At 40.4% G+C, this 125,071-nt stretch overlaps 5 protein-coding genes across 13 annotated transcripts; 1 reads left to right on the forward strand and 4 right to left on the reverse strand.

Moving 5' to 3' along the window:
- The first annotated feature begins 7,416 nt into the window (after nucleotides 1-7,416).
- LOC118213006 lies at nucleotides 7,417-12,737 on the forward strand. The gene is made up of 6 exons (XM_035391593.1): nucleotides 7,417-7,440; nucleotides 9,239-9,389; nucleotides 9,710-9,762; nucleotides 10,554-10,651; nucleotides 10,833-10,998; nucleotides 11,226-12,737. The coding sequence occupies exons 1-6, from the start codon at nucleotides 7,417-7,419 to the stop codon at nucleotides 12,735-12,737; spliced, it is 2,004 nt and encodes a 667-aa protein (XP_035247484.1).
- Nucleotides 12,738-18,358: 5,621 nt separating this feature from the next.
- LOC118213281 (rhotekin-like) lies at nucleotides 18,359-65,405 on the reverse strand. Of its 6 annotated transcripts, XM_035392141.1 has the most exons (13): nucleotides 64,984-65,405; nucleotides 38,459-38,658; nucleotides 38,233-38,294; nucleotides 37,389-37,442; nucleotides 35,958-36,075; nucleotides 35,580-35,804; nucleotides 34,842-34,936; nucleotides 34,196-34,302; nucleotides 33,897-34,028; nucleotides 31,965-32,130; nucleotides 26,605-26,709; nucleotides 25,021-25,120; nucleotides 22,334-22,443 (listed from the first exon to the last, which is right to left on the reverse strand). In XM_035392141.1, exons 1-13 carry the CDS (start codon nucleotides 65,095-65,097, stop codon nucleotides 22,437-22,439), a joined length of 1,485 nt encoding a protein of 494 aa, XP_035248032.1. In that variant the 5' UTR covers nucleotides 65,098-65,405; the 3' UTR covers nucleotides 22,334-22,436. The 6 variants fall into 6 exon arrangements, with proteins under 6 accessions (XP_035248027.1, XP_035248031.1, XP_035248029.1 ...); XM_035392136.1 differs by lacking the exon at nucleotides 25,021-25,120 and having other exon boundaries at nucleotides 18,359-22,443; XM_035392140.1 differs by lacking the exons at nucleotides 25,021-25,120; nucleotides 64,984-65,405 and adding an exon at nucleotides 57,212-57,535 and having other exon boundaries at nucleotides 18,359-22,443.
- Nucleotides 65,406-66,430: 1,025 nt separating this feature from the next.
- On the reverse strand, nucleotides 66,431-70,158 carry LOC118212332 (survival motor neuron protein 1-like). 2 transcript variants are annotated; one of them, XM_035390095.1, is made up of 9 exons: nucleotides 69,999-70,158; nucleotides 69,538-69,609; nucleotides 69,195-69,314; nucleotides 68,902-69,099; nucleotides 68,025-68,183; nucleotides 67,283-67,357; nucleotides 66,935-67,045; nucleotides 66,669-66,748; nucleotides 66,431-66,561 (listed from the first exon to the last, which is right to left on the reverse strand). In XM_035390095.1, the coding sequence occupies exons 1-8, from the start codon at nucleotides 70,044-70,046 to the stop codon at nucleotides 66,695-66,697; spliced, it is 837 nt and encodes a 278-aa protein (XP_035245986.1). In that variant the 5' UTR covers nucleotides 70,047-70,158; the 3' UTR covers nucleotides 66,431-66,561; nucleotides 66,669-66,694. The 2 variants fall into 2 exon arrangements, with proteins under 2 accessions (XP_035245986.1, XP_035245985.1); XM_035390094.1 differs by having other exon boundaries at nucleotides 66,432-66,561; nucleotides 66,659-66,748.
- An 898-nt stretch (nucleotides 70,159-71,056) lies between these two features.
- On the reverse strand, nucleotides 71,057-86,788 carry LOC118212958 (transcription factor TFIIIB component B'' homolog). 3 transcript variants are annotated; one of them, XM_035391519.1, is made up of 27 exons: nucleotides 86,655-86,788; nucleotides 84,718-84,930; nucleotides 83,643-84,267; nucleotides 83,269-83,378; nucleotides 83,000-83,062; nucleotides 82,445-82,597; nucleotides 82,166-82,299; nucleotides 81,670-81,764; nucleotides 80,788-80,842; nucleotides 80,461-80,595; nucleotides 80,066-80,299; nucleotides 79,872-79,944; nucleotides 79,589-79,697; nucleotides 78,915-79,178; nucleotides 78,278-78,412; nucleotides 78,078-78,114; nucleotides 77,897-77,986; nucleotides 77,472-77,796; nucleotides 77,192-77,337; nucleotides 76,779-76,935; nucleotides 76,476-76,642; nucleotides 75,861-76,029; nucleotides 75,220-75,370; nucleotides 75,085-75,118; nucleotides 74,142-74,508; nucleotides 73,766-73,961; nucleotides 71,057-73,414 (listed from the first exon to the last, which is right to left on the reverse strand). In XM_035391519.1, exons 2-27 carry the CDS (start codon nucleotides 84,927-84,929, stop codon nucleotides 73,277-73,279), a joined length of 4,374 nt encoding a protein of 1,457 aa, XP_035247410.1. In that variant the 5' UTR covers nucleotide 84,930; nucleotides 86,655-86,788; the 3' UTR covers nucleotides 71,057-73,276. The 3 variants fall into 3 exon arrangements, with proteins under 3 accessions (XP_035247410.1, XP_035247409.1, XP_035247411.1); XM_035391518.1 differs by having other exon boundaries at nucleotides 84,718-84,933; XM_035391520.1 differs by lacking the exon at nucleotides 78,278-78,412 and having other exon boundaries at nucleotides 84,718-84,933.
- A 1,152-nt stretch (nucleotides 86,789-87,940) lies between these two features.
- LOC118212748 (disabled homolog 2-like) lies at nucleotides 87,941-112,811 on the reverse strand. The gene is made up of 15 exons (XM_035390972.1): nucleotides 112,554-112,811; nucleotides 102,219-102,414; nucleotides 98,986-99,125; nucleotides 98,802-98,900; nucleotides 98,468-98,599; nucleotides 98,039-98,122; nucleotides 97,128-97,154; nucleotides 96,994-97,038; nucleotides 96,426-96,488; nucleotides 94,067-94,708; nucleotides 91,680-91,821; nucleotides 90,590-91,222; nucleotides 89,921-90,102; nucleotides 89,540-89,646; nucleotides 87,941-89,417 (listed from the first exon to the last, which is right to left on the reverse strand). The coding sequence occupies exons 2-14, from the start codon at nucleotides 102,301-102,303 to the stop codon at nucleotides 89,575-89,577; spliced, it is 2,346 nt and encodes a 781-aa protein (XP_035246863.1). The 5' UTR covers nucleotides 102,304-102,414; nucleotides 112,554-112,811; the 3' UTR covers nucleotides 87,941-89,417; nucleotides 89,540-89,574.
- Between the last annotated feature and the right edge of the window lie 12,260 nt (nucleotides 112,812-125,071).

Consider the following 125,071-nt stretch of genomic DNA (forward strand, 5'->3'; position numbering starts at 1 on the left):
CCAAGAGCAAGACAATGATTCCAGACATACTGCTAATGACACAAAGGAGCTTTTCAAAGCTAAAAACTGGAAAATTCTTGACTGGCCAAGTCTGATCTCCTGATCACCTGATCTGAATCCAATTTAACATGCATTTAATATGCTGAAGTAAAAAACAAAACTAAAGTGTATAAAATACCCTTAAATTAAACATGGGAATTGTTTATTTACAGATCTAAAATTGTTGAGTACAGAGCCAAGTAAAAAAAAAAAAACATTTTCTTTGTTCCAAACATTATGAAGCAGTATCTCAGCCACTGATGTGCATATAACGTTTGTATTTCATTAATTTTTCAGTTCGTTAATAAGCAAACTGACCCATGTGAGGGTTTCACATCCTAAAGTATTTTATCTCTGTGGCACTATTCACATGCATAAATAGCTTTTTTGGTTAACTTTGATTGAGCAAGCAATTAGTTTCCCTCCACTGCTTGCACATTTCACTTCTGTGCATAAATCTATAGGTTAATCTGTAAATAAAGTTTCTACAAACTTCCAGAATGACCTGTTCACTTGCACACTACAGTTGGCTGAGTTGGCTGTAGGTACATGCAGTGTTAGTCTGGCTGAAATTATATGTTGTAACTGAGTTACAGAATGCTAAATCAGTCATTTTTAATCTACATCCAGATGGTTGTTTTCTAATTCTTGGCATACTGCATTCTGGTTGCGGGTAGTTGGCAACTCTATTCATTTTTCAGAAGGTTTCTTTATGGCATCTTAACATGATGTTCTGATTCAAATACAGATTGTCCACTGGATCTTTCTTGTCAGTGTTTTCCCCTTGAACCCTTCGTCAGTGTTTTTTCAATCTAAATCTAATGTTATGGTAGTGAAGAAGATGACAGAAACTGCCTGTTTCTGTTTACTCAGTCGATTTTTTATTTTATTTCAAAAACACAGTTATTTTAAGCCCAAATATTTTGTGAAGTCATGGAAGGAGCAGAATATAGCATTTACAGCATTGGAGTAATTTTAATTTTAAAGTCTCCAAAGCCCAATGGTGTTGTTCTGGTCTATCCAATGTTGAAGGAAGCTCTCATTCACTGTCTCTCTGCAGGTTTGTGTATTTGTGTAATTGAGAAACTTGAGTGACTCTTGAGTGAATCACATCAGAGAGGTGGGAAGAAAAGATCAGAATCTGAATAATGTTGGCCAAATTTGGGAGGAGAAAATATTTGGAGAGAACACATTATTTGAATGTTGCAAAATATGGCACCATCCCTAATATATATATATATATATATATATATATATATATATATATATATATATATATATATGTATATATATATATATAACAGATAAATTTGCATTACATTAAGAAACCAATTGAATGTTGAAAAGCAGGCTCTGTATGAGGTGAAGGACCTTTAGAATTACTAGCATTAGCATTACTCCTTTACGTTAAAGATTAGCTTCTAAATTACATCAGATGCAGAAATCAGTGGCATTACGCTCAAATGGGTTCTGTTCCTAACAAAATGCAAGATAATGGCCAAAAATCTAATAAACGTTAATGGCCATTACATGTGAGAAAACCTGAAATAGTCCTTAATCCTTGAAGTTCAATTATCTCTGCATACACCTGCTCAAGGAGGAACACATGTCAATGAGTTAACTAAAACTACTGAAAACACAAAATTATAACAACAACAATACCAATTACATTTCAGAAACATGGTTTCCTTTCACTCGCTGGAACCATACCAGTTCATGCTATAATCCACATTCCTTCCTAGTACATGCCTAACTGAGTGAAGAAATTATGCTTAGTGCCATGTACCTTTACCTGATTCATTCTTCTTTTACAGAATTATCTTTAAATAGTTCTGGAGGGCCATCTCATCAGTTAAGCAGATTTTGTCATAGTTATGATTTGCACTTTGTTCTTAAAAATATACACAAGAATCCTGTTTCCAATTTTCCACAGGATTAAACACATTCATGTGGCAAGAGCTTTTGTGAGAAGAACAGTGACTCTTGATAAACACAATGGAATTGCATACCCTTTTCTGAAGCTATTTATCTCAGCATATACACCCTCCCTGGGTATTAAAAAGGATTCACATCGAATCAGAGGCAGCTCAGGGTGAAATACATTGGCACCGAGTAGGATCTAACCCTATTTCTATCATCATCTATTATCTAGCTATGTACTTCCTTGTGGTACCAGCAGCATAACTGAGATAAATGGGTGTGCTGTCGTTGTTGTGATAAGGGCTTAATACTGTGATGACAGGGGATTCACTCATTTGTCGCATTCATGGACCTGTCCTCTCGTGCCCTCTTTTGAGATCCACTTTTTATGTTTATGATGTATTTTAATACACTTAGTTCTAGGTAGCCCCCCTTCTTTGCTCTCTTTCTCAGCTAGCTAGCTGACTGTCAAAACTAGCTAACAGTTATGACAACTAGACATTTGACAATGGACAACAGCATACACAGGCATATTTACCAGCAATCTTTGTATATCAGGAAATAACACTGGTACCAAGAAATGACCACAAATTATGTAATTGAATAGTTTTCTGTAGAATGGGCATATGAGTTTGACATGATCACTGACTGTTGCACAAAGAAATCGTACTAACCATAATCAAGATGAGTTTTCTTATTGAACGATATACAAAATAGATAGCACTAAGGAAATTAATTTAGGGGGGCATTTCTCTCCACCCCCCAACACCCCTCCCCCACCCCCACCCTCCGCCCCACCCACCACTCCTTGCCCCCATTCCAGTCCTGATATCAACAATAATTAAAATACATGTATTGTAATACAGTGGATTGTCCTGCTGAACATTCTGTTAAGACATACTGAGATAATTTTCCATACAAAGACGAATGTGCTGAAAAATTAACATCTGCTCTTATCAATAACACTGTCAGATTAAAACTGGTTTTGTTTCAGGAAATTAATCTCCTGGTATATTTTGGTATTGCTATTCCAAAACAGAACAACATAAAAATTCAATCTCTGAATGAGAATACACATATGATGTAGTAATACTGCAACATTTCCATAAATCTAATCTGAGCAGTTCATGTTCTCAATGATAAATGTATAATTTGTGATTTTTTTAGGCGTGGCAAGTTGTAACTGAATTCAGGCCAAGGTTGAAGGAGGAGGAAAAAATGCTGAGACCAATCAGCAAGACAATAGAAACCCTGAATGAGAGTATTCTATAAATACAAACCAAGAACTCAATACTCACAAGTGGATTTAGCATTCCTTTCGAAGTACGTGCTTGACTTTTCTTTGTCTACTTCAGGGTTTCAACAGACACATACCATTAGACAGATTGTTAACCTGAAGCATTGAGCTCACATACAGACAGATTAATTATAACACATTAGATTAGATACAACAGCCAGATAAATTAGAAACACCGCTGTCCTCTATTATACTTTTTTTTGGGGGGAAAAATAGGGGGGAAAATATATACATGATTGTGTAATATATGTGGTTTTGTTCTGAATCCTGACAAAAAAAATCACCATACTGTGTGTGTGTGTGTGCATGAGTGTGCACTCATGAATGCATTATTGGCCTCCAGCCATGACCGGGGTCTTCTAAAAGTCGCAATTACTACAAATGAGAAAAGATCCAGACACTTTTTTTGAATCTCGGTTGGTTAGTTGCATTTGTATTATTCTGTGAGAATAATAAAAAAAATAACCACTTGAAAAATATATAGGCACATATGGTTTTTACATCCCCTCAAGAAGAATATTCTTCTGTATGTGCACAATTTCCTGTCGGGCACAAAGCCTTATATGTTCACAGTGACCTTGTGCTTTTCCTGTATGGCCAATCAATCACATTATAGATGAAAGAATAATGCCTGAACAAGCAAATGAGTAGGTCAAAAACCATTGCTTTATCTCAATGACTTTAAATTTGAAATATTAAATGGATACGACCCAATTATTTTGAAATATATATTACACAGAATATTGGCTTCTGTCCCACAAACAGGAACAACCAGTCAGGTTCAAATAGATGCCTGGATAGAACACAGGATACACCCAACAGTGTGGCTGTCTATGATGTCACTCAAGTGTGAAGAACAGGTGCATGCACCTGGAGACAGACACAAGAGCGGTCCTGGAATCAGTTGCTGAGAGGACTAGTTTTGGAGGCTCTGAAAACAACCCTGACCTCTGATTGGATTTAAACTGATTCCCAAGTAAGTAGAATATATACGGAAATAATTACACTTGGACAACATTACTGCAAAGTCAGGTATTTTAATTAAATTGAGCTGTCTGTGATTTCAGCACCAATGAATCTAATGTAAGGAGTGTATGAATTGCATGAAATTGGCTAAAATGAGTAATTCTGGTGGTTTTGATGGTTAATTCCAAATTGTAGAGTTAGTTCTTGAGTGGTGATAAAAAAGAAACAAACAACCAAACAAGCTCTACTCTGAAGTCACATGACTGGCATAATACGTATATAATAATGTGGCATAATTTAGTCATTTTTCTTACAGCCAACAGTTATGACAAAATTATCATCTGAGAGACTAGAACATTTTTGTTCACTTTAACAGTGAGGAGTACAAGTGCAGCTTCAGTGGAAGATCAGAGCAGGGTTTAATGATGTGCATTTTACACATATGTTTGCTGCCCTGAGAATTTCCATCTCATGTTTTATTTGGAAAGGTAGCGCTTTGTAGCATAACTTATTAAATACATACTATTATATTTCATATCTCTCAAAAGGCTAGTGTAGACTAAAGCAGATTTTCAAGTCGTGCACACATGCAGTAATTGTGCTTGTCCAATGCTACCAATAAATTGAGTTTAAATATATATTTTTTTCTGTGTTTAAAGTTGAATCACCTGAGCTGTTTGAAAAGTACATTACATATGATATATGAATTGTGATGTACATATGAAATATTGGATGGCAAAATGAAGTAGTTACACATTCATATTTTATTAAATTGTATATAATATTGTTATATTCATCTAATCTCTACAAGTCATCTTTCCATCATATAATTGCGATGTGATCACAAAGATCACCATGAGGATGTATACAAAAACATAACATAGGAAGATATATAACTCAAACTCTGTATCTGTTGTAAAATATTTCTTCAGACTTGTTGAACTTCATTGCAGGTTACAGGTATTTGTATTTCCTAATGAATAATAGTTATTATATTTTAGCATAATTCATGACTAAACTGAATAAGGATGCCATTATTATAAATTCTGAAACCTTAATGTAAAGTATTTCTTTAACATTCTTCCAAGTGCAATTTTATTTTGTTTCTCCAAAACACAGAATTAATTTCACAATTCCCTTAACACCTTAGATTTACAGTTAAATGCAAAACTTATTTTCAAGCTTTGTGAGTTCAGCAATCACTAAAGTTGTTCAAAAGTGTTCAAGCTCTAAATTTACAGGAACATAACTTTACAGCAGAAATAAAGACAGATATTTATTGAATTTTAGCCATTTATTACCTTCAGACATCAGAAAAAACTCAACTTAAAGACACAATGAAATATTGACATAAACCACAATTTTGCTGAATAATAATAACAACACTTACTAAAGATGAAGAGAGAACTAATTGGTTGTTGACATGATTGGATTAGCTGATCTGTTTTGAGAAGTTCAACATATTCTTCATTCAGAACATTTGTAATGACTCTTATATATCTTATGATGACTGATACAAAATACAAATGATGGCAGTCATTGCAAATATATACTTTAGAATCAATTGCTCATTGTCATTTTCACACTTGCCATTTAATGTAGAATTAAGCTCACATTTTTTCACATGTATACATGTGCTATGGCAATATTTTGTTCATCTGCAGCCAGAATAACCTTAATTACAAAGTTGAAAAAAGCTAATAACAACTGTAACTACAAAGATTAATTCTTTGTAGTAATCTGTTATCAATGATTTACTCCCCAGTGAGCCCAACCGTCGTATATCTAGCATACCTTGTATTGGCATACCTCATACAGTATTACTGTTTCTACCTGAGAAAGGTTTACATACTTTTTTGATGTAATATAAGTGCTTTAGTTGAAAAACATGTTGCACTGGAAATATTTTTAAAAAATATTATTTTATTTTTATGTCCTCTACACAGAACATGTTTCAGCAGAGTAGAATATATGAGATTATGAGAATAAGAAAAGAGACTCATGTCCCCTACAGGGGACAAAATACATTTCTGGGTATAATGACATATTAATGACAGTTAACAAAGTAATCAATTTATTTAGGAACAAAATCAACTAAAATGGATCAATAAAAATTTGAAGTGATCAAAATCTTGGCCATTTCAGTGATGAAGACGCAATTGAAAATTAAATTATTTAAGGTAATACGTAATTGTAATTGAAATTCATCATGTGAGACAAAATCATGTTTTAGTGAATTTCATGCTAATTTATAGTGGTGAGAAGTGATTTTTGTCAAAATCAATTTGTGAAAAGCAATGCAGTTTGGCTACGTGACCTTGATGCATCTGGAATTTATTAGTACCTTTCCGGGAAATGATCTGGAATGCACAAGAATAGCAACTATATTATGCATGATTTGCCACTCCAGTCATACAGGAAGTGTATACAGTAGCAACTCATAATATAATAACTGCACATAATGGATAAATGTTGATTGCATGAGGTAATAAGATAATACATCACATGAAAAAAGTTATTACATTACTTGCAACAAGAAATTCAGCCTCATAGTCCAGGACTGGGATTGACCACCAATGCTTTACATCTAGCTATTATGTTACACGCTCAACTCTTTTTGTTACAATTATAGATGCAGATTATTAACAACATAATAATATTTTTATTACTGTTTTATTGCAAGGTCAATCATAAAAAGTATGTGGACACTGCAGATAATAATTGCAACATCATTGTCTGCATACAGCCATAACTACGCACTGTAGCATTGTTGTCATAAGGGTTAGAGATGGTTTGTATGTTAAAAGCAGTTTTGATTTTGAGTGGTCTGACAGAACTTGGAGTATAACAATAGAGCTATAGGCATTTAACAATCAAAGAGGTCATTTATAATAGAGTGATGAAGAGCATTATGTTCTGCCAGATTACATACAGTTGTTTTGATCATATCAATAATTGTAATGTTACTGTAAATCCATATGTATTTATTTTAGCAAATCCAGTAACCTTACAGCAGTAATATTTACCCTTGTCCTTTGAATTGAATGCCACAGAATTTGTCAGCCTGAGGCTGAGGTGAGACTCAAAACCTGCAAGAAAAAAAAGTTAAATATTAGTGGTGCTAGGAGGGCAAGAGTTTGTGATTATTTAGAAATCTATTAAGAATTCTGGATCTGAAATAGAAGCACCTCAATATGAGCTATGAGCTGTGGTACACAGTAAATACATAAACAATAAGCATATAAGAAAATGCATGTGCACATACAGTACTGGCACAAATTATGAAAACTTCAGTTTGATGATTAACGCAATCTTTTGCAACGGTTTCTCTTTTTGGCATAAAAAATGTAATATGTACATATAAACATGAAATATAAACGAAGAAATGGTAACACTTTACAATAAGGTCAAATGAATTGGCATTAAATAATGTAGGTGTTAACATGAATAAATTATGTACACTTTAATACACATTAATTAAACATGAAATCAAATTAGTAGTTAACAAATACATTGACAAATGTTTTAGTTACATGATTAATTATACATTATCAAAACATAGGATAAACCTATTACTTAACCATTAACAAATACATTAACTGTTTTTTTTTAAAAATCCCAATATGAACTGGCAATAACTAATGTAGATATTAAAATGAATTAATGATGCACAAATACATTAACAAAGTTGTATAGATGAACTTTTCAGTAGTTAGTAGTTCATAACTACATTAGTTATTGCCAATTCATATTACCTTATTGTAAAATTATACCAAAATAATTAGCATTTCTGTTAGAAGTAATAATCATTAATCACCTTACTATATGTATTAATTCATATCTGCCAAATTGAGCAGTTATTGTTGGACATTCTATAATCAGCTTGAGCATGTATTTTCGCGTCCAGTATTTTTCTACATAAAATGATAATATTTGTGCAAAGAAAACCTTTTTTTTTTGGCCTGTATACTTTCTTTCAAATTACTGATGATCATTGTCATTATCGCTCATGGTCAAGAAGACAACTGTTTCAAACACATTTTTACAGATGGAAATGACTCTGAAAAACAGAGAGCAGAAGAAGAAAGGACACAGATGAAAGTTAGCATACATATAGCTCGCATACCGTTTTAGACCATATTTGTTAAAATACAAGGGTCTGCAGCCCTGACTCTAGAGAACCACAGGGTCTGCAGTGGGATTTTTTTTTTTCTATCCTAAAACCAGCAAATAATTGAAGTTACGGTTAACAGGTTAACCAAATGCTTTAATTGATCAAATAAGTGCAGAGCATCAACAAATACCAGCAGACCCTGGACCAAGAGCAGGACTGCAGACTGCTGGAATAGGGCCCTATCATTCCTATAATTAAACTTAGAATTGTGACTGCATACAACTGCAAATGGTTCTTTTCTGATATCATTTCATTACATTCTGATTCAGTGATATCATGAAAAAATAACTTAATAAACAACTAGATAAGATCAAAAGAAGCTCCTGCACTGGAGACAAAAGAACAGTGTGTCCTACAGTCATAGCAAGAATGTTGTGCTTTAGAAAGATCTCTTGGAATCTCAGATTTCAACCTAAAAAGAATGGATGCATATGTGTTGATGTCTCCAAGGATCTCAATGGAGCCATTGTGCTTTCTTTGGTTCGTTTCACCTAGGCACACTGGCCACCTCATATGGGGGTGCATTAATTTGCTCTGAGTCATCAGCAGCTCACACAGGGAACAGGTTGGATCCGCAACGGCAATGGATCTATCACTCATAATGGCCCCAGGGACACAAACTCAAATATGGCCTGATTTAGGAAACACTAGTGCTGGCACAAGGTCAACAGCAATGATATGGGAAAGTGTTTATTCAGAGGTGTTGGCATATCTGACATATCATGCGTTGCATTCAGTATTATTCAGGCCAGCTCACGCTTGCAAGCATTCAATTAATTAGAGCCTGTTTGCTAGAGTGTTAGAGCTTTTGACATGGTTATGTGTGCTTGTGTATCTGCTAGGGTGCCCTGTCGCAGGAGAGAACACAGGAGTGGGCAACAATGAAGCCAGAGGAGGAGATGACTGAGGAGACCTTCCTCAAGGAACTCTATGCCTATATGAAGAATCGAGACACTCCCATTGAAAGAATACCTCACCTCGGATTCAAGCAGAGTGAGTGGCATGTGTATGCTTTCATTCATATACTGTATGTCACATTTAAACACCCAAACATCCATGTGTCTATTTCATATGTAGAAGTTCTCTCCGTTCAAATTCTGTGAAAAAATAACACATTTAAACAAGAATACCAAATACACAGTTAAATGTTCTTCAGTTCACACACACACACACACACACATACAATACCTCATAATTTTCCCATATTACAATGTCATTCCAAATGATTACTGTAAATCATTACTGCTTACAGAATGCTTTTTTTGGTGATACCTTGCTGATAATGCATTTGTCTGTTCTTGATTTCCTTACAGTTGATCTCTTTGTGATGTTCAAGACTGTACAGAGCTTGGGAGGATACAACCAGGTACAGTTGAAAGCCTGTGTGTGTGTGTGGCTGATTTTATTCAGTTAAACTCACATGCATTTTCTGCATTATAATTACCTAATTGTTTTGGCTTGACTGAATCTCAGCATGATGCTCTTGTTTTATTTGTTAAATCTATCATTAAATATAGAATCTGCTTTAAATTGAATTTACATATACAACATTTACAGTAAAAATGTCATATGATCATACACCGGGAAATGATCTTTAGTTAAATATATCTCTTGGCAATGAATTCTAAAGAATGCTTCCTCATTCATGGTAACAGTGAAAAATTAGAGACAGAAGTTGGAGACATACAAACCCGCAGTTATGTTTGGTCAAATGCCAGGTAAACTGTTAAAAAGCACAATTACCCAATTTAAGAGGGTGGTATGAGCAAGGTGACAGTAAGTTATATCTCCCTGGTTAATATTGTTATCAATTATGAAATGGTAGACTAGTTCTAAGAGTGGAAATGGCAGATTCTAAACTTGAATGGACAGTTGATCCCATTGCAGAATGCAATACGTTTAAAGTTAAAATCACTAACTTGCTTTACCCTTTAACTATCCCAGAGGTTTTTCAACTTCCTTTTAGGTCAGGTAGTATTGGGTTTAACATAACAATCGCCTATATAGATCACACTCAGTACGATTCAGAAGCATAAAACAGCATTTCACCGTCAGTGTGGGACATGCATACTGAGCAGTGTAGTACGGTATATGTGACTGACGCACTTTTTTGAACCATTTGCACTCACGTCTTGCATGTGGCTCTCCTTTTCTCAGGTTACAGCCCACCAGTTATGGAAGCAGGTGTACAACAAGCTGGGGGGGAACCCTCGCAGCACCAGTGCAGCCACTTGCACACGTCGTCACTATGAGAAGTATGTTGCATGCATTGACAGCACCTTCACTCACTAGCCCGTTTCATTCCTATACAAAGTGTGCGTTTGTCTGTATGAGTGAGCGAAATGCGCATACCTTTGTGTGTGCACCCGTGTGTGTGTATGTGTGTGTGTGTGCATGTGCATCACTTTATGCTCACTGCGCCCTGTGTTTCTCTAGGCTGATCCTGCCATATGAGTGCTACTTGAGGGGAGAAGGCAATAAGGACTTAACCCTTCCCCGCCAGCAGAAACGATTGCGTCCCAGCTATCCTCATGGCGAGGAGGAGGGCCTCCGAGGCGGAAAACGCAGCACAGCTTATGGACATGCGCACACTCTACACCAGGTACCGTCGCTCCCCCAACACCCAATTCTTTAGCCTATGGACAGTGAATTTAGTGTTTAGAGTCAGGCGGTACCTGATAATCAGTAAATTATACTGCCATTTTGTTGATTCTGCTTGAATATCTTGTTTTCTGACAGACATGGATTGTCATGGATATATCATTTGAATAATTTATCACATCCACTTTCTCTCACTATCTGTCTGCGCCTTTCTTTCTAACCATCCAGAATTCCCATGCCTTCTTAGAAGACAGAGCCAGGGTCATTCCAATGCCTGTGCACCTGCAACATTATTTCCAGTCCAGCGGTGCAGCACTGCCACCTTACCTCCCAGCCTCCCCTACCAGGTCAACACCCCTGCCCCATCCTGACTCCAGGGCCTTCTACATGCCACCACCCCTGGAAGTGAGCGAAAGGCCAAGGCAGCACCTGGTTGTACTGCGCACGTTAGCAAATGAGTACATGTCCTCCTCGGGTTGGGCTGAGCCCTTAAATCTGAGCTGCAAAGAGGGGGGCATCAGCAAAGTCAGCCAGCAGCCTTCCTCCTTTACCCCAACCAGCAGCAACAAGACTCCTAAATTTCTCAACAAGGTGGTCCCCCTTTATCAGGCCTGCAGTGTAGCCAAAGAAGAGGGACCAGAGGTGTTGGATCCCGAAGTGGCCACTGCAAAGCCCAGTCCTGCTGGTCCAAGTATCTGTCCCTTCCCAGCTATGAGAGATGTCATTGATCTCGCTTCCTCTGCAGTCTCACACAATTCCTCTCCAGAGACAGATCCCACCATTAAGACAGAGGCTTTTAGCACCTCACCACTGTGGCATCGTGGTCCGGCTGCTCCAGATGTGCGGACTACCAAGATCCCAGAAACGTCTAAACAAGAAGGGGAATCTCCCAAGCCTAGCCAAAGTCCCCTCAATCTAAGCTGCTCTATGATGAATTCATCCAGTGAGTCTTCAGGTAGGATGGAGATCCAGATCCCACTGGCCCTGCTGCAGGACTGGTTTAAGGGTACCATCGTGTCAGGTCTCCGTAACAGATTCAGTGCTGTGGCCTTGGAGTCCCGTGAGAGTCACATGAAGGGAGGAGAGGGAAGGTTACCGATGCAAGTGAATTCAGAGGCAGCACTTGTGAGGGACAAACCCTCAGATCCGAGCTTCCATAAACACCAAAGGAACAATGATAGCAGCTTCAAGGGGGAGGACAGAAACTTCAATGGCTCCATCACCAAGCAGAGGCACACCACAAATGGAGATCACTATGCCAGCATCAAACGGCACCATCATCCACTCTCACCTGGCATCACAGCCAGGGAGTGGGAGGCCAACACAGAATGTAGACGGGGCTTTGAACCATACCACCAAAACATGTTTTCAAAGGGTCCTACTGGCAGCAATCCCTACCACTTTTACCTCCAGAACAAAGATTATGTAGCACAGAAGACATCCCCCATGGGGCTGATGGAAGCTCAGGACCTGGTGGTGGGAAGAAACAACAGTCAGGTCCAGTCAGCCTCTCTAAAATCACCACTGGGTACCCATGAGCAAGAACAGCGAAGCACAGGCCATTTGTCCCCGACTTACAGGTGTGCAACCTCACCAGCCCTGCTTGGGCCACATGAGAAAGCCCAATCAATGAGCAGACCCGCCAACGTCTACATGGTCAACTCTACCTCATCATCCCTGCAGGCTCTCACCCAGGAAGAGTACCTTAAACTGAGGCAACTCATCTCCAATTCCCTGTGACGACTGGTCAGAGCACTGCTGGTGCCAAATAACTGTCATGCCAGTAAAGAAAGCACAGCACCCACCAGCAGAACCTCCCATGCTGAAACACATTCCAATAAAGGACACAGCTGTTCAAATGGCCCATGTGAATGGCCTTACAACTGATGGAAGAACTGTTACAGCTCTAAAATATTTCAGATGTTTACATCTTATTTTTCTATTTTTCTACTGCCCATTGGTGAAGAAATGACACCTGTGTTGCATGTACCACACCTAAGTTGTAAATAAGGGCTCTTCCATGAAGGGTTATTTCATTGTCATTCTGTTCATTTTGGATTTCAGCTTTGTTTGTGGTAGATAGTAGATTGGTCCTATTAAAATGAAGGTGTTTTCTTTATCTTGACTCTGAATTCTTTGATTGCAATGGAAATGTAAAATACATGTATGTCAAAGAGGTTACAGAGAACGACACAGGAAGATGAACAACCTTCACAACCATGTTTATGTCCTCTAACTGAACATTCACCATCACTCCAGGGGTTTCACCAAGAAGCCAAGTAGCTATTTTTGTACACACTGTACTTTGTGTCTATAGAGTACTTCCTTTTTTAAATTGTCATATTGTTATTTACTTTGAAAACTGTATATTTTAATTTTCTGTAAAACAGTCTTTAAAGGAACTATGAACTTGTATTTGCTTTGTAATATCTATATTTGTATTATCTTGTTTACTTTATATATTACATTTTGAAGGGATAAAAGGAGCCATAGCATAACCAAAAATGTATTTTTGTACATATTTGTGAAAGTGTTGAATTGGGAAGCTGTAACTCAGTACACAATAAAAGTAAAAACTCACATATTCATAGTGGTTCTGCATTTATTTGATTATCACAGTCAAATTAATTAGTAATTATTTGCATATATTTGATGGGAACAACAGTCATGTAATTATCATGGATAATTACTAATATATGAGTAAAGAAAATCCAGTTAAACAATATTTTCATTTGACTGCATATCAAATGAGGAATTATAAATGGGGGTGAAAACTTTCTGAAGGCAGTGGATTTTCTTGATTATTTAGACAAGTTTTTTTTTTATAAAGAAAAGCCAACCATAGGTACAAACAACCTCTTCTGTCACCAGAATGCAGATCTGGAATCCCAAACACCATACATCTCTTCATTTTCAAAAGAACATGTCCTATTATGAAATCTATGTACACTGACTTACATAGATTTCAGAATAGGACCATAGGTCAGCTAGTTTTGGTTTTTGCTTTAATATCAGCAACCAATTCAAACCCAAGAAACCAGGTGAGTAGAATTAATGATGTAACTGAATGCTTGAATTGATAAATTAAGTACCAAACATCAAAAAACAGCAGATCCTGCAGCTCACCAGGACCAGAAATGAAGATCCCTGCAATTAAGTGTATTTTTAACATTGTTCCTGAAGTCCCACCCTGTATGCCTCAGATAATCAAACCTGGCCCTCAAATGCAAATCCAGCCGTTTTTTTTTTCTCCCAGGTAAATAACCGAACAATTTGTGCCTCTGATTGGCCAGACTGTCTTCACATCTGACTCTCAGGTAAAGGGAGGGTGGAAAACCAACAGTTCTCAGCCCTCAAGGAACATAATTTGAGTAACAGGGCTGTATGCAGGTTCTTGTTCCAACTGACCAAATCAACTGATTGGACATTACTGAGTTATTAATTTAGAATGAATCATGATTCACTATGAATTGCCATTTGCTACAAGCTCTATTAGAATGAAAATTAGGATAGCCAGAAAATCTAGCACAGTGGTTCTCAAACACGGTCCTGGGGACCCCTGTGTATGCTGGTTTTCTTCTCAACCACAACCACAATCCAATAATCCTTAATTATAATTAGTTTATGTTTAGAGGGATTATTTAACCTCTTACGCCACATTCTGCCAGAAATACTAATGCATGCCATGACAAATATAAGTGCCACAGTAACATTATACTATATGTTAAAAGATTACATAAGAGGTCAAATTTTTTAACTGATCAAATTAAAGACTGAACTTAATCGATATGCTCCTAATTGGTGAAAATGCGACACCTGACTACTAAAATGCCGATAAGATAATGAAGCTTTAAAAGATAACACAAATGATAATCAGCTAATCCAAAAGTACATCATGTTCATACATTTCAGTAAAAAAATTATGAAAGAACTAAAACGCACGTATCCTTACTGGGCGGTAACAAAAACAAGCATACACAGATTTGATCTAGGAGCCACAGATCTAGAAGCAGAGAACAAGGCTATGGAAATTCTTAGAGCAGAAGTGTATGCATGAGCTTTTTTAAATACAAGACATGGAATGCAACACGTAACAGATTGTTTTTAAGACTAAAATGGGACTATGTGAGACTCTAAACTGGATATTCTTGATAAGCAGTGTACATGAACATTCTTTATCACTTGGTTGGTAAGATAGGCTAAAGTGTTACTCACTTCCAGCTAAAATACATGATTTTTAACAAATTACTATGACTTGTTGTTGGTATATTTTTTGCATCATTTATCACAAGATGAAATATAAATCATGAGTCATAGGTTATGTTTGTATGCTGTACTTGAGGGTGCCAAATACATTTTCTGCTTCCTTGTTCCTGTAGAGATGATTCCTGTCATATTACCTATCTGACTTAAGATCAATGCAAAACTAGCCCCAGGAAATGTTTGAAAGTGATTTATTTTTTATTTTGTAAGTAAGTATTACATATACACTGAAGTTATGCACTTAAAACCTTATGGCTACAACCGAACTGATGTCTGTCAGTTGTATTCTAGAAATCATATATCCTTTTGTCTGCTGTCCTCTTCTCAAGCCACATTCCTCCAGTGTTGTGTCCCTCCTTCTCCGATAGCATCTCTGTTAGTATAGTTGTATATTATAGGGATGTAGTCCTTTTAAAATTAAATCAAACATATTTCAAGCATTAACTATCATTCCATACATATATGTCCAAATACTTTCACCTTTCTACCTTCTTTTATTATAAAATTTAAAAATGGTGGAAAATTAATTGACTATCAAGACGACTAGTCCCATTCCTCATAACATTTAAACTAAGGTTGTTTACCCTTTCTTCATTCTGCCTCAAAAACATGCTCCTACAGGTACTGAAATAAGCTGAGCATGAATCATTATGTGTAAATGCTGTACTATACTGTACATGACTAACAAATAAGCCCCCATCTACCACTTTGGAATAGTACAAAAAATTACTTTAGGTATTTTTAATTTGTCAGAATATAAGAACAGCAGAGAACTGCCCTTCATTTTACAGACTTTTACAAGTTTTGCAAGCCAAAGTATGGACTACAGTGCCAAGCTCTAAATACAGCTATTCATTTCTATGTTCCAAATATTTCTAAATACATTTTCTGGATGATAAATGCACGTTATGAATTCTGAAACTGTTGCAATTTCAACATTATAATATATGTTCTTGCCCTGTAGGGCGAGTTTCTCACAGCTTCAGGTCCCTAATATTGCAGATACTTCCTTTGGACATTTGAACTGAGGAATTGGAGGAATTACCAGTTCCACTGGTTAGCAATACAGTATTAGGAGTCTGTGTCAACTGTCTCCTTCCCTTGGTCTCAAAATTAGCATTACCCTGTCAGTTACATTTGGATAGTTTAGAATATTACACAAGGCCAAAAATATCTGGACACCTCTTAGTCTAGGGCTGTTTTTTGTGATTTGCACCAGACCACTTAGTGCCAGTGAAGGCAAATCATAATGCTACAGTATACAATCACATTATAGATGATTCTGTGCTTCCCCAACATTTTGGGAAAGGCTCTTTCCTGTTTCAGCATGACAATGCCCCCGGGCACACAGCAAGGTCCATATAGAAATGATTTTGATGAGAACAGTGTGGAAGAACTTGACTTGCCTGCACAGAGCCCTGACCTCAACCCCATCCAAGACCTTTGGGATCAGTTGGAAAGCCAACTGCGAGCCAGGCCTAATCACCCAGTCAGTGCCCCGGCCTCACTAATGCTCTTCTGGCTGAATGGAAACATTTAGTATAAAGTAGAGGTTGTTATAGCAGCAATGGGTGGACAAACTCCACATTAATGCCCGTAATTTTGGACTGGATATTGGATGTCAGGTGTCCACATACTTTTGACCATGTCGTGTATTTTGTAAGCAAAGACGAGAAATGTTATAGAGAAATTCCAAATGTTTGTGTTGTGAGACTTCCTGGCAAGGTTTTCACAAAAACCTAAAGACATAAAAATAGAGGACTATGTTTAAAGGAGTACCTGTTGTTGTGATGTTCTTCTGAAATATTTGCAATTCTAAATTTGCATGTTTGAATAAATACACACCCATGTCCTTAATGTTAAACCATCCCCATAAAGCTATTAATAACAGTGAAGGCATGTGCGAATACAAATATTCATTTGATTCAGTGTACCAATCTACAATGAAATGAACACACAATAAACTCTGGAAAGGATTCAAAAAATATTTTAATCTGGGGCAGTCTTGCCAACTGAAGGCAATCATTATATTAATGATAATTTAAGCCATTAACTGTACATGTGTACAGAAAATATATTGCGTACAAGCTGTAATCAAATAATCTTATATCCAAATTATTATTATTATTATTATACTTTTACCAGAGCTCGATAGAATCTTTATATCTATATTTCAAATCAATATGTGAAGGGCACAAATTACACCAATCCTCAATTGTACTTTTTAGACATTGGGCTCTATTTTCGTGCCAGCACATGTTGCAAGCCAATACACAAGCAAGTGGTATTTTCGTCATGGGTTTATTATGCGCCTGAGCCGTTTGGTAATTTCCTGACTCACCGTGTGCCGAAGTGGGAGGAGAGTTGCTGCTAAACCAGTGGTGCAACCAGTTATTAAGTTTAAGGGGGGAATTCTTTTTTCACATGGGTGATATGGTTGTTTGATAAATGTTTCTTTAAAAAAAAAAAAAAAGGTATTTTAAAAATGTGGGGAATGAAGCCATTTACAACTAGTAACCATTTACAACTATCTGTAGTTTCACTCCACAAATATTATCAATTATAGCATTAGAATACATTTTCACACTTGGCAGTGAGCATCAAGAGTGTAATACAATTCCTTTAATGCCTTAAACTCGTCCAACTGCTTAGACTGAAAATATATGATCAAATTACACTGACATTTCTGAACCTGCAATTCTGGTTGTCTTGGACAACCTTTAACACAATCAGCACTGTATCATAAGTATTTTCCTAATTGCGCAGAAATAATGACACTAGTCCAACACGATAATGGTAAAGGACTTAATATGAAAGTTGAACTAGTGTCATACAGGCATACAGGTTCAACCCCTAAAATTGCACCGGCCCGTATTTGGGTTTATTTGCATTTATTCTGTTTTTTTTACTGAGACATTTTCAGTCTGTCTGGACACACAATATACTGTTTGAAAGTGTTTAAACTCATGGTTCTAGCTCTATGAACTGTTTTATTTTAAATGGTTCCTTATTTTGTCATGTTATGTGGGTGGCAAAAAAGCTTGGGGTGTCCTCACATTCTATGCTTTTTGGAAATCCACAGATGACACAAATCGTGATAAAGCCAGTCTCCTTTTTATGGCAACAATCCAGTGAACAAAATCCATAGTAATTTTAGTCAGGCATTTGCTTGGCATATCAAAGGGACTAAATGTTGGTGTGAGTTCAAATTATAATAACTTTTTATAATAACAATTTATTAATAAATCAACTCATCATTCATTTTGAAGACCTTTTTAACCTGAACGGTGAGGTAATACTTACATGATAATGAATGTGTGCTTAATTACCAGAAAGAGTACAGTGTGGAAAAAAGGCACACCAGAAGCATTCAAACTACAGTCATAAATCATACATTATTTATCATTTTAAAACTTTTGTTTAATAATAACTGTTACACTTTGCAATCTCCCTTAATCACTGACCCATGCAAACAGCCTGTGGACAAAATGCTCACATCAAAAGATTAACTTTTAGTGCTATCAATCTCAATGGTCATTGCCCTATATTAGTCTGGTAAACTTGCCTGACATCATGTCAGTATTTAAATAAAAATCCAACTATGTAAAAATGTTTTAATCTCTAAAAAGCATTAGATGAAGTTAAATTACAAAACTTTACATTAACAAATGCCTCTTTTCTAACATTCATGATATATTAACTTAGCACGGCTCAATAAAATCCTTAGGAAACACAGTTGAATCTGCTTGTTAAATAAGACGGTAGGACAATGGGATTGTTGTTCAGGACCTGAGAGGAAGCCTGCATAAAACAGTGCCAAATGGTCTGAATGAGCATGCTCATAAAAGGAAAGATTTTTGAAAATTTTAAAAAGTACTCTCATGGGATTGGACGATGTATTGTGTCATACAATTACTTTCGTAGCATGTTACATAAAACGTACTGCACACAGTAAATGCAAAGCCCTTGATTCCAATATAAAAATCAAAGAAATTTCCCCTGGAGGTACTGTGTGACAGATTAGTCATGGAACTGAAACTAGAAATATTCAGGTTTGAATCCCAGACACAACACTGCTGTTAGACTGTTGAACATGGTTCTAATACTAAACAAGTGCCAGCAAACTCCCAGGCGTACAAACAGGCTAATATGAAATCATGTAAGATACAGTGCTGTGAAAAAGTATTTGCCCCCTTCCTGATTTCCCCATTATTTCATGTGTGCCATGTCTGAATGGTTTTCATGGGAAAGTAGCAAGGCGGAAAACACTGCTAAACCAGGAGAAACATCACTGCTCATCTCACATTTGCAAACGGGCACTTGAATGATCACAAAGCCTTTTGGGATAATGGTCTATGGATAGATGAGTCAAAAGTGGAACTCTTTGGCAACACGGGTCCCATTATGTCTGGCATAACGCAAATACAGCATTTCACAATTAGAACAGCATAAATGAACATTTTGGAGTGGCCCAGTCAAAGTCCTGACTTAAACCGAACAGAGATGCTATGGCAGGACCTGGAATGAGCAGTTCATCCCCAAAAACCAATTCTCTGAATTAAAGCAGTTCTGCAAAGTAGAATGGGTGAAAATTCCTCCACAGCGATATGAAAGACTGATATCAAAGGAAGTGTTTAGTTGCAGATGTTGCTGCTAAAGGTGGTGAAACCAGTTATTAAGCTTAAAGAGTAATTGCACTCACTGATTCAGCCTGGCCCCGCCTACTACACAATTCTGAAAAATGCCTCCTTGCGTGGGTGGAGTAGGTGTGTCAAACTAATTTTCATATAGTATTCTATTTGCAAATTATTTGTACAGCATAGGCTCACGAAACTTGGATCAAACTGTCAAACAAGGCATTGCAGGTTAAATATGAACCAAGATTCAGCAATTACATGGCCTATTTCTTGCCTCAATTGTTTTCAGAAACATATTTCAGTGGACTGTTTAGGTAGAATATGAGAGTTTATGAACAGGCTGCCATGTTTCTCCGGTTTGAAAAGCATTGGGCCAAAACAAATCTAGCCAAACAGGTGCCGGCAGTGTTCCATTATTTTAAAAAGTAAACGGACGAATTTGTGGGTGGCAACAATTTTCCGACAGGATATCTTGACTGACATCTATATGACGTAGTAGTATATCCGAAGAGGTACTCAGATATCATGATTGGGGCAGGGCCAGAGGGGAATGCAGAAAGCATTTTTCGTTAGAGGGCAGGACCAAGATGTTTATTTTTACCATTTTTTTCCTGATAAAATGATATTATTTTAGAAATGTTGAAATAACGGCATGGATTAAAATGTTTCATTATAAAGTAGGAATACAAAAAAAAAAAGAAAAGAAAATTTTTTACAGCTAAAAAAAAATGATCTAGAGTGTAACGACCCTTTAAGGGGCAAGTACGTTTTCACATGGATAATATGAGTATTTGACAACATTTTTCAATTGTCCTGGATAAGGATATCTGGTAAGCTAATAAATAATTTAAATAAATAAATACTAGCCTGAAAAATACTTCCCTGTTGGCCAAATGTCACTGCTGGGTTTTGTTTTTCTGCATAGTGAAAACTCAATACATAGGCAAGCTGGCAGTTGACAGAAGGCAGAAGGTAGGCTAGAGGAACTGAGGGGTACAGGGTGATGTTTGCATACGGGAGATTATCATAGTTTAGGCACAGTTTTAAAAAGAAATGTGACCTAACTTGCAAAATAACTGGGTCCTGGATAGACAGTCACTGACTGCACTCCACTTTTCAACAGGCTCCACACATTTTCTGCTCAGTACAACACTCTTTTAGTAAACCAACTGCCATCCATGTTGAGAACGTTACCACCGATGAGTATATATTGCATTATTCCATTAATTTAAACTCCAATAATGGTGCATTCAATAATTAATTTACCAGCTTTTCCAGCTATTGATTTAATTTTTTAAAAAACCACACACACACATTGGCCAAAGCTCTAACATTATCAGTGTTTTTCCCATCTTTGGTCTGAATTCAACTGATGGTCTCTACCTTATCCTTTTTACTGTTACACACCATATGTCTCAATCAACATTCCACTCAGCTGACAGAAAGTGGAGGTCTTGGTCACTTTAAAGGCCGCTGAGTAGGCCCTCTTCTTGTGCACATCAGCAGTTATAAATGAGTAGGCCCTCTTCTTGTGCATACTTAATGCACTCTGTGAAAAGCCGAGTGGGTGACTGTAGAGCACTACTACTGTAGCCACCCTTCCTCTCCACTGGGAGACTCATGACAGCCAGGTACCCAGAAAAGAGTGGATATCAGGAGTCAGATCATAAAATTACTGTAAACCACATCCTTGCTGAAAGGTTTATTGCCTTGTAATTCGCCATTTGTTTTTTTTCCCCTCTTCATCATCAAAGGCCAACTCAAGTCTTCTTTGTGTTTGAGGTGCCAGAGTGATTGGAGTAATGCGGGTGTCCCAGTAATTTAAAATACCCAATAAAAACTATTATTGCCTTACATGCTGACATGACTGCCTAGGCTCTGCAACAAAGCCAGAGCACAAAGAGCAAATAACCTGAGACTCAGAGGGAGCAGTGGGGTGAGACTGAGGTTTGCTGGCATGCCGAACCCTCTGATGCAGATTTAGGAGGAGCACTACACCTGAGTCTGCAGCCATGTGCATGGGGCCAGCTTGGCTTGTAGGCCCCCAAGGCTGCGGCTGCCCAGGGTGGAGCGTGGAAAGGGGGCGGAGTCCGAATCGGAGGCGGTGCTGCCATCGGTGGAGCTGTTGCTGCAGGTGGAGGTGGAGGTGGAGGACAGGCCCTGCTGTGGGGGTTGGCAGGAAGGGTTGGAGTTGGAGGGCGGGGCCTGACATCGGCACTGCAGGCCTCCGTATCCGCTGCCCTGCGGGCTGCCCAGTTTAGTGTCCAGGGAGAGGGTGCGGGGGCGCCAAGGGGGCAGGGCTTCTGGCCAGCTGCGGCAGGAGCAGGGCTCGGGGCTATCGCTGTCGGACCGCGGGCTGGGGCGTGGGCTCCGGGGGGCGCGGCAGCGGGGCTGGGGACTCTGACCGGCTGCTCTGCAACTCGGGACCTCCTCAAACAAGGACATCCAATGAGGGGAAGTCCCAAGATGGCTGCACAACTCAAACTCTTGCATGTGCCTCTGCCACATGTCCGTTACTGCTTCAAGGTCATCGGTGGTATCAATAACTGGAAGAAGGGGAGAAGCTGGCATTATTAAGCATGACAATGAGACTTCTGCACTGCGCTGAGAGGATAACCAGCAACGTGACACTGAACAACATAGAATCCTAACCACATAGAATGTGGCCTCGGTCTTCAGTAGTTTGGATACTTGGAAGATATGCAAAAACAATAACATATCATTCTGGTCTGCAACACAGGGCCAGATTATTCACCACAACCATTCCACCCCACCCATAGTGGTGTTCCAGCAGATTATTTGCATATTCATGAGCAAGTTCCTATTTTTTGTTTCACATTTTAACAAATACATCAAGAAATACAACAAATAATTGGAAAACAGTAAAGGTGTTGGAAAAAAGTTCTTGAACTGCATCTCATTCAAAGATTAAAGTCAAGAGCTTTTGTCTAACGCACCATACCTTTACACCTTGCAATGCCTTTCAGCAACGGGCTCACCTAAAATCTTTGTACAGAAGTTAATTTGCCTCAAGCTCTGTAAAATGACATGCCTCTAAATTCCCATTTTCATTTTTACAATTAACATTAAGATATTTACAGGTGTGAAAGTAGTAATCTCAGGTGCATTCATGCAGTTTTCTGGCCTAGTAAGGGGGGGGGGGGGGGGGGAGTAAGTTGAATCAAATGCATTGATTTGTTTGAGAACTGATCATTTTCAAGTTCCATATGTTGCTCTCTCTTTACAAGCAAGCAAACCTGTGAAGTGACTTTTCTTTCCCTGAGGACAGAGGGTAGCACATAAGTGTTAATCTCATAAAGGTGCAGCACAGGGCTGAGAAGGAGGCAAGGCCATGCAAAGAAAGCAGGCTGCTATGCCAAGAGGCTGTGGCAGGGCATAAGAGCCGGCCTGAGCCAAGCAGGTGCCATCTCCCTCGTGCGACCGCTAACGAAAAGCAGTGCAGAGCGGGCACGGTTCACTGGAAGATTTCACAAGCAACTGAACAGAACAGCACCGTTTGAGAAAGTGTCCATGAGCTGATAAGCAACATTGCGCAATACTTCACAGCAGAATCGTTATTACGGTTAGTCATTACGGAGAGCGAGATGTGGTCCACGCCCGAATAGATGTAGGGGTGGATGTGCCGGGCAACCACAAGCATAAACTCCTGAGGAAGATTCAAATATAATAAAACCCAAAGGGCAAGGAAAAAGGAATGACTAATAAATGACTGTAGCTTTCAAAACAGCCCTCCAATAGCATCTCATCGCTTGCTCTCTTTGATAACATGGAGAATACTTAACTCCAAATGTAGACATTTTGTTAGCTTATTGTGCATGAACTAATGATACAACGGCACACAGCTGGTCAAGAAACAGCTGAGCAGCCAATTGTACAATTACTTTTGCTCCCCTACAATGGGGGGACTATATATAAAAAAGAGCTGTAATTCCTACATGGATCGTCCAATATGGATGTAAATGCCCTGGAATCAAAGTTAAAAGTCTGCATTTTCACCCAAGATTCATTGTTTGTGCTGGACCAAGGGCTACAGCACTTTTGGCTTTGACCCTCTCCTGGCCTCTCTGTTGTGCAACAGTTGCGAGCGCCTTGATCAGGTTCATCTCAGGGATTTTGTGAACTAACAAGGACTACAGTGTTTGTGACGCAATCAATCATTCAGGGATGATTGGAATTCTTGAATAAAGTAACTGAGTTTGTTGGCTAATTTGTTATTTGGACATTACCTGGAAGGTCTATCAGTCTGATCTATTGTGGCCTGTGTCAATGGTATACTTTGTGTACAGCACCCAGTCTGTTTAACAAAGCTCTTAAAGATCATCAGTGGTGTAGATGGCAGTTAAATCTGTCAGCTCTCAATGGCTGAGGTACTCCGTCAGGTGCATAGTGTCCTGCAGAGTAAAATGTTCAAAGCATGCCTTGTACATTGAAGTGTTTTTATGTGATCCTGTTTTGGTAAGGGGACCCAGTTCAGTGTGGATTCCTAATAAAAAAGAAATCCTTATCAAAAGCTTACAGAGTAGTCAAATAAACCATACCTTCAAAGTCTTTTTGTACTGTACAAAAAGAAAATGAGGTTCATGCCATGATTCTTTTGGAGCAGACATGGTGGCTTGACACACTTACTGAGAACATTTTTTACTAGCATTTAGTAGATGATTTCATCCAGTGACTCAGAATGTGGAAAAATGCAAAGATCAAAGACAGCAAGTGCAAGAACTGCAATTCGCAAATATCTACATTATGTATCATAGGAAAAAAAAAGCAACACCCAAATCAGGACCTCCAAAAGATACTCTTAGCAGACCTCCTCAACATGAAACCACTGGTTACAGTATCTAGAACGGGCCTTATTACTATTTCAAGCACATGGGCAAGAATGTAAAAATGAAACGGATTCAGTGCGCAAATGAAAGAATTTCACTTTGATAACTGCATCTCAGAGCCAGAATTGAAAAAAAAAACATGGGTTGGGTTGATGGAACTTAGGGGAACTTACAGGCCTTGAGTCCAGTTAGACAGAGAGCTGTGAGCTTGGTGAGAGGACGGGGGGGCTGGGTGAGAGAGACCTGAGTGGGGGCATTGCGCTGCTGTTACTTCACCTGTCGTTGTAATAGGAAGAGAGCAGAGCACGGATCTCGGCTGACACAGCATTATCCTGGAGCAGCAGCCCCTCAGATGATGGCGCGGGGTGAGGGGTGACTGGGGGGAGGGGTTTGGCGAGACATGCGAGAAAGAGGGTAAGGGGAAGCGGCAGTGTGCGTGCACATGAGCCAGGAGTATGGTAGTATGGAGAAGATTGGGGAAGGTGGTAATGATGTTACAAATAATGACATCATAATGATTACAAAAACCCCAAAAAATCGATTCATTAGGTGAGAACAGAACCATGCAAAAAGGTTTAGATATTTAAGGGGGAAGAAATCAATGAGATAAGAGCTCATTATGACATAAATTAGACCAAGATGGAATGTAAGGATTCAGGAGAGGACAGAGAAATGACAGAAGGGAGAAGGATAAAGGAATCAGGAGAAAGATACACCATGAGACAGAGAGAGAGGGAGGAAGAGAATGTAAGTTGCTCTGCATTCACATTTACAAAGCAATCACAAAAAACACAGAAAGGGTTGACCACCAGTGAAGTTTAGCCGAAAGCTTGGACTCATGTTAGGGTTACATTCCAATTGCTGGGTGAGAGGGTCATGTAGTTAACATGAAATAACACCTTCCTGAGTATTTATTTTTCTTTTCTTCACAGTATATGGAATGTCCCTTTTAGAACCAGTTTGGCTGAGGTAACTCCCACATAACTGCTGATATATTTCTGTTCCCCTTGGCTGAATCTGTACATATTTGAGAACAGAAGAGAATGTATATCTCGGCTGCGGCACTTGTCTAAGCAGGTGTTGGCTATAAGCTAAGCATTCATGCTTAACATAACCCTCGCAAGGAATTGTGTAAGACTGTTGTTGATGGTCTGTAGTTGCTGTTTGTTTGCAAACTAGTTTTTCCTGTTCTTTGTTGCCTGTTATTCCAGAAACTGCCTCAGGGGTAGACTGGGGGACATTGGGAGTACAATGGAATTCTGAATATTTATTTATAAGTAGAAATAATGAGAGCAGGCTTACTGTTTGAGAGATATATTAATCATAGTTCATTTAAAAAACTGGAATGCACTTTGTCATACCTAGATAACAGTAGGGCTTTAAATAACAATGTTTTCATGTAGTTTCTTTACTGAAAGTCAGTATAACCCATGGACACTGTACCATTCAAAAAATATTACCATAATAACTACACAATGTTCCTAATTATGTTGCATTGTGTGAACTAATACTAAAAAATACTGAGCTCCCTAAATAAAGGTGAATACACCCAAACACCTACACAGTAAACATTCCATAGTCGGACAAAATGTTATCTGTTAAGAGTTGAATAAACACAGGACATTTTACTGTGTATAATACCACCACATTATAGCATGAGAGATATCTTTGGCACATTTAACACATCAGCTGCTCCTTCTATAAGGCCACCATATGAATTACAAGTTATTATTTTAAATAAAGCACATCTAAGCCAAGCGTTGTTTTGAGCAATAGAACTGCTACAGCGGTGTGGACTACCATGGAACTGTAATGTGATACAGAATAATTGTTGGATGGCAGTTAAATGTAAGCCATTACCCATCTCATGGTAAAGGGAGCCCTGCTTTGCCGTCACAAGGGTGGGTTTCCGTGGTGATGGAACCTCAATCTTCATCAGATTGTCACAGCACTGTTTCCATTGGCCTGCGGGGGGAAAGGAAAAAAATGGCTTTTGCTTTCCTTGACAAATATGGTTGATTGCAGACATATGACAGAAATGAAAGTGCCAGAAAGTGACTGAACTGTCTGAAGTTGTGAATGACTGGACAGGGTTTCGCTTGCCTTGCCTCCTGTCAGAGCACCCAATGCCTGTCTGGACACCTGTGCTTTTGTGAGCGTTGAAGAACTTGAGGAATGTGTAACGACTGGCGTCAAGTCACATTTAAACCAACAGCATACTTGCATTCATGAGGTACAAATGAACAGGAAACAGATCATATTACCAAGGCGAAAATTAAAATTCCCATAACTTACAAGTAAATACAAGCATTACACTTCCGTCCAAATACGGTTTAGCAAGTTTGTTTCAGTGATTGCTGATCTCGCCAAACTGAGTTTGCAAAGAAGTATATGTTTCTGCTTTCACTTGTTAGTCAAAGTTAAGGATGAATCCCAGCTGTTGTCTTGATTAGAGTTATGTGTTGTATAACCTTCTTGATAAGCACCGAAAAGTTAATTATTTCAATAACCTGACATCGGCATCTTTTACTCCAAATAGAAAATATATTTCTCAGGCATTTTCACAACTCACAACTCACTCCTGACCTTGCTTATGTGAATGAGACATTGCTATAGGCAGATAATTCTGAGTTTCACTTGACTGTGTTAGAGTGTACACCCTACTTAAATTATCCACTCCTAAAGAACAAAGCAAGTGCTGTCTTCAATCACCAATATTCAAAGAAGAGATTAATTTTACAAAAGGGCGTGGGTAGGCGAGACACCTTGTTTGTAAGAAATAAGAGCCAAACCCCAAATAACACAGGACATTTCTTTCTGTTGTAATTTCTGCCAGTTAATTTCCATAAGACCGAAACAATGAGGAAATAACAGACAACATAAATTATTTCTGCCAAAAGGAGATGCGTAATGAATTAAACATGCAAGTGACTCACTGTATGACAAGGGAAAGAAATTTATAGGTTACAATTAGAACTTCCCTTTCAGAGTAAATAAATGAAGTCAGTGATTTTCACACTGGTAAGTTATGTGGTTTCGATGAGCCAAAAGCTGTCATCATGACTTCTCACTCAGCTGCCCCCCACCAGAATTGGCAATTCAGAAAAGACCACAGGCACAAGTTATCAAACAACTCACAAGTTACAAGCACAGATGTAAAAAAAAACGACAACAATCAAGCCCAAGGCATTACTTTGCTCGGAGGGAAAAATGTTTCAAGGCCGTGGGAACTAAGTTGCTCAGTTAACCTGATTGTTGTTTGTCAAAACTACAGGATGGGCCCTATAGCACAGATGGTTTATAACTACAACATAAGCCAGCTATGACTGGGATCCCACAGTGGTGAGACAATATGCAATTGGGTTCTCACCACATGAGCTTCTCCAATAACTCACTGGGTGTTTACAGACAGTGAGAGATTTTACCTCATTGCTAGTCACCACTTGCTGTCATTTGGTACTGTTCGGCTGCGGTGTGCATTAATGCACAGTGCAGGGGGTAGGGGGAGAGAGGCGATCACAGACTACTGGGCAGGTGTGTGTGTGTGTGTGTGTGTGTGTGGGGGGGGGGGATACAATCGTAAAGTATACCTGTGGTTTACAAAAAACTTTGCTGCAGCCAAAAGAGCACTTTTGCTGTCTCAGGGCAGGGGGCATATGCTTCAGTATATTGTGGTGGTTATTTGTGCACATGCCTGGTCATGGGTCCAGTTCGGTTTTAGGTAAAGCTAAGAAAAAAAGTACCATTGGTAATGCCAATCTAATTTTCATTTATTTTGACAAAAAATGCTACACTTTGCAAGTGTACCACAGCACACTTGCAAAGCAATGCTTGCACACAGATATTTTATCTACCACCTTTTTCCAATCACCACCATTGTCATCATTAAATCCATAAAGCTCCCAAAGAACATGCAATTTCAGAGGACGCTCCAAATATGCTTTTTCTCGTGCACTTGCCATTTCACAATGATTGGTTTATCAACAGCAAATCGAAACGCATCTTTACAGACATGCTCAAATTGAAAAGGTTGCAGCCAGTGTTCCTGATATATGCATGCATTTAGGAAGAGGGTAAGAGAGAAAGAGATACAGCAAAAAGCTATTTATTGCAGCGACTGACCATCTATTTATCCTGTTTTTAATAACTGCACTAATTTAGTCAGGATGGTGAGCATTGTTGGGCTGAATGGCCTGTTCTCATCATTATGTTATTGTGGCAAACACGCCTGCCACAGGCCACCGAAGTGGCTTTTCTTGGGGCCCTCCAGCACAGAGACACAGGGAGAAGATGTTCAAACAGTCCAGATTTTATTAACGAGGGTTTGGCAAGATGGTAACAGCCAAAGTGAGCAGATGTAACCCAGTCATGACCGAAGCTCTCTGGTGTGGGTGGGGATGGCAGATTTAACCTGTGCGCAGTGATTATCTCACTACGCACAGGTGCAGCCACTCCTGTTCCTGGGTCCAATTAGCCTGACCCAGGGCAGGTGTGGCTGCTTAACCCAGCCATCCCCACACCACATACCCCCAACGCCAAACTGAGGCCAGGGAGAATCACTAGCCGAAGCCTACCCCCCCCCCCACTCCCAACAAAGCAAAAGACAAATAAAAAAAAAACTCTAAACACGCTAAAAAAGTCAGGGTGGGTGGCCCCGGAACAGTCCAGTACATGCTGTGACCCTCCCCCGGACGACAAGGCAGCCCTTCTTCCTCCTCCCTCCCGGAGCACGGGAAGTCCTGGGCTGCTCTGCTGGCTGGTGGGGGCGTCACCGGCTTGGGCTGTTCCAGGGGCTGTGGTGGGGTGGCTGGGCTGGTGGGCTGGTGGGCTGGCCTTCTTGTGGCGCTGGGGACCAGGAACCCTTGTGGCTGTGGCGGCCGCCAGTCGGCTCTGCTGGTGGGCGGCTGCAGGCTTATCCCCTCATGGGCTCCGGGCAAACCAACCAGGCCAAACAAAGAACTAAAAACAACCAAATGGACAAGAAAGGAAGCAAAACGGCGCGGCCACCGCTCGTTCGCCGCCCGTAGCTGACCCGCCTTCCCGGCCAAGTCCAGCTCACGGCGCGACCACCTCTCGTGCACCGCCCGTCGCTGACCTGCCTTCTCGGCCAGGTGCAGCTCCTCAGCGCCCCAGCTGAGGATCGCTTCCTTCCCCTCCCTGGTCATCTTCCGCTCCCTGTTTTTGGCCCGGAGGATCCACCCGAAGCCCTGTCGGGAACACCTCAGCCACCCCTCCTCCAGTGTGCTTCCTGGCTGGCCCTCCTGTGCCTCTTTGCTGTGCCGGAGGAGCCCCACGTTGGGCGCCACTGTGGCAAACACGCCTGCCACAGGCCACCGAAGTGGCTTTCTTTGGGGCCCTCCAGCACAGAGACACAGGGAGATGATGTTCCAACAGTCAGATTTATTTCACGAGGGTTTGGCAAGATGGTAACAGCCAAAGTGAGCAGATGTAACCCAGTCATGACCGAAGCTCCCTGGTGTGGGTGGGGATGGCAGATTTAACCTGTGCGTAGTGATTACCTCACTACGCACAGGTGCAGCCACTCTGGGTCCAATTAGCCTGGCCAATTATCTAATTCTTAACCAATTATCCAATTGGCCAGGTCTAATTACCTTGACCCAGGGCAGGTGTGGCTGCTTACACCAGCCATCCCCACACCACAGTTATGTTAACTGAAACTGTGCATCATGCATCTCAGTAAAGTTTAGATGCTTCATTGCTAACGTCTTCCAACACAACCAAAACAAATGCAGGGATCTTACGCAACTTAACAAAAGAAACTGGGTCCCAATTCCTGACACAGAATCGCATTAAGTGCAGTTTTTTTCAGTATTACAACATATGTAAGACTACAGAAGTTCATTCCGTGAGTCTGTCTTCTCATCCCATTGAGCCGGATGTCTCAGAGACAGGTCCGCACGTAAGTATAGCAATCCAAAGGTATACTGTCTAACCTCGTGAGTGTACGCAGACAAAGAGCCTAGGACAACAGGTGCAGTGGAAATATGCACATAAATGTTCTTTTAACAACTTTACAGAGACAATGAAGGGAATGCGTGAAACCCGCTTGTGGTGGGGTGGGCGTGGTTTGTGCGTCGGCTGCAGAGAGAGAGTGTGAGAGGAGCGGCTCTCGGATCCATCGTCACAAATGTCAGACGGAGGTAATCAGCGCCGATAATTGTCAATTGTTTGATTGCGCTGATTGCCTCTGATTGTTTTCAACAGGGAGCCTGGGGTTTTAAAAAGCGGAGACCGGGAGTCTTCGCGAGCGGACGCCGGAGAAACGACAAAGAAGTTCACAGTGTTAAAAGAAACAAAAAAAAACCCCGTGTTGCGTTGTTTCCGACCGAAAGCCGTCGGCTATAATAAAAGAGCACGGAAGTGCTAAAACCGAACTGTTGTCTCACGTGAGTGCGTTGGAAGGCAGGAGGGCTCACGTGCCACACCGCTTAATACCTGTCTGCTCCTTAATGTGCTGTTAATGGAGCATGACTGGTGTCTGCAAGCAGACAAGGCTTTTACCCAGAAGCCTCTGAGAGCCACACCTGCTCCCAACCGTGTCCTGAGAACACGCGTATAACCGAAACTAATCTCTATCTGCCTCACAGGACAAGGACAGTGGCAACTTGCTCAGAGCCTATCATCATACAACAAACCATTCAAATAAACATGAATGAAAGAACATTATAACTCTGGACGTTACGCAATTAATTACCTGTTCATAAACAAAAAAAGCCAGCTGAATACAGTAAATGGGTCTATAAGCATTCATGTATTTTCTTCGAAGATCCTGCAGTCACAATTTAGCAAAATGGAGCTTGTTTTTTTGGGCTAATACCTCTCTGAATGTAAGATAGACACTTGGGGAAACAGGTTCTTTATGTGACTGACATGAGTACTTCACAGTCCTTGGTCTGAGGAGAACAGCATAGTTTACGTCAGCTCAAGCACAGAGTGAATATGTTTCACTGGGGCAGAACACATTTAACAACATTCCTCAGGGTGAAAAAAAAGTGGTAAGATGGTCAGAAGGACATGAAAAAAAAGCCTGGATCAGTACATGACCCTAATAGCATTACAGGCACTACAGGTCTTTCTGTGCGACTGTCAACACAACACATTTCTCTGTACCCTCGTCTCCACTTAGCTTCACACTTAGCTGTGCCACATGCCCCCGCTGCAGCACAGTGCTGTTCTCACTCCAGTAAAGCAGTACTCACTCATGTCGTAGAACTGCTGCCAGAAGGCCTCCATCCAGCGCTGGGTGTCCTCTCGGCTCTCTGCGGCCAGGGTGTGGGTCACCTCCTCCCCACCGTAGTGGTTGCTGATGGAGATGCTCTGCAGTTTGCTGAGAGGGTCCTTCTCCGTGGCCCGGATCCTCGTCTCCTGAAGGTGCACATGGGTTAGTCACCCGGGGCGGGGGGGGTGGTTAGTCCATGGCTCCCTGTTCTTTCACACACCCTTCAATCTGCCTCCTTCAAATGCTGCTTATCAGCTGAAGGTGAGATCCCAGCAGGCACGCTGTTGTTCAACAGTTGTACCATACTGGTGACATGCAATTTATAATTATTGTTTTCATTTTCAAATAATGGCACACTAGTTTTCAGGGAGAATTAATCTAGTTAGTCACCCCATGTGGTGCCAACCTACCACTACAGGCTACTTGTTAGAGGGGGATTAAGGAAACAAGGTACAAGGTGCACAGATATACACAGAACATCCTACTGGAACTCTTTGAATATCTACCAGGAGAGAGGAGTCATTTTAGACTGAAATACACCTAAATGCAATGCTCTCAGACACCACAAGATGGAGGCACTCTGCAAGCATAGCCACCTTGCCACTGTACTGAGAAACAACATACAGATCGACAGCATGCTTTAACTTCAAAAATAGAAACTCACACAAGGTTTCAATCTCATTCCTGATCTCTTGATTAATCAAAAGATGTTCACAAAACAATAAAAGAACCTCATATAGCACTCCTCAAGCATACAACCCAGAGCAGCTAACAGTTCAAATTAAGGCAAAAGCATGGTATGAACAAGTAAGTCTTACGAATTGATTAAAAAAAGCAAATTGAAGCTACAGCTCTAACATTGGTTTGGAATTGAAGCTTTCCCAACGGTTTGAATCTACTGAAAGAAACCACTCGGCTGCTGAGCTTCACAAGCAACCGGGGATTGAATAGGAAGCCAATGCAATGATCTAGGAACAGGGGTGATGTGCCTGGAGTGACGTGTGGTAAGCACACATTATGTACTAATAGGAGCCACTGTAACGCAATGTTGTAAACGAAGAAACAGAGCATAACAATGGTTCAACATAGTCATTATGAATATATGTTTTGGCATCGTCTATAGACAAATTAGTCTCAGTTTAAAAAAAGATAAAACGCCTAGAACACAAAAGGCAGTGCCAGAGAATGACAATGAATAATGAAAGAGGCCCAAAGAAGTCCAAAATTCAGAACATTTATTCACAAATATGAACAGACATAAGAACAATCTAACTCCAACCTATATTATGTATGCCTGAGACCAGGATACTTTAATAACAGTCTGCAGTGTGAAACTGTCCACCATGAGCGGATCAATATCCTGTTCCAGTGAAAGGGGGTTACTGGGTCACAGCACTGCACTTCCACCCATCAAGCTCAATTAACCATGTCCAGCATGTCTACTGAAAAGTGATCTAGGGTGTAATTACTCTTTAAGCAGAAATCTGTTGAAATCCGTGGGCGATGCCAAGACAGAATGTTCATGTTAAGTCTGCAAATGGGTTACAGCAACTGTAAACTATTCCATTTTGTCCTCATTCAGAGAACTACATGATCGCTTCATTGATGCTGTACAGTCCACCCACCTCAGGACAAAAAACCCACAAAAAGTTCCATTTAGATCCTTTCAACTAACTGCACTCATTCAGCTGCACCTAACTGCACCTAATCACCTTGCCATTAGGCACCATGATCCAGGGAATACCAAATAAACCGTGCAGATAATGTGTGACAGAATGCCTGTTGAAGGATGCTGGCTTGCATTTAAACAAGTTATCTGGACCCGGGAATAGGAACGTCAGCCGAACGTGAATATTTGAAAGTGCACATGGACAAATGGAAATGGAATGTATCGGTCTCTCTGACTGCTCACCTTATTGACGGCAATAGTAAAAGCTGGCTCCACGTGAGCTTGTTTATCTTCCTGCCGGTGGTAACAGATGAGGCTGGTCCCCCTCAAGACACCGTATATGTTTGTCCAACTCTGAGGATCTTCTCCAAGCTGCTATGAGAGACACAGGATTAAACAGGCAGAGAGAGGGAGTGAGATGGAGAATGGGTGCATATGAGAGAGGAAAAGAAAGAATATGTTACTTAAACAGTTGACACTATGAAGTAAAAGAACTTATATAAAATAAAATAAGGTCCTTTAGGACAGAAATCTTTGCTCACCTTGACCTTCAGGCTGCCACTCATCATCTCCTGAATCATACAGTCGGGCTGAGCAGCCAGACGACAACACACACTGCCATACAGAGGCAGCCAATAGGAGCACTCCTCTGGAACACACAGAGAAAGATGGACCATCCACAATACTTTTATATATGCTTAAGTAAGACCAAGTACATGTGTTCATAAAACATTTTTTAAACTTTATTAGAAGAAACTGTAGTGAGGCAGGAACATTACAACAAACCCTTGTCTTACATGTGGGTGGTTGTATTTAAATGCACATGAGTCAGAAAGTGAGAATTAGACTTTCAGAGGGGAGGACTTTACATTGCATTCTGAAAGAGGGCAATTCATTGCCAGAGAGATTGAAAAAGAAGAGAAAGCATGACACTGACAGAAAGAGAGAGTCATAATAGTAATATTAAGATGCGACATTCTCTAATATTTTATTTACATTTCATTACTCTCACTTTGGAAATACATGCAAACACGCACGATAGCACAACCAAAGAAAATCAGGCTCAGACCACATTTACATTCCTTTTTTTTTGTTTTGAAATTTTTTCCTGAAAAGAATAAAATTTTAGCGGTGAAAACAGAAAGGAGGGAGGGCGAAAAGAAAAGGAGAAGAGGAGCGGTTGCTCACCGTTGCCGCAAATGGTCAGGTCATGGGTTCTGAAGCTGTCGCGGACATGCGCCAGGGTCAAAGACGTGTGAGCTAGCAGATGATACTTGGGCCCCCTGTGGCAAACAGAGAGAGTGGATTCACAGAGAGGGCAGTTATCTTACAGAGTGGATGCAGGTTTGTTGGGACGTGAACGCTGGCTGTAGTGCAAATTCTTTATATTATATTAAAAAATGATCGGCAAACAGGAGGGCTACAACTCGAGTCTAGTCCAAATCTCAGTAGGCACAGCAGTACAGTGTGTGATGCTGGGTTCCAGGAAGTGACTGCCAGAGTGCATGTGTCAGTATGCGTTTAAATGTGTGTCTGCATGCATGTGCGTTTGTTGGTGCACTGTGGGTATAATTGTGTGCAAGTTAATATGCATATGTATGTATGCATGCGTGTGTATTCCTGCATTCACGTGTAAGTGTCTGTGCATTGGTGCAAGCTTGTGTGCTTTCCTGCATGCATGTGTGTGTGTGTGTAAGTGTGTGTGCATTGGTGCACGCTTGCATGCTTTTCAGTTTGCGTGTGAGTGTGTGTAAGTGTGTGTGCATTGGTGCGTGCTTGCATGCTTTCCTGCATGCGTGTCTGTGTGTAAGTGTGTGTGCATTGGTGCACGCATGCGTGCTTTCCCGCATGTACGCATGTGCGTGTGTGTGTGTGCGTGCGCACGTGCTTGTGTGCGTGTTGGGTAGAGGGGTGGTCAGCACTCACGGGACAGAGGGCGAGGGTAGGAGTAGAGGGGCTCCTCCTCCATTATACACAGGACTGCAGGCCCCCGGCTCCAGGGCCGTCCGGACCTTCTTCCCCGAGGACCGGCCCAGGGAGCTGCTCAGCTTGTTGGCCAGTTTCCTGGGAGCGTTCCCTGCTGAAAAGTCCTCCTCCGTACAGCAGCTGTACAGCTCCACGCGCAGCTCGAACCCAGGGCCAGCATCACTACTGCATACACAGACAACAAGTGCCATCAATGGCGGCATGCTGCAAGACTGACCCATTTTTGGTTTGGACAATATGAATGATATCTTGGGGAATAGAGAAGAGAGGATCGAGGGAGTGAGAAAATGAGAGGGGGAGGTAAAAGGTGGCACTCACAACACAATGGTGTTTTCAAAGCAGATGTCCGTCAGCGTCCGGTCCACCATCACCATGTCCGTGTCAAAGATCTGACCACCCAGCTGCAGCACACAGAAGACAGCGCAGCGATGCAGCTCTGTCAAAGAGGGAGAAACGGAACAAAACTCGCACCTGCATTTTCACGCAACTGGAAAGAACAAACATCAAATGGCTGCCTCAGATAAAAGAGCAACCCTTAGGAGAAAGGGAGCAAAGCATGGAGGCAACCAGGAGAATTGAATGGACAGATGCAAAGAGTGAGAGAGAGATCAATAGGTGTGTATAAAATCATCTACTTTGTGAGCGTGGGTGAGTATGTTCGGGGGAAGGAGAGTATTAATATACACAATGTACAGTATACACAATATATTCAGGTCTTTCTGTGTGTGAGCTGTATGCTAGAACCCGTTAGAGACTTTAGAAAGCAGTACTGCACAGTTATGAAGCACTTTTGACATCTTTTGAGCCCTTTCAGTATTTTTCCCTGAAAGATTCTGACATATCGCTGTTCAACCTCCATACAGTATGTCCATTCATTGGAGTCATTTGGACATTGCTTCAAACATGCATTCCACCAAGGAACAGCACCATCCCATGTTCCACGTGCCTGAGTGGAGGGGTAACATTCTCTGTGTGATATGGCAGTCGTACAAAAACATAACTGGCATTCCAAAATTAAATGGGGCATGTTCTGAATAATCTTCATGGATTATCCAACTGGGTTAAAGTTTAAAGGTCCAATGGGATTTTACACCATGAATCACAGGTTTATTACACAACCAGCGAGTCCTGCATACTGAGCTTGACCACGAGAAGCCACTCTCTCTGAGCAGTGGGTTTTGAAGCTAGGTGCAGTCATGCTGTAGCCTGACGGTCATGAGGGTGCTGAATTACTGTGTCGTTGTACACACAACCAGTAGAGCCTTCAAGCCAGTAAATTCTGGTAGGCAGAGAGGATTATTAAGCCCCACTCACTCCACAGTTAGACAGTGCATCTGCTGCTAAACTATGAAAGGTCATAAACTGTGCTGCTGGGCATTATGCTTTATATCACACTGAGTATGAATAATAATAAAAAATGAAAAGCAATTACTGGGATAAAACAAAATAATGTGATAGAAAAAAAACATATGATGCACAATAGAATTAGGTGTAACTAATGGTATAATTCTCTCTGGCTATTGGAGTGCGTAGGTGTACTGCTTTCCTAAACCTTTTCATTGTTGTCCGTATAAAAACATACAGTCGCTACATATAATTCCATCCAAAAAGCATAGCTTTGCATTATGCACAACTTACCATAGCCCATTATTCCCTATCTTAGTTCTGTAAGGTTTTTCCCATGCCAGAGCAGTCGTTGGGCTGCCTCAGTGAGTAGCATGGCTAAGGGGCCATTATTGGGACTCTCACCTCCTTTGTTCTTGAAGTACTCTGTGTCTTTCCACATTAGAGGAATACGCAAGTCTGCAAGGGAAGATGGCCATGTGTCAGAGAGGCTCTTAAACGGCGTGTGGTTCTCATTTACAAGCTTGTGTGTGTGTGCGCATGTTTGTGTGTGTTTTGTGTGTGTTTGTGTAACTGTGTATTCATGTGTATGCGTGTGCAAATGAATGCAAGGCATACAACAGGAAGACTGACGTCTCACTATGTCGTTGCCTCACCTCCTAACCCTGTCCAGCTGTGTCTAGATTACTCACGCCTCCAAGCAAAAAACAGGCAGTTAATTATTATCCTTTAATGGCCTGATCACCACAATCCACCCCTTGGGGCATTCCTCTGTGGGAGGTCTCTCTGAGACAGGCACTGACTGACTCCATTTAAATCACACTGTTCAGATATAGCCTATAATGCTGCCAGATCCAAGATCAGTTATAAGCTTTCTCCACAAAATCGTGGAGTTTTGGATTTGGGTTGGATAAGCTGATCCTGAATCAGCACTTCAGGACTCTAGATTAATAAATTCATGAGTGTCTGTACTGACTGCAAGTCATAATGGAAAGAGTCAATAATAAGCCAATTACTACCACAGAGAGGAGAAGATAAGTGAGTACCCTGGTTCCAATAAAAGAACATGCAGGAGCTGTGTAAGTTTAACTGAGTGCTCTTAGTGCGGGCTCTGAGATTAACCTGGAGGGACCAGAAAACACACATTCGTTTTAGATACTTTGATCTGCCCTTTTGGATGTTGAATGCACTAAAAACTGTACTACAATGCATGAGTAAACATGTGCTGTCTGTGTAGTTTTGTGCTTACCTGATATGGCCACTTTGCCCTTGCAGGGTAGCCTGTCGTCTAACGAACTGGAATCAGAAGGCCTGTAACGAAGAGTTACTGTCTCTCACATCCGCATATCCTCTCACACTGTCCCCCTCCTCATCTCAGGTAACCACACTCTGCAAGCGCTGCCCCCCTGGCAACCACTAACCCAGCCTCCAGCCACCCCCTGACACCCTACACACACGGCACCCCCGGGCCTGACCTGCGCTCCATCCTCTGCATGACCTGCGCCTCCTTCATCCTCTGCAGCTCGGACATGTAGGCCAGGATGCGGGCGTTGCAGGTCAGCAGACTCTTGGCCGCCTCCAGGGCCTGGTCCTTCTGGGAGCAGGCGGCCAGCAGCTTGCACGTGCCATCTCGCATGCGGATCTCATGGTCGATCTTCTTCTGGATGTCACTGTCCTGTGGAGAGGCAGAGCGGGGACACGTGGGTCAGAGGACGGCCGTTCTGAGCTTCAAACAACGGCCCTGCCGGAAGCCGAATCATCCAGTATCTCAACACGGCTTCTATACCTGCAAACTGGCACCTTCTACACCTGCTTATTCTCTTCTTAAGTGGGCGAGTTATTAGACCAAAGCATATTCTTCCACCTCTTCTGGTTTTTAATGGCAGGTGCCAACAGAAAGCATCTTGAGGTCTGTGGTGTGAGGTATGAGGATACAGAGTGTAAAAAGGCAGAAACAGTAAAGGCTCTGGCTTTTGCCTCTGTTGCTTCTCAGTGCACAGACAGGTGAATTCTGAATATTCCAATAATGGGATTCTCCACTAAAGTACTGCAATGGATATCCAAGCATTAACTAGCCTACATGATTGTGAGAACTGAGCACTGAGCACTGCCAATATTCCACATGGCAACAAGACATAAATACACCAGAAAGACACAAACTTCATTTTAACCTTTAATTTGCATAAAAGGCATAAGTGTGAAGATACATATAATAATAGCAACAGCATGGTACTTGGGACAGAGAAAGTTACACAATGTTCACAAATGGGAACACTAAACCAACCTAGGGAAGGCTAACACCAAAGCTATTTTCCTTATTGATGTGAAGGCGGATTAAAGCACCTCCTCGTGATAAAGTCAATGCCATACAGTTATTTATGCATATAAAACTGTGGTTACTCAGATACCGAATCCCCAGACAGACTGGGCATATGTTGTAGAATAGGCCTAATATCTTTCCTTCTGTTACTGCACTCCCGTTCTCCTCAGTGGGCCACTCCTTGCACTCCCTATGTGGGTGTCCATGCCCCTCTGACCGTCCTTATCTGCACCAGGTCATAACATTTCACCAGGGCACATGTCACTGGAAGCAAGAGTGTGGGAGGGCGGAGCCTGCAGGAGAGGGGGGCGTTACGCAGGTGTAGCCACTCCCAGGTAATGAGGCAAGTGTTCTGAAAACAAACTCAGGCGGGGCTGGCCAAGGGACGCAAGCATAACTGACTTCCTCAGTGGCAGGAGTGGGGGGAGGCGAGGGAGTGGTCGACGGGCACTTGGTTTCCAGCCCAAACACAGACTCCAGCCAGCACTGAGTTCCAGACTGTGCAGGGTCTGCGTAAAAATGGCCACAGACGGGACCTCCGACAGCTCAGGACAGCTTGCAAACGGGTGGTCTGTCCTGAGGTGGAAACTTATTACACTTCTGAATTTTTATTGCTTGTAGGCTATATGTTTTCAGCTGTGTAGGCTATATGTACCCATTTTTCAAATTCCAATGATGCTATATTATATAAAACAGTGGGCACAATCAATCAGAAAACATGATGAATCAAAACACAGAATCCCATTTCATTATTGACCCACATTTGGTAACTTAAAAATCTTTGGTCTTTGGCTGCAACCAAGTAGTCACAGAAATAGCAGTGCCACTTACTCATTCACTGACTATGAGTGTGCATGTCCCCGAGAGCAATAAAAGGATCTTCTTTGTACCAATATACAGCAGAGTGAAAAGGCACCAAGGAGCACGCTTGTGAAAGCAGTTGCAGGCCATGAACAACACCTTAAAATTTTAGCATTGTTAAAAACAACAGTTAGGCCTATTACAATTGCCCTGCAAGATTTTCCTTCTCAAATACTCCAGGCTTTACTACAGATTTTCAAGAATCATCCACACGTTGTTCTTAGAAAGCTGAAAATAACCATTAAAGGATAATACAGACTCCTGCAGCATTATTGTACAAGAAATTTGGAAAACGGATGTCCTAATCATTTGTTTATGCTGTTAAATTCTCCCAAGCCAGGCTTTTCTGCCAATGATCATCAATTAACTTTGACTTGCTTCTGAAGCTATCATTTACTTTGGGCTCAGAACTAAGAGACAGTTATTGTAAATGATACAGCAAAGATTAGTTAAATGACTACATATATGCTGGTCTATAAACGTGTAAAATGGGGATTAGGCATGTATGATCAAATGTGTGAAATACAACATTAATTAAAAAAGTATAAGGCAGTGGTAGAAAATGTCTTTATTTTTGTGCGTAAAAGCTTCTGTTCGTTTGGAAACATTTATTTGTAGGGGGAGTCTCCAACCTTAACAGCACATGGGCATTCCGTTCACATGTCCGATAAAACATGGGTGATGTTCACGTAAATCAATGTTGCCTTGGAAGAAATGTACTGATTGAACATTAAAATGTAATTCCATAAGTCTTTAACAAAACGTACATGGAAGAATGAGGAATGGATGCGTAATTATCAATAAATAATTATGTGATATGATCAAGTCCTGAGTTTTGTCTCAATTTAAACTTGTCACATCGGAGTTGTTTGTTAGAGATCTGAAGCCAGTACTCTGCTGCAAAGTGGATGCCTTCCTGTGCTATAGAACTAGACTTCCTGCCAGTTGAATGGGCTACAGTCAGGACCCAGGGAGAGAAAGGGATACAGGAGGGAGAGAGGGAGGGAGGGAGAGACCAAAGGCGACAGAGTGACAGCAACAGACAAGAGAGGGAGTGAGGAAGGGACACAGGGGGCTTTAAATGAAACCAAACAGGCCAGTAACAATGCACTAGTGCATGTCGGGTTAAGGCACAATTAGGCTATGTAGGAGACAGAAGAAAAACAGAGAATCAGGTGACCAGGGATAAAAAGGTAAGTAAAGAATCACAGCACACCTTTGATCATTAGAGCAAAATAATGAGAAGAAAACTGCATTGAGAGAAGGCCTCTCTGTAGATTTTGTGGACAGGTGGATGCAGGGCAGTACGGTGAAACTGAGGCCTGACTGAATTGCTTCACCAGTCCGTAGCCCACATATCTGACCAGAAAATTCCCATACCACCCCCATCTCACAAACACACTGACAGTTTTGGTGTACAGTACAATGAAGGATGTGTTACAAACATTAGCTTTTGCTGACCTTTTGGCTTCACAATGGCTGTTGTATGGGGCATAGACGGGTTCGTGTTTTAAAGTCATTCTAAAAAGACAAACTGCTCTAACCCTCCATACAGAATGACCAGGATACTGTTAACTTTTCATTAACTTAACGAGATGTTATCCTCAGTAAAACTAATCCAGCATGTCAACATTGCTGTAATTCCTTGCTCAAGATAAGAATTTAAGAACAACCTCTGCTTTGGTGAGCTCTGCAGAACACAATAGTCTTAACGGGATAAGGATGATGAAGACTGAAATCTGGAAACTAGGTCTAAATTATCCTGAAGTTACAATAACTCCCCAGGAAACACACCTCTCAATGTAGGCGAGTTGCTAATTCAGTCAGAGCACAAAACTTTTTAGATGCCAAGAATGCAAAGACCAGTGCTGAGTAACTCTAGTGAAGAAGTTGGTAGCTAAACACTGACACCATGAAAAGAAGCATGCACGCCTCATCACATTCCTCGTAATAAAACCACAGCACCTGCATACCTCTAGAACAGGTACCTGCCATATGTGATGCAATGAAAGATGACAGAAACAACTGCGCAGTCTGGCTGAAAATACAATCGCAGGGTTGTTGTTAACTGTACTAAATTATAGGTGTAGAAAGCCCTGGGGCAGTATTTTTTAAAAGAAATAGCCTACATGATACTGTTAAGCATGGATTCACACTGAGAATAATCTGCCTCAGAGTGTAGTCATCTAAAGCAGAAGTAAACTGTAGAAGTAGCTTTAGAAAGAGTTGTAGTCCTAGGATAGGAGCATCTTGGCTATGCTTCTTTCACACATTCTTCCCCAGGGATTCAGGATCATGTCAGAACAGAATGGCTTGGAGACCATGCTGTCTTGTGCTCATTAATCTTGTGTTTAAACTAAGATCAAATGATCTGGAAAGTAAAATCAGCTGACTCAAGGTGATCTGGAGCAGCTCACCCACGTGGTGAGCTGCTCCAAATCCACTACAAACCAGAGCTGTGTTATGTCAGAAGATTAAAATCTAGGCTAAATGGTACCATGGTGTCACATGCTGATTATCCTGAAGTCTAGGCCAAGCCGTTAGTTATCATGGTCTGTTACAAAAGCATCTCAAAGAAGAAGCCAATGCTGGGAGGCTGTCAGTTTACAGACAATAAATAGATATGCTTGTGCATAGCAGAATGAGGGTGGGTAAAATACCTCTCTGCAGCTGTGATCATTAACAGTCCTAGTCATACAACAACACAACAATGATCGTGCAATAACATCATACAAGTACAATGGCTTAGGTTTGGTCAATTACCTCAATCCCACATGTGCTTGGTGACACCAGCTGAAGGGCAGTGGCAATTTAATTCACTAAGCACTGACCCCTGCTAAAGAGATCAACAGAAATTGAATGCGAACCAATGCACAATGCAATGAGTGGCTAAGTACAGTTCGGCAAGACCTTATTTCAGCCCACCAAAATAACACAATTTGGCAAAAGATATTAACTCAAAACCATAATATTGTATAGTTGTATAGTCCATGTGAAACTGATCTGATCATTTCAATTAATCAGAAACTGTTAGGCTATTTATCCAAGCTGTGTCATTTGAAACATCATTGCTCAATATTATGTATGATTCAAAAGAAACTTGATTGTTAGCAGGGCAGTAGCACTGGGGAAACTGGAACATATTCTCACGACAAAATACAGTCCCTTCCTGGGTGGGCCCTTCAAATTGTCACCTGGTAGACAAACAAAAACCGCACATAGATTACAGTGTTCATCTGTAGACTGAAAGGGTAGGGAATTTATTGAGATGCATTATTCCTACCACTGTAACACTACCTTATTTAGAAGACAGATGGCTTGCTGTGAAAAGAATTCTGCAGAAGAGCAATCAAAACAAACTATGAAAGACGGGTCTGCAGAGCACACTACAGCACACAGCAACACAGTGTAGACAAAAGAGTTTTAACAATGACCTACTTGGGGCCTATTCTGTGACTCATATCAACAGAGAGGGGGGTCTAGCTCAACATGTTAAAAGTACAGGTACAAAACTCCTGCCTGTCCAAAGCAGCATGTGAGCCCCCCTTAAAAAGGAAACTGCTGTTCATCAAATGCATGAGGAAATTTCCACCATTGCCCAGCTGTGTGAATGGATCAGAGGCTGGCCATGATATAAAACTATACTAATTTGGATTATCCCTGCATGAGGGTACTTGTTGCGCAAACAATGCAAAGTGCACCTTGCAAACAGGTTTTCAGCACCAGCCATGGTCAAAGAGTATCAGCATGATAATAAGAGCAGATAATACCAGGAACACAGAGATAAAATGCCAACACACCATGCTGATGATGCCTTAGGCCTCTGACAGAGCCAGGTTGGTGCCAGAAGCTGGTCTTGTAAAGGGTACTTAACCACAGTCGACAGAGTCGGAGAGAGAGCCAAGAGATGGACGTCTACCTCAATGGATCATGAGAAGTTGAAGAAATGAAGCAAATGGGTAACATGCGTCTTCTCACAAGTTTGCATTCTAGTATGAGTTAGTGCCAAACAAGTCACCAACCCTTGAAGAAAATAATTTATGGCACTGTGAAAAACAAGGGCTCCAGGAGGCAAACTCAAAACTGAATGCCCTCTTCTCTTCCACCGCAAAAAGGTGTAACGGGTGTAAAAAATGTGTGACCAATTCGGTCTCCTTCTTCAATGTGGCAACACTCTTATAACATTAACAGACAGAAAGGCTTCCACAAGACAATCAAATTTTCTCTTGTGTATATTTCTAGTTGAACTGCATATGTGTCAGTTACAGAGGAGACTGATACCAGCTTTCATCATTCCTGTAGTTTTTTTTTTTTTTGTACAAGTGTGGCCCAGTACACTGTAGTGCAGTGCTTGCCAGCTACAGGTACAAATTAATAAAGGTTATGCATTCTGTAATAAGACTCGTCATTGTGTCCACAGAGAGGGAATCCATGTCTGGAGGCACAATACATCATGCATGCTTCTTCACTCCTCAATTTACAGCTTGCTAATCCCTTCCCAGAATCCTCTGGGCCTCAGAGCATGGGAAGAAGAGGGAAAAGGAAGGCATTCAATGAAGGATAAGGAAGGATATACTTAAATGAAGGTAAGATGAAAAAGGATTATCTGCAAACATCCTTTATAAACAGTCAAGGAAAAGCAGTGGCTAGACTCAGCCCCCACAATGTGCAAACTTTGTAGCTATTTTCAAATAATAATACCATCACATGTTCAGCAGACAAAGCTCTATGAAGCTGTTTTGCAGGCAGGAAAAAATAGGTTACAGCAGTTTAAATCAGAGGCCACTCTGTTGCCAGCCTATAAAAGAAATGCCATTCCCTTGTGTACTGTAACAATAGATGAGTACTCCAGTATCACACATAACCAGGATAACAAGTTTTATTCACATTCTGACCACTGGAACAGCCAGCTGGCCCTGAAGGTTGGACTGCCCTCTCTCCTTCTCAAACATCCACAGGAGCCTGCCACAAAATGCAACATACATTCTGCTGTGTATCATATAGAACCACACAGTTAATGGAAATAATATTGATGTCATCTGCCAATAGTGAGTGCGTAATTTAGGTAAAAGGAATACATGTATTTTATCACTATGATTTAAGTTATTCATGAGCCTTCCACAGTAACGGCTACGGAGCGTATTTTTCGGACCGTGTTCGACAGCGGGTAATGGGGACAGCACTATTCCAGGAAATCGACCAGAAGAAACAGTGTTTGGGAGATTGAGGGGTTTCACCTCTCTTAGATATAGCGGAAGTCTCAGTGGGACAAACCCCACAGGGCTCTGAGCTGGATATGCTGACCACAGAGAATGATCCCTAATGCTCTCTAATGGAAGGAGTCTACCACTGAATTATACTGAGAAGGCAAATCCCCCATACTTATATAGGCTATGTGACATATTCTTCAGTACTCAAAAGAGACAATGATTAAAAAACACAGGGTAATTATAAGGATGCAGAGTAACCTTGAACTAACATTAATGTAAAAAAAAAAAAAATGACACAAATATCCATTAAAAACATTAGTAGCAATAAGTGATTTGATAGTGGTCTGAGATAATCACACATATCTCAAAAGCAATGATCTTTCAGTCTACGAAATGCAAAGAGTGATGTCTTACTCTAGTACTTTCCAGGACAAAGCTGAATCCAGCCTTGCTTGAAACCACATTGAAATAATCAGTATACTACGGTTTAAACCCCCTGTGCTAGTCTCATTTAAAATCAATTTCCACTTTCAGACTAAGGCCTGGTTGAATTAAAAGTGATGGAAACACACACAAGCAGGAGTACTACCCACCACCATACCTCTGTATTCCTTGGGCAGAACCTTACCTAGTTAAAGGTCAGAAGTTAATTGGTCTGCTTTGATTTAAAATGGGCAGTCGTGTCAGGGAATAGGTGAGATGTCACTGAGAACACAGGGGAGCTAAGTGCAAATGGGAAACTGCAGAGGACAGACCAGTGACAGGTTTTCCTCTCAATTTACATATGTGGGGAACAGCATGAATTTTAATTGCCCCCTGTAGATTATCCCGCCCACTCTCACCACAATGTGAGATGCATAGGATTTTTAAGGCGGGGACATAAAGTTCTAAACATGACTCCATTCAGTGAAATAGCTCCATGGCAATGTTCAAATTGCAACCTAATGCGCTGGCTTGGAAGAAATGACCACAGAGCTGTCATGTGGCCAGTGACTCATACTGGGTTTGAAATGGGAAAAGTTGATTCAGAAACAAACACTGCAACTGGCTAAGAGGAACTCTGCACTGGCTCAGGTTCCTTGGCCATTACCAAATGTTGAGCTGAATTTCATCTTGCTTACAAATTCTCAACAAAAACAAACTGTAACCTCAGGTTCCACATACACCCCCAAAGCTAAGTATCATATGAAAAGTTATCTATAGACTTTAGTGAAGCTGACCTAAAGGAAATATAGGAAATATATACTGTAACTAGACAAGTCTGTCATATCTTACAGTCACAAAAATAACACAATTGTCCCACAACACATTCATTGCAGATTCTGACAAAATCACATGAGGTTAAAGCAAATACCAGGGCACAAGTTGCTTGTTATGACACGTGTGGCTTAGCTTTACAATTCTACAGTCAGGCGGAAAACTGAAACATCCTCTAGCTGGACTGAATTAAAGCAAAGCAACTTTCTTAGGATTGCACAATATTCCTAGTTACTAGAGCCCATTGTTCAGCACTGACTTGTAATCTCCCCCAGCCACACAGCACGTTATAGAACACAGAAGCCTGCCTAAAGGTGTCCACTAGTCTGCAGCTAATTGTTTATGCAATACAGTTAATACATTTTTGAAACAAATAGCTTTGTTAGATAAGTACTGACAAGTATTTTCATTTTCTTCCAGTTCCTTGGACAATTGTTCCACTGGTTTACCCGTCATATACTCAAGCAAGCCCGGCTACAGTTAACACTCAGAGAGTTAGGAATTTTCCATTTAGGTTTCATGTGGATACATCAGCATTAGTCTATTGACTAGAGGAATATCATTTTTTAAACACAAATCCCCTCATACTTGCAAAAGCCACTCTCCATCGAATGAGTACGGGCTTGTACAACCGTGCTACGTTGGCTACAGCTGGCACACACATTTTAACTTCTCCTGGGCACCATGAACCACTGCCTATAATACACCCGCGATATCCGATAGAATTGTCTCAGACTGAACGATGCTGTTGCGAAGACGATCGAGTCAGAAAAGTATACAAAGTCTCACACTTACTTGGTAATCCTTGAAGTTCATGTTTGCGGCGACTCTGAAAGCCTATGGAAAATGACCAGCACACAGGAGTATAATACTGAGTCCAGCAAGCCTAATGTCCACTCCCCATCACTCCTGACTTGCTGATGCTTACAAATGCTTCAAGTGCAACAAGCCGGTTTCTCGCACGTGGGCGTCAGTGTTTCCGCTAGATGTGTCAGTTATGCTGGAGTGTGTTCGAATAATAATGCATCGAGAATCACACAGGAGACAGTCGCAGCAGTGGGGTTTTCTAGTGTGTAACGTTTCGTTGGAGAGTGGGTGATATATTTAATAGAAACATTGACATTGTGCCAGAAACCGTTATAAGGGCTCCACTTTTAGGAAATTAGGTAACCGCACGATTTGTCGGCGGTTCTCAAATGTAGTCACTCTTTTGGATCGTGCTTTTACAGTCTGACAACGTGGCACCAGAAAACAATGAACATATTTTAATGGAAAATACAGAACATAACGTAGGGACTTGTATACGTAAAATGCTCGACTGTAAGAAGAAAGTCAGGTGAAAATATTCGGTAGTTTTAGGCAAAAAAAAAAAAAAAACTTGCATAGCTACATTTCTGACTTTATTTTTATTTAGGCTATATTACTCTCGGTCTTCATCGATTAATTATAAGTGTCGGTGTCGAACATAGTGGCATGCCACTAAACTAACTAAATTGTGATTCTTTCAGATTGTTAGGAAATTCCATCCCTGATGAAATGACAATTCTGAAATAGCATATGCACAAGAGCTGAGCCATAAAGCCCAGCTGTTGATTCATCCACATAATCAGTAGGTACAATATTTCCCTTTTTTTTTTTCTTCCAATGTAGAATGTTGTTTTGTTGAACACTTGTCCCATCACTATAACATCCTCCATGAACTGAGAAGACATTTTTGCAGGCTGTTCCTCTGAAAGGTGCAGGCAGCTTCTACTTTTTTCACTCTTTAGTCCACCAGCTGAACTGAGCAGTCATTTAAACAGAGAGCGGCTCTGGCTGGTACCGGCAGACTGCTGATGCTGATTTGACCAGAGGAGTCTCTTTTGATCAGTGAGGCAGGCCATACCCCTGTCTGAATCCTTCCTTCCTGGGCAAAATATGTGCACTATTGCCTAGAGGTGTATCCAAACAAATACTGTATTTTGAAATGCACAGATAATGTGTTGTATACAAAATAACTGTATACAACAGTTATACAAGCTGTATACAATCTGTGCATTCCAAAATACAATATTTGTCACAAGTGCATTTTAATGCATTTGTCGACCTAATGGAAAATGCATGTATGAGTTAAAAGTGCAAGAAAAACGAATAAGAAAGGACTGTCCAAGAGCAATGTGGTCAGTGTCCTCAGAAGCTCTAAATTACAAATAGGTTTGACGTGTCGGAGATAGATCCTGGTAATACCCAACAGCACCCAGCACACACATGCATGTGCATGTTTGTCTATGTAGGCTGCAGCCCTCTGAAAAAGGGTCATTCTGGATGTCTCCAAGCCATGATATTTTCTATCTGTGCACAGGCAGAAAAAGAGACAGAAAGACTAAGACATGTTTAATTATCGGGAAACAGCTGGTATCATGAATTTGCCCTGCTGAGCAGCTTAAAATGCCAGATACTAAGGTCTTCATCATCCATCACTACCAATATAAATAAAATACTATTTACTGAGGGTTTGCTCAGCATCGCAAAGCACCAAAAATAAATGGTTGGGATATATTTGTTTAAGATTTGGTCAGTATATCATAACAGTTTAACAATAACTAGATTTAGATATATAGATTTTTGAACAAATATTCAGTTTGCCCCAATATCACTTAATGATTTGAATGGCTTTTGCCACAATATATAGACTCTTAGGATTGTTTAGCTGCAGTTGAAAACTGTGGTTATATCCTCTGAACTCCCCTAAGAACTGGCACAGACAGTGTGCTGCTAATAAAGTGTGAGTTGTCTACCCACCTTGACTCCCCAGAATAATGAGGAAAGTTCCCTCCAATGGAGGAAGAATTCTGGCCAACAGCAAATCAGGAAAATGGAAGGTCAAGGCAGTACTTCCGCAAAAAACATGGCACGATGCTGTTAAAAGATGGAGGCCCACTGATTGCAAATAATCCATAGAGGTGAGTGGCACGGGGGACATCTGGACTACCTGGTTGTCCATAAAGGAGTAGGCTAAACTCTTCACTGCTGGAAAAGGCAACATGGTACTGAGGGTGGACATAAGCAGACCATTAGCATGGCTACTGGTCATGACTCAAACTGAGGAGTCAGTGAATGCAAGCAGCTACTTGTGTCCCTGTTGAGCAACCTCCCACAGTCAGTACAGCAGTAATCTGGCTCAACCTTTATCAAAGCAGTGGTAAAACTAAAGAACTCACAGGAAGGCCAGATGGGGTGTCTTTCTCTTCCTCTGTGCCTCGATTAGGATGAACATTCATCTCACTGCCAAAAGACTACTCTCAGACTAAACTGGAAAAAGCAAAGATCTTGGCTGCAACCTGAGAAACTCTTGTAAGAGATGTGACACTGCTACTGCTGCTGCTGCTGCTACTACTACTACTACTACTACTAATAATAATAATAATAATAACAATAATAATAATTCCTGAGTTTAAAGCAGCTACCTGTTTTATTCCCAAACAAACCCCTTAAAAGCTTGCCAGTGTCATTTCATCAATGATTGGGGACTCGTACACTGTTACTCCTGTGGTAAGCAAAAAATTGCCTTAAGGCAGAGAAAGGAAATTAAGTTATTCTCATGAATGCTTGGGAATGTATGATGATGCTGGTTCTAAACACTGAAGGCCTCACAGATGAATCACAAACAAGGCTACTGTGACCACATCATGCAGCAGTAATTTCATGTGTATTTCTCACACTCAATGTCTGACTGCCTTGTTTGGAAGGTAGCAAAAAAGCATGGTTGTACATACACAATTTAAGAGACAGTTGGTTTGCCTTAATTTTCATGAAATGCATACAAATGTTAAATCTAATTTTAAATCTAAACAGAAGTTACTGATGTTTTCTATGGTTTAATACACTGCCATAACTTCTGCTTTGTCACAAGAGGAAAGTAGCCTATACCAAGCTATCAAGCTATGGAATGAACAGGGACTAAAATTACACACTCCACCAAAAAGAACCACGTTAAATGACAGTATGATCCTGGAAGAGCTAAAACCTATACAATAAAAGCACCACTGTTATTTTTACTGACATGCTCATTTCACCTCTGGCAATTAACAAAGGCTATAAAAACAGCTGTATAGGGTTAAAATATGCCTTTTCCATCAGTTTGCAGCAATGTTGTGATCTCGGCTATTGAGAGTGATAGTAACTCAATAACCTTGTCCCAGTCCCCCAGGGTTAAGCAGATTGTTATTCATGTAAAACTGAGCCTCTTGCTGTTCTGTGAACTGGCATTTCACTGCTGCCTCCTCCTACAGTAACACAATTCAATTATACACCCTGGCAGGCCGACACGGGAGGGGACGCCACCCCGTTGCTGGAACACCCTTTCAAATCAGCGCTGCCCATCGCCCAAGTCAATGCCGTATCCAGGTGTCTCTCAGAGCAAGTGCAGCGGCACTGACAGCACAGTGTGGTTTATATTTGATGAGAGCATTTGTGGCCAAAAAGGAATTTTTTCTATTTGTTTTTTTTTTCTTTTTGTGTGTGTGCCCCCCCCCCCCCCTTTTTTTTTTTTTGGAGTGGGAGCAGCTGACGGGCGCTGCCCAGCGAAAGCAGGCATTTCAAAATTACAGGCCAAGCTTTCCCACCCTGCTGCAGGCTTCCTGACGACACAGAAGGGCAATTATGGCCATATGTGCACCTCATATAAACAAAGCCAAGACAGCACCCTGACCGAGATCCTGCGACCTTTCCATCACACCACAGCCAAGTTACACAGCGACCAGGCACACTGGAATCCAGCTTTAATGTAAGCTATAAAGAACTACTGCAACAGTATAAAGCCTGTAAGCTAATACTTCACTCCCATGCAAAGCTTCAATAAATTGAAAAGAAATGGCTGAAGTGTCCCCTGGTGGCAGGGTTACAAGCTGAGCAGGTTTACAACGTTGGTAATATCGTCACTCATATTTCCATGAACACAAGCTAGTGCGCTTGTAGCACAGTTGTTAAACATATCAGATGTGGTTCCTTGAAAGGGTAACTGGGCACCTTTCTCTTCAGAAGTACACTTTTAACACATTTGAGAGCTGTATGGAATAGAGCTGCCTTTTCTGCTGGTGAAATTCTTGTTTTCCTCTGAATGGCACATTTGTGTGAGGAGCCCAGGGCGTGTGTTTCAGCAGCAGAGCGAGACTGAGTGGCCTCAAGGTGCTGCTACGTCTCTGCCAGGAGGCTGGATGCTGTTTTTGAAAGGAAGCTGGCCAGAGCTTTGGCATTTTGCTGGCTGGGTGTGGACACTGTGACCATTCAGTCCCACTGCTTACCACAACAGGGTATATTTGTGTATGCCTGTGTGTGTGTGTGCTTCTGTGTCTGTGTGCATGTGTCTGCGATTGTGGTGGGGCACAGTACCAGTCAACAAACAACACAAAGTACCCTTTCTCTCCTGCACCATGCTCACATCTAGCCACCCGAGGCCCAGGTCTGCTGGAACCAAACACAGAAGCAAAACAAACCAAATACACATCATACACTTACTGAGACTAAACCCAGACAAATTAAATTCTACAAATAGTAGGGAACAAACCAGCACAAACACAAACATTTAGGCAACATAGGCTATGTGATAATATTGCTCACTGCAAGGATTTGGCTTTGATGGTTTTTGCTTCTCACATTCCACCACGCTGCTCCAGAGACTCATGTCTGCACACGGTACTGTAACCAAAGACTGATGCGAGAAGTCAAAGATCAGAAAACAGCAGAATCAACAAGGCAGAAGGAAATCTGATTTCTCTGTGGACAAATAAGTTGCTGTGCATTGCATTTTCAGTGCTCTTCCAAGTCCTGAGAGAGTATCTTCTACATCAGCACTTAGAGAGAGGAATAATAAATGAAGTCAGTTCATGACTTTAAAAGGCATCCCCAACAAGCCTCAGCTAAGTTAAAGGACAGCAGTGCTGGTAACCTTTTAGTGGACGGACCCCCCAGAACACAAGCATGCCATGCACCGGACCATAGCCCCCCATGTGCCCCCCCACCCAGCACAGAGTATTTATAGCACAAAGGCCCAGCTCAGCTGCAACTCAGCAGAGTGCCCTGCATAATTCCAGCATGCGGTCCAACAGCTGAGCATCCCCCCCATGACTCATCAGTCACACTGGGACCCAAGGTCACCGGTGCGGGTCATACATGGGTGGCATCCACAAGCTGCACCAGCACTAGCGCTCCTGGATCCTCTAGCAGGTGCCTCTCTATGTACCTAATGTGGATTCTCAGCAGTCCCCCCCACCTTGAGCCACAATGGCAAATCTGACAGGTGGAAACACTTACCATATAGCCTAGGTTATGCTCACATCACAAATCCAGAGGGACACCGAAAAGAAGATCGCCCTCTGAAATCACCATCAACACTTTGTGTCTTGTGACCAGTGCTTGACAGATCAAGGGGACAAAGACTGCATGGGGGCCATGGAATTGTGCCCGAGTCTGAAAGCAGTTCACAGATATGGTGCGGCTGCCAACGATTTCCTGGGATGGGGAGTAATTAATTCCATCAAAGGGCCCCTGTGTGGCAACAGTCTGATCTGTATAATCATTCATCAGCAGCTAAAACAGCAGCCTGTAGCCAGCAGTCCTGCTGGGAGCTATATCCCCTCTAACCAGAGACATCACAGGCCTCCATCTCATCAGCCAACACCCAGCTGTGCCCTCTCACCATCTGCTCAGGCTCAGTCTCAGGAAGTAAACGAACGGACATACTTCTGTGGCTAGCATAGTAGAATTGCTCTACTCCGGCCTTTATACACCTTGTGGCAAAACAAAGGCACTGCTGTTATATTACAGTAACCTCATTCTCAGTAAGTGAGGACAATAATTTGTAGTATTGTTTAGCTTCAGCTATAAGCTCAAACTAAAAGTAAATGGAACAACCATAAGCTTCACACAAATTTGCATGTGACTGGCAAGCAAACGTGACCTAATGCTGCATATTGACATTAAAAATAGCCACTCGAGAGGACGGGAACACCACTTCAGAAGTCCGTCTACGAGAAAATAAGATGGCTGATGATTAGCACCTAGCTAATGGCAGTCATCAGTGAGTGACCCATTGTGGCATAACTGTGCTCTACCTGGACTGTCCTCCACCACAAGAGTGCGACAGCCCTAAAGGGAAATGTACAGGAGCTCCCACTCCACTAAGATGCAAATCATCTTCTCATGCAGTTGTTGTGTGTTCAAGCCATGGAGAGGATGATGTCATCATGCAGGCTCACTAGGAATCCCTCATTAATCTGTTCCTTCATTTGTAACTGACCCATGTGAAAAATTCTACAAGCAAACTAGATTTATTAGCATAAAAACAAGCATTTAAATAGCTAAAAAATACAAATGGAATGTGCAGCCGAGGTAAGAGAAGCCCCATGAAGCTTATAACAAGACCGCACCATTATAAACAGATTTGCAATACAACATAGCCTAATTAATTAGATTAATTTATCCAGAGGATATATAAATGTATCTAAGGAATAGGAACAAAGTTCACGTTGTCTTCTTTAATATACTCTCAAACACAATAAGCCTGCTTTGCCCTTCCCTATAAAACACCTGCAGCACTTTCAGCAGGCTGATGGTCATCACTCTTCAGTACTCTATGGCAGGGAAGTCAAATCCTGTTCCTGGACATCTACCATCCTGTGCCAAATTAGGGTTGAAATGAAAACCTACAGGATGGTAGATCTCCAGGAACAGGATTGGGCAGCCCTACTCTGTAGTATTTTGGCATGGAACAACCCCACTCAGAGATGGTATGTCACAGCTCATAATGTACTGCACAGGATATACTCTTCTACAAAGGGTCAGAGGTCAGGCAGCACTGAAAGTGACCATGGACAACTGCCATTAGAGCTGAAGAGCCCTGGCATGTTTGCACTCATATGCTGGATTCTAAACTGCTCGTTCCGGGAAAGATCAGCCAACTCCCCACCCACCACAAATTCTTCTCTGGAACACTGTGGGATGGTACCATTTGAAGAGATACAATGAGACACTGTACAGCGGGTACAGCACAAGGATGAATAAGCAGACTGTATTAACCCTAAGAGACATAATCAACCACTTGAAGAAAAAAAAAGCTTTCAGTCCATAGGGCTTGTGCAGTTATCAGGGGAAATGGTCCATCTCACATTCCTTGAATCTCTGAATTTTCCTTGATTAGAATTGGGTGCACATTATTAAGACATAGGCCTAAAGTCTGACCGTACCATAGAGCAATACTGACAGTGAGTAGCAAACTTACTCCTTAAACAAAGGCAGCTCCTCAATAAGGAAAGGTGGAACGATGCTTCCCAGCATAAATGAGTGAGTAAACTCAACCCCAGGAATATTTCTCCCCTTTATCTCCCATTTTTTTTGGAATCACCAATTGTATGTTCTTGAACCACCAAGGTCAACAACTAAGCACAATGAACCCTACTACTTCCACACAAGACTGATGTAAGGCACAGACATCTGTCAGACAGCCCATCTGGTGACATCACAGGATATGTGATGGCAAAAGCCCTCACAGCTGATTTGAAGTACTCTCAATGTAATGAAAACAGAACCACAGAGCCCTGCTGGCTTCAGGAGTGTGAAACAGTGCAGAGTATGGGGATGCCATTCCCATTAAGATTTAACTGCACAGTATTGATGCACAACACACAACAGCTGCACAGCAGACACACGTCCTTCAGTACTTTGAACTTATCCAATAGGCTACTTTAATGGCCATGTGTTAGATTATTAGACTTTTCTTTTGATTTCCAAGTAGAAAACCTACGCAAATCAAGAATGTCTTCCATTATTGAATGCTGATTAAAAGTGCTCAGTAATAAAGTTGAAGTTACTAGAAAGAATTAATTTCAGGACCGAAACTGAGAAAAGTCATCAGTAAATTATGTGTTCATCAGAATCAGTTTAGCTCTTGAAGAACAGAATGTCAGGAATGCACCTTCACCTCTGCAATATTTTCACAAAGTTGCTTCACTAAAATGAAATAAATGTATTTATTTTGATTTTATTTTACTATGAAGTCTGTTTTTAAGTTTTAAGTTGTTTCCACTGTCACTCAACCAACACAATCTAGGCAGAGAACTAACTTCATAATGTCCAAATTAAGCATTCATGGTATAGCTCTCAGCACATGTGAGAAGAGCCGATTACCTGTAAACTCATGGCGATCTGTCGGATGTAGATCATGTTGAGATCCTCCAGGATTCGCATTTTCTCTTCCATTTCTATAAATCTGTACATCCCTTCAGCAGATATGTATTGATCACTTGAAGTTCTATTTGTCAATTAATCTCCCTTATTCACAACTATTGTCATATAACAGCATGGGGGAGGATACTTTGGTATTATACACCAAATACATTCCAAATTCCAAGAGTCAACCAGATCCATCAGAGCGTGGAGAAGTCACATATTTCCAAAACACTTCAGCGAAATATTGCAATAATCACGTCCTTGTTTCAATTTTTCATTGGAAACATTAGCATATAATTAAAAAAAAAAAAAATTAAGGTCACTGGTTTCTCCTGAAATTCTGATATAGCCTATGTTTTCCTTGTGAGTGTCCTGCCATGCGTCTGCAGAACTTCATTGATGTACAAAACTTTGACCTGCGCTGCTGAAACGCTCCTCCTGAGCCGTCCCTGATAAAGAGGCGAGGGTGACTGGTGTAGCCTGACTTTTCCTTATAATCACGATTCCCCGTTCTTTTTCAGCCAGGCTTGTCGAACACCCACTTGAATCTCTCCCTCAGCCTTTGGTAAAATAAAAGATCCCTTTTAAAGTGGGTATTTTCTTTGTGCTGTTTCGCGTTGATGTGAGTAACGCCTGTTGCTCTGACTAGACCTCAACACAATGGGGTATCGCCTCCGCTGCAGCGCACAACAGCCCCACTGTGCTGTACTGGAGCCGCGGGAACGGGCGCTCAATTAACCCATAAATCTCAAGTACTGCAGTTGAGCACGAGTTAGTCAGACTGAACCAATACAACGTAATAAAACAAAAACAATCCTTGGATATCATAAAAAAGTAACAGAAATGTAGGCTCAAAAAACAATATTCCTAGAATGCTACTGATGTCCGAGAGTGCATTACTACGGCCTGATAACCCATTGATTAGTTTGTAATCAACTAAATAAGTTAATTCATAGCGGTAACATCAAGGAGGCTGTTCTATGATTAGGAGACGTAACACCGACCAAAATAAACGTATGCAAATCTACAAAAACACCCAGACGAAATTAATTCAACATATGCATTTGAGGCGCTCTCAGTGTATTTTATCTTCCTTTGAAACGGATTTAACTTGATGCCCGTGCTCTGAATGTCAAACATTATGAATAATTCATTTTGGACGGAAATTTGGGTTAAGGGGGGTCGCGTGGGTTCCGCTAAAGAAAATATATAGGGTAATATTAGCATACAATTTAGCATAAATCTGTAATACACTAATTCTATTCAGAAACAGTCTGCAAAACCGTCACAAATAATTCAGTTTGTCCAATCATCTCCGTTCTCCGCATGCACACAGTGACTTTTTTTTTTTAACCCAAAAGCAAATGACTACTCACGCTGCTAACGTTTCAACACAAACGTTATTTATGGAAAGATTCCTTCTTCGAAGTGTCCAGGACACGCATACATAATTTATCACCATTCTCTATTTTCAAAGATACAGCGTTACATTGTTCCAGCAAAAAGCCACCTCCAAACTTGCCAAAGCGCGCCGCGCTGTCCCTCTATTTTCCTCACCCCCTGAAAACTATTGTTTATAAACAAAAGCTCTCTTTCGTTCATGATGTCAGGTTTATTATTCAGTTTCGGGTAGTTCTTCCTTCTGCGGTCTGAACGAGTATGGATATGCTGTTCATAAATGTGTATGTGAATGCCTGAAATCGTCTTTCCCACACTAAAGGAACAAACAGCTGGAGTTCTTTTCCCTCTAGAGCCACACACAGGAAACCTTCGTCATTTCGCTCGCACCAGCTAGATGCACGGCCATTAAACTCAATCTGGATCCCAAAACACACATCCTTCCCATACCCCACAGCGCTTTCACAAAACTCAGCCTCCAGAATCACATATGAAAGTATAGGGTTGTCATGTGTGGCATGAACAAAAGAACACAAATGTCGTTCAGGTAATTTCATAATAAATCCTGTTTATAATGATAAACTCTAAACATCACATTTCCCTACCCCAGCATATTGTCTAAGATATTTAACACTGTGATCTAGTTGTGTTTGGTAACTGAGAAAGAACATTTTAAAGAAAAACGATTTGGCAATTGGTCGACAACACACTTTTAAATAATAATTTTCATGCGCATAACTAATTTGTGTGTCCATTAATCAGGAAATGTGCCTCCTACTTGTTTTACAATAATTCACACCAAGGGCACAAAGGATGAAGCAGAGTAAAGATTTCTGAAATAGCTGGAAAATGAAGGGCAAGACCCCATGCATTGTACTTAACCTGCACAAAATTAAATAACCCCAGAGGACCTTGAAAACAGCATTAAGTGTTTCTCAAGGCTCCAAAACCAAATATTAAAGAAAAACCGCAGTTACAATTCCAGGAAGCATATCATTTCATCTCAACCTAAGATTACAACGTTGTCCACAGCAACACTGTTATTCTTATCTTGGTTCCTGATGAATGGTTGTACAGTAGTTTCCTATGGGGCGGGACTCTTCTGGAATCAAAGCAGACTACTTCACACAAACTGGCCAGTACAATGGCTAACCCATACTATAAGAGTGACACTGGGGCTTTCTGTATCTACACTATGGCACAAGAATACAAGCAGAAAAATAAAACAGGTTAAAAACCAGATTAAAAGAGAGGGCAGGGTGCAAAACTGTAATCATGAGATAAACTGCCCATCCTTCTAGGGGAGGGTCAGAGTTGTGGGGATCAGTACTGTGGGGTACTCAAAACAGTCACAGGTTATTGTGTCCTACATCTCAGATGACAGTAAGCAACACCTCGCTGACACATTCAGCAAAATCAAATCTGGAATATATTTTTTTCCTCATTCAATTAGAATATGAATAACATTTCCCCCCTTGGGTTATCAGGCTGTGGTATTGGAATTGTTAATTATAATAGTTAATTATTAACTGTTGCCAGTGTCCTCTTGACTTCAGCTTCTTATGTTGTGTGTGTGCATGCTGAGGAAATAAGAATGCATGGTTTCCGTGCCAATGAAGCAAACAGAAAATGAAACTGAATTGAGTTGTAATCCTAAATCCTATTGTTGGATGATTTCTGGGTCACTGAAAAGACAGGAAGACAGAGCCAGAAGGCAGTAACTTTTGTAATGCTAATCTATGTCTTATTCTTATCTTATTATGTCTTATACATTACAAGGTCATTATGTAAGACATCTGAAGTATCCACATTCTCAACAATGAGCTACAGACCAGCAGAGGGACTTTAGAAAACTGAACATGACACAACTCGGTAAACAACTGAAGACTGCAGGCAGCTCCTTGGGACAGGCCCTACAGCTCAGTCAGCACATTGAAGTCTACAAACAAATAACAGCAGTGAATGAGGCCCCAGACAACAACTATGACTTAATAGAACACAATCTGTAAACTTTAACACTCAAGGGAGCAGAGAGTTGAGACCCACTAGAGCCCAGCAAAACCAGAACTATCGTCCAGTGGCATGGACCATACCTTTAATACAAGAACTAGCGCCAGGTAGGCTATCAGATATCTGTGTGTGTTTGTGTGTCCCCATGTCACATTGAGACTCACAGAGGACTGGCATGGTTACAAGCTCTGTTTCAATTTAGAAATCTCACTTGAGTGATTTGAAAGTGGGCGAGATAACAATGCATGAGCGATATGAGTCACAGATGTGGCTGAGTGTGAAGGAGGGGCAGATGCAACGCTGTAACAGGCAGACAGAGGCAGATAAGGCAGAAAATGGACAGAACGGGGCAGGCAAGCTCAAATACATGGGACAGGAGCTATGGTGAAACACTCTCCATCAGCAGATAGATTAAAGGAGCAACTGAGTTGATCAACTAGACTAGAGCAACACAAGGACAAAGGACAGTACAGCCAGTTTGATTGGCCTGAGCTTTCTCCCTGCCCACAGTCTGTGAGTCATGGGTCTCATGAACTCCTCCTTTATCTATTCTTTACCTTTCCCCAGACTCTGCAGGTGATACAGGGAAGAAAGTCCACATGTACTGCCTTCTCTGCCACTAACAGTCATTCTGTTCCTTTTTCTGAATCCCAGTTCTAAGTTCTGACTGATAAATATATACAGCACATGTCCTCCCAAATACATGTGACTTTGCTGTTTATGAAATTTTATTTCAGTCAGACAGGTTAGAATCCAGTCTTTGTGCATTAAATGTAATAGGTCTCAGTAAGAACATTGGACATATTTTAGCTACATGAAGCAAAACCTGAAGGCTGTTCTCTTAAGTTCTTGCAAAGGGGTACACTCTGTAATTTACAGCTTTTTAAAACACTGAAAAAAATTATCAAGGAAAAGACATCATTCCTAGTGCCTTAGTTCTTCCCACATTTCTCTAAATTAACTAGAAATTAGCAACCTTGAGAAATACCAATTCTAGTCAGAGTCTAGAGCACCCTCTGCTGTAGAGTCTTCATATAGCATTTTGTTTCAGCAATTTCAGACTTTAAAATTGTGCATTGTACAATATGTACTCCGAATTCATAAATAACCATTATGTCAAGCAAAGAACTGAAGAAAAAATACCAAGAGGCAGTTGCATCCATGTGCAGACTGAATTTAGCGTATTTAAAACACTCTCAGGAAAAATAAGTTAACAACTGATACCTACCTGAGTATTTTGAGTGATCTGTATTTACCAATTTAAAGTTTTTCCTTTTGAGAAGTTTATATTATGACTAGGCAGTGTAGCATAACAGGAAAGGACCTGGGGTTGTAACTTAAAAGTTGCAGGTTCAATTCCCAGGTAGTTTGCTGCAGAGAAAGGCCATTAACCATTTTGTCAAAATGTGCGCTGCACCGAAACAGTCAGAGCTCTTACTTATGCCGTAAAGCTTTCTTCTTCCTCATCACATGGCATGATCTTCTAACGTTACATGCCTTCATAATTACAGAAGAACGACAGCTCAGCTTCTCTAGTGATTGGACAATTTCTTACCGCAGTAATTAAGCCGATAAAAGCGTCAGGCCATAAACCCGTCAACAGTGCCCTTGAAGTTAGGAGCAGGATGTGAGCCTTTGCTTTAAGGCACTTATCAGATATTACAATGACATAATGAGTTGATATTATGTAAGAGCAGCTATGGGTGGAGCATTCCTCAGACTTTGTTTCATGTGAAGGAAATTCTCTCTTCAACACAAGTACCACAGGGGGCGACTGCAGGTCATTATTAACTGAGCAGCTGGAGTACCAGAATGATTGAATACCAGACTTCTCTCATTTGCAGTAACAGCCACTCTTCAGCTCCTCTTTCATCAGCTAATGAGGCTTGTTGAGAGGCCAGTGGTAGTACTTTGACCTGTGATCACAACCACTGCCAAGGATGTGCCTCAACTGCTCATACCGGATTAGCAAACCAATTCTGAAGAAAACCATACCTAGAAACTGTAAAACACATCAAAGCACAGAGGAATCCCACAGGATACACGTTTGCTTAGTGAGAGATTAAATGCTCTTGAGTGAAGCGAGAGTTGTGTGTTTCAGACTGCTGTCTGGTACCTGCCCTTCCACTGGAACACCCCTTCAGCAGGAGGTCAAGGGTCAGAGCCAGGCTCAGGAATCAACCATCATCCAGACAGCAAGGTGCTTGCAGATGGTGCGGATTAAGGATCAGACAGCGAGGAGGTTACTGTGCCTGATGTCGAAGGCTACCTGTCTCTTAAACTGTGTCCATTCCTTTCCTTCTGTGACATTTCTTTATCCGAAGAGCCCTCTGACTTCCTGACGGACAGTAGGTGTCATGCTGGACTGCACTCACCCCCAAGCCAACTGCACAGGGTTCAGAATAGCTGATCAAACCCTGCTCTTCAGTCTGCGTGGGGTATGGAGCATTGAAGCTGACATGACATTCAGAATGCAATGGCATCTCCAATGAGCCCACACTATAAGCTTCTAAACTAGTGCATAGATAAGCTGCCGTGGATCTGTGCAAAACCACCCAGGGGAGACAATAGGCAGTATAGTTCATGATAAAACTGGTAGCCATCATGATTTCAGAAATGAAATACATTTTCCCTATGAGGTGGCAGGGTAGAAAGTACAAAGTAATATGGAGAATAGCTTTCTGTTTTATAACAGCAAGCTTATTAATTCTCCTTATTAATACCGTATAAGGGGGACTATGGCTGAAGTAACCCACACATCCTCTTAGGGCAGCATTTTAATGATATGAGTCATTGCTGGTCATTGTAATGCAGCAGCCTTGTGTTGCACATCAATCAGCATGACATCTCAATTAGCGTTATTCACATACCACTCTTGCTCTTTGTGAAAAGCGTAGGATACAAGTATAACTGAAAAATCTTTTTATTATAATGCCAGACCTCACAGTGTAATCATACTTTTAAACACTGGAGCTTATCTGACTTATCAGGGCTAGAGGAGCGGCCCAATCCCAGTGAGGCCATCTTGAGTTTGTTTGGACTGACATTTCCCAGGCTGTTTGCCCAGTAGATTATTTACAGCCACCTTCTAATGGAGAGGCCATGATTGTGTAGTTAATGGGGGAAATGAAACTAATTGGGCAGAATATGGACCTCTATTCATGCCATATGTATTCTCAATCTCATTATCTCAATAAGCCCAGCATCTCTACAGGGTTAGGGGTACTGGAGGCTCAGTGGACATGTGTTCAGCTAATCAGCAGAGGGTACGGCAGGGAGTGACTGTGATGTAAAGTTAGTATATCTGCAGGCAACATACACAATAATAACCCCTCCCCCCCGCCCCCACCCCCGCCCCCCGAACCCTGACCAGGATTAGCGGGTATAGATAATGGATAGATGGATTATGATACCACCTAACTTGCACACAATGGCAGGATGTTGTCTTGGTGTTATTAATTTATTTCATAGAAAACTTTTGTGGTTTGTGTTCAGCTCTGATAAGGCTCCACCAGCCAAAGCTCCTTTGTACAGACTGTTTATTAAGCAATACTCTAGAAGCTTAAATGGTGTGTACACACATGCAAGAGGGCACACACAAACAGCTAAATTAGAGGAATAAGTTGAGAATTGAACTAGGCCTATGTCTGGCAAATACAGCTGTGGTTTCTTTAATGTTTCCAAAATAAATAAATAAATGAATAAATAAACATTTACAAATTTAAGAATTTTAAGAATATTTTTTTTCCCTTCTCTGAATTGTATGTTTCTATGTATGTATATATGTATGTATGTATCACTTATTGTAAAGCGTCTTTGAGTTCATGAAAAGCGCTATATAAAATAAATGTATTAATAATAATAATAATAATAATAATAATAATAATAATATTAAGAATTATGCTTACCTACTGAATGATTTGTATAGCCTAGTTCTCCGGTGGTCTTTCTGGCTAAAGGGCAGTTGCTATGACTTCCTGGACTACCCCTGAGTTAAACTTTCTTTACAGAAACACGGCTGTTATAGGCAAACCAACTACCTTACAGTGGGGCATATGCCCACCCTAGGAACTGGTGCATTATGAGTAGAGATACTGACCAACAGCACCTGAGCAGAGTTATGGATGAGGGAGTGGGTCATTCAAGCATAAGTCAATAAAGGCAAAAAGTATTCAGTGGAGAGGAAGTCATAAAGGAGTGGTCAAATATATTACCTAACCAGAGTATTTTCTCTTATCTAAGCCTGGCCGTATTGACTCATCATAAATGCAGAACGTCAATCAAAGAATGCTGCAAGCTTTTACACAACCAAAAGCAATAACTTCCATTAGCTTGTTCTCCTGTTTTGAGAGAAAATTCAGTTGTGAAACTGATTGGAGTTGGGCTACAGTATGTGTATTGCTCAGAAACTAAAGCCAACATGCTATAAACCTTCCAAGTGCGTCCATGCTGTTGTACTTACAATACATAGCCTACTTGTACACGAGACACTGGAGAAGTCCAGGCAGGAAGTACAATGCACTCACTGAAGTTGTGTGGACAAATGGGTGTGTAGGCCACCTTACACTAGGTTACTTTGCGGTCTACTGCTCTCTTCAAATACCTCTTTAAAAATTAGCCAAGGGATATTAGATTTTAAGTAAAGTGTTGACCGTGACCAAACTGTGATGTCTTCTATCATTTTTGCCGCATTTGAGGCTGTATCATGTAGGCTACAATGGTTGCGGTGCATGAATAACAATTATCTGTAGCAGTTAAATGAATAAGGCTTCCATACCGTAAGCAAGCAAGCACTACTACATCAATTGTTGGTTTAAGAATGCAGTTGGCATAATCGTGGTGATCAGATTCTCTAGAACTCCGATTAAAACCAGTGGCATTTTATAACTTGAACACTTTCTTTTCAACAAAATGAAAATATTCATGTAAAGAAAAACGTTTTTTTTTTTTTTTATTTCCTTTTTTTTTTGGTGTATATTTCATTTCACACTACTGATTAAGTAGACCACTCGTGGTCAAGAAGATACTTTTTTCCGACAAAAATAGCCTAGTTCAGAGAAACGACAGCAAAAGAAAGGCCACAGATAAAAGTTTTAGGAGTACCAATTAAACTTCTTGTTTAAGGACAGCGTTTTCAAAAACGTGTGTACTGTAGATATTTCGTATCGTTGATCCTCAGAGATCCCCCCATCGGATTGATTTCGGCTCCAAATAATCTCCGCCCAACGAAAATACTCAGAGCTCTACGGGACCCAAAAGAAATGTAGCCTAAACATTTTCTCCCCCAAGAGTTATTGGTCAATGGGCGGTGCTTTCCTATGTTTCAGTCGGACAGCCTGAACATAACCTGCCAAGGACCAGCCATGCTGCATAAATTACCATGGCGATATACCCCGATTTAAAGTAGGCTAAATCAGTTTCGTGATACGGAAACCCCAGGGTTAATGCTTAAATTAGCTCGCTAACCCCGTTATCTCGCTTCGTAGTACAGCACTCTCGATAACAAATGTAAATGTAACAGCGTCGATGCACAGCATTTGTAGCTATGCTGTTTAATTAACAAACAACTCGGGCTACAGCTGCAGTCCATCTAGCCTAAAGTCCGTCAAAAGCAAAGCATGCCCTGGTCTTTCCTTGGTTATAATCAGCGCGAGAGAGCATGTGAACAGATTCACCAAGCTTCAAAGGGTTTGATGAAACATAGATAGATAGGAAGCTAATGGAAAATAATTAGCCCTACCTGTAGCGTATCCAAGAAAACACTCATTCTGAACTTCCCTCGCCGTATCTCCATTTCTACAGCAGATCCGCGTGCGACCGTGGCTCTCGTAGTCCGATTTCGGCAAAACATCATTTGATGTTGGTACCTTGCCTAAATCAAAATGCCCCTTTCAATTATGAGCTATTCCTCGCGGTATATAGCCTAGTCTAGCACTTTGGATAAGGCATTTAGCTTTTCCCTTGAATAGCGAACGATCGATTTGACTACCTAACCAGATATTTCTGACATTTGTCAGTGATTCGTTAACAAATTAACAGCCGCGATATTACAAATGTTAGGGAAAAAATCACTGCGGCATCATGGATCGTATTCCCATTCCCTCCCTTCTCTACTGATCGTATTCCCAAGTGTGCGCGAGTCCCATAACAGCTACAGCGACACCCAGCACGATTAGCGCAACTTTCCCATAACCTTGAGCGAGACCCCTATCGGTGAAATGTGCAGTCTACTGGAAACCAAAATGCCGTTGTGAAAATATTAACAAATCTGGTTTAGAATAGACGTTTTTTAAATATTATCAACTTAATGAATGTAACAAATAGCTATAGCCTCACTGACCCTTATTTTACAGCACTGCCAGTATTCTTTCTTTCTTGTATCCTATCTGACTGCATATTTTACAGATTTTCACTGCATTCACTGAGACAGTACAGCACACTGTCAATGTGTGTTTTGCTGTTGTGTCCAGTAGGCTTCAAGCCCACATGTCAAAGGTATAACACTACCTTTCTGCTTGCATATTTCTCAAAAGGGAAACTGGGTGACTGCAGGGGTGCAATCTGGACCCCAAGACTCTATAAAAGCACCCTTTGCACCACTTGGCTGTTTGGGAACATTCCTCGACTGGGACTGACAATGTGGCAACACTGCAAGATCGTGTCTCGCCTACCCAGATCATATGGTCCAGTTGGCACAGGCAACCTTCTCTAGGCAAGAAATTCCACAGTAACAAAGAGTTTATTCTTCCCCATCCAGCCTGCTGACTGTAGGATGTGAACACAGAGTTCAGAAAGATAAAGTCCTTCTGTTGCACACTATAGTAGTGATATGTCTAATATGTAGGACTCAATAAAAGCTTCAGAAAAATCAACAGTCAAAGCCAAAGACAAACTGCATTCACTTGTGATACATTTTGGCACCTGGGAGTAGCTCACATAGGTTCCTGAAACCTGTAAAACATTGCCCAGTAGGAATATTCATTTCATTTTCCTATTTAACTGAATATAGTTCCTGTATTGGTTATGTTCTCTGCATTTGGACTTAAGAAAGTAAAAGAGGTCCATCTATTGATAGACACTTTTGTATATACAATGATATACATGTTAGTTTGTCCACAAGGGTAGATGAATGTCTGACAACATAATTATCTTTTAGATATCAAACATGACAGTCCCAACAGCACACACAATTTTCATTTGACTTTTATTTACAACAAATGGAAAACAATTTATATATGTAAAAAAGCTTTTTTTTTTTTTAAATGTTGTTTATTCACACATTCAATCCACCAATCATGGCTCTCCCCAGGAGAGACACCTGGAAAAGAGAGAGGGCATCATGATGAGCTGAGAATACTAAAACAATTGAGGTTCAATAACAAGTCTTTTTGCTAACAACCTTAATCAGCACTCACTTCAACCTACTTGCTAAGGCGAGTCTCCAGGGACTCTTAGCGGTGGGAATTCTTTCCTGATGCAGCCTCCTTACGAGCCTGTTTCAGACCCTGTTATTCCGAGGGGATAAAGATTTGAAATTTGCTTGGACATATTATTTTACAACTTATAAACACAAACTCATGCTAATGCTGAAAAATAGTCACAAATCTGTGAAATGCTCAAGGTATAATGCCTATAGCATTTTAACTAGAGACAAATTACAGAAATAATATATTCTGTTTAGAGGTACGCACATGATAATAGCCAGTATGGTAGCCACTCATATACCAGGCAATCAGCATGCTACCCAGAGCTTCATCATCCTCCAGAGAGTCTGGGCTGAAAGGAGGTGGGGGTGGGATCATCTGTAAATCACAGACATGCAGGCTAACACAACTGGAAAGTATCAATACAAATGCTCATGATTAAATTCACATTTTCCCAAAATGCCAAGGCGACTGCATTTTCAGTAATTTACCCTCCCACGATATGATCATAGTTGAGTTGCAGTAGAGCCATTTATAATACGCTAGAAGCTCAAAAGTCTATAGGCAATGCTGTAACCATTCGCAGCATTTCAGTCTACCACTTGAGTTTCTCACCGGAGGTCCTCCTGGTGGGACCATGGGAGGCCAACCAGGGAATGCTGGTCCAGTACCTCCGGGTCTTGGTTCAGGCTGCACATGGAAAATAATTCAACAAGTTCACTAGATATTCAAACCCTACATGCCAGCCAGATCCCTCCGTTCTGCTACCTCAGGATGCCTGGCACCTCCCCCTCTTCGCACCTGCACTTCCAGAACACGTCTCCTGTCTGTTCTGGCCCCACGATGGTGTAATGACCTTCCCGTGGAGGTCAGAACAGCTGAGACACTGACCCATTTCAAGCGACGACTGAAGACTCACCTCTTCAGGCTGCACCTCTCCCCATCCCTCCCTACCCCCATGTAAATGACTGTAAGCTTAGGGTTGTAACTAGGCAGCTGTTTTGTAGGTGACTTAGGTGCATTAACTCTTATCTACTGCTTGTATTTTTTCCATAGACTGCGTTGTTGCCATTCTCGTTGTGTTAGTGTTAATCAGTTTAACCTTCAGGGTCCAAGTTGAACTACGCGGTTGTTCCCTGCACTTGGACCGGTACTTCTCTCTAGGGTTTTCGTCATACTTGTTCCTGGTTATGGTTATACACTTTGTTGTACGTCGCTCTGGATAAGAGCGTCTGCCAAATGCCTGTAATGTAATGTAATGTAATACTTACTGCTGTCCAGAAAAGAACATTGCATCTGCTTTATTTGTGATATATGTACATAAAATGTGATGTTCTTTGTGGCAGGACGCGCTCACCATTCTGAAATCTGACCCAGGAGGAGGGGGAGGGGGGAACCACAAGCCCCCCACAGGTGGCACTGGAGAGGGTCTGGACTTAGATCTGTGCTGATGTCTTGGTGGAAGAGGGGTAGAGGACCTGTCACTCTCATCAGTTGAAAAAGTGGCCTCTTTTACCTGCAACCCAGACAAAAGCCCCTATAATATGATTTGACACTGTCGTGAGATAAATCTTTCGTCCTTAGGTGGATAACCAAAACCAGTAGCCAGAAGGTATACTGGTTTCGCTCTTCAAAACTAGGTGAGGCGAGGTGACTGCATAATCAACTGTTGAAATTCTGAGTATACACAAAAATAAGCATGCCCAGTGGCCTTCCAGCACCAGGGCTGGCCACCCCTGTGTTTGTCCCAAAGCCTTTATGAAACCTAATCATATTCTGAAGTAAACTCCACTAAACAAGTACAAATATTTGTAATCCTTTGCAACACCGGATTAAAAGAATATGCTGAGGATGGCTCTAACACATACCTATAACCTACTCCTCCTGCTCTTCAGAACACACACTTACTAGCACCTGCCACTCCAACCTGCTTTAACTCAGTTGTGTTACTGTAAATAATTAATGTATTAGCTGTGGAATATAACTTTCAACTGAACATCACAAGTTACATCTGAAGTAAAAATTCCATGTTAACAGTTGTATTACAACTCTACATATTTCAACAAAATAGGTATTTAATTCTTTATTTTTCTGAGACAGTTCCAGTTTGCCAATGGGTCTTTAAAATCATGTTTGGAAATCCCAAATTTAAAAACCATTAAAATAATATGTAGCCATAACAGGTTCTGGCCCTCACACGTCTCCCTTTTTAATACCAAGCAGGTCACACCTACCTGTGCTTTGCCTGGCACTTTACTCTCTGCTTCAGAGTAATCGGAGAGAAGGTCAGCCAGCTCCTGCTCCTCTTCATTCCCGTATTCGGTGTACACCACAACACAGGTCCCTCTCTCCTGGTCAATTGAGGCAATGCTGGCTGGGTATACTTGCCCATCTTCAGACCAAACAGCACAACAGGAGTCCCCAACCCTCCACTGCAACAGACAGCACATTACACCTTTCAAGCGCTTACTTCAGAAACCTCAGAGTACACTGACAGCAAGTAATGAAAAACAATGCAAAATTGTACCTCTTTTTCTGGGGAGGTATTACTCTTCTTTTTGCTTCTCTTCTTTTTGTTGCTTTTCTGTTTCTTTACATGTCTGTTTTCTTGAGGAGACTCTACATTATCATCACCCTTCAAGGCATTCTGAAAGGGAAGGATACAGTTAATGCAGACCCAATATAAAAAGAATACACACATACTACATCCCCATTCTTTACTGGAGCAACATCATCTTGAATCCGTTTTATATTAAGGTAACCAATTTGAAAAAACAAACATCAGTTTAATTGCACGCATCAATTAACATAAACACGTTGCAGGAACACATTCACAGACAAATGGTTGTTTCGGCTTGCGTGGCGATTACCTTAAAGGAAACTACTGCCTTGTCGTACGCTTTTATCAAAGCAGTGTCATCCCAGACATCGGAATCGTCGCTCTGAAAAATAAAGGAATTCCAGTAAACACACATCCGTTTATATAATATGTTACATGATATGCATCAGGCTCCCTAAAATGTTTATTGGCTAAGCAAGTAGTAATCAAACAATCTAGTTAATTGACGTCCGCTATTCACCTCTTGTATCTTCTGCCGTAATATGGAGAGGCTGCATAGCTAACTAGCTTGTTTCCCGTTTTTCTCCGTTACAAACATAGCTAACACCGAGTCTATTCCAACAAGCAACCTAGCTAACTTAGTCAGATAAATATGTTGTTCAAAGACAGGTCGCATGATACCGTTAGCATGCTAACTAGATAGGTGTATTACGTTTTGTAGTTTGACTTGCTATTTCATTGTTTTAAGTGGTCATCCAATCTGCTACGTACGTGCCCAGTTCCACGGGAGAAAAGCGCTTCTTTATATCCATTGGCCATGAAAGAACAAACGTCTAACTAAAAAGTATACTAGCAAAACAGCAGCAGCATGAACAAACAAAATAGATAAACGTTCTTTCTCTAAAGATGACGTTTAAAATCTGCGACAGACACGTGCTTAGTTTAGTAAGCTCGCAAACTCCACTGGTTACTTCGGGCATTGTAGTTGAGCAAGCCTCCGCAGCCAACAACGAATTTCCACACTGTGAATTCCATTCAAAACTACGAATTTACCCTGGCCAAATTATATTATTTTGACAGTCCTTTTAAATTAAAAAAATTCTCAACATCGAACTAATTACTCTCCATGGATCGATTTATTTTATGAGCCCCACAGAAGATATGATTTCTTTTATTTTACTGGTCCGCATGGTTTCACGCCACAGTGCACGCACCTGCTTACACTGTAGCGCATGAACGAGTGAGGCGGTGATTGACTACGTTAAAAGGCTTGATCTGATAGTTGCCTGCACAGAAACAATGTATACGTACAGTACAGTATTCAACCCAGAAAGGATTACAGGAATCCTATTGTTTTGATTATATTGTTAATTTGATATTAGGCCTACTATAACTATTATTAATGTTATCTGCCATATGCTCAGAACATCTATTTTTAACTTCAAAATAACAAGCGACAACTCATGAGAATACCTCTCAAATGTTTTAGAAAGCATCCCTCAAATAACTGAATACCTTTAAGAGGTGTTCTCCAGTGTACCACCACTCCAGTCTCATTTTCTTGAAGGTAGAATAACACAAAATTGGTAACTTGTCAGAAACACCGGGTAAATTGTAATGTATTCATGTCATTAATAATAAATGTCAAATGTCATTAATCTTTAGTCAAGCATGTCATTAGTTCATAAATCAATAATCTTTTGCGATGTAACAAGGATTATCTTCATTCTGAAAACTAAATGGACTGAGGAAAAGTTTTTGTATGGAAAATCTTCACAGGATAAAAAAGACAAAGATTAAGAGAGTCAATAATATACAAATAAGACCCATAACTGTATAAAATTTATTTACATATTTTACATAAATTACAGTTAAACAATTAAGTTTGAGTACAAATGAAGTACAACAAAACAGGGGATGCATGATGTTCACCAGATGCCAGAATTTAAAAGTGAAATGCATTTACAGCAGTTTCAGTAATGGTGTGATGTAGCCAAAAAGAAAAGACAGGAACAACATCATCAAAGCAAATATATCAAGTTGACATTCCCCTGTGCCTGGATTTTCCACCTGACTGATAAGAGACATCACCCTGTACAGTGACAAGATCATTTAATCCAGGATATAAAGAAATTTAAATTTGGCAATACATCAACAGGGCATTAAACACAAACTATATCACCTAAAATCTATTTATTTGTTAAAAGGTTATCAAAATCAAAATAAAAACATTGCCACTCATTGGCTTATGTAATTTTAAGTTATGCAATTTTAAGACTACTCCTCTACAATAGAAGGGATATTGAACAACTGTATTTGGAAACTTGAAACAAAAATTCAAACAGTTAAACATGAAAAATCTGTTGTCAGCTCCTAATGCTCTCTTTTCTTGAAGTATGACACTCAACCATCTCTTCTAAATATTTGAGATTCTCTTTCTCACAAGGTGCATGTAAATGACATGTTATGTAAATTTAGTACTAAAACAAAGCAATTTCTTACAGCTAACTCAATTCAAGACAACCCTAAAAATTAAGCACAAAAGTGAGAAAATGGTTTGAATATACCCTGAACTGTCATGTACAGACATTTCTTTTTTGAAAATTTGGAGTGGTGTGACCTCGGGTCTGAAAAAGGCGCTTTATGAATAAAACATATTACTGTTAGTTAATCTTATTCTTACTCTTAAATATGCCAATGCCAGAAGTAGTATCATCACCACAGGGTCCATCTGTATATTTATTGAACAGTGCTTACTGTACAACAAAATATGGTGAGGTTTAGGGAAATTCAAAGAATAAATATAATACTGTGTTCACATATTTACAATCAAACAAGGAGAAACCAGAGTGGTTCTTTGAAATGACGTGATAAATTCCAGACCTGAAAATCAAATATAATGGGAAATGCTAACTGATAATGGCTACTGAAATGCTTTTTAAAGCTGCATTTACTTTGATCCTCCTTTTACCCAAGTGTATATACATATAAAAAGAGCTGAAACCATAATTTGTAAGAAAACATGAGTTAATGCGTGTTTCTGCTGGGCTGCTATTTTTGAGACAGCTGACTGAATAAAGATGTAAGGCCTTTGCTGACGAAAACACTGTTCGGTTTGGTGGATGAATTGAAAATTCTGTTTTCAATTAAATTAAAGTCAGTTCAGTTAAGTTCAGTTCAATGCTTTGTTCTTAATAAAACACTTCCAACAGCTAACAAACACAGGAATTCCTAGAAGATAGCCTCCTTGCCTTTTCTATTCAGTCGACACTGAAATAACAAGAACAATGTGTACCGATATTGGGACTAGCACATCTAAACTTTAGGTAATTCAATTTGTATGTAACATAAATTTTTAAAGACAGATATCAAGAAACTAATGTAGCTACCCTGACCACTGTTACGATGTGAGTGTACTTTTAATGATCAACACTACAGATTAGAACCCCCTGAAAAACATAAAATGCCCAGACTAAAATTGATTAAATCTGAGTTTAGTTTAAATCTGTAAAGTGAAATATAACCTAATGCAAATAAACTGTTTCACACATACAGTAAGCCAATCATCATTTATGGTGATATTCAACCATAGGTTTTCAGTGCATCTGATCACTGACAGCAATAACATTTCACGTGTCATCCAATAATGACTTAGTAATTCAACTGTCTAATGTGAACACACCCTACAGATAAATATAATTATGATAAAGTAAAAAGTAAATAATCTAAATCATTCTGCGTAGGTTACCATAAAAGGTAAATAGCATAATAGCATAAAAATAAATACACGCGATGAAAATGTTAGGACAAACTTGGGACAAACAGGAGTGCAGAACGTAGTCCGAGTGGACAATCTGAGAGATCACATCCATTTTCTTTCCAAGCATGTTGGAGTTCTTATGAATCATGTCTGCTGTGGGTAGCTGAACTGGGCAGTGAGACTGGGTAGCTGGAAAAACTGAGATTAAAGTGTGTGTGAGAGCATGGACAAGACTCAAATAAGGGATCCTGCTCAGACGAAAGATCACAAACATTCTCCTGCCTTTTGATCACTCATGCTCTTCCACTGGTGTGAAGATGTCACTGAAGAAGTATTCAGAAACGCTTGTTGGTTCTTCGTCAGTCTTTGAAGTTTTGACAGAAGAGGACTCATCTTGACTCGATGTAGTGGCTTGAGAGGTAGCAAGCTAGCAGAGGATAGGGAATCACCAAATTTATCCAAGAATATGTATATTAAAATTTCAAACAGATTTAAGACTCTGCTACAACTGTTTGGCAGTTCTTCCCATTTCCTTGGATCTGTAAAATCCCCCATGCCTAAACTGGAAGTTGCCCATTGGACAGTAATCCGATAGGCAGCCATATTAAGATAAAAGCCTCACGCATATGAAGGTTATCATAATCAGATATATGTAAAGTCTAAAATGTCATAAAATACCTTCACTGCAGACACAAAAGTAATGTGAACTAGACCAGTGTCAAGAGAAGAAGATGAAAAGGTTAAAAAAAATAAAAATAAGATAAAAGGCAAAGCTTACCTTAGCGGCCGTCTGGCTGTTAGCAGCTGTGGCTCTGGATGGTGGTGGGCTCACAGTCGGTGCTCTCCTCCCTGTACGGGAGGTGTTGACCTGCGGCCTCGGACACGAAGGCCTGGCAGAGCGGGCAGCACTAGCAGACCGGGCGGTGCTCTTGTCAGAGATGAAAGATAAGAAGCCTTTGGGCTTTCTGCCAGTCCTGCAAGAGACAGAACAAAGGCAAATTATCTGAGGTTCCAATATATAAAACTAATTTCCAGCTCGGACATATGGACTGATTTATTCCGCCTGTAATAAAACAGGTCATAGTACAGACTCAGGTCGACAGGACAAGGGCCCAATTCATAGCTACATAGAGGCAGGTTTCCAGGACTCTCACCTAGTCACCAGGCCATCTGAGGTCGCTGGCAGAGCGTGATGGCTTATCTGAGACTCTGAGCCAGCACTGCTGCTTCCTGCACCCTCAGCAATGCTGCTGCTCTCCCTGTCCAGCTCTGGGAGGTCAGAACTTCCCACAATCCCCTGGGGTGTATCCTCTGTGGTAGACGGCCCAGGCTTGGCGGGTGCCTCTGTGCTGGTGTTCTGGGCAGCAGGATTAGGTGGCGTGTAATGTGTCGACCTGGCCTGTGGTGGCGTCTGCTCCGGAGTGGGCAGATGTTCCGTTCTGAACACAATCCGGTCACCTTCAGTGGGGTCTTCAGGATTCTGAGTGGAACCACGAGGCTTTACCTGCAGATGGCCTGATTCTACATACGAAGACAATGGAATGTTCAGTCTTCTCTCTCAGAAAGAACACATATCATGATCAACATGCAGTAATCCTTCTGCAGCATTTCTTTATCCCATCTGAGTATAAAAACCAAGACTGATCATCCATACTTTCACATGAATGATCCACATTTTAGTAGGCACTTGAATTTGGCTCAATTATATCCAGTCTGTCAAAAATATCTTACACAATATCTAATCTATTAATCCATTAATCTACTACACTTTGTTTCATTTATGTTTGTACATTTTAAATCAAACCTTGTAAAAAAAAATTTTAATTGTTAATTTTAATTTGACCTTTTTTGGTAGTGTGGTTCAAACAGAGATAATTATTTGATGTGAACAGTGAGAAATGATCCTTATCCCAAAAAAAAAAAAAAAAAAATGCAGCACTGTAATTATTCAGGTTATATTTCCCAGTGCCATTGGGTGTATTATGGCCTGAAAACACACATTTCTTTTTTTTTTTTTCTTCTTCTTTTTTTTTGCTGGGAAAATTTTTCTTTACATTTTTAAGATATGAAATATTAAAGGAGACATCAGCATCTTACCACATGAATCAACTTGACTGGCCATGCTTTTGCCCTGCAAATAAAATAAAAAAATAAAGGATTGAAATTTAAGCAAACAATATCAAACACATATAGGCATTATCAATGCCATCAAAAGAAAACATTGTGACTTACTGTGAGACCTGTGGAGGATTCGGTCCTTTCCCTTATGGAGCTGAGATCCAGCTGCTCTCCCTGCTCCTCTGAAGCAGGAGCCGGGGGGTGAGGCTCTGGGCCACCTTCTGCACCCATCTTTACTGATGCCACCACATTCAGTGGGTCACAGCTAAGAGACAAACATCATATGTGCTGGGCTAGCAATGGGCTGCATGCACAACATCACCACACAGCAATAGCAAGTAAACGTTATCAGAGCACAGACATTTCTGCTACTTCTAGCTAATTATGACCTTTAACCTACTCTTAATTAATACATAGACATTTGCATGGCATGTTTGAGGTTGCACACCTGCTGCAGACCCATAGCATTATGCACAGAATTACTGTAGCAGTGGCTGTTGGGAGGACTTGTACCACATGCTAAAGATACAGTCTAGTGGAAGCTCTGCACTGTGCATTCTGCTTTTGCAGAATATAACTGGAAATGAATGACAAGCATGAGTGTGGGGAGAAAGCTGCAATTGGCCCAATTGGTTTTTATACAACTGTTTGTATATTATATCCCCACTCGCATTAATATTTTATTATATTTATATTATGTAATATTTTATTAATGTTCTGATAAGTAATAAAGCACATGTGTACATAAAGCCCACCTTTGTGACTCAGTCTGTGTGGCTGCTGGTGCACGCTGCTCGTCTACAAGCTCCACTGGAGAGAGGAGCTCAGCAGTAATGGCGCCCGGCGGATCAACACCAGAGTCAGGCTCCTCCAACAGCGGCGGGGACACCTCATATAAGGCCAGTATGAACGCAGGCTGCTGGCCTATGGAGGGAGAGGAAGAGAGAGGGGAAGCAAAAGGCAGGGAGAGGGAGAGAGAGAGTGAGAGTGAGGGAAAGATAATTGATAGCCCTCGTTCAAGGATATTCAAAGACAGCATGACTAGATTCCATTAACATTTCGATCACTTGGGTAAAGCGGTTTACATAAGTGTGCACAAAGGGAAGAAAAACAATTAGATCACTTAGAAACTCTATATTTAGCATAGCTGTAGCGTATCGTCTACTAATAAAGCTAGAATATAGAGTTTGTCATTTCCACTCATAGTTTGGTTGCAGGAGCACCGAATGTCTGAGTTGAGCAATCTCAGCACGACAGCGTATTGGCCAGCAGGGGGCTAGCAGAGGCGGGTAAAAGATTTGAAGAATCCTACACAGCAGTCATGGCTGAGTCACCACCCTACCTCCCCCAGTCTTACCCAGGGTCCTCACCTGTACTGGGGTCTAGAGGGGTGCTGAGGGGCACGGTAACGCAAGGGGTCTGCACAGCTGTGTCCAGGACAGGGCTGGGTTTGGGCAAATGCCTTGCTGTGCCAGCAGGTGGCGCACTCTGGTTAGACAGGTCTGACCCCAACCCCTCAACCTGAGAATCTCCCACACTGGAGAACAAACGAGCACAGTGCACACACGCACGCACACGGAAACACACGCAGTTTTAAAAAAAAAAAACAGTTAAAACATGCAGAACTGCATACATGGAATCTGTCACTAATAGTCTGTGGTGAGGTGTCTTACCACGGGGCCTCATCCTGGCTCAGCATTTCCTCGCCTGGGCCCTTGCTCTCCTGACTTTCCTGGACCTGTTCCTTTGGGTAAATGTCCACTGCTCCCTTCTCCACTTCAACAGTTTTCAGAGACACAGGCTCCACAGGGGCAGTAGCAGCACAGTTTTCTACAAACAAAAAAGCATTTATTGGGAATTGAAATAAATTACATTACAGGCATTTGGCAGACGCTTTTATCCAGAGCGACGTACAACAAAGTGTATAACCATAACCAGGAACAAGTATGACGAAAACCCTAGAGAGAAGTACCGGTCCAAGTGCAGGGAACAACTGCATAGTTCAACTTTAATAAATATATTAAAGAGTCATCTGCTGCTTATTAACCATAAATATATACATTAAAATTATGGTTTCCTGGCTCACCAGTGCACTGGGCAGGAGTTACACGTGGGGTCCGGGACGTGCGGGCCAGGTTGGGTTTTGGTTTTGGGAAACGGCTTCTCCTGCCTGGTGGAACATTCTGGACTGAGGGTTTTGGACCCAAGGCTCCTTCAAGAGTAACTCCAGTGCTGAAACATAACACAATGTCACAAAGCATTCCATGTTACTACCGCTAATGGTAACCACTGTAAAAGACAAGGTCTTCACCAAACAGAACATGGTAAAACAAATCCAATAAAAACACCTCTATGGAAACACCTACCAGGCAGGTGCAGCTCTCTCCTGACTGGGAGACTCCTCTGGTACACCAGTGTTTTCCAGACTGGTGGTCTCACAGCTCTGTGTCTTTGAGACAGGTTCTGGTCTCACAAACTTGGACTCAAACTCTTCCACAGTTATCAAAGATATGGAATCCATATCCTGTGCTGACTGTGTATCAGACTGTGGAGTTTCAGCGACGGGGAGGTCAGAGGACACTGTTTGTGGTCGCTCTGTGCTGCACTGTAACTGGTCAGCTGACGTAAGGCTCTCCCCAGGTTCCGACTCTTCCGGTTGGGCACGTAGAAATTCCTCAGTGATGACGACCTCTGGTCCAGTGACAAAAGTCACAAAAGATATGTTGTGTTATCACCAGCTCCACCAGTAACTGGAATTCAACTGGTGTGGTGAGCAAAGCTTCTCTCTTACCTCTGTATTCAGGTGTAGCTAAAGAGAGAAGTTCAGGGTTTCTTATTGTCAGCAGAGTTCTGGCTGCGTCATTATAGCTCTCTTCAGACCCTGTGGAGCACACAAGTGGAACCCATAAGAGAATTCTGTTTCTGAATGGTCTTTAGAGACAGAGAAGTGGTACATGAGAAGCCAAACCTACCTGCAACATGGTCTGGGGACAAGAATTCAATCACATCCTACAGAGAAACAAACAAACAGATCAGAACTAATAATACAGAAATAGATTGAACATACAAACAAACAAATAAATAAATGTGTCCCTAGCTGAACACGGCTGTATTTGGGAGAGCGTGGGGAGGGTGAAGTGGGTTACACTGTAGGGTTAGACGGATCACTTACAACCAGTAAGTCCAGCTGATGCTCAGTGGACAGCACAACCTCATCCTGTGCCCCCGGGCACACTGGCTGAGCACAGAGGGCATGCTCAGACTCAGCAGTGCCAACCACATCGGACACATTCATGGAAATCTCAAGCTGTGCGGAGAACAAGGTGAGATGGAGGGAGGGGTTACGGAAAACAAACAATAGAACATGAGGCTAAAACATGCAGGACTTGTCACAAAGTTCTATTCACAAAGCTCTGAATGACTGACATTGGAATGTTTGCCATTAAAGAAAAATAGTTCACAGCAGGTAGTAAATTCCAAATGCATGACCAATGCTCTGCTAAACAGTAGGAAGCTCTGTGAATAGATAGGGGTTCAAAATAATGAAAAAGGGGAATGATTCATGATGACTGGCACACAAATATGAAAAAAACAACATGGATGAGAGTATGAAAATGGCCTCAGATCACCGAAAGCACTATACTTGCACCAAAAAGATATTAGCATTAGCAAAGATGAGCTTCAGAATGTACTTGTCTTTGTTAGTCTTAGAGAACCATAAAAAACTGCATGAATGTTCAGTAGACTGAGGAAGGCCTATATCTTGGCATCCCTATCTTGCATTTTGAGGAGGGATGCCCTGCTCTCACCTCCTCCACTGTCTCCACAACTTCCATTGGCACAGGTTGTGGGGAGCGCAGGCTGAGGGGCACGAAGGCGGGTGCCTGGTTCTGCTCCTCTGGGTTTATGGGGTAGCGGAAGTCCTCCTCGGGATGGGCCTCGTCCTGCTCTTCTTCCTCGTTGTATTCTGGCACAGACGCCCGCAGGGTGACCAGTTTTGGCTTCCCCGCCCGCCCATTCCGCTGTGCCGCAGTCAGGTTGGGTCTGGGTTTGCCTCTCTTGCCAGGCCCAGCCTGACGTAAAGGAGAGGCAGAGTTGCACTCCTTGACCAAGTCCAGATTGAAAGATTGAAGATTGAAAGGTAACACCAATATCCACTACTCTTAAGTGCTGGATTTACCACAGTGGACATAATAACGTATACCAATACGTGAGAATGTAAATAAATGCAATGCATGATTAACATTTAAACAATGATGCTCAACATTCTCATACTACCACCCACACAAAGTAAAGCTTCAAAACGAACAAAAATGTTCTAGAGGAATAAAAAATGACTGATAGCATGTCCAAGATCTATCAGATATTTTGAAGAGCAGTTGGCTCTGACATTTCCAGATCCCTTCTTGCTTAATGTGTGCCCATTCTGTAGAGGAGGCACGCAACGACTGAGACCGGATAGTTCCGCAAGAACCATCTGTACCTTGGAGCTGCTGTTCTCCACGTCTTCATCTCTGCTCTTTGCCCCTGGCTGCGGGGCCTTCTTAGCCCATCTTGCTCCAAGGTTAGGGGTGGGTCTTCGAAAGCGGCCCCTGGAGAGATGGGTTGACATGATTTCAGGCCCCGTCCTACCCCGTATAGAGCTTTCCGGTTTCTTTAACCTGAACATATCACCACATAGTACATTTCTTGCACATAAAACTGTACTTGCACACAACAGAAATAAGCTGTGAAATAAGCATAGGTGGTTGTCAAACTCCTGTTACCTGTCCACATCTGGAGCAGCTGCCTGGACGTCACACACAGGACCTTCACAATCGTCACTGAGAGCACCCTCATCTGCCGAGTCCAGAGGGAACATAATGAGTTACTGCAAGCCCAAGAGTTATGGGAAGCATTACCTAGTCACCGTCAATAAAGCTCCTGCCCATTCTGTGTGATGTCATGCCTGTTACTGCACCTTCTGGTCTGCTGTTTTTCACGCTCCTTCCATCAGCAGACTCCTCTCCCTCCCTGCTCGTCTTCCTCTTACGGCTGTTTCTGGCGGCCGTGGCGTGGGCCCCTGCCTCCGCGACGTTGGAGCAGTCTTCGTTCTCCTTCTCTGCAATCTCAGAGTCACCCTCCACCACATCGCTGTCCAGCTCCTCTTCGGCAGACTGGGCTCTAGGGGCTCTCCGAGCAGCTGCTTTCTTTCCTAAGAATCACAAGGGAAGAGAGTGAGGAGACTGGGGAGAAATTCTGACTCTACAATGCTGTGGGTGGACTAAATAAACGCTTAATCAGAAAAAAATTTGAATCCACTGGTAATTATGAAAACCTTACTATATGGTGCATAAAGGTGCATTCTCCTCTCACCTTTTGCTATTCTTTTTCGTTTCTTCTGTCCTACGGAGCCCCTGGTTTTGGATTTTTTTCTCTTCCGCTCTTCCTCAGCTAAGATCCTCTCCAGGAGTTTGCTGAAGCACTCCAGGTCAAAGCTACGCTTCTCTTCTGAAATGAGGATCACCCCACAGCTTAATTATATGTTACAGCCAGAAAGGCACAGGAAAATGTATTTATAATTCACAATGAAACATACTCCATAAGTCATATTTGCCTTTTTCTTGAAGCAGGAAAAATGTTGAAGTGAAATGTAACATAACACTAGTAATTTCATTAAATGACAGGTTCAAAGACACATACTGAATGCCTTGTCAATCCTCCAAGAGTTTTCCCTTTCTTCTTTCTTGAATTTGTTCTGCAGAAAAAGAGGAATGCCAATAATAAACATAGGACACTTATCACACCACTATAGGACACTACACTTAGTCGAACACGTTTTAAAAGCAGCTTAACAAGTTTAAGAAAAGCCCCCAGATACCACTGCACCCTTGTTATCCCGCAAGTGGAATTTTATAATGTGGAGTAAGTCAGCCAGGCACTTACTCAGTTACAATGACAGTTCAAGGGTGGTTTCCAGGGTGTGGCGAAAACACTTGGGCTTAGTGCAAAAAATCCATTACCATTTTATCAAATAGGCTAGTCTCCAGTTGAACTATTGATACCGCCATTCTCTCTTCTCGACTAATATCGGTATAAATGCGAAGATAAATATATTAGGAGCTAGCTAAACGGCAACATGCACCATAGTTGTTTGATACGTGTAATAACGTACTATGACTTTCATCATTGCAGAATGCCAAGACATTGCTACCTGGCCAATTAGCCCACAAAATAAAGAGAAACATGTCAATACAAAAGTAACGGGCCCAATATTCTGCTCTCGTCACACATTTCATTTGTATGAGTAAGCAGACTGCAAACAGCTCAATGAAGTTCCAGACTCTTAAAATGCAGTTCAGGAACTTTACTGCCATGATCATTTCTTGTAAAACGGCATGGAAGTAACAGCAATAAAGTTTGCTACAAACATAATTGGCTGTGTTGTCATCAACAGCTAAGAGACAAAGTACTTGATCTCTATGCGAGTTCTAATGAATGTTATTCATAAGAGTAACAGCTAAGTGTGCTATTCTTGTTTGTTTTTCCTTCACCTATTGCCGATTTCCAAGTGGGAGCCTGTACCTTGATTTCTGTCCGTGCGCGATGAGGGAAGAGCTCGCCGATCAGGGAGAAGTCCGTCCCCACCATGCTGATGGCCAGGAAGAACATTTCAGTCTCTGGAAGAACACCAGACCAGCAATGTGTGAAACTCAGATGCTTAACTATCTTAGAACTGGAATTTAAACCTCATCTGCACTGCACACATAGTAGGCATGAGTGAACAGTGTGCATGCAAGTGAAATGTGCCCAGTGATGCCAATCGGGTAAGTACGTGCTGTTAGCCAGGACGTGATCAAACTCGGGCTTGTTTCTTAATTTCTTGTAAAAGGGCTACATTAAAACCATACATACGTATTGATATTCAGAAAATGTGTGTGTGTGTGCGCATGTGAGTTAGCATGATTATGAATATTTATTTTACTTTGATCCCATCCTTTCACAGTGCTTTGTACCAAGAGACACAAACAATAGAAGGTAAATAAATTCTGAATAATGCATGGCTGTAGAGTCATCTTACCTTTACTGGTCCAAGGCTTAGTGTAGACCGTTTTCCTGAAGCTGGAGTAGGTTGTTGAAGAGCCACGCTCAAAAATGGGGTCATTTTCCTCTGCCAAATTTGGGCCTTTCATTCTCACCACTTCTATGGTTAAGCTGTAAAAGAAGTTGAAAAAATATATAAAAATGCTGATAATAAATACATTTCCAGCAGGTTTGGAAGGTATAAACGTTCGAAATGAATGAATGTATGAAGGCCAATGAAATAAGAGCAGTTAGATGACGGCGGACATCCTGGTACCTTTCCTCATCCAGGATCAGGGTACCATCCTCTGCCACTTTCACCCTGGGCCCTATCAGCTGGTCCCCCTCTGCAGGCTCATCACCACCATGGTCTTCTGGATCCTCCTGCTGCTCTTCTTCCACCTCTAGATCCTGTGGCTGCTCAGGTAATCTTGAATAGAGGCGGTAATGACATTCAAAATTCAAGTCGGTTTCTAATGCATGCAAGGAAAACAGTGCAACCACAACAGAGGCAGCAGATTAAGCAAGAACACATTGCATTACATTACAGGCATTTAGCAGACGCTGTTATCCAGAGCGACTTACACAGCTCTTTACATAGCATTAGCAACCATTTAAACAGCTGGATGTATACTGAAGCAATGCAGGTTAAGTACTTTGCTCAGGGGTACAACGGCAGGGTCCTACCCGGGAATCAAACCTGTGACCTTTAGGTTACAAGACCAGTGCCTTGCCGGCACAATTTCATTAAAAGAGCTGAAGCTCAATCAAATTGCTTTATTCACATACTATATATTCTTAAAAATGTTAACAGGATGAGTAGCATTCTTACTCATTGCTTGGTGAAGATGGGATCACACTCTCTGCTGGCCTATTATCCTCATCAGGGTAAGGCCTGAGATTGAATATACAAATGTTACAAACGTAAGCATAAACATCCATTATAAATAAAACTTCTTTTTAAAAAAAAAATCTGATTATTTCATATACTGAGACTGAGACATACCATCACAAAATAAGTAAAGGTTTTCCTTCATTTAAATAGCAGGAGAAGCATCAGAGTAATCAGACACACTCCTTAAAAGGAAAGGGGAACGTTACCTCATGGGGTTGGACTCTGGCAGGTAGTAGATGAGGTCTCTCATTGTCATCTTGTTGTGGTCCTGTGGGGTGCTGCGCTCGCAGGTGTGGGATTTGCCCTTCTTGCGTTTCTGCAAATCAGAAACAGGACGCTCATTAAATAATGCTTTCCAGCCGTTTTCATATTAATCATAACAGATCTCCATCTGTTCCTGTTCTGCTGCACAACAGTAACTTCAGCCTGAATTAACTGCATTTCAATAACAAAATGATGTGACTTGGCAGATTTGGAAACTGACTGGGGACCGGGCATGAAAAACTACCTTTCTCCATTGCCATAAAATTGCATATGGAGACAGGCTGGGATATTAATAGAAGCGCCTGATTTTCCTCACCCTTTGTTTCCTCTGCTCTTGTTTAATAAGTTCCCTCAGCTTTGCAATCCTCTCTCGATCAGACGGAATGCTCTGGGCTGCCAGGGGCAATGAAAATGGAGACTTCATTTCCAGTTTAGCACTCTGCGACTGCATCACAGAGACTGGGGATGGGTCTGGGAGGGGGTTTTCCTCTTGGGATGACTTCTCCAGGTCTGATTTAGAGCAATGGAGTGGTACAGATGCTTCTTTCTCTTTCCTCCCCTGAGGGACAGGCCCAGGGGCTGGGGCAATTGATGACGAGGGTGCCTGTTTGCTACAGGATGGGACTGAGGAGGACAGGGGTGCCAGTTTGCCTTGCATTTTGGATTGCCTGCCACCTCCCGATGCTCTCCGCCATCTTGGAGATCTGAGACTGTGGGCAGTGCTGTTGTCCTTGGGGGTTAGGGCATCGGTCTGAGCAGGAGGCAGGGTAGACACCTTCGGGGGCGGGGACTTGGGAACCCTCGTGGTAGTGCGTGAGGAAGCTGTGTTAACTCTGGGCCTGGCCAGGTTAGGCGTGGCAGAGAAGCGCTTTCTCCTCTGCAGCACAGAAATTGTGCTGTCACTGCCACCACTGTTTTGAAAACTCTGTCCTGTCTCCTTCCTACAGCAAGTACAGGCAAAAACAAATGCAGAAAGTTCAAATCATCGAGCAGGGAAACACAATGCCTAACGAGTATTTCTATTGTAAAAAGAATGGCATTAACGTGCACATTAGTTTAATTTCAAAACTACATTTATTAACATGTCATCAGTTTTCCCCCTCTGAAAAGTTGTTTCTTTGTTGATCTATGTATTTCTAGAGTTAATAAAAGTGTGCAACCTCAATATATGGTTTTCTAAATTTTTTGCCGGACCGCAACAGCGGGGCCAGCCCTACAAACGCCAATGTCTGTGACTGAGTGATTGATGAAGTTACACCATTGGTCGGCCAGATGAAGTGGGTTAGGTCCAGCCATATACTAGGTTTTGACCTGGTTTTGTTTTGATATGTCTGTACTTTGGTTGGATGAGAATTTTGCCCATCTGTATTATTATAAGAATAATGTCTTACATGTCAGGGGAGATGTTCTCTAAGCTCAGAACAGGCTCCGCAGGCTTGTCTCCTGCTTGTGTGGTTTCCGCGGATACCGATGGCATTCCCTCGCTCTCGGTCGCCTGGGTACTGTCAGCAGCAGCCCGGGAGGACTGTCCATCCTGTGAGGGCAGAGCTCTCGCCCCAGGCCTCACATTGGGCCGCACGCTGATCCTAGACCTGCGCATCATCCTGCTAAAAAACAAAACAAAAGGGATCATCAGACTATTATGTCGAGTTACTGTCAAAATGAAAGCCACAACAAAATATCCTAAACCCCAGTATCCTTAACTGCCATATCCACTGACTTAGTTGGAGTCAAGCACATTTTGTCTGAAATGCAGCCACTTATGGGTAATGCCTTTCATGTGCTGCAGTCAAATATTGCAGCATAAACGTCAGTTAAAATATACTGTCTCTCCATAGTCTCACTTACTGAATACATAACAAGGTCACTGGCTGGGATAAAGCAGTGATTAATTAAGATTAAGCTGGATCAATCTTGGAGAGTTTGGTGAAATCCAACAAATAGCTGCTTTAACCAAATGCAGAAAAGACCTAGTTGCTTCAACTGGAAACTCACTACTTACACTTGCCTATGAAACAGAATCAGAGTTGTAGGCTGGTCTGGCCAACTATACAATGCTCAGACATTTCAAGTTACAAATCCACAGTGATTCTATTAATATCCTGCAGCAATTCCCTGTGCCATAATGCTTTAGGATGCAAAAAAAATGTTTGTGAGAAATATCAGCAGGAAACATGTAATGAGGGAACAAACAGTATGTTAATCAACTATTTGTTCCTCTACTTCTTTTTCCATAATTTGAAATGTATAACTAGCTCATTTAACATATAATTTAGTCAATTGATTGTTATACATTCTAAATTTTACTTTTCTGTTATAAAAAATAAAAGGCCAAATTTGCAAACTGGCAAAACCATATTCTGCAAACATTCCTGTATTTTCCTGTATTGTCTGGCATAGGCCCACAGCTGAAAGAAATGAACAATATGTACAAAGACGTGATCAACAGTGAACCTACGTGCAATCAATATAAAATAAAGATTAGAAATGGACCAAATGTTAAAGATTGGGAATGCAATTCTGAGCAATATAACCCGTAAGTTCTTATCCCCCCAGTCCGCTTGACTGCTGAACTGCAGTGTGCGCGATTTCATTGTAAACAATAGTGTTGTCAGGTGTTCAAATGCTATTGCAATGGTTGCGCCAAACGCGACATGAAATTTGTTTACGATCATTTTATTTAAAGTAATTAACTAGAAAACGAAATTCTCGCCAAATTGCTGCGAATATTCTACACAGTTCCAGCTGTATACACCCAATTTTATTTTTAACATTTGACACTTTACATGTAATTTAACCAGACAGGATGCTATAACGTCACACCGCAGCAAGATAAAGTGTGGGTGTTGGTCATAATAATAATAATAATAATAATAATTATAATAATAATAATAATAATAATAAAAACAAAACTACGGCGAAGCAAATTAGAACGGAAAGAAATAGGAACTCCTTGGAACACTAGCCTAAACATAGCCTGTCTTGAACAGAACTTTGGTTAGCCATAAGAACAGTATATCCCAACTGTAGCATTTATCTAGCTAGCTAGCAATGAAGGCATTACTGTTTTGATTTTACGGTATTAAATCAACAGTCATACAGTCAAAAAAATAAAAAATAAAAAATAAATAAAAATAAAAACCGACCTCAGTGGCAGATAACAAACGTAAGAAAGCTAAATTGTCAAATCCGACCAACTACAAGCACAAGCTAGCATGCTAATAACACAAATGTAGATTTACTACAGCATACACAGTCCAGAATGCTAAATATCCTTCCACAAACGCTAACGTAAAGTTACATGAACCACATAAATAAAAATTCCCACCTCAAACTAGGGAATTTTCCAGTATGTTGTACATTTGTGCGCCTTTAACGATATTTTTTGTATCTCCTACAACGCATAATCTCCCTCCATGCTGTTTTCCGAGCTAGCGGCTCTGAAGCCATTGGAATTGTGGGCGATACCTTCAATAAACGGAAATCTGTCATATACAAGTTCCGGTTTTAGTAAATCGAGAAAGAGAGTTCCGGGAGGTTTACATTGAGTGTTGGCTTTTTTATTTATATTTATTAAAGGTCCTTAGCACAGAACAGTCCTGTGATCCCACAGAGCTGTGATCGTAGGGTGCCAGCAGAGAGAAAGACGAGACTTCTTTTTGTGGTCGAGATCATGGCCAAGATGGCCACAATACCTAGAGAATTATGCAGAGGAAGTAGTATTCTGTTTTGAAAATGAATTTTTTGAGATGCTCAGTGGGTCATGTTTTTTTATGAATTCATTTCAATCTCTAAGATTGGTTTAGTTAATGGGGTCAAAAAAATAAATAAAATAAATAATGATGATGATGATGATTATGATTATTATTATTATTATTATTATTGATGATGTTGTTGTTGTTATTGTTATTATTTATTTATTATTGTTGTTGTTGTTTACTGGCATTATTATTATTATTATTATTATTATTATTAGATATATCAATAATAGACTAGCTAGCCAGGAAAATTATAGAATTGCTAGCACTGCATATGGGACTTTTGTATCCAGACTAAATTGTCATGTTCAGTGTCAATTATAAATTCAGGTTTAATGTCTGAGCAGGAGTGAGATACACTACATTTCCAAAAGTATGTGGACACCCCTTCTAATAAGTGGTTTCTGCTATTTCAACCACACCTATTGTTAACAGGTTCATTAAATCAAGTATAAACATTGACAGTGGAATGGGTGGTACTGAAGAGCTCAGTGACTTTCAATATGGCACTGTCATAGGATGCCACCTTTCCAACTAGTCAGTTTGTAAAAATTGTGAGTGCTGTTATTGTGATGTGGAAACATACAGGTGGATATTTTTCTAAACTGAAAAAAAGTTTTGAAATCTAATTCCCCTAATTTTTACTACAGTTCTGTTATTGTGAGACTGACATGTTGTAAAATGAATATGAAATTTAAATTAAGTGATGGTTATTATGAAATAGTATTCAATAACAATTACAGTATTGTCCATATTATTATTATTATTATTATCATCATCATCATCATCATCAAGCATCCTACAGTTGGGCACAATTGTCCAAGATAATTGACAGATTTAAACCAGAGACTTTGGAATCATTTAGAATGTTATTTTATTATAAGGCAAAACTGAATGTCATACAAATTTGAATATAAATTGTCATAAAGGACTGTGAAATACTGAGTAAATTAACCATACTAATTCCAATTTATTTTAACGGATAATTCCACTTCAGTTGTGCATCTTTCAGGATAAAGGGGGTAGTGCACAAAATAGGATGTATATTTTTACATTTATATATACAGACACACAAGCACACAGATTCAAGCACACACATTACATTCACACACAATCATAAAATATGTCCTAAAATTAAGGGCTTGGCATTGATCAGGTATACAAGTCATCATGAAATTCAGTAATTCAATTTTGTTGACTTGATAAATGTTTATGGTTAAAACAGATAATTCAAGGAAAAATACTGTGCAAAAACATTTCTTTATTTTGCATGAAACTTGTCAATCAAATCCAACACAGCAGGGAAGTTTTTAATGTTCTGGAATAAATGAATTGACTTGAGGCCAGAAATGCACAGCATCCTGAGATGATCTGGAATAAAAGCATTTTAAAGCTATATTTCACTAGATCAGGAGAACAAGATCAAGGATTGTATACAGAGTGGAATATACAAGAAAACTCATTCATGTCATAATTCAAATTCAGTGAACAGAGAAAGTAATCTGGGACTGAGTGCTAAAACCAAAGCTACATGCACTAGAAAGAAAGGAAAAAAAGATTGCGTGCTTGGCATGAGATGTTCAGAAGCAAGGGGCCAATGAAACAAAAATAAAGAAGGAAATGGACTCTCTTAATGGATTCATGGACTTTAAGAGATGAATGATCCACCAGAGTGGTACTGCTGCTGGCTCTGACAAAACACTGGATCCACATCCATGTGTACACTGAGGATGATACCAAGCTGTGAACAATGGTGAGGGTAAGCCTAGGAGGGAAATGTAGTGAAAACATGTTCTACATCCACTTCAAGGCAGCAAATTATCCCCCCAACAATATGAGCTTGTGATGCAGAAATATAGAAAAGTGCTGTGGAGGAGTGTTACATGAATGTAATGCACTCTGTACAAAGTACTCACATGAATTAATTTTCTTCTCTTTAATGTCAAACACTTTGGCTTGTTTTTTTCCCCCAGTTTCCCTTTTATGTGTGTATGCTTGGGTCTGCATTTTGAGCAATCCTCGAATATGATGGCAAATGATGGGGAAAGTGTTTTCTCTCTGCAGATACCCTTCATTTGTTATTGCTAGTACTGCACTTACAAACAATTCATATATGTACAAAGGGCTGTGAACAGGGTAGTGCGATCCCAGAAACTGAACTAAGGGCTATCAACTGTCCAATAAAGAGACTTGGTGAGGGAAGATTGGAGTGATGTAAGGAGTGAGTCCAGAGACAGCACATCTGGACTGCCCTGAGCAGGTCACATCAGTTGGACTTCGAAGCTGGCTCCGTTACTATGCTTCAAACAAGCTCTGGCCCATGCAAAGTCTTCCTGGGGAGGAAACACAGGACAGCTGATTATAGCATTAGAGTCACATGACATGAGATATGCACATGCATGCAACAGTGATGCTTCAGCACAATAACTTGAAATTATCACTTGGGGGCACTCACATGGGAATTAACACCAGGAGCAGGGCAAGTAGCACTCAGGCAAAGGGGTTACCAAAGGGATCTCCAAAGGGGTCAGTGACAGCAGCGGGTTGGAAAGCCTGAGTGTTCTGACACAAAGCAGAACAAAAGTCCCCATTATGCAGGCAATGTAGCAAACAGAAAATTCATCTGCAATCCAAGAATGCGATGACTGCAACATACACGGTTTCATTTTTATTCTTCTTTTCTTAGTTTTAAGAAAGAATCATAATCTCTCATCATCCTATTTTATTCAAGGCTGTAGAAAGAACCCGTGCTTGACTGCAGCAGGGACTTGGAATAGAGGATTTCTAACTGTACATTCACTCTGCCCTCCCTTTACAGCTGGCAAGCCCTGCTTACTGTGGTGGGAGGCGCTCCGAACGGTTGGGCCCCAAAAGGGTCATCAAAGAAGCCCTGGGCTGGTGCTACCGCTGGTGCTGGGGCCGGAGCCGAGACTGGAGCCAGTGCAGGAGTGGGGGCCAGGGCAGGGGCGGGGGCTGCAGTGGTTGGAGGGGACTGCCGGGGCGCAGGTTTGGGCGGCTCTGGAGACACAGCGATTGCAACCATTACAGCAAAACCTCTGGTCGAAGTCTCTACACCCTCAGGTCACCATGTAACATGCATTCAGTACAAACATTTCAAATACCTGTACAATACTGAACTCCATAGGATAAAGGCATATGTCCATATTTACAAAACCCACTATCACACGAAAACACACTTGATTACCACCCTCCCCTCCCTTATTTCTAATTTAATTTAGGAATGAACAGGTTACCAATTGCCAAGGCAAGTGTAGAGATAGAAGGAAGGAATGCTTAATTCTGTAGTGATTAATTAGAAACACACATCTACATGCCACTGACATGTTCTAGTCTCCACATACAGCCATTGTATAAATTATAAGAGAGTGACTACACAGAACTAGCAAAGAAAGTGTTTTTTAATCATTAATTAGGTCAGGTTATACAACAAACATGTGTGTTGTTCTTAAACTGTTAACATTTTTACAAGGTGTTATTTCATTACCATTGCCTGATATCTGACTGATATCAAAGTCATCATGATCAGCTACATCCTGAGCAAGGCCCACTTTGGCGGAGAAGTATTGGTCGAAAGCACCACCGTCGGTGCTGGGAGCTTCCTTCTGTTCACTCCTCCTAGCAGGCACTGCAGGTGGCTTGGCCAGCTTGAAGTCCTTGAACATGTCCTTGCCAGTCTTCTTCTCCTTCTCACCCAGGGGGTCCAGGGCTGAGAAAGCACTGTTCTCCACTCTGGGGTGCTCCTTCAGTGGTGCTGGCCGGGGCGGTGGCTGTGGTGGCGGACTGGAGATCTGCTGCATCATAGGGCCTGGTGGGAGGCCACCAGGAAACATGCTTGGCTGGAAAGGGTTAGTCAGGGGAGAGGGCTGGGGCCAGGCTCCAGGAGGCCCTGGGGCAGGCCTCTGGCCCCAGGCAGGGGGCTGGGGGCCAGGTGGAACACCGAAGGCTGGAGCAGTCTGTCCCCACGCTGGCACAGGTGGGCCTCCGAATGGTGACGGTTGGGGACCTCCCATTGTGACCTGTGGAACACCTGGGATGGAGAACATGGTGGGCCCAGGTGGCCTCCAAGGGGCTGTCCCAGAGGCAGAGGGGACAGAGGCTTGTCCCAGCTGCATGGTACCTACAGGACAAAGAAGAGTCACTTGGGAGAAGAGCTTAAACATACATCTAATGCTGCCCATTTAATGAATAATCAGTTTTGAGCAATTATCCAGTCTTGTATAATTGTGCCAGGCCAGGGTACTCACTTGATTGCACTTTTTTTATAACTGGTTTTCTCCTTAAACTATAACAATGCTACCATACTTTTATACTACAATAGCTACTTTTTAGTTAGCTTGCCATTTTGCTAGTTATCAAGCTATAGCTGTTTAACTCAACTTGCCAAAAATCCTTAGTTTTGAGGGAAGACAGCTTCTCACAAAATATCTTTCTCTGTGGCAGAGTGGCAGAATGACAGATTTAGGTGGGATCTAGTGTTACTTCAGGGCCAATAAGCTCTCTTAAACACGGGGCTGCTAGCTTTGGCAGAATCAATCACTGGCACCAGTATGGAACACAAATGCATCGAGCCTTACCCAGAGCGGCCAGGGGGTTGGTATGGTTGACTGGGCCACTATTGAAGAGATCCACTGGATTGGGTTGTGCAGCGTCAGGCTGGGCTTCTGTCTGGCTGGGTGAAGCAAACAGGTCTGCTCCAAAAAGGTCATTTGTAGGAGACTGTTGAACATGAAATAAACATTATATAAATTTCAAAGTCAATGACACACCAAATACTGTACACAATATGTACATATAAAGAGTATGGTCTCAAAAAATACACCCCATATAAATCAGATGAGGGCAATGTCTCATCTAGTACACACTATAAACCTGAGGAAGATGTGTACACAACAATGTATACATTTGATATGAGTATTGTATACTACAGTCTACAGTCCAGGAAGTGAAGCCTGTGCACCCTGAGTAGATGATTTGATCTAAGGTGAAACTATATGTTCAGTAAATATGTTTTTAAAAATTAGGTGCTGGAGCATAAATCCAAGCTATCCTAAGATCAGTCTCTGATTACTCAGATCCCTGGATGTTGGGGTAGAGGGTTGGAGATATAAATGAACAGGTAATGCCATGAAAACAGTCTAACAAAACAGTTATATAAACCAAAACTGAAAAGAGATACAACTATTTGCTCTGAAAAGCATAATTCCTGTGTATCAGCACTTACCTCTGACTTTACCACTGAAGCATAAATGTTAATGATAAAAAGATGTTAACCAAGCATGGCTTGCAGATGATAGGTAAAAGCAGAAAACAGACATGTGATGGAGATTAGATAAGCTCAACACATATAGTTATAATATGACACCGCTAAAACAGTGAAAAACCCACCAGATGTTTACATCTCACCATTGGATCACGCCCATTCAACGAAAGAAAAAAAAAGGTATTTTTGAATTTTTATTAAAAGTACACCTGGTATTTCTCAGAAAACGATCACTACCTTCCTGTATAATTATTGACATTTATATATCAATGGCAGCTTGAAATGAAATATACATATAGGATAAAGATAACATTTCTAGGACCAATATCAGGCCAGGTGTAGAATGGGACTGTCATCTTGCCAACTGAATCCCACCTATCCCGGGGAGAAATTTTGACCAATTATATGTTGCCTTCTCAGGCTGCCAAAGATTCTGTACTGCAAAACTTCATAATTAGGCCCACCAGTTTGTCTCCACCATGTGACCGGCAGGGATTTAAACTTGCATTTCAATGGTTATCCTCCAGGGGTCCCCATAGGCACTCAAATGGCACAGCCAAGCGACTAGTCATATAATTTAGTTTCTAATTGAGACATTTACAAATACAATTAGTTGATCTAATATGGGGAGAGTCAGGAAGGAAAGTGAAAATAGATGGAAGTTAAAATGTTACTCAGCACTTGAATAGCACAGCAATTGGTAGGTTAAAGCAGTCGATTACGCAGCTTAATCAGGTCACCTGGCTTCTTGAGTCTGAATCTGACATTGATCTTTAGGATCTTTGAGCATTGTTGCAGTAAAAAAATGCAACCATAGAGGTGTCCAATTTTTTTTAAAAGGGCTTGAGTGGGTGCAGGTTTTTTGTTTTAGCCAAGCACTAAGACATCCGATTCTACTTAAGGTCTTGACTGAATACCATGATTAGTTAATTATTTGAATCATGATTAAATTGAATTTACTTTTTTGTGTAAGTTAAATGTTATAGTACTGCTCTCATTTTTAATTTGGGCATTTTCCACTGATTATAACAAAACCATGTCCCTGTACAACACTTAAAAATAATGCAGCATGTCCACGGTAGTATGTAATCAAACTGAATTTAACACGTGTCAGTAGGAAACACCGTTGTCAGCCATCACCTGTGCTTACGTAGTGGCAATTACATTATCAACTTGTATTACTGAGGATGTGCAAATGCAATAATTATTTGAGGAGGGGCTTGACAAAGAGGCTATCAGGACCTCTAGCTCATGGAGGACTGGAGTACCATGTGACAAAATAAGGGCAGACAAACTGGCAGCCATATTCATAATACATGGGATAATAGCCACATAAGTTTTACTTTAGTTTTCAAAAATAAAAATATATTTCAATTTGTAATTATATTACATATTTATAATACGTTGCAGTATTTAGCATTTCCATAAGGGTGGCTCTGTCTGCACTGAACACCAGAATGTGGGGCTCATCCACAGACTAGAACAGAGAGACAATCTTAACATGATGAGCCACCCTGCAGCCTTGCATGTTCAAGTCCTTTTCAAACATGCAAACACACACACACACACTCAGATCATCTGGTTTTCAGGGAACTGCACCAGGTGTCCTTTTAAAAAAATTAGGAGCAAACACTAATCTGCAGGTCTACAAGGTCCACCGCAGGCATGCAATGTGCTGAGGAGCTGGGCTTGTCGCTTCACCTTCGCACTCCTCCGTCCTCGTCCGGCTTTAGTGTTGAGCGGAGGAGGGCTAATGATCACCGAATCCTTGGCCGGGGGGAAGGAGGGCTCCGGTATGCCCACCAGCTCGTGTTTCTCACCGTTTTGCAAGGGCAGGCTTTTATCACAGGCTTCAAAAAAGGGTTTGCTAAGCATACCACTCTGCTCCTTCACAGGGACGTCACTTTCAGTCCAGGGGGCTGCTTCCGATGGCTTACCACCCAGCGGCCACTGACCGTCAGTCAGTGCCTGGATGACAGTCCTACTGGATACCTGATCAAACCGCTGACCAAAGTAGTCAGAGTCGCCATTCTGACCACCATTCACCTTTGGCTTGCTAAGGAAATGATTTGAACTCTCCTGCCCAAGACTGAGAGAGCCTATGACAGAGCTGGGGTGTGCAGACTGGCCATTTTTGCAGAAGGGATCATCGATGAAAGGGTCAGGAATGGGAGAGGGAAAGAAGTTGGGCTGGGAGGAGAAGGGATTTTCAGGCGAGGAGCTGGGCTGAGGCCTGGCCCAAAGCACAGAGGAACAGGAAGTGGCGAAGGGATTTCCATTTACACAGTTCTGATTGCTGTCAATGTCAGTGGATAGATCCAGCAATAGGAAATCTTTTGTCTCCTGATCATCAAGAGAAAGAGAAATGGACAAAATCAGTTCTGTTTACAAAGCAGGAAGCAATCTAAAATAAGGCAGAGAGCAAAAATGAATTTCAGACATGCCATGAAATTAAAAAGCATTGCTAATGAGACAACAATACAGAGACATGCAATATATTATTATTATACTTGGCATTCAAGATGATTTGCATGAGATGATCTGAAGAATTGAAGCCTGGTGCTGGGAGAGAGAGAGGTCTGCACATAATGGTAATGTGCTGATGCTCAATCACAGTTTACAAACATGCTTAAAAAAGCATTTGAAAAACTATACCTGGTTGTGCTTTCACAAGTTCATGAAATTTTAATTGAAAATGAGAAAAAAGGACAATTGGAGCCTTGAAGAATAATTTTAATTTGAAATCAAATGAATTAAATATCATTATTCTGCTATAAAATAAATCACCCCCAAAATCACAAGCAAAACCTCACAGTGCTCAATGTATTTTAGTTCAAAAGCACAGTGAAATCTTCTTTGACAGCACAGGAAAAAAGGGAATGCAGAGAAAACAGTATTATACATTTTTTTCCTGATGGAAGAATTATCCAACAGCTCATATGGAAAAGGCAATACTGGGAACTCCTGTCCTTCTTTGTGTTCAACTGTATCTAAGTATAACCACATGTGACTGCTGTGTGTGTGTGTGTGTGTAAGTCTTCCCAGCTGAAAGTAATTTTCAGAATTACCAAATTTACTTTTGTTTCTTTTGTCATGTTAGACTAGTTGGAGTAGCCACAGACAGGGCTTGAAAACGAAAACGGAAACTAAATGAAATCCAGGAACAAAAACGAAAACTGAAATAAAAAGCGTCAAAGTGAGAAAAACATCAAATGAAAATTTATGTAACTGCAAATAACGTTTTTTTTTTTTTGTTCCGTTTGTTTTTTGTTTGTTTTTGTTCCTTTTAATAATTTGTTCCAATTATTAAAAGAATGACTTCTGCACAACTAAACAAATAACTTCAGTTTACCCATTAGTTTCATATTTTCGGAAACATGTCCAGAACTACAATAGATTTTACGACAGGCTACTTGGCTGGTTTCAATGTTTGGGAGGTGGGAGAAAAGAAACAAACTACTTTTTTTTTAATTTCGTTCTAACTGGTTCAGGAATTTGCAGGGGGGACAAAAGAACAGAAATGTTAAAATTCAGACTCTGCTCGGAATGAACGGATAGAAAAAAGCCCTGGCCAAACACCTACAAAAGACCAATATGTCACTATACAGTGTTGCCAGCCAGCCCCTTTACTTCATAAGATCAAGTATGGGTTTCTGTTGGCAAACCCTCATATTCCCATACAGTATCACAGGAGCTCAGGACATTCCTTCGAACAGCCATAAACACCAGGATTCATCATACCTTAGTAGGGGTCTTGGAGACCTGCAGGGGTTATTTTTTGTTGTTACTCAGCATTTAATTTTTTTCACAGTTTTATTTACTTATTTTTTTACAGAATTTACTCTCTTTACCTGGTTTCCTAGGTCAAATGTTTGCTGAGTTACAAAAACAGTAAACCCTGTAGATGTCCAGGACCAGAGTTGGCCAACCTTGCCATATAGTACTTTTGGAACACCTGTCAAAATATACCTTGGGAATTAATTGGTACATTAGAGAGTGGTGTTTTGTTTGGGTGTATCTCGAATAGACAGTCATGCTCAGAGCTAGTCGTGTGACTTACTGAAGGAGAGTGTATGTCGGGTGGGGTCGACATGTCTCCAAACAGGTCCAGATGTTCAACACTCTGCAAAGTGGAGAAAACCCAAAACAAAATGGTATGACTGAAAGAACATCCCAGACAACCTTCCTCATACTAATATCATCCTCCTTCACAGAGAAAAATGGGCTTGGATTCTCTTGCTGACAACCGTTTCAATCAGTCGACCCTGCATAACATACAGGGTTGGAATGTGACGGTGCGATTTATGACGACATTTGAAGAGAGCCATGTGAAGGGCAGACCTGGAAGACATTTTTTTCTAACCTTATAATGCTGGAGAGGTGGGCGGAGGCATGGGGGTGGAGTTTGGCACATGTATGTAGAGTGGCAACAGTCAGTATGGAGCATGTCTACTTAGTTTCCTGCCAGTAAACTTCACATCTCCAGGGGACCAAGCTCCAGGGGGTAAATAGTCTCCAGGGACTATTTACAGAAGATATGAAACTAAAGTCTCTCTGGCTTCTAGGCCAAATTAGATCTCCTAATGCAGTTGACACTAGGCACACACATTCTGAAAACGTATTCTTACTTTATTCTCCTGTCCTTCAGTACTAAGCAAGGCATCACCGCCATTCTGAAAACACAAATGCAGTAATCAGAAAGTCATATACGAACAAGCGAAAATATGAGCAACAGAAACCAAATTTAGACTTTCAAACTCACCTCTATCACCTTGCTATCAGTTTCATTCTAAAAAAGAACCACACAAGACAACGGCATTCAAACTTTTGCAGAAGACTTAAAGGGCTATTGACTAGGAAACAGCCGCTCACACAGGCACTCGCGGTCGTACAATTAAGAGGAAAAAGTAAACAAATAAAACGTGAAAACCAAACGGATATCGAGCAGAGTGTTAGAATCTGACATTTTTACATTTTTAGTTATATCAGAGTTACATCTTTATGTGACTTAGCTTAGTACTTTGACCAGGAATGGGATGAAACCAAGAGCAGTCAAAAACCAAAAGCACTTGAATTTAGCAAATGAAAATGAAAAAATACTAAGCCGAAGGACAGGGTAAACGCAGCTGCATAGACTGACACACACCAAAGCGAAATCAGAATAGAGAGCAATGTTTATGTGGTGTGTTATAGTCATGCTACAATTACATGAGTTACTGTTGAACAGAATCCAAAATCTAGGCTGCAGTACTGTAATCTTTGGCAGTGAAGGAAGAACCAGTATAAATCGATAGCAGATGTCAAAATAAGCTATAAATTACAATTAAAGACACCAGATGCATGCAATTTAATTATAAACTAGATGTAAATGCACAAAAAAGCATCCCTGGGTTGAACCTGGATTCCATGTTTGAGTTTTGAACTCTTACAAAGTGTGATGTGTGTGCCATCATTCACCTGCTTAGTGGGGAACATCGCTATAGCTACATCAATCAGATTCCACATCTAAATGGGCCATTACTATACATTCAATGTAACAGTCCAATGAAAGACAAATACATTTAAACTGCCACATGAAAATAAATATATGCACCCTGCAGGTAAAATAAAAATTTCTCGCAACTAAGAGGCCAATAAACTAAACTAAACTGATGTCTCTCCAACTGCACTTACCTTCTTAGGACCCTCTGCTTCTTTCTTCTTCATATTGAAAATTAACTGAAAAAGGTCCTTCAAGTCAATAACAAGAGGCTCAGCCTACAAAAAAAGACAGATGGCTTGTTAGCAAATCAATGTACCTTTTCCACGTGCTGTATACTCTACTGCACGTACGCCACATTTAACAATTTAATCCCAATCCTCAATGCTGATGCTAATAAGCGACAACTGGATTCAGCATATTTCCCCCCTTTCAGAACAAAACTGTTCATTCAAATGAATGCTTCTTTTATATTTTATTTTTTTACTCAGGACAGCCAAATACCGTTCTGTAAACTTTGAAAAGAGTGAGGTAGGAGTTGTTTTTTAGATGTGCAGAGCAAGTGGGGCTGGCATCAATGCTCTGTGTTTGGGAAACAATCATCATGTCATGGTGCTTCTTACTTGCTGGGCAGTTTTTATGGCAAAAAACTGGTGCTGGCCCTCTGCACCACACACATAGCCAAAGGCCCGGTTGTCGGTTACATCCCGCGCAATGAAAGAGATCTTATTCACTGCGTGTTCATGTTCTATTACCTGGCGAAGATCCCCCCCCAAAAGAACACTTAGAACATGTTGCACATTAAACATCAAGTAACAGAACACTGATATTGGAACAATAGCATAATATCCACGCATAAACACAGTTCAGCTACTGCAAAAAGCACAAGCACTTTTATTCAGTAATCACAAAATAATTTTTGCAGCTGCTGCATGAGAAAAAAATATATGCACTCACCCCAGATTTCTCGTCAATAATTTTCATCCCGGTTAAAGATATATTGACCCAAATTCTCTGTTTGTGCTTTCCCTGGGAGCGAGCAGCGACTGCCATGCCCTAAAACAGCATAAAAACACTTTACAATCTAACTATATACTGGGTCCATTGGATTGCAAGTGTTTGCCACAGCACATCGGTTTACCTTCAGTTTCATCATGGAGTCCTGACTCATTTTGTCCCCTCTGGCCTCCGGAACATCATCTATGCCAATCAGTTTGGCTTTATATCGCACTCCATCACCTTTGAACCTGGCCAGCAGGAATTCATCGGTCTTCTCTGGGCCTGCAATGCAGCAGAGACAAAAATGTAAACTATCAATAAGCAACCTGAATATCTGGCGTACAATTTTCCCCTCCGTCTGCCCCTGCCCTAATAAAATATAAAACAATTATTACAATATCATCAAGTCAAGAGAATGGCTCGTCTACGGATTTTCAGCAAACAGTAAGAAGAACAAGATGCACCCCTTCCTGGCTATAATGACTCACTGATTTGTGCCTGAAAATATCCTTTCACAGCTTACAAAGTTCTCTTGCCTCCTAAGGTGGCCCTCATATGGGCACAGATGTTTGCAAGTTATTTTCTCCTGTGCCTTTCCGCTGAAACCTATTCTTAAAGGGGCTTACCTGGATATCTCCCACCATTTAGCTGTCAGAATCTTTTTAATTACACAGCCGTGACTGAGGAGGCTCAAAAGAAGCACTTAGCATAAAAAGGTTCCCATCAGTAACTGCAGGGTCAAATGACAAGCCCCACAACACCTACACTTTTTTTTTTTACCATGCATAGAAACAGCCCATCATAATCCATGTATGTCTGGTATATGTAGTGCACTATGCTGTATATTTTGGTATCATTGCAATGAATATGCTCAGAAATGACTAGGCACCACAAATTATTCAGTACCTAAACAGAACGACTCAAGGTATTTATAGGTGTTTACTGTACCACTGTTGCTGCATAGCTTTCTTCGTTCTTTCTGACTTTATATTCCCCACTTTTTTTTGGAATCATATTTGGCCAGAACACGGGGAACTCCCTACACATTGGTACACAAACACCATTGGCCATACAGTATTGTGCCCTGTTATCGCACTGAAGCATTGGTTTTATACTTCGACCACAAAGAAGAGTGGCATCTGTTGCCCACCAATGCTACTTTAAGCAGAAATCTGATTTAATCAGGTCAACACCCATCCAAATACAATACCCACCATCACATAATGGCATAGTACCGCTAGCCCCCAAATGCTACAGCAATTGATTATACTAAAAATTAAGCATTGTCTCTTAAACACACAAACTTATGTTGGCTTTATATTTTTGAACAGTGGGCAGAGACAAATTTAGTCATCACAAATTGTTTTTTCATCTTGTATAATATGAGCATACACCAAACTTCCATTTACTTCTCAGTGAAAAAGTCAGAATCGGACCTCCCATCATTTGAACTCCAGGAATGTTTAGTGTCTCTGTTTAGCAAAGGGATACTCAAAACATTTTCAACTAAATACCTCAACATTGCTGGAGGGTTTCACTTTATTAATGTTTGTACTATTGTGTGAGAAGCTGTGACTCAAAGCCATGACAAATGTTATCATTTCATTAAAAACAAATAGCAATTTTACTTGAACCCTATCTACATCCACAATCTCTGCAAGATGGGTCTTGTAATCTTGCATTCACTTCCAATTACCCTGTTACTTTGATCACTCAAGTCCTGCAGGCTCCTCCTGAGCATTTCATAAAACACTCACAAGCTCGAAGCCACCTAAAGCCTCCTAAAAGCTCCAATGGCTCCGGCTGCACCACAATGTCAAGGCTGCTCCAGAAGGGCGGAACCTTGGTAGTCTTGCATGACAGTGTGAGAACGAGGACCCAGCAACTCTCTGTTGTGCTCCTTGGCCTGTGGGAAATGGATGATAAGCAGACGCGAAGACACAGCTGGGAGGTGCCGAGAAAATAAACCAAGTCTTCAACGAATCAACCGCCACTGCACGCCATGAGCTCCGTGCAGGGCAAGAAATGCTGCAGTGAGCGAGCTCGGCTTACGAAAATAAATCCCGCTAAATATCACGCTGGGGAGCCCGGGAATGCTGAACACAACTGGGGTACACAACCTACTTTTCAGAGATACTGATTGTAATCATTTAAAAATAAAGAAAATGGATCAAAGCAAATATGGGAAAGTAATTAACCCCTCATTAGAACTGATCATTTGAATTGAGACACTTCAGTTCTCATAAAGTCGGCTTGTTCCAGAGTTCCTTGGCGCTGTGATGATCCAGGGGCTGATGAAAGATCGGTGACAGGGTTCAGGACACACGCTCCACAGCAGACAGGGACCGGGGGCACCTTGTAAACTGACACACTGTTTTACGGCTCTCTGCTATGCTGACTGTCCTGCTAATGGCATGTCAGAATCCACCCAAGAGGAACAAGGTCAAAAGGAGTTAACCTGAAGCACACGATTTTGGGCAGCTCAGCATGATTCAACAACAAAGCTGGGACAGACAGTCCACTTGGCTTTCCATTTTGTATCCATAAGCATCAATTGCTTATTTAGAGACTGGTTTCCTTCAGTAAGAAATATAGGTGAAAAATGATATGCCTTTAACATTAATTCTATTCAGTAAGGTACTGAATCAATAGAGGAGAAATGGCTATAAAGTACTATAAGGTATTTACACAAACAGATTGTGGAAATGACTTATAAAACTCATGACTCACACTGCAAATGGACAAAAAAGCATGACAACAACTATCCCATTTTTGAAATTTCTTTAGTGTTTCCTAAAGTAATCTAACTGTATATCAGCAAACATACAGCAGCTCAAAGGAGGGGGTCGTCCTGTTCTGATCTTGACATTTTATGGGTCATTTCCAACTAGGACATCGATGTCATAATGACAGGAATTTGTTAAATTCCTTGTGTTCAAGACCGAAATGAAAATGCTTCCTCCTCATTAAAAATGACTTAAATCATTGTTCACACAGTATCTTACTCTTTCCAAACAAGGGCATATCCAGGACACTCTACATGTGGCATTGCCGCAGTCAATGAATGTCAAAGCATGTCAAACCTATTCCCATTGTGTCATTCAGGTTCTAACAGCCAAATTTAAAGGTTCTAACAGCCAAATTTAAAGGTTCTAACAGCCAAATTTAAAGGTCAGGAACCACAGTAAAACCTAACCACAGAGGACAATGTTCAGTGGATAGCCACATGTCCCTAACAATTGCTGGTGGACTGGGTTTATAAATAAATGGCACAACACGCCAGCAACACAAATACCCTTCTGCTGGCTTCTCCCATTTACTGAGGGTGCATACTTAGACCATGAAGTCACCAGCCCCTTCCTGCCTGCAACTCACCTTTCTTCTTCTCTTTCTTGGAGGGGGTTTTGACGAGGGCCGGCTCGGCCTGGTTGTTTACGCTGCTCTCAACTTCTGTTGACATGATGGGGGCCAGCCTTGCAGGATTGGTGGGGGGGGAGGTCTGAACGGGCAAGTGGCTCCTCTGCAGTGTTCTCAACAGCTTCTCTCAGCAGTCACACATGCTCCACAGTGCCTGGAGAGGGGGAAAGAACCCCCCCCATAGGGTTAGAGAGTGACCACATGGCTTTAGGTACTACCTGTGATTGAGTGAGTGTGCCTACTTTTGTTTGCTTGACATAATATTCATGTCTTACATTATCACTACTCTGTTTATTACAGTGTATTAAGAGTTATGTAAATTCTGAAGTCACCAGAAAATTGAACGTGTGTGGGGACAAAGCTTTACTGTCACATGCTCTCCTGGAAAGCAAACTCATTAACTTCTCGGGTAATGGTCTTTAACATTCAACACAACAAAGACAAGCCCAGAATGGCTAAAATGGTCATTATTAAAGTGTGCGGCTCAACCAATCATTCATCACAGCCTTATTTTAATAAGTATGCATATGGTTAAAATAAAAATAAATGTACCAATATTTTAATTCTCAAATTATTAAAGGACACAATATGAATTGTCAGGAGAGCTGCCAGTCAACACAATGGAAAAAAATAAGAGGAAAACAGATTTCAGGTCAGAACTCTGATGCATTTCCTGCTGTCAAAAGGCACTATGAGATCAGTTAGCCTACATCATTTGAACGGCCCCCACTCTATAAATGTATACACATCGCATTTTATGCTGGTGAAGCCACACAACAGTTCAGCTAACATTAGAGATGCTTTACTACACTATTCTGAAATAAGACCTGGAGATGTAATCTGTTGCCAAACACATTTCAGAATTAGTTTTTAGCCCATTATTTACCATAGGAATGCATATACATTTGACAAATATAGTCTGCTCACTGGTGAATGGAAAGAAGTTTGGCAGCAAGGAAACAATAATGTACAGTCATCCAGTTACTGTGTGATAGCACTATACAACAAGATAAAAATATCTCAAACTCAGAAGCTTTAAAAAAATGTTCATGCATTTAGAACTACCATTCTACACATCCAGGGATGGAAGCCATCCTTTTCTTCTCAGAGAAGCATGAGATTGATGGAATGGCCTTCATTTGATTTAAAGTGAAAGCATCAAAACCTCTTCTAGAGGTTGATGAGTGGAGGGAAGTTGGGGTATGGTGGCCAGGGGAAGCAGAATTCTGTTCAGTCACACACCTGGGATCCCTAAAGGATAACTGCCCATACCACACCTGGGATATTTTCTTGCATCTCTTTTTAAAAATGGAAAAAGGAAAGTTCAAGTGATACGTTAATATTTATAGTTCTAATAATCAGGTTGACTCATTTTGCAGCGAGAATGGCATATAATCTATAATCTATGGAAGCATATCATGTAAAAAATTCACTTAAATGAAAAAAAAAACAACCTAAAAATCATTATTTAGGACTGTGGGGATATTCAATTTCTCAGAAGAATTTTAAGGCCCTCAAAATAGAAGGATTGCCTCCCTTCAATTTTCATCTCGAAAGCTAAAGCCACAGATTCACAAAATGTAGCAGACCATGAAGAGACTACAGCTTATATGTGTTTTATTATACTGTATGTTATTGAAATGCTCATTGTTTGTTCTCTTAGAATGTGCAAAATATGTTTTTCTAATTATAAAAATTAACAAGGAATTGATTTGTAAACAAATACCCAAAGTGGTCTTTACAACATTCGTAAGGATGCTGGCTAAAAGTTGAGTGTTAAATATTCATCATCTTAAAAAGAGGACAATAACTAGAATTATATTCAATATTTGGAAAATGTTTTACATTGTGCTTTACAAAGGCCACCCTCTTGAGATGTGGTGGCACAGTGGTGATACTGTGTGAACTGTCATACTAAAGATCACTCTGAATAAGAGAATCTGCCAGTTGACTAATGAAAAGTTGCCTCTTGGTTGCCACAATCATTAAGAGAGTACAGACACAAGCAAAAGACCTAGCCAATTAGATGCAAACAGATGTACAAGACAGTAGGTTACATTTCCTTTCACCTATGTCCCATCAAAATAGGACTCCAAAAAGAAATGGGGATGACAGCAATGACCCTGTGAACTATGCCCATGTACAATTCATATGCAGTACCCAACTTCAACTTGGCAGCAAGCTGGAGTTAGTCATGCAAGTAATTAAAGAGGAAAAATCAACTGTATTGAAGGAGTCTTTTATTAGAGGCTGGTGACTGGCAAATGCATGGGAAGTAGCAGCTGCAGAACTGCAGGAACAAATGTGTACAGGTCAGCAAGGAATTGGCACCCTCCCGGTGAAAAAAAACATCTGCTCTGTCACCCTCATCATCATATGACCCACCTGTTAAACTATCACCCAAATTTCAGGACCTTGGTGGGGAATGACTCAAAACTATACACAATATGGACACACAAAAAAACGGGACGCCCCTGCTCTAGAGTCACTTAAAGTAGTATGTTAGCATGTATTGATCCATTTTAATATTTAGTATGTAGAACAATGAGAAACAACATCTAACTCCAATTGGCAGGGAAAAAAACTCAATTTAGAAGCTTTTGGATACAAGATCACATTGGCTTCTGTTTATTCACAAGTCCCTCTTCTGAACTTCAAGGGTTGGTATTTTTCTAAAAGAAGACAACAGTAGAATGCAATTCAAATGGAAAATCACAGATGAACGATTGTTTCCTTTTGACAACTAGCAACTGGCAACAACAAGAAACTGTATACACTTATGACCCCATGAAAACACAAAAGTATGATACTGGCCTAGTATTAATTTATGAAATGACACATACCTTTGAGGAGACTTCTTGATGCACTGTTCTTCAGCGACTAAATCTAAATGACAATCGAGTTTACAGAGTAAAAGGCTGAGTGTCCAAAGGTTGCACAATTAAAAAGTTAATAATTTGGCACCTATAAATGCATCCATACCAGTGATCCCATGACTGTAGCTTCTGCAGGCAAGCAGCACATACAAGCAGAAACAGTATATCAGTAATCAGCTTTACAACCAAACCAGCAATATGGGTAATACTGTAACTGTTATTTTTTGTAATGGAGAAAAGCAATAACCAGACTTGCAACATGCAAGAAAACATCTGGTAACTACAGCTCAGCAATGTTCAAGAACTCAGCAGCAGAAAAAAGCACCAAGCCTTCCAACACAAGGACAGAAACTGATTTTTATATTCACACTATGCAGCCCCAGGGAAGCATCTGGTGGGCTCCTACCTTAAAACGTATGAAAACCATATCAACCCAGGAAAAGTGCCATAAATGCTAGGTATTAAGATGAACTTTTAGTCCATCAAAGCTGGAAAAGTTAAACTTTTTCTCTGTGAAGAGTCCTTATTTCTTGCAACTGAGTTAACAAACTGCAATGAGAAATTGGTACAGATTGGGACTATTCTATAAATCTTTTAGGAAGCCATCACATATCACCCATAACTTGGGAAAACTCCATCACAGCTAACTTGCATAGCCAGAATTTAAATAACATAATGCAATGATGGGGTTCCTCTATAGGCTGATATTCCAATGGTGTTCCTGCAGGTTATTGATATGCATAAACATCAAAAAATACATTTTTGCCTGAAGACAGCAAGGATGACCACGTTCTCAGAGATGTTCTGCAACAGCAGTCAGTCCCCTGGGTATACATTTAACATACAGAGGAAAACAGTAGTAGATAACATGGTAGATAAAGATAAAGGCCGTGGGATTTTCTGCACTAAGGACATTTAATCTGTGAAGCTTGGCAGTGCTTATCTAGGGCTATCATTTACGCAAAGCAATAAAAGAAATCTTGAAGAAATGCGAAGACATGACTGACATAACATATGCATGTGTATGTGCATACACATTCAAAACTCTTATACTATATTAAACTATGCTGGTTATAAATATTCTAAACATGAAAGTTGACAGTACAAAGCATTCCATTTGGACAGCATTTGCATTTCATGGGTTTCCACTCGTCTTGGTGCTTCGCAGATGACATCTGCACACCATCCAGGCAGGAAAGAGATTATGCCTTAACTGACAGTCTGTTGGGAAATGCAGCAGAACTTCCACGGGCTACTGGAAGTATTCCTCCAGTTCCTCATCCATCTTGAATCTTTTAGGATAGTACTTGTTTCTTTCAAAAGTCACCAATAGAGAGGAGGCAGCATGAGGTCAGCAGCTGTCGGGTACCGCTGCACATTAAATGCTCATTTGCTGCCCCATCCAGTGTTTTGCACAGAAACAACAAAGCAGCCAAGTGCTCTCTGCTGCCACCCTGAAGAAACCTCAACCTCCATCATTAAATGGACATTGAAGCCAAAGTGCAGCGCAAGCAAAACTTCCATGAGACAGAGTGTCCCAGAACAGGGAAACTAAGACAGTGAGAACAATGCGAATAAACACAACCCTGGCCTCTCTGCTGTCCCTTGACACAGACCTGGCCTCAGAGCCACGGTCATGAATGAAATACTAGTGTTCACACTGGAGAGGTTAGCTCTGGGGCAGAGCTGCAGGCTGTGGAGCGGAGCCAGAACTCAGCACGGTCCTGGAGGAGGAGTGGCCTATACCGCCTCCTTAACCCCAGGGCCCGATTCAGCCAGCGCAAAGCTCAGCCTGCGCACTGCAGCAGGGCATGGGGACAGTTGTTAACACTATTCTGGATCTGGAATTAAGCCATCACTGTATCAAATCAGAAGAGCTTTCCTTATATCCGTTCTCATTAATAATTAAAATCCAGACATTTACTCATGTGGTAACGCACTATGGTTAGGTTAAAAGAGAGGAAAACAACAAGGACATTATTAGGTGCTGTGTTGTGTTGCACAGCTGTTCAAAGATTCAATTCACAGTTGAAAAACACCAGTCAATAATTTAAATTTGAGGTCTTTTAGGAGCACGTTTTACAGTACATAAGCAGTTAAAAGCTAACTGTAACCAGAAATCCTAGAACCAAAGCCTCTTCCTCCTGTCAATGATGCAAGCCAAGCTTACAACCCACCAAAGCTTTTTCACTAGAGAGCAGGAAGAAGAAAAACATGCTTTCCTGCAGTTCACTCAGGCTTTAATAAAAATCCTTTGTGCGCATCAATGTCTGACTTCTATATGGTGACGGCTTAATTGTTCAGAAACAAGTCAACAAGTCACCCACCTTGAAAAAATCTGAATGCTGTGGGCAATACAGTTGGCACAATGTAACGTTGCTCCAGAAAACCTCCCAAACATAAAACATACCAATTGAAAAAGACACAAGAGATAGACTTCACTGAAAGGCTGCTTATTTATTATGTTGTTAAAACCAGAGCACACTATCTTTTTAACAGGGACATAGAACACATTTGTGGCATGGCTGAATTATTCATCAAACAGAAACACGTGAACTACTGAATGGTTCAAAAAACCAGGATGAGTTAAAACACCACAGATTTGTGACCAGTAAAAGAGATGAGTTTATGATTATAACCTATGCTCTTCTAGTAAGTAACATTTTGGGCCAAGCCACACATCTTCCAGGTCAGCAGCGGCTCCAAAAATTGTACATTTAAAGCAACATGACAGAGAAATGTATTCAATTTAGATTCAATTATACAATCCATAAACATAATACTTAAAACTTCAGGCATAGTATTCATAAAGTTATTTCTAATATAAGTATTTTTCTTGTCAACTGGGCAATTTTCTGAAGTTAAACAAGGCCTTAAGTTTGCATTGCTTTGCTAACCACTTATGACCCACACCAGAATTATTGCACTTGCACTATAAAACTATAAAATCTAATTCTGCTTGGTTTTAAATTTAAGGACAAGTTCAAAGTATTATCTGAGTTACTGTAAAGATCAGCATTTGCTGATCTACTGCACAGCAGTATGCCAAGCAGATAAAAGCCAACTCTACCCTCACACATATCACACATATCTGGTGTGTACAAATAACCTTTATTACACAGTGATGTTTCTTCTCTTTACATCCATGTTAACAGATACTTATCAAACAGGAAATGATTATCAGCAACTTAATAGCTGTTCATTATAAAGACAGAAGATAAGCAGAGGCAATAAGGCCTACATTTACTGCCTGCTCACCATCCCAGCGGACAGCTAATCATTTTTAAAGATGATTCAATGTATATCTTTGCAAGAATATTTAACATTTATTTTCATAATATACAAAAATCACTCTTTATTTTATCATATCACTTAAAACAGGTTTACAGACAGGCTTTATGATCAGCCAGATAGCTGGGGCACACGCTTAATGGCTCAAACACATTTTTCATCATTATAAATTGTAGCGACAAATCTAGTTAAGCTTACACAAATTTTTGTTCATCTATGTTCCTTCTAGCTGACTGTTTGGCATCCTCAAAAGGGAGCTTCTCTCAGTTTAGCAACACAATACTAGATGATTAGTTTATGCTGTTTCACTTTGGATTTAAAATTGACATTCTCTTACCTTATTTTTATACCAGATGAAGAAAAAACCTGGGAAACTTACTACTAGAATGTTTCTTACTTGTGAGCACGTTACTTTCTAGACAAATCAAGTTTTGTGGCTAAGTTAATCGTCATTTAAACAGTTTTGTGACAGCCTCTTACACAGATGGAGGGCTGACTGGAATTTCACCACTGCATGTTAGTGCATGAGGTGCTTTAACTGTACAAATGAGAGTGCCAAAAACTGTATACTGAGTTCACATACAATAAGCATTTAAGTCCTGTGAAATTAAACATAACTTCAGAAAAACATTTTTAAAATGCACCAGATTCAGGCATATGCATTAATACATGACTTCCATCCAAACAAAGATATAAAGCCATCCTAACAAGAGGTCAATGTGAGTTCTGACAATTGAGCTTTCAAGACATATCCATCTTAGAGGACAAGGCATTCCTTTCTATGAAGGATGTGACTTGCCCAGACTAGGCCACCATTCCAGCCAGATCATTTGACAGTCTCTTAGAGTGAGGGATCTCTGGCCTTCTGCAGGTCAATGCTACAGAGCAGAGGGGACTCAGCTGTGGTTAACTAGATATCAGCCCTGTCAGAGGTCACAGGATCTGTGACCACACTGGGGAGCAAGGGATACAAGTCATCACTTTCTGACTGGGAAGCCCCCCCCCTCTCTCCTCCCTTCCCCTCCCCTCCTCCTCTCACAGAACAGTCCATCTGTATGCATAGCCCATGCAACTTGCCCAGCCAGATCAAACGGTCAGATGACCTCTCTACAGGAGATATTACAGAGAGGAAACCACTTGAGGAGAGTTATCAGAACCTGTAAGTTTTGATCTCCTGTGGGAGACCTTTTTGCTGTGCCATCACAATGAAGAGTGGGTGGATGCATTTTGATTTTAAGTCTTTTTTGAAGGAAAATGGAACAAACCAGCAACCATATCATTTCAAGGTTGTTTTTTCCTTGTTTACTGCAAATTCACAGTAGTAGGCTACCAATGGCCAACATGGATACAGAAAGTGAAGAGCAAGGTAGGGAAGGGAATGAGCAAGACACCTAACCCCTAACCCCTAACTGCTCTGGCGAATGAGAGGCATCAATTGTAAAGCGCTTTGGATAAAAGCGCTATATAAATGCAGTCCATTTATTTATAAGGTGACAGTGAATTTCTCATTTTAACGTGGACACTCAACAAAAATCAAGTCAGAGGCAGGTTGTAGTTGAGACCAGAAACTAGCAGACAAAGCACTTAAAAAGCAAATGCCTCATTACAAGAAAATGCAACAACTTGCTGACAATTGTTTATAAAGCACTCAGAAAATACATTTGATTTGTAAATAAGTAGTTAAGACTGGACAGAGAACTGCATTGACATCTGCTTCAAATAAAACTGAACATGTCAAGAGAAAAAAGAAGGACAGAACATTAAGAGAACTGTCCTCAGTTTCAAACGAAGCCAAGTGATGACTTAAATATTACATTCTGGCTGTTTAGTAACCCAGACCAAAGCAAAACAACTGTTACTTTGCTCCACTAAAGGGCTTGTGTCAGCGAATACTGAAAAAGGCTAATAAAAAAAATCAAAAGCCTAGGCCTCAGCAATCCTGCTGTCATTTAAGTTAAGAGGGTTTACAGGTTAACCAACTTGAAAGATAGCAAAATGATGGTCCCTCTCACCTTTTAACTGCCCTCTGTCTGGAGAGAGGGTGATTACATTGATTTCCTTCACCAAAAACCTTCATACAGACAGATGCTATCTTTGAAAACGCCTTTCCTGCATTGGCTTGAATTGCAGTTTTTAAACAGTCCCAGAATGGCAATGCAAATTAATATTGTTCTGAAGTGTGAAGTCAGAAACAACTCTAACCCCTGATCTGAAAATCTGAAGATGTACTGTGTAAGACACCAATGTCCCACTCATGAGACATTTTGTAAAGACCAATACATTAATTTGTTTGAAGGTCATGTGTTTTGGGTATTGCATCACAAGATAATGATTGAGACTTAACATAAACATATAACAATAAAACATAAAACATATAGCATGCTACGGAGTGTTAAGCACTTTTAATCTAGCTAGATAGCTAACTACCAGGTCTAGCAATAGGCAATAGCCAAGCTCAAATAAAAAATTGTGTGTGCGTGCTTTATATAATGCAATTTACATGTGGAAAACATTTTATGGTGAAAATGCACATGCAAAGGGGCAGTAGGATTGTGATATCAAGTTAGATGACAGAACACAAGGACAGCAACATGAACTTAATTCCAATTCTTAATTCCAAATTTTACATGCCTTCGCAGGCATCAAACCATTTCAAATGTCTGGATACAAAAGTCCCATATGCACTATTATCAATTCTACTGTCCGTTATTTTATGTCATAATGAAAAATGAAACCAAGTAGCAGAATGATTCATAGACACATGAATTCGAGCCATTAAAATAAATTCCCCAGTATCTTGGATTTTGAATTACAGAATGCAGCACAGAAAAAGTGTTGGTTATTGCATTAAATATGCAGTGGAGGAAAAAACAATGGCATGTGGAAAAAAACTATAGGAACCGTATGTCTTGAAACCCCACAGAAAACATCACCCAACTAAATGAACCACCTATTAACTAAATAAAATATTTTCCACAAATATCTCAACAACAAAGATTTTACCCAACAGATTAACCTGCCTACAACAGAACTGCCCACATTAACTAAAGCCATGTGGAATTTTCAGAATAATTTCAATAACATTTATCAGCATATTGCACATAGTCAACCATTCGCATGATCAGTCATCATCCTTTGTATAAATATAACCAAATAAAACAAAATATGAAAATGTCCTGAAAAGAGAGTCCAAATGGAATAAAAGCTCGAGATTTTTTTTTTTTTTTTTCCATGAACCTCAGCACCCTCAAAAAATTATTCTGATTCACTATGTCACAAATAATGGACTGACTGAAGACTGTGAGAAATTTTCAGCGACGCGATATGTAACCTAAGGCAAATCATTTGAAAACATTGACACCAATCAGAAGGAAAATCACACCCTGATAAACCCGAAATAACACACATTACAGAAAGCAGGCAAACAACACTGAAACATGGCACGCGTAATCCATGCTGAAAAGTATGAATGCAATGCAATTTAGTCTAATTATATATATATATATATATATATATATATATATATATATATCTTTAGTGGACAGCCATGGGCAATAGCGCACGTGTGTCTGTGCGTGTATCATGTAGCCTAATATGAACAGTACGTTACTATCAGTTTTAGAAAGCTGTTACTTTTTATTACAAAATAAATCAATGCATAATTCTAATAAATCTGCGACTGCGATGTGATGCCTTAAATACATAAACTAGCCTAGTTAGTTTGGTATACTAACTAGATTGACCATTATCGACCAAGCACGAGTAGCCTACCTGCACGCCACATAATTTTAATGTTTTCTAAATATATATTGGACATCGATACATCATTAAAATCTCGAAGCTTGAAGTTCAAAAACAATATTATTTTGCAAAAAGCTCTGCGTTTCACATTGAGCGAATTTGCTCCGCAAATGCAGAAAAATCATATTAGCAAACCATGACATTCGTTGCAGCCTATATTTAATCGCACGAATTTTAATCAACGCTTACTAAAACAAACAAACGAATTGTCCCCAAATTGTAGATAATCTTAGATTTTGCCACATGCGTTGCTCCTCAACAAACCAGTTCACAATGATGAAACCGTCAATTAAAAAAAGCACGCTATGCAGCTGTACTGACTCACCGTCATCAAGATCATGCTGGATTCTACATGTTCCTGAAGTTTTTCCCACCGGCAAGATGACACTACAGATCCAGTTGACTTGCTTCCCGGCAGTATGTAGATTAAAGCAAACTCTCAACCTAACAGAAAGGGTTCTAATCTGATGTTGGCAGCTAAAAACTGCCCTGGAATGCGCCCTGATGCCTGGGCAGGGTTACTCCCCCTCAGAATGGAGCTGCTGTTTCAGATTTTAACCCACCACGCGCCAGACCGGTGAAGTGCAAATACCTTTTCTGTAATTACAACCAGTCACCCCTACGGGCGCCTGACCTCTGCATGTATTCAGCTGCTTTCATTTACGGTGTTTTCATTTAGATTGTATAAAACTTGAAATTAAAATTTATTGTATGTCAGAATGTACCAAATAAATCATCATCACTTTAATGTCACGCGTAGGCTCAACTTTAATCTTGACCAACTGCAAAATGCAAAATGTATTATTATTATTACCATTAAGTCTCAATTTCTTTCTAGGGATGCTAAATTCTATAAAAGCACATGGTATTTGAGAATATCATTATGGTGTGGAAGAAGCTGACGCTTCACAGCACAACAGACTGTAGGAGGGGCTGAGAAAATTTCCCAGAAGTTCTATTAATCATTCTGTAAAATATCATAGAGGTGTCCCCAGACAATGGTTGGAGTCACGGATTCCTTACCCCATCAACACACCAAACCAGTCACCCATGTAAAACATTGAAATAGTGCTGTGACAGCAAAGGCTGGATTATATGATGTTAGCAGTTCCTGCAATATTTTGTGCAGTATTTGTCTATTATAGAATATTGAAGAAGTTAGTTTGAGTCTCAGGAAAGGTCAAGACAAAAAGGAAACTGTACATCCATAAAAAAGAGAGAAAATAATAAGACAACAAAAGTTCCAGAATGGTTAATGCCTTGGATTCATTCTTCTGGTATATTCAGAGCACCTGGTGATGTAGCATTTATGTATTACTGAGGAAGGAATCTTATCAGGCTGCATCTAAGTATGCATTTTGGATGAATGTCATGCACACAAGTCAGCATCCAGAACTTAAACTCCAGTCCTTTAAGTACAGTGGAATGTAACAGACATGGCTTTGAAACAGATGGAAATAATTACTGAGGGACTACTGAAATGTTATGATTTGAGCATATGGCAGCAGAGAGAGAGAGAGAGAGAGAGAGAGAGAGGAACATCTGCCCAGTACATCTGCACCCCCAAGATAAACGTGTATTGTGGGTTTCATTGGTCACCAATCACTTTGCGTTGTATCTATTTCCCTGTACCTACAAGCAATAGCCTTGGATCTGTGCTTTATAATTGTCAAACTACAATAAGGCTAGAGCAGAGCTGCAACATTGCAGTGTTTCCTCATTTATCTTAAGGAATATTATTTTATGACCCCTCCCCAACCTAATCTGCAGAAAGTATATGAACAATTGAGGTTTCATTGAATTAGGGAGATAAGCTATTTAATATCTCTCTCCCATGGTTGGTCCCATTAGGAAGGCATGACCTTCACAGATTCATAGTTCAGGGTTGAACAACTGGAACATTTACAGGAAATGCTTTGCTGTATCTTGTGGCTGCTGTAGGCCTGTGAGCCATGTGCAGATACAGACATCATCTTTTTCATAAGGTATTAATATTGATGAGATAATATGCTCATCCATGTGTTAGCTCATGTCTATTTCATTTGAAGATATGTATTCACTCATAGTATTGGGTCAGACTTAATTTGACATGCAGCTATGACGGGGACATTGTGTTTTAGGAGGCAACCCCAAACTAAATAAATAAAATACATAAATGATTTATCAATGTAACAAATCTAACAACCCATTTTGTTTTGTTACAGTGCATATTTCCCAGACAATGAGGTGGGTCCTTCGAAGGGAAAGCCAAAGATTATCAGGGAAGATCAGAGAGAATGGCATGAAAGGTTGTTTTCCACATTTTATACTTGAAAATGATTGCTAATAAAAAAATACTATGAGAATTTGAACTTGAAAATAATATTACAGCTGATCTAAACCATCATTCCACAATTTGCAAGATAAAGTATGGGTAATTCCCATATATGAATGTGTTTATTACCTTGAAAATTGCAATATACTGTAACAATTTAGTTTATGCTACTTCTGCAAAAATGTAATAGGTTACAAAAAGGTCAACTGACAGATGGTTCAGGAACAGCATTCAGGGGGGTGATGTTTTACTTGTAATGTTGCAAAAGAAATTTGAAAAATGTTGCAGTATACTGACTGAACATTATTAAAAGGAATAATCAGTATACACTTCTTTTTACTGCCAGATCCATCACTGTTCAAAGTGTGTATGTCTGTGTCCACTGTCCACTTGTATGAGAAACAAAAAACATTTCACACAGTTCTAATGAAGGTGCATATTTCTAACCTTGCACGGATATGATGACATTAGGACATGAGGAATCTGTTAAGAAGCAGAACATTTTGAATCACATCAGAGATGGGAAGGATATGTGTTTTTGCTTGTTAGCCTTGGGAAAGAGCAGTGCTGGAAAAATCGCTCTTCCTTCCTGGTCACACTTCCTCTATGTTGCTGACAGTGCTTGTTATTCAGTGGGAAACAAGGCAGTCCCAACTGGTTCAGCATCATCCCATATTCATTCCAATACTTTTATATCATAGAACAAATTACTTTGAAAAGGAATATTTCCTAATTGGAAGATTTAACTTGTTTACAGCTTGAACAGTAGTGTTCTTTCAAGGCTTCTGGTTAAAGTTTCAGTTAGCTTTCCACTACATCTCATTGAGTCCTGTGCTCATGCTTCTTTCAATATCGACCAGTAGTAGAATGGGGATTTGAAATGATGGATCAAAGTAGAATCTCATAAACTAGTGATCTGCTGATCAATGCCTGTAAAATAAAATTTAAAAAAAATAGAAAGCCAAGCATCAGCATACATACACGTATTTCTAAATAAAAAGACACCATAATCAACAATGGTCAGGGAATCTGTTTATACTGGACATCACAATGAAGATGTTAATCAACTTGTCACAGATATAGACACCAACACAATGTAAGTGCACTGGATGAACTAGGGCTCTTCAATGTGATATAACTTTTTAAATGACAAAGGCATTTTCAAAAGGGAAATTAGCATAAAACAGATTAAAATGACAAAGCAAATCAGTTTAATCCACCAGTTTTCTGCACATTTTCATGCAGGCTGTTTACAGTGAATACTATTCTAGTGTTCTTGGCCATAACACTATCATGCAGAAGTGGTTCTGATACAGAGTCCATGCACGGTAGAGCAGACAGGCATTATCTTGTCTGAAATTGACATAATTGAATGACTAGTTGTGGGAATGCTTCTCTGACCTTCACTTTGCAGCTGCAGCTGGCCAATGGCTTATGCCTTTCCAGACATCTCTGTAAACATTGCAGCCATCCACTGACTGAGGCTCCATTTTATTTAGACTAATACAATGTTCTATTTCTATGGTGATGTGGCTTTTACACTTGCACACAATACAACTTTCCACTCTTTCTCATTTGCCTGTGCAAACAGCAGCCCAGGGATGCAAATGGACTACTTGTTTTATTTTCCAAGGTGATGCTGCGTTTTATTTTAAGGGACAGTGCTGAGAAAGGCTGAAATGCCCTTCATTCGTTTTCAGTGGAAGGCTATGTGGGTCTGAAATCCTTTTCCTTTTTAGTGTAGGTCACATCACAGAATGACATCAGATCTTTTTTTTTAGTCTTCATTCTTAACAACCTCATTAAATGGGAAGTGTTTCGATATAAAGACCACATTCACCAGGCAGCTTTGATGGTGCATATATGAGGGGACGCAAGGTTCACAGTGGATTCACTGAGTACGCAACAATCCACACTGAAATCCCTTTGTTACAGCACTGAATGAAGCCAAACATTTGATATTATGGATGGGGCCATGCATGGAAGCAGCTGCTAATAGAAAACCTCTAATATTTATCAATGGTTTGCTATTAAATGGTAATTTTCGTGTCTACTTTTCTTTTCAGAAGGCAAAATGTTATTTTGTTGGCATGTTTGTTTCCACCATATTCATGCAAGAAAATATACATAAGATTGTCATCAGGTTATCTGCTGCATTTAGAGTATGGTGGAAAACATGAACCAACTCCAAATTTGTCATTATTAATTTGAGTTCCCGTTTTTCTTGTATAAGGAAAAAAGACCCAACATGGATGCAAATAGATTTGGGAGGGAACACCTTAACACAGGGAAAAAACATACCTTCACACAAAATTAGCCTGTTTATCCAATAACTTCATACTGTGGTGAACTACATCCCCACAAAATCTGTAAATCTGGGTCCAGTAAATATTTTTAACTGTCTGCTTAGACATTCCTGGAGTTATAGCACATAAACGCTGCATGGAATTCACAGAGTTTCAGAGAGAGAGAGAATCATTCTCTCCATTTCAGGGGGTCATGGTCAATAACAGAATATTTCTCCTCCCTCATTCTTTTAGACTTGAACAATAGACATTTATGAAAAAAGTCCACCAATGTGGGGCACATTCCTGGGTTTTAATCAGTCTTTGTGTCACCCACTGAGGACAGGCAAAGGTCGTGACTCCAAGTTGAGAACCGTAAGTGTTCCCTATTGGGGCTCAAATTATGGCTTAACAAGTATTCCCCTTCTTAAATACATGGTGGCCCACTCATTTCAAAGCAACCATTCCACTGGATGTTCTGAGGAGGAACAAGTAAGTGGCTTCCAAATAATAATAATAATAATAATAATAATAATAATAATAATAATAATAATAAATAAAATACATTTTTAAAAACCATCAGGTTTTACTAGGTGTTGAAGAACAGTTTCCACACCATGAGCAAATCCATGACTTTCACATACACAGATAGAACATGAACAGGCTTGCTATGAAAATATGTGGAAATATGTACTGCAGTGGCTCTGGTGCAATGGTGCTAGCAAAGGACGTTTAACAAGTACCTTACCCATTTACACATTACATTACACATTACACGAGTACATTACAAGTACACTGTGCTTGGTATTTGTAATGCACTTGTTGTAGAAGTGTGCCACTTTAAGACGAGAGCGTGATAACTTAAGCTATCGTATTTAAGCACAAATTGCCATTTTTTAAAGATCCTGCTTGTGTAAACAACCGCAAACCCCCATTGCTTACTCTGCTGTTATTGCCCTGTCATCGTCCTGTTTCAATGCCTATGACCACACTCATACCCTGTTTGCAGTGACCATTGAGGACAGCAAGGATCTGATCTTTACATATTAAATAAAACAAGCCAGTAAGTTGAGTTGCAACAGAATCTGCAACACAGGAAATCTGCATCTTTTCCATTTTATTCCATGACAGAAATCTGCACTGACATGACTGCGGTATGATTCTAAGAACACTATCATAAAAAAACTGGCAGCTCTGCTGATTTATTCGATGTAGGGTTCAAACAACAAAAAATTATATTTCACATTGTTTAATGTATGCTTGAAAAAAAGTATATTGAAACTGCACATTGGTTGGTCGTTTTAACTTAAAAATCAGTTTCTGACATTACAATTGCCTGTTCTCATTATTTTATGTTATGTTATGTAGGCAGGCTACAATAGACTAGCCAACTACCGATTTTGGTATAGCTATCCCATTACTGTGCTGTGATATCCCTGAAAAATTTGCATTAAAAAAATTTAAACCCAATGGATCCTGACACAACACCCCTCATTATATTGCTCATTTTGAAACATGCCTACTTTTTGTATTTCCACGGCTGTAGACCGTATTAAATTTGAATGAGACCTCAAAATTCTAAATTTGGACAACAAAATATCCATCGACTAAACATGGGGAGACACAATGCTAACATACAAAATCAGGCTAATTTCAACTTATGCAGCTTATGTTTTTACATAATATAGATCAGCATATGAGGACATACGCTGAAATGAGATTCAGGTTTTGTACCTTGTGTAAAAAAGCAACAGTAGTTTATGTGCAACACCTGCGAAATCAAAGCCCATTTCACTTAATCTAGAGAGTCACAGCAAGAGATTGGATCACAGTGTAGAATGTGTCACAGCAGAGAGTTGAACTTCCAGCCATACTGGAGATTTGTAGGTTGTCCAGACTGTGTCACCCAGTATCTTCCTTCTTTGGACCACAAGTACTGTGCTCAGTGTACTTTAAGAAATTGCTCTTTATAAACTATGTAAAAGCCCATTTTACCTAGGAATGTGATGATCCTGGTAGAAATCTGATGATACTGTACAGTATGTATTGTACTTCATATTATAGTTTTGTGTTATTTGAACAAATTAATAAATGAAATTATTAAATTCATTAAAAACTACAGGGAGTTGTACGCATATGTATGACTGTATAGCAGCTGTACACAACAATGCACAATCATGTAGAGGAGGGCAATCCCGACTCTGCCTCAACTAACTAACAAAAATCATTAAGCATGTGCATATACTACTCTATTTCAGGCAAAAGGGCATTTAAAAACTTCATCTTTAAGGGCATTTAAAAACTCCTTGTTTGCTCTCTAAACAAAATGTCAATACTGTTGCTTAAAGAGTTGTATAATTTGATTATAATTGCTGTCAGCAACAATATCTTACAACAGTTCCTTATAACTTTGTATAACTCCTGCATTACTGTTTACTGTTGTAGGGCTCACAAAGAACTCTTAACCTAGCTAAAAATGATGCCTGTGCAGCCAGCTAGAAAAGCATGTCTGCCCTTTTTAATTCCTAAAACCGGCTTTTGCAAGCACAACAGTTATAACAATATATGAATGTTAATACTACCTCTAATATATGCTACACTACAAAAAATGAGATATCTCAGCAGAAACATTTTCAGTGTAAAAAAGAAATGCTAGTTACGTACATATAATGAATATACTCTCCATATCTGTAAATACACAATTCCTCAAATCTGTTAATAATCTTTGTCTTGATTTTGAACTGCTGGTAATACATAACTGAACTGTAACTGATATATTCCACAGAAGCTATTCAAGCATTCTTATTAATGAATGCTACCCATGCATTCTAATATTATTCATATAACCCCGGTTTTTCTTGTTTTGGCTTTGACCTGCCTCAATTTTCTCTATCTACACTGATGATTAAGAATGATTTAATTAGCACTGAGCTTAAAAAAATCCACAGATATTCACAGTGTACCAAAAACATGTGTAATGTCATAAAGCAGCCACATTCGAAGCCATGACCAGAAGTACCAATGCAGAGCTTCCAGGGCCGGGTGACCCTTCAGAAGAACTTGAGAGTGCTACATCTCAAGTTCCTTGCCATTGCCAGAAAAGTTAAGAAAGCTACAATCACTTTGTAAATTACAGCCTTTGATACAAACGAAATAGCAGCATAATGCTCACTTTTTCTCTTACCGCGAAGGTGGCTGGATCAAGTTTCAGCCCAAAAGATGATGATTTACTTCCTTTGCCTTATTATTTTCTTTTTATGGGGTTTGGTGGGTGACCCAGGGCTTGGAAAGCCTTCTTCTTTTGTCCCTTGAAGAGGCAGTCCCAAGTCCCAGTGTGATACCTAAAGTCTACAAGACAGCACAAAGGACTCCAACGTCTTAAGTGTGTGTGCCACCAGAAACAATACTGCTGGAAATGCTAGAAGGTTTATGCCAAGTTAGTGCCCGATTTAGGTGGGAAAAGCTGGCTTGTTGCCTGTGCAGAACAGTGGCTGCCTTGTCAAAGGCTGAACGAGGTATATAACTGTATCCAGCCATTTGCTGCCCCAAACATTTACAGAAAAGTCCACATATGGAACTTGTTATTCCATTTGCTGGAGTTGAAACAGCTGAGAACAAGACAAGGATAATATTGGAGAAAAAGCACTTGCCAACACCAAGTTATAAATAGCCCCTTAAAAAAATGGATTAACCCCATATACAATAGTACTAGGAATGTGACTACGGCCAACATTTTGACAAAAGCACAGAGGGAGGATAGCTTCATAACAGTACTTGTACAAAATAAAAAAATAAAACTACACTTTAATTTTCTTAAAGCAGCAGTTATACTAAAAACAACCCTGAAGAATGTATAGTGAGAACTTTTGAAGGGCCTTTTTGTAGATCAGACTGAACATAATGGCAGTGATTCATTGTGCTGAGAAATATATGGATGTGCTTTTTCTTCTCCCTCATTTCAGAAACCAAGACTACCCAGTCAATTATGGCTACATGGCTTGTGCTACTGTACTTAATGTATGGCTTTGTAAAGTATTCATTCCATCTAGTTATTGTACTACACTCAGAAAGTGAAATTGCTGTCATTTTTATTTGTTCAAACAATAAAATGTTTTGCAAGTGTCATAGTGTATATTTTGATCATCTGCAAATTACAAAGTGTTGTAAGCATAAGACATTATATCAGCGTGAACATACAGAAACCAAGTAGACTGGAACACAGCTGACAGGGATAAATCTGGGTAGGTATCTTTTCACACACATACAAACACAAAATCAAATTAACAATATTGCACAAGGTGTTCACAGTATTTAGAAACTTACACATTGAGAGGGATAACTGAGTATGCTGCTTATTCATGATTCTGTCATATGCGAAGTACAGGAGTCAGAATTATGTCCAGGCTAAGTGGTCAGGTTAATGGGGCCTGTAGATCAGATGGGTAGTGCCCACAGTGCAGTCACACAAAAGTATGTATCGTTTCCATTACTAAATTATAGTGATCTGGTCTAACTGCCCCCCATTAAATGTTACAACCTCACAAAGATTCATTTTGAGCTACTATTGCACATATAACCTTTTCTCTCATTCCACGCAAAATAACCTACAATACCAGTTCTAACAAAGCTGTATAATATCAACACAACTTTTGAAATGTGCACAAAAATAAACATTTGAAATGTATTTTACCTCATACACCAGGAACGTAGACTTGTTTTCCCAAAACTGGTGCCAGTGTGGAGGGTGAAAAAAACAGGAACTCTTTCTAGAGATGTGTGATTTTAGTGGCACAGGCCTCTGTTCTCCACATATCCCCTGCTCTTCCTGAGCAAGTTTCAGGAAACTGCAGAATAAAACCAATGACATCAGCACATACTCTGTCCCGAGACACTAGATTTAACCAGAAAGAGCAGAAGCATGAATGTCTTGTTCACACAGTTTTACCATGGATACAATTAAGATCCAGGTCATGTCAGGAAAGGGCAATCTCCATATTGTTCCTATTGGCAGTAAAGAAAAAAATAGTTTGATATACGTTTTGTTTAAATGGTTGGTTAAAGAACCATTTGCCACTACATCAGCAAAATTTTTTCGCTGCTTAAACAGGAAATTGCTTTAATAAATATTTTTTCACAGTGGTAAATATGTAATTTCATAAAATATTTGCACACATTGACAACCAATGGTTTGGCTAAAAAAAAAAAAAAAAAATATATATATATATATATATATATATATATATATATATACATATATTATTTGCCTTAACCAAAAATAAACAATTCTTCAGTTTAGACCAGAAAGGGCCAGTGTGGGTGCAGGCTTTTGTTCCAACCAAGCAGTTACACACCTGATTCTACTAATCAAACTTTGGAGTCTTTACTAAGGACCTTGATTAGTAGAATCAGGTGTGTAACTGCTTGGTTAGAACAAAAGCCTGCACCCACACCAGCCCTTTCTGGCCCGAGTTGAGAACCACTGGTTTAGACAATTAAGTTGTTAGCTCATTTGAGCCAAAAAGACACAATGCAAGCGAAGCAGTTACTGTCAGTGTATAGATAACAATGTAGTTGATGGACTCATTTGAGTCCAAAGAAAGAAGAGAAATAAAAAAGCTATTTGTCTTCAGCAAATGAAATGCATGTTCAATTGGATTCATGCTGGGTAATTGACTTGACCAGTCAAGAAAATTACATTTCTTGGTCCTGAAAAACTCCTTGATTGCTTTAGCAGTATGTTTGGGCTCATTGTTTGGCTGCAAAATGAAGCGCTGTCCAATGAGTTTTGAGGCATTTGGTTGGATCCGAGCAGATAAGGTGTTTCTGTACCCATCAGAATGTATCCTGCTGCTGCCATCATCAATCACATCATGTGAGCGAGTTTCAGTGTCAGCCAATGCCCAAGCCATAACACTACCTCCACCATGTTTCCAGATGGGGGGGGGGGGGGGGGGTGCTTTGGATCATCATGAGCAGATCCTTTCTTTCTCCACACTTTCCACTTTCCACTTCCTTGTTCTCTATGCCTAAATCCTGAAGAGTGCTCTCATCTGTTTGACAGTTGAATGGGGCATTTTCTTCACAATTGATGATTCAGATTTCAAATAAGAAAGTTAAAAATGTTGTTTCTATCTTTAGTATTATTTATTGAACCAGAATGAATTATTTTGTCATATTTGGCATTAATTAGGTATTAAAATATTCCAAATTTGAAATTTGGTAGAGGTTGTCCAAACATTGCATTTCCTGTCAAAGCACAGATGACAGATTTATTTCCCTTGCATTTGTATTAGCTTCCTTTCAGAGGAAGGCTGTTATCTTATTTTAACAGATGCACCATTTCTTGTCACATTAAATTATTCAGAATCTTGAAGAATATGCCTATTTCTCTTTCTTTAATATTTATTTCACTGCATGAAAAAATGCAGGTCATAATTAGCTATGCATTTGTATAAATGTATAAATGCAATGTAAGTTTTATTTGAAAACTTTCAGTGATTAACACAAACATGGTTCCAAGTACTCAGATTCTGACCTTGCCAAAACCTATTTATAATTTTCTAATGATGAGCATGCATTAATGGAAATGTCAATTAACTTTGTTAAATTTGTTTTTATAAGTCCATGCCCAGTATTTATCCTTTTTCTGATAAGATCCTGTTGTGTTGTCCAAGTTTATATACGCTGACCATCTTTGTTTTCTTGCAGATGACCTGAAGATGCAATTCTACATTAGCACAACACCTTTTGCTAGAGGGAATAATAATTACTGTAATTTAATTATATATTTTTTTACATTTTGTTTTGGTTTTCTTTTTTCCAGATCTAAACATGCACTTCTATACAAATCACTGCAGCCGGAAAGAAACAGAGATACATTATATAAAGGGATACTCCGAATACCCCATGGCTAAATATATATCTGGCCTTGATATGTTTATTTATAGGTATCTATGGCAATATTTCATGTCTCTGTCTGTTTAATTAACTAAAAAATCAAAATATCAATGAAGCTAGTCACAGTGCTTGTTAAAAAATAAGCTTAACAAAAAAAAGACATTAAAGCTGTTTCCTGATGTATGTGTATGTCCAGTTGCTCTAATGTAAGGTAGACAATCACGAGCGCAAAAAGTGCAATAATTCAGAGGAAACTCATGACAATAGGTCTAATGAGGCCTTCAATGGCAGCGTTTTCTTTGGTCAGCACAAGTCGCATCCTACTTATGAACAGATGGGCAGCTGCATCTTCCTGTTTTCCTCAGTCCGAGCCACACGGCTCACATGCAGACAGCAAGTGACAGGGAGAAGTGCTGAATCAGCTTGCAGCTTGGATGGGTGGTCCTCTCTTTCAGACACATATTCCTGGCAGTGTTTCTAAGAAGCTTGAATCCCTACTTTCTCAAAGGCTTATCAATGATTTGCCCTGCTTTAAACTATATAATTGAATTGAACCTTAAAACAAACCATAGACCAATTATAACATTTTGTTTGACATACAGATCAAATACTTCTTCTCAAAAAAATCTTACAATGTACACCTAATAATTATTTATTTTACACAATACAATGCTCCTTTCTTTTTCTCCTTTTTTTTTTCTCTTAATCTTTGCGCCTCACATCATGGCCACACATCATGACTGACAGCAAGATCAATCTGCCCAGCACACATTTGAGATGATAACTGAAAGACTGTCCATGTTATCTTTGTTTTGTTGTTGGTTTTTGATAACATGAATTTAAGCCAACCAGCACTTAATTGCACAATTCATTTATTATATATTTGGCATGTAACCTTGTTCTGGGCTACCAGCAATTCAGAAATAAGAGTGCATAATGCAAATAAATATGTATTCATAAGCCAGTATAAGGTCAATGACACAATGCTAAATAAAAACAACATGGGGCCATCGTGTTCATTAACATACAAAAAAGTGCAACCCCAATGCAATTCCTAATCTTCAAACAGGTATGTCTCAAGCCTTACAGTAATCTGGCACAGCAGATTATAGGCAGATCTCAGTTAGATCAACCTGAAGAGTTTGCAACTTGAAGAGGTCAGCAATCAGAAGGCAATGGAAGATGACAAGTGCTTCATTGTCCCCAATGAGATGTTATATTATTCATCTGTTTATTATCTGTTTCATACATCCTGATATTTTATACAATAACCTGATATCTGGAGAATACTAGAAAAAGTCTCAGCCATTCTTTTCATATTTGTGATTAATTATTCAGAAGGTAACT

This window comes from Anguilla anguilla, chromosome 14 (genome assembly GCF_013347855.1).
Source record: "Anguilla anguilla isolate fAngAng1 chromosome 14, fAngAng1.pri, whole genome shotgun sequence".
Classification (NCBI taxonomy): domain Eukaryota; kingdom Metazoa; phylum Chordata; class Actinopteri; order Anguilliformes; family Anguillidae; genus Anguilla; species Anguilla anguilla.

Excerpts from the sequence above, each read along its gene's own strand:
- LOC118213006 (XM_035391593.1), top strand. The coding sequence starts at position 7,417 with ATGAGCTATGAGCTGTGGTACACA. Across the intron at positions 9,763-10,553 it reads GCTTGGGAGGATACAACCAG|GTTACAGCCCACCAGTTATG; the intron begins GTACAGTTGAAA and ends TCCTTTTCTCAG. Across the intron at positions 10,999-11,225 it reads ATGCGCACACTCTACACCAG|AATTCCCATGCCTTCTTAGA; the intron begins GTACCGTCGCTC and ends CTAACCATCCAG.
- LOC118213281 (XM_035392136.1), bottom strand. The coding sequence starts at position 65,097 with ATGATGTTTTGCCGAAATCGGACTACGAGAGCCACGGTCGCACGCGGA. Across the intron at positions 38,295-38,458 it reads ATGCAGAGGATGGAGCGCAG|GCCTTCTGATTCCAGTTCGT; the intron begins GTCAGGCCCGGG and ends TCTTCGTTACAG. Across the intron at positions 34,303-34,841 it reads CCTGACCATTTGCGGCAACG|AGGAGTGCTCCTATTGGCTG; the intron begins GTGAGCAACCGC and ends TGTGTGTTCCAG.
- LOC118212332 (XM_035390095.1), bottom strand. The coding sequence starts at position 70,046 with ATGGCCAATGGATATAAAGAAGCGCTTTTCTCCCGTGGAACTGGGCAC. Across the intron at positions 69,315-69,537 it reads AGGCAGTAGTTTCCTTTAAG|AATGCCTTGAAGGGTGATGA; the intron begins GTAATCGCCACG and ends CTTCCCTTTCAG. Across the intron at positions 69,100-69,194 it reads ATACCTCCCCAGAAAAAGAG|TGGAGGGTTGGGGACTCCTG; the intron begins GTACAATTTTGC and ends TGTCTGTTGCAG.
- LOC118212958 (XM_035391519.1), bottom strand. The coding sequence starts at position 84,929 with ATGATGCGCAGGTCTAGGATCAGCGTGCGGCCCAATGTGAGGCCTGGG. Across the intron at positions 76,030-76,475 it reads CCCTCTAGACCCCAGTACAG|GCCAGCAGCCTGCGTTCATA; the intron begins GTGAGGACCCTG and ends CTCCCTCCATAG. Across the intron at positions 75,371-75,860 it reads ACACAGACTGAGTCACAAAG|CTGTGACCCACTGAATGTGG; the intron begins GTGGGCTTTATG and ends TTTGTCTCTTAG.
- LOC118212748 (XM_035390972.1), bottom strand. The coding sequence starts at position 102,303 with ATGTCAACAGAAGTTGAGAGCAGCGTAAACAACCAGGCCGAGCCGGCC. Across the intron at positions 98,600-98,801 it reads TTATTGACGAGAAATCTGGG|GTAATAGAACATGAACACGC; the intron begins GTGAGTGCATAT and ends GATCTTCGCCAG. Across the intron at positions 91,822-94,066 it reads GAGGACGGAGGAGTGCGAAG|TCTCCTACAAATGACCTTTT; the intron begins GTGAAGCGACAA and ends CATGTTCAACAG.